At 35.0% G+C, this 144,179-nt stretch overlaps 2 protein-coding genes and 2 pseudogenes across 2 annotated transcripts; 2 read left to right on the top strand and 2 right to left on the bottom strand.

Moving 5' to 3' along the window:
- The first annotated feature begins 13,234 nt into the window (after positions 1-13,234).
- IL7 (interleukin 7) lies at positions 13,235-60,664 on the top strand. Its single transcript, XM_054595686.1, has 6 exons — positions 13,235-13,323; positions 18,716-18,849; positions 52,085-52,165; positions 53,187-53,318; positions 57,229-57,282; positions 59,804-60,664. The coding sequence occupies exons 1-6, from the start codon at positions 13,314-13,316 to the stop codon at positions 59,921-59,923; spliced, it is 531 nt and encodes a 176-aa protein (XP_054451661.1). The 5' UTR covers positions 13,235-13,313; the 3' UTR covers positions 59,924-60,664.
- LOC129088355 (dnaJ homolog subfamily A member 1-like) lies at positions 30,032-31,246 on the bottom strand (annotated as a pseudogene).
- Positions 60,665-67,265: 6,601 nt separating the features above from the next.
- Positions 67,266-114,041, bottom strand: ZC2HC1A (zinc finger C2HC-type containing 1A). Its single transcript, XM_054595072.1, has 9 exons — positions 113,945-114,041; positions 105,587-105,660; positions 98,533-98,649; positions 93,045-93,186; positions 90,692-90,840; positions 86,771-86,870; positions 86,092-86,191; positions 70,037-70,144; positions 67,266-67,922 (listed from the first exon to the last, which is right to left on the bottom strand). The coding sequence occupies exons 1-9, from the start codon at positions 113,958-113,960 to the stop codon at positions 67,757-67,759; spliced, it is 972 nt and encodes a 323-aa protein (XP_054451047.1). The 5' UTR covers positions 113,961-114,041; the 3' UTR covers positions 67,266-67,756.
- Positions 100,050-101,287, top strand: LOC129087980 (BTB/POZ domain-containing protein KCTD20-like; annotated as a pseudogene).
- Positions 114,042-144,179: the final 30,138 nt, after the last annotated feature.

Raw genomic sequence — 144,179 nt, forward strand, 5'->3', positions numbered from 1 at the left:
GTGGAGAAAAAATGCAATGAACAAAGAAGTTACTATACAATCTGTCAAATGTTGATAAATGATATGGAGAAGAGTATCTAGGGATGAGGTAAGGAGGAGAAATTACTACTTTAGATGAGGAAGCCTCACTGATAAGACTGTATGGCATATTTCTTCTCTGCTTTCACTCTATCATAATGCTCTTGATAAATGAGAGAGGAAAACTGTTGAATTTAGGAAAAGAAAGCTGATTTTATGAAAACTTTTAGAAGAGCTTATATAGAGTGTAAGCACGGTGAAAAGGTATCATTGTAAAGGAGAAATTGTAAATTAAGTGTTCAAAAGAACTGAGCCAACATTTAAAAATTGGGAAAGTCCAGTAAATATGCACATTTTCAGCCTTGCCTGCAAGATCAGAAAACCAGGTACTGCAAACCCTGCATTCTAGAGTCCTTTAGACAAGGCCAGCTCTCCAGTCAGACACTGTGGTTCTCAGCAGGCTATTTAAATTCACCTTACATAACCTACCTGCCCTCTGTAGCCTTTTGAATTTGTAACCTTGCCAAAATTAATTAATAATTTTTTTAAAGAATTTCATAATTTGTTTATAAACTGCTGTTTCACTGTTTATGAAAATTAAACCCACATCAAAAAAAAACTTTAAAAATAATAATTAGAAGTTCTGCAACCTACTCTATGGAGACTTACAAAAAACATTCTGAAGAATGATAGCATAAATATAAAACAGATGTATCAAATAAGGTACTCACTTTGACAGGAAAAGAAAACCCATCAGGAAATAAAATCTCCAGAATGTTAAAATGCATATAATACCTTATATTAGTAATTCAGGTACATAACATTATACAGATACTCATATTGTTTAATGTGTCTATTTTAACATTAACTGTAAGCTTTAAAAAACAGGTTTTTCTTATGATTACACTATCAGCACTAAAATATCATGAAAAATAAGTAGCATTTCATATGTTGAAAGCATTTAATATGTATAGGACAATATGAAGGAATTTGACCAAATTAATGACAAATCAATGCAAATATTTTTTCATCAATGAATGTAACATAAAGGTTATCAAGTTATTATCATCCAATTCAGATAAAACATTTTTTAATTCATAATTCCAAAATACAAATAAACTTAAAAACCAACAGCAAAACCAACACCTACACTGGTTTATAAAACATATTTTATGGACTGAGTTTATGAAATATTACCTTCCATCTGCCAAGACACATACTTACAAAATTCTATTTACAATGCTGCCTGGATACCACAATTAGTCATCCTAAATATTGCTGTAACCAAAGAATTCACATAAATCAAATGTTGCAAATAGAGAAAACTGATTCTGGAATAATTTATACAGCCAGTCTCATCAATTTTAATTTTTTTGTTTATTTGTTTGTTTGTTTTGAAAGGAATAAGAGAAGGATAAAAATAACTAAAGTAGAGCTTACAACTAAAATTACATTTTCAATTTACTAGACTATATGTAAATTGAATGTTTAAATAAGAAATGTTTGACATAAGAAACTATTTTATTCTAAACACAATTCTCTTCTTCACTTTGTGATTTTCTTATACCTATTTCTTAATTATAGAACACACACAAATACATGTATTTGGTTGACATTGAATCCATCTGGAGACCATTTTTAAAAAGAAAGTCTTGTTTCATTTTTATAGTGCTTTTTTATTCAAATTATATGTGGTTTGAGGACAATGAATTGTCCCTATAGGAGATGTCCCTTACATTACACTTTTAACATAGCCAAATATTCTAAATATCACTTTTGATATCAGATATGTATAATGAAATAACAGTAATGGATTTGTTGTTCAAATACATGACAAAATTAAGTATGTCTAAAAGGCAAATTGAGTATGTGTAAAATATATTTGTATCTAAAATTTCTGAAGATTAAGGTGCTCCAATTAATCAAATCCTAGTTATTAGTTGATGAGTAAGTATACCAGCATGAGTACATGCATGTACCTCTAAAATGGCATTGACTGTACACCTATCAGGTGTTTGTGATGTCCAGGGCTGTGCAAAACATTGTGAATAGAACTGCAATCAAGATTGGTGTCTGTCTTCAGGAAACTGGCGCAGCTTAATGGTGTAGCACGTACAACAGCATAGGTAACCATCCATTCATTCAACAAACTTGCATCAAACACCTAAGGCTAGATAGCCACAGTGCTGGGCTCAAAGATATCATAAATAAACAGAAGTCTGTGCCATCAAGGATCTCACATTGTAGGGAGAAAGTCGTCACAACAATTACAATATAGCTGAGAAGCACCTGATGAAGGAAGAAACTAGTCCACACAAGTGATGTTAGATAAAGCATCCCTCAGGAAATAAAACCTGAGCTTATCCTGAAGGACAGAGTGGACAAGGCACTTTGGGCAGGAAGGACTGTGTGAAGAAGGAAGGCTGTGAAGATGTAAGCATTTGAAGATGTAAAGAAGCCTGAGGGTCTGAGTGATTTTTGGGGTCCAGGATGCCAGTTGTGGCGTCTAAGTGATTGAATAGCAGGATGGGACGGTGGTGCTAAATCGTGGACACCTTTATTCAGAGGGTGCATGGACACTACCCCTAGGAAGGAAACAGGAAGCCATTGAAAAACAGAGTCACATAGTCAATTTTTTCAAAAATGTCTTGTAAGGGGATTGTGTAGTTGAGAAGAGAGAGACGGAAAGCCTAACGGCAGTAGGAATGCCAGACAAAGAACAGTTAATATCAAGCAAATGGTAACAAATGGGATTTAGTAATTAATTCCATAACTCCTATGTTTCTAGCTTGGGTGGTAAAATATACAATTAAAGTATACCTTCTGAAAAGACATAGGGTGAGAAGAATAAGGTAGAAAATAAATGTGTTTGTACATGTTGAATTTGAGATATCTTTGAGAAACTCAGGCACAGACACACCATACATGCTTTATTGTTAACAGGGCTAAAATTTACAGTCATGGAGGACTAGGCTGGAAATATAAAATGTGGGCAATAAGCACAAACTGGTGGTTGAAGCCATCCAAGTGGCTGAAGTGACTTAGAAGGGGAGTGCAGCACAGAGATGTCACAATACACGGGCAGAGGAAAAGTCCAGAGCATGAAAAGTAAAGAGTTCAAGTCTGTAAGAATTAGGAGAATGATGTCAGTAGAGAAACACAGGAGGGAAAAAAACTGTCCAAGAAAGAATGAGTAAGTGTCCAATGCTCCTGAGATATCAAGTCAACTACGTGGTGAAGTGTACCCAAAGTGTTTTTACAAAACTGCATCGCCCTAAGTGGCCAGCAAGAGAGAACTGGTGGAAAAAATTATGGGCCATTTGTATGGAATGCAGCTATTTCAAAAGTCACAAAAAGTCTCTGTGTCCTTGTATGGGGAAAATATTTACCTATTGGGGAAAGGAAAAAAAGCTACAAGAGGAAAGAGGTGCTTATCCCACTCAGCATTTCTGCAGCAGGTTTGTCTTTATAGCTAGATTTAAAAAAATACCATTGGAAACAATGAAACCTATCATATATTAAATTGGTAACATAATCATAAATAGAAAAGATTGATTTTAAGTGACTTTGGAATATAGCATTTTGTTGTTATATACATGCTTAGTGAGGCATTCAGGTAACAAAAAGAACTATAAAGGTGGTTTAATATTCCCTTAGGAATTATATTGTTTCATATAATAATTGTATCAATATTTTGCAGCTACTTTATTTGTATCTATTGTTTAAAAATAAGCAATTTAGTTAATCATCTCAGGAGTCAGTCAATATTACCAGTGAAAAAGAAAAGTGATGATATTCTAATTTTAAAAATTAACTGAATAAACCTGAACTATTAAAATGTAATTAGAAAGATCAACAAAACTCACAATTTTTCCAGCTAAGACCACTAAAATGTCCTAGAAGTACTTCTAGTGCCCAGGCTGTGGTCACTAATACAATAATTCATTAAAAGAAACCATAATTCCAATGTAATGGAATTTTGGGGGACAATTTTGGGAATTTGAATATCTAGTTATTAGGTAAGAATCTATTGAAATATAAAGGTAGAGACAGAGAAAACAAAGCATGTTGCAGAACAATATGTATAGTATCCTACTGCTGGGATTTTACACTAAGAATCCCAAACCACCAGTTCAAAAGAACCTATGCACCCCAATGTTCATAGCAGTGTTATTTACAATAGCCAAGTGTTGGAAACAGCTTAAGTGCCCATTAGTAAATGAGTGGATCAAAAAACTGTGGTGCATTTATGGAATACTACAAAGTAGAAAGAAAGATGGAACTCCTACCCTTCACAACAGCATGGATAGAAGTGGAGAGTATTATGCAAAGGGACATAAGTCAGAAGGTGAAAGACAAATAAAATATGATCTCCCTTATAAGTGGAACCTAATCAACAAAACAAATAGGAGAGCAAAATAGAACCAGAGACAAGGAAATAAGGGGAGGGGGGAGGATCATAGCGGGGGGGAAATAAGGGGAAGATTCAAGTCAAGGAGCATGTATAAAGGACCTATGGACAAACACAATGTGGGGGGAGGATTTTATTTTGAGGGGAGCAGGGCAGGAGAGAGCAATGGGGGAAAAATGAGGACAATTGTAATTAAACAATAAAAAAGCAGTAAATGTGTGTGTGTGTGTATGTGTGTATGTGTGTGTATTCACAGCACCTTAAGCATTACAAATGAAATGGTTAGATGGACTTTTAATTTTTTCAAATTTGCTTGTCTCAATTTATTACATGTTTATATTTAAAATGATCTGCTTTTATTTTGAAAAGGAAATTTGAGAAGTAGAATTGTCAACTAGTTCACTGATGACCTAGGATGTGGTGGACAAAAGCCAGGGTGCCCTGGGGTGAAGAATGGCTAGGCGTGGACACCAAAAGTGTGGACTACTCAGAATGAGTCAGGCACATAAGAAAGAAAGTACAAAGGAAAGTAATTAAAAGCAGACACCCCAGTCTCCAGGCAAGCTTTCTTTGCCATAGAGCTTTGGCACTGGCTTTCTCTCCTCTATCAGAAAGGTGCTTTCTTACAGGCATCCATGTGATTCACTCAGTCACCTCATTTCAGTCTTTGTTCAGCTGTCACCTTCCCACTGAAGCCTGTTCATAATCACAACACTTTTTCACCCCATCACTTCCTTCCACATATACAAATCCCCTACCTTGACCTTACATTTTTCCATAGACCTTAGTAAATTTCTAATGTTTTATATATATATTTTTTATTGTTTATTGCCTATTGTTTCCACTGGAATGTAAACTCACTTTAACAGAAATTATTTGTTTTGTACACTGGTATATCCCAGACACCTAGAACAGTGGATGGACATTTAGTGTTACTTGATGACTACGAACAGAATTAAATGAAGGGTTATTCAGGGTTGGGAGAGATTTGAGCACATTTATGTGCCAACCTTGACTATAACCAGAGAGAAAGACAAACTCAATTAATGAACTTCAGACTTCAGGATGACAGAATCCTTATGAGATTTCCTTTGTATTTTCCTAGAGTGTATAGAGTAAGTACATAAAAGCTGTTCAGAACATCTTACAGGTCAATGAAAGAGTGAACTGATTACCATGTGTGTCCTTTCTATTTGGCCTTTATTTCTAGTAATATAAAAGTCATCACCAGAACAAACAGCTACACAAAATTTTGTTGGTGCTTTTTCAGGAGGGGGAAAAAAAACACTTCATTGCCTTAGCAATAGGACTTAGTGTATTTCAGAAACACACATTAAGCTGGTACTTAGTATCACTAAAAAACAAAGGTCCAGTTAATTTCACTTACTGATATGGTATACTGAACTAGCTGTACTCATACTGTGGAAAAAGAACCAATGTGAACTGCCAAAGGGATCTACTTGAAAATAAGGTTTGCCATGAGGTTTATTTATTTCCTTTTACAGTTTAATATTCAATAAAGATTTAGCTGGAGATAAAAAAGAAGGAATTGCATTAAATCAAATTTAAGTCAACAAAATAAATCTTTATTAAAGTCATCAAGAGACCTAGAAAAAACTAAAGTCAAAAAGAAGATAGTAGTCTCAATCAAGATTAAGAAAAAACAACTATAGTAATAACATAGAAACAGAAAAGTATGAATTTGATCTATTCCAGATCTCCTAGCACTTTTCTAGATTCAACCTCCTGAGATTTCTTTGGGGCTTCAATCTTTATCAATTTTTGATAGTGATCATTTTAGCTCCTGAAAGTCCTCAATTTTGCTGTTTTGTTTCAATTGTGTTTGGATTTTACTCTGAAGTTATTTATTTAAATATAGATTTTAATCAAAAGTGCCTGAAAAAACATCTAGTCTCATAGAATCACTCTTAAATGATCATTGCACAAGTACACACAATATTCGTTTTTGTCCTGTTTTATTTTATTTGGTTAGGTCTTATTGTATATTAAATATATATAAATGTGTATGTATACATATATATATTACAAGCTTAACAATAAACTCAAACAGCTTAATACATAGGAATATATTTGTATTTGGTAAGCAGGAATAATTTCATATTTTTTAAATAAAAAAATTATAAAATGGGTTATCTGGACATCAGAATCAAAGGAGCATGACTTTTAAAATCTGAATAAAAGCTCAGAGGTCACAGAGAATAGAAATGACACAGTATCTCACTTTGAAAGGAAGGAAATAAAAAGAAATAGAAAACATTCCACTTCACTGGTAAAAACAATGTCTTAGCTAAGATCAGAGATTTTTCAACCAGTGTGACACAAAAATTTTTAAAACCTGCAATACCTGACTATTTAGTCAGGGGCACTGACCTCTTTTCCGTTACATTGTCAAGTAAAAAAAAAAAAATGACAACAGCCAACACAACAATAGCCACCTGGTATGAATGAGTTTAAAATATACCTATTTTTTAATCAGATCAGCAAAAAATATATATATTTTTTGGTGTGCCGCAGAATGTTAGTAATTAGTTTATGTGAGCTATGGAATGAAAAAAGTTGAAAATCACTGCCTAGGACAGATCAGGAAAAAAAAGCTTTTATCAGAAAAAAAATAGACCTAATGAGTAAGACATGATTAGAAAACTTGTTAGTTAAACATTAGGGAAAATTGCCAGCATAGTAAAAGAAACAAGGAAATCAAAGCCTTTAGCTGCCATTTCATAGGGCATGTCACTCAAATAACATATGCCACTTTGTTCCATTGTTTGAAGAAAATATTGATACACCGAAGTTGATGTCTCACTGTTTTAATCTCTTGAAAACTTCCATTTTTATGTTCTTCTCATTGAAGTGTATTTGTCACTGCCAGCTAATACATGAACAATTTAGGTGGGCATGTTAATAATAGTTTCAGGTTTATAGGATGTCAGTTAATTGACAAATACCCTAAGAGTTCAGGAAAGTACAAAATCTTCTCAGATTACTGTTTATTGACTTCATTACTGTGACAATATATGTAATCATTCCATGTCAAGTATGAGTTAATGGACGCTCTGAGAATCCACTCATAGTCCAAGGTAATAACAATGTGCAAGACAAACCTGGCTTGCCTGAAGGAGAGGTAGATTGGATTAATTATCTAACATAATATTAAAAAATACTTTAATAGGTTACATAGCCCTCTATATTAGAAAAGGTCTAAATCTGTTAAGGATGAGAATTTTGACATGCTTACCAGAACCTTACGCATATCCGGGTCAGTCAGTGATTGTTGTTATAACATTCCTGGATGTTGTCACAGTTTCACCCCAAGAACTCGTTCTCTGTGATAACAAGTCAAGGCCTGTGCATTGATTTCTACATTTTCCACAAGTCACTCTTGAGTAGAATCTGCATATTGAATAGGATTCTGTTGACTTCGGAGAGTCCCAGGTTGAATAAGACACTGCCACTATTGTCTAAGACCTCATAAGAACAACATAGCATCTTCACATAGTAATCGGATGACATTAAGTGAATCTGTCCAAGGATTTTAAGGACAATATTTTTCCATTTTCTTCAAATAACTTGCCTAAAGAAAACTGTCATAGGCATAATCATCTCTAATTAGGCATCTATAAAGACAGTGGTTAAAAGCATAATCTCTCCAAAATTTAGTATATGAAAGATACTTCTGATTACCAACAACCCATCCATTAATGTACAAAAGTATTGGATAATGCAACTACATAAGCTACACTTATTTCCTCTGAAGGCAATTTATGAAATATTTTTCTTTTCAACTAGCCAATACTCAATCAAGAAGTAGATGTGAGAGCATTAAAGAGAAAATTTCAATTAGGAACATAAAATTAGGCATCAGATTTACACTTGGTTCCTATGATTTAGAATTAGAGAATTTAAGGACTGAAATATAAGTGGAGAGATAAATGAAGGAAGCATAAGAAAAAATAAATCATCTTGGATTTCTTGGTTCTACCCTTTTCTACTCCTTCAGAAGAACCACATTTTATCAATTAATATATAAATATGCTCTAGTACCTCTCATACATGAAAATGGAAATCTCCATTATGCTGGGCATGCCTTTCAGAACATTACCCAAGTCCTTTTATCTTTACCAGACATCTTTAAAGAGTTGTCTCTTTCTTTATTTGCATCTGTGCCTACACCTCACAAATGGGAATATTGCTTCTAATCACATTGCTCTTCTCAAACTGTGGTCACGAGGACCTTAGATAATCTCTCCTATGACAAAGTCAGTGGACCCAATTTTCAGACTTCATTTGTTCAATTTCTTTGTGGCATTTGGAAATACTGACTATTTAATCTAACTTGAAATTCTATCCTCCTTTGCTTTCTGGGACACCGACTTCTGACTCTCCCACTCTGCTGTCCACTGTTTGTTACTTAGTTGGTGGGCACCCTTTTCTCCACCTACCTTTAGTGTTCATATCTCAAGTTTCCTCCCAGTCTTAGGTCTCTGTCTCTTCCTTCTTCTTACTTATACATTGGATAATTCCACTCATTTCCATGGCTCAAGCAATCAACAATATGTTGACATACACATTTCTAGCAGGGTTCTTGATATTTTGATGTGGCTTTGATTCAACCTTCAAAAGAAACCTTTTAATTTTCATCCTCATAATGCTCAAAACTGGCAGTCTCATCTTATTCCTGGGCTTCATCCTATTAAATTAAGCATATTTTTATTGTTGAACTATAGTCAACCATCCAAAAAAAACAAATAGTTTATATAATGTTTAAGCAGATACGGTTCCTAAAAAAACAAAAATATTTCCAAATCTCTTTAGGAAGCTAAAAAAAACCTGACAAAATTAGCCCAAGCTCAGTTAAGTCTGAGGAAAAACATATACCAATTAAGAATGTAATTACAAAATTCTAAGTTAAATATTAGCAACTTGAATTTAGTATTATGGTAAATTTGTAGTTTATTTAGAAATGAAACAAGAAAAAAACATAACCATGTAAATAGATGCTCAGTAGTCATTTGATAAAATTTAAAATTCATTCTCATGCTCATGCCTGAAAAACAAAGAGATCTGATTTAAATTATACCTTATCCATTATAGCTGTTTTCCCACTGGACAGGTAAATGAACCGTTTTTGGACCGCAGTTCCACTAATTTTTAAAATGAGTTTGCCTAGATTGCCCTAAATCCTCAGTTTGAAATATCAACACATCTTGTCTTTTTTATAATATTCTTTTACCTTTGAAATTACACATTTAACTTCTGATCTCCCCACTACACTTGCATTGCTCTCCACAATGTGTACCTTAATATGTGTGTGTACACAAGCAGTTACAGAATTTGTGAGGCCAAGTTACAAAGTGAAAATGAGAGTGCTTTTGTCAAAAAATAATTAAGAATCACAAGATAGTGACAGCAAAGCATTAAACCAAGCATGGAGCCCTTCTAAGCACCACACAAGCCCCTGGGCAAGTACACAGAACATATGCCCATTAAAAATGTCAAACTCGTGTGTGTGTGTGTGTGTGTGGGTGTGTGTGTGTGTCCAAAATGTGTTGAATATTATGCCTGTACAATTAAGTCACAGGAATTTAGGAAAATATCTATAAACAGAACAACAACTAGCATTCAGATCTCAGACTATCAACAATAGTTATAGTTAGGTAAAAATAGATCAATAATTAAGGAAATATTTTCAGATTACCAACAATTGACTATTTTGATTGAAGGCTCTACACAGGGGTCTCCAACCTGTGGCCCACAGGCTATACACAGCTCTGGATGGTCATGAGTGTGGCCTAACACAAAATCATAAATTTACTTAAAACATTATGAATTTTTTTTTCTTTGTGATTGTATGTAGCACTGTATTTAATGTGTGGCCCAAGACAACACTTCTTCTTCCAGTGTGGCCCAGAGATGCCAAAAGCTTGGACATCCCTGCTAGAACATTAAGAAAGACACTGATTAACCTTTAACAACTCACTTTTTAAGTTGACTTTTATATCCTCTTATTTCATTTTTTTATTATATTTTATATTAATAAATATAATTTATTTATATATACTTTCATATGGAAGTGCTCTGCTGTGCCCACCATAATATAAAATTATATTTTATATTAATAAATATAATTTATTTATATTTACTTTATTTATATATACTTTCATATGGAAGTGCTCTGCTGTGCCCACCCAATCCTGAGAATGTTGTCTTCTTTCTTGGTTGCATTTATTGGTTGTAACTTATAAACTTTACATAGGGTTTCCATGTTGACTTTTCTGCACAATTCCCTGAAGCTATGAGTAAACATAATAATAATCACTCCATTTCTCTAATCACAAAAATATTAGCATATAAAAATTCACAGACATTTTGTCATTGTCCATCTGTCTTAAAAAAAATAATGTTCAGTTTATCAAAATATCAGCAATTCATTTAAGACTTTATTTTGGAATTTTCTTCTGATAGAAAAATAATAACTTTATGGTGAGAATGCATCCACTTTCACACAACAAAAATTCCAGATCCTTTATGAATATCTTCTGAAGAGTGATTCTTTACCTTTGGGGTCAGAATGAGGAATTTAACTTTCTCCTGGAGCTCTGAATACTTTCTCCTCATGCTTCCCCAATGTTTACTTATGGACAAGCCCTTATTGTGCCAGGTTTTATGGTGATTGCATGAAAAAGAAAGACAGATTTCCTCACGAGGAAGCTATTGATAGATGTTCTCTTATCTGTCCCTGAAAAGTAGCGTGGTGGGGTGGGGGGATGTGGGCAATTTCTATACCTCAATGCCACTGTCAAGGATAATAAATAACCAACCTCAGTGTGTTTAGGTACTGAATTCTCTTTTAAAAGTCACTGCAGCCTCCTGTGTGTCCATGCTCACCTGCACTCTAGATTCCAGTCATATGGAAGTGCTCTGCTGTGCCCACCCATTCCCTCTCCTTCTCTCATTTGCATCCTCCTCTCTCTCTTCACTATTTCCCTCTGCGCTCACATCCTTTCTCTCTCAGGCATGTTCCCATTCATGCCTTCTCACTCTGTTGTGGTCTTACTCTGTCCCTAAGTAGTCCTGTCTGAATGCAAGAGTCTAGATACTGTACTAAGTTGAATGAAACTTAGCTGGGATAGGGGAGAAACAGGACAGTGTGGCTGGAGCCACAGAGGGTCAGAGGGGCAGTAGAGCCCCTAAGGTTACCCAGGACCTTAGAATTGGTGCAATTGGAAGTAGCCAGACTGATATGAGGAGAAGGGGTCGCGGGCAAGAGTGAAACCTGGCCATTCTGGACTGCAGGGTGTTAATGGTTGGACCACAGGCAAGTCCCAGAGCTGGGAGGCTGGATTTGGATGTTTAAGAGGTAGAGATGGTGGGACTGTGGATTGGATGTAGGGCATGAGACTAATACATGATTAGAAGATCCATGTTTCAGGCTTGATCAACTCTGTCTCGCTCTCTATTTCATTGCTATCTCCTTTCTTCCCTCCTTCTCCCCAGAACAAAATCTGGAATGCTCCTATCCCCAGGTGAACTCCCAATGGGGTCTCAATTCAGAAACCACAACCTCCAGAAACCTTTCCTAGGGTCTCCACATTGGGGCAAAGATGCATCTACACCATGCATGGCCCTGTACCCCACCTGGCATTAGTTTCTACTTGATTTGTAAGGACTTCTACCTCAGGGTTCCATGCACAGACTCCGGAGCCAGAATGGAGCAGGATTGTGTATAAGCTCCCACACCAACTAGTTAGGTGAACTCTGCCAAGTTAGTTAAGGAAGTCTCAGTTCCCACGTCTGTGAAGTACAAATAAGAAAACTGTCTACCTCACAGAAAATGCTGTATGAAACCACATGTGCAAAATGCTTACTTAGCATAATACTACCACAAAACAAACGAGAGATACATAATAGCTGCCATTATTATAGCCGGTTTTACTTTACACTACCCACCTTCATTTAAGCAGAGCTTCTGCAGACTACAATTCAGATAAATGTGAGAATCAGTTATTTAACTATGATAAACTCCATTTTCTCCACCTTTTTGGGGCTTTGATTTCCTGATCCAAAGATACTACTTACCAGCGTAGGTGGACCCACAGGGTTATTTTCCCCTAAGGTCTCACCTGAGCAGGTGCATCTACAAAGAGCAGAAAGAGACGGATGATAGGGGTTGAAGGGGCCGAGGGTGTGACTGCCTCAATCCCTCGTACTTTCTTTCTTTAGAAGACTGCTTGGCATCAGCCACCACACCCACGGCCAGAGCTGCTACGCCCCCTCCCTGGCGTCCACTTGCAATAGCCCAGCTTTCGCCCTATACTTTCGTCGCTTCCGTGACACAGTGGCAACCGATGCTTGCCTATTCCAGTGACCTAGCCCTGCCAAGCGGCTAGAGGTCATCCGGAAAGCGTCTTGCCTCGAACCGCTCTAATTCAGAACGCCCCCTCGGTCCTCCTGCGTAGTCCTCCTCTAGCCCTGGTCTAGGTTCACAAAAAACGCCAGGGGAGTACACAGGTGCGCGGAGGGAAGGGGCCACTGAAGGCGCCCCTTGATGAACCCAAAGCTCGAACCTGCAGACCCAGCGCGAAGTAGAAACTGAAAGTACACTGCGGCTGATCCTACGGAAGTTCTAGGAAAGGCAGAGGGCCCAGCCGGGCCGTGGCGTGTGTCGCTCCCCCCCACCCCCTCCCCTGGGATGGATGAAGCAGCGGGCGCGGCGTGGGGCAGAGGAACCAGCCGCAGAGGCGGCAGCCCGGCCCGACTCCCGGCACCTCGGCGCACACCGTGGTCCTGGCAGTGACCATGGGCTGTGAGAGTCCGCTCCTGCTGCAGCTGCGGTCATCATGACCACGCCCGCCTCCCGCAGACCATGTTCCATGGTAAGCGCTCCGCTCCCGGCGCACAAGTTCGCGTGCCCGGCACGCTGGGGGCTCCGGGGCGCGCGGCCGGGCCCCGCGCCCAGGCGCGTCCGGGAACAGCCCGGCCTTGCACTTTGGACCTGCAGAGAACACTGGCTCTCCCACAAGCAGCCGGCAGCTGCGTCGTAGTCCCCTGGCCCAAAGCCACTGGCACCAGGGGCAGCTGCGCCGGGGAGGTTGCGAGAAGCCGTCCCCAACTCCAGCTTTCTGTCCCGGGACCGAGTGTCGCAGCCTCTGCGTGGGTCAGCTGGAGCAGATGGGTCTCTGAGGGAGACGAGGGCTCTGTTCGTCGTCCTCAGCAACGCTGCCTTCGGTCCCCTCGACCAGACACCCAGCTGGCGTCCCTGACTCCAGATTACTACCCACGGGCGCCCGGCGTCGGGGATCACCTGGTCTCGTACAGCTCCCAACTCCCAGAAGAAGTGAAAGCGCGGCTCCCACGAGACGTGCTTTTAAACCCTAAGGGGATATGACTCTGGAAAACCCCGTTTTCCTCCCTTAGCGAGGCTGGGAGTTTCCGACAGGGGCTGTACCTTGTGCCTTTTGCCGGGAACCGAGTCCTCGGGCTGGCACCGGGAGAGGCCAGTTTCAGGTTTCTGTTTCTCCTAATTTATTTGTACGGATTACAGACCTGAAATGGACAAGAGCAGAGAGGGGCGAGCTGGGTTCCGTTGGCAGCCATTGTGGCCAAAGTAAAGAGCCCAAAAGTTAACTGAAAGAAGGAGTGAGGCAAAAAGATGTGAGGAGAGATCTGCTGAGGGAAATTGGGATGTTTTACTGTACATACTTCCTCAAGCAAAAGGAGCCGGGTAGGGGAGAGTGCTGGAATAGGGAGCAACCCGTTGGTCAATTTGTTGCTTGGTCTGTGGGCTTTCGTGGCTCCACCGTGGGATCACAAGAGCCATTTCCTATCTCATAGGTATTAAAGAATCAAGAATTGACATAGCCCGGAATTAACAGACCAGTAACAAAATAAAGGGCCAAGGGTTACAGTATAGAAGGAAATTATGGAAGATTTATAATGGATATCCTCCAGAAGTTTATGGAGAATTAGAAATTAGATATATTCTTGTTTTCCTTTCAATGTCCATGGGTCTCCTGAAGTTACTTATTTCTGGATCGTTCCTGGTTCTATCTAATCCTTGCATCACCTCTGACCAGGAGTGGAAGGTAAAAATAAGAAAACGAAGCCAAGAGTGTACATTAAGAGTAATGAGTCTTTATTTTCTGAAATGTATCTATATTAATCATGTACCATGAATTGTTATCAGCAAGCCAATATTAGAATTCTAAACTTGGAATAATGGTTAGAAGTGGCGTTCTGCATTTTGTTTCAATACACTTCACTAGAAGCTTAAGGATAGTTACTCTTTATCCTTTTTCTTTGCTACTTCTTTTGAGAGTTGAAACTATTGAGGGCCTACTATATGGTCCTCAACTGTGCTACGTAGTTTAGATAATTTACTGATATTTGAGGGCCAAAAATGGAATGATAATAAAAACAGAGAGCTAAGAAAGATTAGAAAACTTGAACATGGATAGAAGAGTATTACATGCAATACCACATCAACATTTAAATATCTTAAACAAAAATGGAAAAGATCATTTCATAGGACTAACCTACATGTCTTATCACATGTGAGATTTTTTTTCTGGTTTCTCCTCTGATACATATATCCTAGTGTAATAACAGCAAATGGTAGTGGCTTTTTTCCTGGGATAAGGTATATGATGGCAGTGTTTCAGAACTTGGCCAGGGAGTATTGTAGTGAGGTCCATGTGAAGCAAAGTGTGTTGTTGTACCTTCTCTGTGACTGCACAACACACAGTTGTTATTGTTGTTTTTAATTAATTTATTTTTTTTAGGAAGCAGGGTAGGTTGGTGGTTAAAAGCTGTTTCTAGAATCTTCAACCTGATAACTTGAATTTGAAACTTGCTTCTAAATATATATGTAATCTTTGGGTTTCAGAGTCTCTATCTGCAAAAATATTAGTAATTGGCAGCTCTTAATTCATGAAATAGTTATGAAATATATGCAGTGTCATAGGATGGCTTCAGAAATGTCTATATTGTTTATCATAGGATTTGTGGATAGAATTTACAATCCATTCTGAATATGCTTATGACAATTATAAAATTTCTTTATGTGGGCATCATCATATTCATTTTTATAAATAACCTTAGAGGCCTGATTTCCATACAACATATGATTGTTTTATACTCTTCATTAACATTTTCTTTATTCACCCATTTGCTTGTGCCAATTGATCATATTAAAGCCAAGTCTTATACATTCAGATGTTTTCCAATCCATCCAGATTGTCTTTTTACCATTTTTGAAAATTTCCAGTGAAAATAGGTCTATGTAATGTTTTTAATGGACAATCAATTAACACTTATCGGTCTTAAAGGCCAATGAAAGATTGGATTTGATGGATTGTAGAAACTAATTTATTTATGTTCACTTTTACCCCATAACTTAAGTAGTTAAGGATTGAATGTATTATTTGGCTTAAATTAAAAACCAACAGGAATTTTTTAGATAACCATCATTTTGGTTTAACCAAATTCCCTACTGAAAACAAATTCTCCGGTTTCAATCCCTTCAGGAGATCTAAAGAAAATTCCACAAGTCCAAGTTTGCCTTGCATTATTCTTTATGGTTTGTCTTTTCTGTTACCTAATGAAAAGGTCAGGGTTGGGGGAAGTGTGGGTATTGATATATAATTGAAACAAAATAAGAGTCCTTTTCCCATTTTGACAGTGTTAAAACAAGCTCAAACCAGGCAATGTTAATGTTACTCTCTATGTGGTGTGGAGAAAGGATTTCAATTACAGACCAAAGTGCAAGGTATTAGCAAGAGAGCTGGTAATCTGTAAGATGTGGGTCCAAAGCCCTAGGTGTGTTTGCAGCATTGTCCATGAGCAATTTCAAATCTGAAGAGTTACTATATGTGGATGGCCAGGCACATTATGAGCAATAAGGTGCTTGAGAATTGGGAGTAACATGAAGGAATCATTTAGCCTCAAGTTTTCATTCTACAAATCAGGGAAGTGGAGCTTAAAAGATGTTCTGCCACTCATTCAGTCCACAACCCATCATCACACCAAGGCACAAATCCCATCTCCCCTCTGCAAACCATCAATGCTCTGCACTATCCTAGTCTTTCTGGGGTTAAATTATTTAACAATAATGGTAACAAAGGACACTTCTTAAGGACAAGTCAAATTATGTTTTAAAATCTGAAACTAGTTGTAATACACAAAAAGAAGACTGAATTTTCCACCAAGTTATCATTCAAAAACATTGATAAAATGCCTTTCAATGAATAAAAAGGCTTATGTGAATTTGGAAGTACAAATTATTAAAAGTTGAAATGAAGTAGACACAACAACTAGTGCTGTATATAAAAAATAAAACAACCTACTTTATTAAATCATAAAAGGAGTTCCTTTGAAATAAGTTATTTATACGAGTAAAATTGCCTCTATTGCACTCTAGTATTTAATTACTTTATTGTATTTTCCTTAAACCTCATTTCAAGTTAGATGCCAGATACTTTTCCTGTATCATCTACTCTCCCAGAGTACACCATGTGGACAGAGAAAAGTTCGTTTCTCTACAATCCAAACAAATCTGATTACAAAGTTAGGACCTGATAAATCAGTAGTAGTTGTTCACATTTGAGAATCTTCAGGATGAAGGGACAGTAGTGGAAGAGACAGGCAGAGCTGTATAATGTTGCATGGAAGTGGTTTGCATTCAGAAGACCAAAGTGATTATATATTATCAAAAGGTGATGGGAATTTCTGATCAAATCCTGGCAAGGCAGCAAGCTCAGGTTAAAATCTATATCTGGCATCTACTATCCATGTTTCAGAAAAGATTAACTTGCAGAACTCTTGTTCTTTAGAAATAATATGGATGTAACACTTAACAATGCTTGACACATTGTATGTATTCAGTTAAAGGCAACTAGTGTCATAATTATTATTAATCTCCTATGTGAATTATTGCTTTTCATGTGTATAAATATTTCATGCAGTGCAATGAGTAGATTCCATGTCTTATTTTGTTTCTCCTGCCTTTCCAAGTGTCAGTGACACATGAGGATGAGATTCATGTAGGATTCATATTTGCTTCCGTATCTGCTACCCACCCTGCTTTATTTGTAAAATATGGGTAATCAATAGCACATAATTTATTAATTGCTGCCAATTTTTATATGACAGATGCCAATATCATAGGTGACAATGTTATTGAGAACTTTGCAATATATGTAATAGTCTTTAGGTCATTGGCACAACATTAGTACCTTGGGCTCTAAGGAGTATTGTTTGTAATCTTAATCAGAGAAGGTGCACATGTGAAATATCTTGCACTCAACAAGTATAGTTAAAGTTCAGTTGGGGAATTCACAGAAAATATATTGTCAATACAACCCAAGAGTTTACAGAAAGATGTAGAGAAGATACTCTGGCAAGCTTATGAAGAATTAAGTCCCTATATAACAAGACTTTTATGTCTCAGGGAACAACTGGCTTTCTATTCCATGTAATATTACTGCTCCAAATGATATCACTTATGATTTCATTCCTTTTGATTAGACAATTGCTCCTAATTAGGAAGGCTTATTAAAAAGAGATAAAAATCATTAGTTAACAGGGTGTGAACTTATTTACTGGGTTTTTCTAACATACCAAGAAGGTAAACAGAGCAGTGTTTGAAGAGAATATGGGTCTCTGGGTACTTAGAAATAACAGATACTGAAAAGATAATGAATGTCAAAATATAAATGTCAATTTTCACAGTCTTGGGAAGGGTAAAAACCATATGTGCATATATATATATACATACATACATATGATCACAGAGTAGTACCATGGAGATGAACCTATAATGCATCCAGTTGGACAAGAGTTGAGTTTTACATACATGCCATAGGTCATAAAATTTCAAAAATGAATACCGATTTTACCTGTCATCAGTTTGCCTATTCACCTGTGGATGCCTTTTCTTCTAGGGATATTCAACATAAATCAAAATTAGATTAATTGTATTTATAAACTAGGATGTTTCTCAGAAGCAAAGAGACTGCTGACATCCATCCTTTTCTGCACTTTCTCAAAGACTAATTTCTCAACTAAAAAGTGAAAGAAACATAAACAAAAAATTCTGTCTTTGGTTGTTATTTAATATTGAATTTTAGAGTTCTTCGCACTCTATCAAAAAAGCAAGACACATGTTTACAATTATTAGAAATACGTGGTCAAGCCCACTGAAACACTACTATCAAATTAGATAATATGACTTATAACATTTAGCTTATTCTTACTTACTGTTGACTTTAGTTTCTTTTAGGTATATCTTTGGAATTCCTCCCCTGATCCTTGTTCTGTTGCCAGTAGCATCATCTGATTGTGAGATTGAAGGTAAAAATGGTGAAGAATATCAGCATGTTATAATGGTCAGCTTCAAGGAGTTGGTATGTACTTCTTTTGCTTTTCTCACACTTTAATTCATTGGAAACATTTGATAGATACTGTCACTATGCAGTATTTATTCTAGTATCCATTTGTAGTTCTTGAAAGTGAAATAACTAAAGAATAAAATTCATTGAGCTACTATGTGTTTTCAGAGCCAGCATCATTATATCCTTTAAAAATATTTCTTTCCTAGACTTTCAGACCCCCACAACCATCCATTTAAACTGTACTGTCGTTCATTATCAAATTTCTTGCAAGCATAATTTAGCATAGCTGTGTGCATTTCCTTGCCTCCCATTAACAGCTAGTCTCTATAGAAGCATTATACGAAGAGGGAGAAAATAACAGAATATCACATTTAAAAATTATCATGAAAAGAGATAGTTATTTTATTTTATCTGAATATGTGTACATGCATATGTTATGTACATATTTTTATACATATGCATATATAATTTGTTATGAGTTAATTTTTCTATTTACTTTGGTCAATTTAAAAAAATTTATTGTTCATATACATTTGTCTCCATTTTTGCACCACCACTTTCCCCTGCCTCACCCACCCCCACCTCTCACCCTCAACCCTTCTCCACTTTGGCTTTGTCATGTTCCTTTATACATGTTCCTTGTTTTGACCCTTCCCCTTCTTTTTCCCATTACTGCCCTCCCACCTTCCCTCTTGATACTGTCAGTGTGTCTTTTTTTCTTTCAATGTTGCTGGTTATATTTTGCTTGTTTGTCCATTTTGTTGATTAGGTTCTACTTATAGGTGAGGTCATATGGTATTTCACTTTCACCCCCTGGCTTATTTCACTTAGCATAATGCTCTCCAGTTCCATCCATCCTGTTGCAAAAGGTAGTTGCTCTTTCTTTTTTATGCTGCATACTATTCCATTGTATAAATGTACCATAGTTTTTTGATCCACTCCTTTACTGATGGGCATTTAGGTTGCTTCCAGCAGTTGGTTATTGTAAATTGTGCTGCTATGAACATTGGGGTGCATACGTTCTTTTGAACTAGAGTTTTGGGATTCTTAGGGTATAATTCCAGAAGTGGAATCACTGGGTCAAAAGGCAGTTCCATTTTTAGCTTTTTGAAGAAATTCTAAAATGTTTTCCGCAAGGTCTATACCAGTCTGCATTCCCACCAACAGTGTGCTAAGGTTCCCTTTTCTCCACAACCTTGCTAGCACTTGTTTATTGATTTGTTTATGATGGCCATTCTGACTGGTGTGAAGTGGTACCTCATTGTGGATTTAATTTGCATTTCTCTGATGGTTAGTGATGCTGAGATCCTTTCATATGCTTCTGAACCCTGTGTATATCCTCTCTGGAGAAGTGTCTGTTCAGGTCTTTTACCCATTTTTAATTGGATTGTCTGTCTTCTGGGAGTGGAGTCATGTGAGTTCGTAATATATTTTGAGGATCAAACCCCTGTCTGAGGTATCATTGGCAAATATATTTTCCCATATGGTTGATTCCTTTTTTGTTTTGCTGTTGCTTTCTTTAGCCATGCAGGAATATTTTATTTTGATGAAGCCCCATATGTCTATTTTTTCCTTTATGTCCCTTGCTCTAGGGGACATTACAGTGAAAACACTGCTGCACGAGATATCTGAGAGTTTCCTGCCAATGTTCTCCTCCAGGACTTTTATGATGTCATGACTTATATTTAAGTCTTTTATCCATCTTGAGTTTATTTTTGTGTATGATGTCAGGTGATGATCCAATTTCAAATTTTTGCATGTAGCTGTCCAGATCTCCCAACACCATTGGTTGAAGAGGTTATTTTTACTCCAGTTTATGCTTCTGCATCCTTTGTCAAATATTAATTAACCATAGGGACATGGGTTTATTTCTGGGCTCTCTATTCTGTTCCACTAATCTATGTGTTCTTATGCCAGCTCCAGACTGTTTTGATTACAGTAGCCTTGTTATATAGTTTGATGTAAGGTATCGTGTTCCCTCCTATTTTGTTCTCCTTTCTCAAAATAGCTGCAGCTACTCGGGGTCATTTATGTTTCCATATAAATTTTGGAAATGTTTGTTTTATATCTGTGAAATGTGTAATTGGTAATTTAATAGAGATTGTGTTGAATCTATAAATTGCTTTGGGTAGTATGTACATTTTGATGATGTCAGTTCTTCCAATCCATGAGCATGGCATATGCTTCCATTTATTTGTATCTTCCTTAATAGTTTTCTGCATACAGGTCTTTTACCTCCTTGTTTAGGTTTACTCTTAGACATTTTATTTTTTTTGTTGCTATAGCAAAGGGGATTATTTTCCTGATTTCTAATTCTGATAATTCATTGTTAGTGTACAAAAATGCCTTTGACTTCTGAATATTGACTTTGTATCCTGCCGTTTTGCCAAATTCACTTATTAGGTCAAGTAGTTTTCTTGTGAAGTCTATAGGGTTTTCTATGTACAGTATCATATCATCTGCAAACAATGACAGTTTTACTTCCTCCTTTCCAATTTGGATGCCTTTTATCTCTTTCTTGTCTGATCGCTGTGGCTAGGACTTCCAATACTATGTTGAATAGAAGTGGTGAAAATGGACAGCCTTGTCTTGTCCCTGATCTTAGTGGGGAAGATTTTAGTTTTAGCCCATTGAGTATGATGCTAGCTACAGGTTTTTCATATATGGCCTTTATTATATTGAGGTATGCCCCCTTTATTCACACTTTGCTAAGTGTTTTTATCATAAATGGGTGCTCTACCATATCAAATGCTTTTTCCTCATCTATTGAGATGATCAAGTGGTTTTTGTCTTCTGTATTACTTTTATTGATTTGCAAATATTGAACCATCCTTGCATCCCTGGGATGAATCCCACTTGATCATGGTGTATGATCTTTTTAATGTATTGCTGGATGCAGTTTGCCAATATCTTGTTGAGGATTTTAGCATCTCTGTTCATCTATGATATTGGCCTGTAGATTTCTTTCTTGGTTGTGTCTTTATTTGGTTTTAGGATCAGGATGATGCTGGCCTCATAAAAAGAGTTTGGGAGTCTTCCCTCTACTTGGATTTTTTTGGAATAGTCTGAGAAAGACAGGGGTTAGTTCGTCCTTAAATGCTTTGTAAAATCCTCCTGTGAAACTCTCTGGTTGAGGGCTTTTGTGTGCCAAGAGTTTATTGATTACTGCTTCCATTTCACCAGCTGTTATTGGCCTGTTCAGGCTTTATGATTCTTTTTCATTCAGCATTGGAAGGTTATATTTTCTAGAAGTTTTTCTATTTCACCCAGGTGTTCAATGGCACAATAGTAATTTACAACAATCCTTTGTATTTCTATGGTATCAGTTGTTACATTCATTTCTGATATTATTTATTTGGGTCCTTTCCCTCATCTTCTTGATGAGTTTGCTTAAAGGCTTGTCAATTTTGTTTATCTTTTCAAAGAACCAGCTCCTCGATTTGTTGATCTTTTGAATTGTTCTTTTAGTCTCTATGTCATTCAGTTCTGCTCTGATTTTATGATTTCCTTCCTTCTACTTGCTCTGGGCTTTGTTTGTTGTTGTTTCTCCAGTTCTTGAAGATGTAGACTTAGGTCATTTATTTGAAATGTTTCTATCTTTTTAAGGTAGGATTGTATTGCTATGACTTTCCTTCTCAGGACTGCCTTCACTCTCTCCCATAGGTTTTGGACTGTTTGTTGTGTGTTCATTTTCATTTGTTTCCAGAAACTTTCTGTTTTCTTCTTTGATATCTTCATTGACCCATTCAAGGTTTAATAGCATGCTATTCAGTCTCCATGATTTTAAATGTTTTTGAGTTTTTTCTTTGAGGTTGGTTTCTAATTTCAAGCTCTTGTGGTCTGAGAAAACGCTTGTTATGATTTCAATTTTCTTGAGTTTGCTGAGGCTTGTTTTGTGTCCGATCATGTGGTCTATCTTTGAAAATATTCCATGTGCGTTTGAAAAAACATGTATTTTGCTTCTTTGGGATGAAAGGTTATATATATATGTGTGTGTGTGTGTGCATATATATACACATTCAGTTAAGTACACTTGATCTAATGTGTCATTCAGTTCCATAATATCATTGTTGATGTTTTGTTTGGAAGATCTCTTCATTGTTGACCATGGGGTGTTAAAATCCCCTACTATCACGTGTTGCTGTGTATATCTTTCTTGAAGTCCTCCAAGAATTTCCTTATATATTTGGGTTCTCCTCTGTTGGGTAGATATGGATTTACAATGTGTGTCTTCTTGATGGGTTCTTCCTTTGAGTATTATGTAGTGTCCTTCTGGGTCTCTTTCTTTGGCCTTTGTTTTGAAATCTATTTGGTCTGATATAAGTATTGCTACCCTGCTTTCTTTTTCCTGTCCATTTCCTTGGAATATTTTTTCTATCCCTTTACTTTCAGTTTGTGTAGGTCCTTTGTTATAAGTGGGGTCTCTTGTAAGCAGGATGTGTGGATAATGTTTTCTTATCCATTCAGCTGTCCTGTGTCTTTTGATTGGAGCATTTAATCCATTTACATTTAAAGCAATTATTGATAGGTACTTATTCATTTTTTCCCGTTGTATCTGTGTTCTTCTCTTTCTCACTCTTTTCCTTTATCTTCTTAAAACAGTCCCTTCAGCATACTTTGCAGTGCTGATTTGGTGGAATTGTATTCTTTTAGCCTTCTTTTGTCTGGGAAATTCCTTATTTCACCTTTCATTTTAATTGAGAGCCTTGATGGGTAGAGCACTCTTGGTTGCAGGCCTTTGCTTTTCATTCCTTAAAATCTTTCTTGCCATTCCGTTCCGGCTTGTAGTGTTTCTGTTAAGAAGTCAGCAGCTAGCTATATCAGGGCCTATCTTGTATGTTACTACCTGTTTCTCCCTTGCTGCCTTTAGGATTCTCTGTTTGTCTATGATATTTGCCATTTTAATGATGATGTGTCTTGGAGTGGGCCTCATTGGGTTCCTCTTAAATGGGACCCTCTATGCTTCATGGACTTGTGTGACTTTTTCTCTCCTCCAATTAAGGAAGTTTTCCATCATTACTTTTTCTTTTTAATTTTTTTTAAATGTCAAGATCCATTATAAAATATTTAAAAAATTTAATCCATTATACAGTCTCAGCAATTAAAACATAATACCAGCACAGAAATAACCAGGTAGACCAAAGAAATAAAATGAGCATTCTAGAAACAAGTGTATATATCTAACAATGTAATATATGATCAAATTAGTATTTCAAATCAATGGGGAAATTAAGGCTTATTCAACAAATAAGGTGAATGAACCACTATTACTTGAAATAGGACAAATATAGAGCCCCATTTCACATATTATTCAAAAATATTCAGGTGAGTTAAAAATCAATATGTAAAATCTGAGGAATTTTAGGAGAAAATACATAATAATATTTTTCTTACCCTGAAGTAACATATTCAACTCCAGAAGCTGTATAGGAAAGTATTGACAATATGACTATATTAAACATTTAAGACTATACAGTAACATACATATAAAAAGTTTAGAGGGCAAGTAATAAAATAGCGAAGTATTTGCAACACATCTAAGGAAGGGTTAATAGTTATTTTTTTAATGGAAAAAATTCAACAAACATTTAATCAAAACATGGGTAAAGAATACCAAAAAGTCATTTAAAGCTTTTTAAAAATAATAGAAATAGGCAATAAATATACAAAAACAGGTTTAGTTTCAACAATAAAAAGAAACAATTAAAATTACACATCATTGTCACAATCAGATTAATAAGTATCAGAAATATTGGTATATCATGTATTGGTGACTGTTAAAGGAATTGGGTATTCATAGACTCTTTTTCTTCATCTTCTTAAAGTAGTTCCTTTAGCATATTTTTCATGCTGCTTTGGTGGAGGTGTATTTTGTGTGGTAAACTCCTTATTTCCCCTTCCATTTTAATTGAGAGCCTTGCTTGGGAGAACAATCTTGGTTGCAGGCCTTTGCTTTTCATTACGTGGAATATTTCTTGGCATTCCCTTCTGGCTTGTAGTGTTCTGTTGAGAAGACAGCTGCTAGCGGTCCTGGGGCTCCCTGATATGTTGCTACCTCTTTCTCCCTTGCTGTCTTTAGGAATCTGTTTGTCTTTGTTATTTGCCATTTTAAAGATGATGTGTCTTGGAGTAGACCTCATTGGGTTCCTCTTAAATGGAACCCTCTGTGCTTCCTGGACTTGTGTGACTTTTTCTTTCCTCAGATTAGGAAAGTTTTCCATAATTTCTTTTTCAAAAGATCTCTATCCTTTCCTCCTCCTCTTTTCCTACTGGTATCCCTGTTATATGGATGTTATTACTCTTTGGTTGTCCTGCATTTCCATCAATGTTTCTTCATTCTTTTTGAGTCTTTTTTCATTTTCTTGCTCTTTCTGGGAGCTTTTTTTCTACTATGTCCTCAAGCCCAGGTGATTTGATCCTCTGCTTCATCTAGCCTGCTTTCGATTCTTTCTCCTGTTTTCCAATTCAGAAACTGTATTCTTCATTTCCTCCTGCCTCTTATTGATAATTTGTACATCCTTTCTTATGCTGATATAATTTGCAGTAAGTTCCTCATAGTTTTCCTGTAGTTTTTCATAGGTCTATTTGAGCTCACTGAACTCACTGAGCTTCCTTAGAACCATTGTTTTGAACTCAGTATCTGATAGTTTACTTGCCTCTATTTCATTTAGTTCTCTTTCTGGAGATTCCTCCTTTCCATTCGATTGGGAGGTATTTCTTTGTCTTGCCATTGTTTGTGAGACTCTTTTTTTTCCCTCTGGAATTGTTCTGGCTTGATTTCCTGACTTTGTGATTTAAACTTCTATGGTAGGAGACCACTGCTTTTTCTTTCTGGGTCTGCCTCGAATGATGTCAGATATTGACCTCATTCTGACATTAGGCAGTCTGTTTGAGACTTCCAGGAATCTACTGTCTGTGGTTGTCTCCTTCAGTTGTTAATCTAGTCATTCTGCACTCAACATTCAGGCTTAGTCACCACAGGGCAGGACAGAGTCCCTCCTGTGGGTGAGGTTTTTGTGTACTTTTGCGCTGCTGCCACTAAGGCGAGTGGTCTGCCTCAGGAAGATGTCTAATGCTATATGGGGGAGGAGTTGGCACTGTGATCCCACTTGCTGCTCTCTCAGTTCTCTTCTCAACTGTCTGTAGTCTACTCTGTGCCCCCTTTAGCCAGGAATCTACTATCTGTGACTGCTACACTGTATTCAGCAGTCAGGCTTTAGCACAGCACCAACAGGCCAGGGCAGAGCCTCCTTAGGGGTGGTGCTAATGTTTCCTCTCATACTGTTGCTGCTCAGGGGAGTGGTCTGCCTGAGCATGATGGCTGCTGCCATATGAGGGAATGAGTCGGCACCAGAATCCTGCTGGCTACTCCCTCAGTTCTCTCCCCAAAGCATCCTCCCCAGTCTTTCCTCAGGTGTCTCCAGCCCACTCTGCCCCTTCATTTTCTGGAGCCCAGGGTAAGTGGCTGCAAACAAAAATTTATGCATTGGCCCTTGAAATGGCTCTTTACGTCTCTAGTCACACATCTCTGTCAGAGAGCAACCCTGATGCTTTTTGCAGCTGTCCATTATCTATGTTCTCTTTGGACTCTGATGCTGTAGTCTGGAGATCCCCACCTATGGTTCAGACCCCACTTTTCTCAGGGGTATCCAGTTCACCATTTTAATATCCCTCTGGCACTGCCACCTGTTGGTTCCCCACCCTCCTTCTCAAGTTTCTACCACACTCCTTACCAGTTAGGTTGTGCTAAAGCCGATTCCTCTGTCTGTCCAAGGTTATAAAACTCCTCTCTCGTTATTGTTCAGTTGTTTGTTCCAGGTGATTTCTATACGATTTAGTTGTAATTCCACATTGGTTCTTGGAGGAGGTCAATGTGACTTCCATTCATCCTTCTGCCATCTTGAACCGCTCATTTTTTAATAATAGATTGTATTTTTAGAGCAGGTATAGGTTTACAAAAGGGTTGCACAGAATGTAAAGAACTTTCAGGTGCCCATTCTCTCTCAGCACAATTCCCTCTATTATTAACATCTTGCAATTTTGTGGTACATTTGTTACAATTGATGAACCAACCTTGATACATTATTAAAGTTTGTAGTTGACATCAGTTTCACTCTTTGTGTTGTACAGTTCTATAGGTTTTGACAAATACTAGTGTCATGTGTCTGTCAATATAGTATCATACAGAATGGTTTCACTACCCTTAAAACTGTGCTCTACCAATTCATCTCTCCTCTCCTCCCCTTGAACCCATGGCAACAACTGACCTGTTTGTGGTATCTCTAGTTTTGCCTTTCTGGTATGTCATATAGTTGGAGTCATGCAGTTTACCTTTTTTGGACTAGTTGTGTAGTTAAGGTTTCCCCATGACTTACTGTGGCTTGATACGTCATCTATTTTTCTTGCTGAATAAAATTTCATTGAATTATTATTCCTCAGTTTGTTTCTCCATTCACTGATAGAAAGACATGTATTGTTGGGCCTATTAGTACTTGGATGGGAGAAAGACATGTCTTGGTTCCTCCTAATTTTTGGCACTTATTAGTAAATATTCTATAAACATTCATGTGTGGGGTTTCGTGTGGACATATAAAGTTAGTTTTCAACTCACTTGGATAAATAACTAGGAGAGTGGATTATATGAGAAGACCATGTTAAGGTTTGAATAAAACTGCCAAACTGTTTTCTAAAGTGACTATACTATTTTTCATGGTATGTTTCATAAATTTTTGACATTTTCTGGACTAAACAATACTACTAAATTAATCTTCCTAAGTCAAGATAATTTTTTTATTTAATATTATGATCTGGGCAGTGGATCAACCAGTATTAGTTCTGCAACACTCATGTGAAACTGCAAAAAGTAAAAAATAAATAAAAATGCTAGTGACAATTCAAAGGGAGAGTTTAGTCACCAGATTCACAGCTCCCCCACCCCAGAAAAACAGAGGAGCTAATCTTATTAAAGTGCACAGTAGCAACAATGATACTATTAAAGCAAAGCATGGCTACTTATCTTAAGGAGATTAATTTGCAAGAAAGGGAAAAGTATGTGAAGTAATCAACCCAAGTGAACAGTGCTGTGATAACCTCAGGAAAGTTGTAAATATGAGGTGATTGGTAGAGAAGATTGAGTGACTCACTCATTTGGTGTGTACCAGGTACTTTTCAGACATGACTGTGTTTAAATCTCAAGGAGATCCTAAAAATACTGACACTCGCAAGGCCTGGTTATGCTCCAGGTTATAACTGATTTAACCCTCTCAACCCTATCAGACAGGTACTTTTCTAGCTTTGTTTCACAGAGGAAAATCTGAGGTTCAGGCTGCTCAGTCTATGAAGTATTAGAAGGATCTGAGCTTCTGCCGGTAACCAGCACCCTCTCCAGCCTCCCAGTAGCAATCTCTGTGTTAGTTTATTCACTCAGCAGACATTTATTTAGAACATGTTATTATGGAAAACACTTTGGCATGTTGGGGTGGTAGAAGATTGGAGATAAGGCAATGAGGGACCAGGTGTAGACACGGCTTTTAAGAAGCTTATTTTTGGTGATAGTTAGGTCTTGGGTGAAGAATTCAAGTTGCAACTTAAAAAGTTGTGAGCCAGATTTGGAAAGATATAAATGTGTGCTAGGAAGAGATGAATAAGGTCATCTTGGTGCAAGGAGACAGACCACATTGTGGAGTGGTGTGCTGATCTCTAGATTTTGTAGATAGTATATCCCTTTGGTAAAATTTTTTTGAGCCTGTATTTCCATTACACATTTAACATTTATTTACGTATTATAGCATTTTCATAGTATTTTCATTAGTAATGATATGTAGAAAAATGAAAATTTACCAAGATGAGATAAAAACTAAATTGTGATAGAATTTTTTGAAATTGCCCTTCCTTGTTGCAGTAGACCATCCATTGTGGACTCCACTTTTTGAAGACCATGGACATAGCAGAAGACATGAGTGGTCCTATGTATTATATGGCAAGATAGGGAGCAGTCTTGATGTAATCATATTTAGACTTTCTTCTAAATGTAACTAAAAGTTAATGGTGATTTAATCATAAAGTAACATTTCATTAAAATACAAATTTTTGAGCATTTGCTATGAGCAAAGTGGGCCATTAAAATAAGTGATAGTCCTTCTTTTTCTAAAATGTATGGGGATGATGGAGACACATGTTACCATAATACAAAATGATAATAGTGCATTATAAAAGAGTTTCATGCACATTATCTTATTTGAGTTTCACAATATCTCTGTAAGGTGATCGTGATGTAATAATAATAGGCTTTGCTATTTGCCAGTGCTGCTCTGAGAAGTTTCCATGTATTAATTTTATAATTTCTACAACTCTATGTAATAAACATACAGAGACCCAGATAACATGCCTGGCAAGTAGCAAGGCTGGAATTCAAATGCAAGCATTTTGGTTCTAGAAAATGCCCTTACCAGGCAAATCAGTGAATAGCACCCCTCAAACCCCAGTTTTTGAGGAAAAACATGGGTTAGGGAGTTGTGATGATAAATAACATCAAAAGAGTATCAGGAACTTTAAGATGGTAACCAGACTGGATGAATTACAGGGAAAGAAGATGAAATCTACTTGGGGAGATGAAATCTAGTTGTAGAAGTAAGAAAATAGACATGCTGAAAACTATTACATAGAATCCAAATAGGGTCCAGGGAAGGGAGGTTCATAATAAATTATAAAGGTACTCATTTTATATGATCTGCCAAATATGGAATTTAGATTCCTAGAATTGGGACAACTAAGTTAAATAGATTTAGCATTTTTAAGTTTCTTAATACATATAACCAAATTATTTTCCAGAAATAACTGATCAATTTATAGTTCTTACAGCAATAAAAACTCTTATCAGCATTGAATATTCTTTTTTTTTTTTGATAAAATATGTCAAGGCAATGGAAAAATAAACTTCTGTTTTGATTTACATTTCTTTGATTTATTGTGACATTGCCTTTTTAAATATTTATTCATTTTGTATTTTTAATTATTTTGCATTGAGATAAAAGTCAATTTACAATTAACTTTTTTTGAGCTTTTGTATTTTGAGTTTATTCTTCACTTAACTTTTAAAACACTACTATAGTTGAATATTAAAACAAAAACAATAGCAAGTTATGAGCATATTATGATTATAATCCTTCACTCATTCATGACTATATATAAAATGTCAGCAGTGAATGTCATTCACTGGCCTCATTAAGAGATCTGATGCTGAACACCACCCCTAGGATGATGTTCATCACCCTCATATGCTTCTTCATTGTAATAGCATCATCTTTCTTGATTTGGATCAAAGTCCACCAGTTCTACCTGGCTGATTTCATCAATCTCTTCTACTTCCTTCCTTTCAGCTAGGAGTTTTTCCAGCAAAGAGAGTTTATCAGGAGAGAGAAAGCCATTCTCAGGAAAGTGTACCTTAAATTCGATGATTAGGTGACCCTTTTCATATGGTCTATGATAAATTGGTGTGCTTTCATTTAGCACACACTTGATATCTCCATGCTTGATCTGACCTGGATGAGAGGTGATGACTGTGGTTCTGTTGTCAAGAGTAACTGTTGGCTTTTGGAAGCCATGCAATGCTTCAACCAGCTGTATGTCCATACACATGAAAAGGTCTTCTCCTCACTGAGTGAAAACAGTATGGTCCTTATGATCTACAACAATGATAATATCTCCGGGCTCTAGTCCTGGTTCTCGGTCTCCTTCACCATGGAATGTTATCTTCTGGCCATCTTTCATGCCTTTGTCAATATGAACGTCTAAAATCTTCTTCTCTTAAACTATTTTCCTTCCATTGCCACTTTCGCATCTGTCTTTAGGACTGATCCATTCCCCATGGCCCTGGTACTCCATGCACACAGACTGAATTTGCCGAACCATTCCAGGTTTTAGCTGATGCATTCTTATTTGCATCTCAGTACCTCGGCAATTGGGACAGCACTCTACTGCTCCTTTCTTATCACTTCAGCCTTCACATTTGTCACAAGTCACATTCTTTTCTAGAGCTAGTTTTCTTGTTGCACCATTATATAAATCTTCTAAGGTTACCGAGAGCTGATGCACAACATTTTTACCTCTCCTTTTCCTCTGCATCCTTCCTCTTCCTCAAAAAACAGATCAAAGATGTCCATGGGGGAGCCAAAACACCACCTGCTCCATCTTCTTTAATTGCCTGTTCTCCTCCTTTATCATATAATTCCCTTTTCTTTGCATCAGAGAGCATTTCATAACCTTGAGAAATCTGTTTAAACTTCTCTCCATTTGGATTCTTATCAGGGTGGTACTTCAAGGCCAGCTCCCTGTAAGCCTTTTTCAATTCTTCCTGGGTGGCATTGGGTTTGACCCCCAAAACATCATAGTAAGTGGGTTTTTTCACCATTTTTGACAGCTGGTGAGCGGCCGAGGCAGGTGTGGAGGAGTGGGAAAGAGCATGTTACTGTGTGCAGCTCTGGAATCCACTGCTCCTCTGCAAAGTAGTGGTTCACAATTTTTGGTCACTTCAGAATAAATCAAAAGGCTTGTTAAGATGCAAGTTGCTGGTCCTCATCCCCAGAGATCCCTGGTTTTGAGGAATGGTGGTGATCTGGGAGGCCTACTGGATAATTTCATGTATATCCCTCCCTTATTTTGAAAGAAGTTATGAAGTAAAAAAAAAAAAAAAATACAATAGTCCCCTGATTTTAGTCTGATACCTAAATTCTGTTGCATCAGCTCTGTAAAACCATATATTACACTCTGTGGGTATTAGCTGATATGGGGAGAACCCGCTCTAAGTTCAGTGAACTCACATTGCAGTGCAGTGTGAGGGACACTGAGAAAAGGATCAGAAGACCATATTTGTTACTAGCTTTGTTCTTAGCAAGTACTGTGATCTTGGATACCTCATTTAACCTCTTTGGACTCTTCAGTCCCATATAAAATGTGGAAATTGAATTATCTCTGGGGTCCCTCAGAGGGCTCAAATTTTTTGAGACATGGGAAAAAAATGTTTTATTTTCCTCTTTTCTTCTTTTCCTTCCTCCTTTCCTTCATTGATGGCTTGTCTTATTTTCCTCCTTTCATAAATATTCATCAATCCCCTACTGTGTATAATGCTCTATGCCAAATTCTTACAAATAATAATATTAAGTGGTCTTCAGTGAACATATAATCAAGGACTGGATTGAAATTTATTAAGAAATATTATCTTATAAAGCAACAAATAAGCCATACCTGGAGAACAAAAGACTATTTTTTACTCCATTGAACAGTTCTGACATCTTTTGACCATACATTTATGGGTTTATTTCTGGACTATTCACTTTTATGTATATATATTTACTATTCTATATATACACACATATAAAGTAATATGCACAAACACATACATATGTTTAGTATTCTGTGCTAGTACATTCTGTCTTTATTGCCATTGATTTGAAGTAAATTTTGAAATCAGGAAGTGTGAGTTCTTCTAGTTTGTTTTTTCCAAGATTGTTTGGCTATCTCAGGTCCCTCTCAATTCCATATAAATTTTAGAATCAGTTCATCAATTTCTAGGAAGTGAGTTGGGATTCTGATAGAAATTTTATTCACCTGTAGATAATGTAGGGAATTGTTTTTTTTTAAATGCATAGTGGTCCTTATAATCCATGAATATGGTATGCTTTTCCATTGTTTAGATCTTCTTTAATTTCTTTCAACAACAATGTTTTGTAGTTTCCAGACAGTAAGTTTTGAACTGCTTTTGTTAAATTTATTTCTAAGCATTTTATGTGTCTTTGATGCTATTGTAAGTGGGATTGCTTTCTTAATTTCATTTTAAAATTGTTTGTGATTCTTATCTCTGTACTCCTTCTATACTTATCTCTGTTTGTATCTTATTTCACATACTACCCTATAAGTTTGTCAAGGGAAGTTTATGTTTGATTCATCTTTGTATCCTACATAATGCTCAGCACAGTACTTGCACCTATTAGTTTTTCTTACAAATAAAAATGTGAATTGTAATGATATATGATAAATAATATATGAATTGTGAAGCAACACCATAAGTTAGTGAGAACCCACAATTTGTTTCACATAGGCTAAGAAGCCTTTTTCTTGAACATTTGTTTCTTTGGAAATTTTTTATAAATCAAATGTCAGGGACTTTTTAAATATTCAGTATGAACTGGTTTTGGATGTTGTACATTATTTTATCCACAAAAAAATTATTTTACCTAAACATGATTCATATCATTGAATAATGTAACTCTTAGTCACCAGACTCCAGGCTGGTTAAAATTTAAAGACTGCTAGAGAAGGCCAAATACTTTCTAGGAATGCCTCAGCCTCACACATGTTCATGAAGGGCTCTCCTTTGTTTTAAGTTATGAAATTTAACGTTTAATGACTAAGCAGTTATACTTGGCTTTTATAATTTCTAATATCTTTATCTCTATTCTAGAAGCCCTCAGAGATTCAACTTCTGTCCTTGCATAGATAGCTCTCAAATAGCCACAGGTATGCCATGAACTTTGAAACCATTTAATTCAAATATGAATTACACATTTTTACCTAGATATACTGCGACACATCATGCACAATAGAGAGTTAATTATCATCACTTCTATCCTGTTCCTGATTCTGCATTTTCTGTCTTGGGTAACAGCATTTGCATTTCTCCAGTCATTCAGTCCTGAAAGCCTGGAATCATCCTTGATACTCTTGTTCTTTCATATCATTTATCATAAAATCCTATAGATTAATTTACCCCAGTAACACCTGTGTAAATCATTCATTCTATTGATTTTCACTGTTTGTAGTCTTAGTTCAGGTAGCCATCAAATATCAATGAAATAACTTCCACAGCTGTCAGACTGGTTGATCTCATTGTCTCCAATATACATCTGTCCTCTTCACTAGCATTTGCATTATCTTTCCAAAATTCAAATCTGATACCCTCTTTCATTTTAAAAATTCTTTAATACTTTAAAGCCTCTTTATCTTAAGAATAAGTTAATGATGTACCCTCTTACCACTCCTAGCTAATCAATCCAGTAATACAAAAAAAAGGAAGTAAAATATATACAAATGAAATAAAATGGTTATTGTTTACAGAAGATATCACTGTCTTCATAAAAAATGCAGAAGAATCAACGAAAGAACTCCTGGATCTGAAAACAATTATAGCAAGGTTGCAAGATACAAGTATAATATACAAAAGACAATTGATTTTGAACAATCAGCATTTGAAATTTTAAAAAAACACCATTCATATTAGCATCAAAAAATAGAAATACTCAGGTATAAACACAACAAAATATATGCAATATTTACATGAGGAAACCTATAAAAGCCTGATGTACAGAAATCAAGGAAGAACTAACTAGATAGAAATATTCCATGTCCGTGGGCAGGAAGGTTCAGTATTGTTAAGACATCAATTACCAATGCAATTTCAATAAAAATCCAACAAGTCGTTCCATGGGTATCAAAAACGTGACTCTAACATTTATATGGAATGCTAAAATATCCACAATAACCAGCACAATATTGCAAAGAAAGAAAAAGAGTACTGACATGACCCAATTTCATTATAAACTTATTATAAAACTAGAGTTCTCAAAACAGTGTGATATTAGTGAAAGAATAGATAAATCAATGGAACAGAATTGGGATCCCAAAATAGACCAACATTAATATAGTCAACTGACTTTGACAAATGATCAAAGTCAATTCAATGAAGAAAGAATAGTCTTTTCAACAAATAATGTTGGAATAGCTGGACATACACACACGCACACATACACAATAGACCTGTCTTTCATAAAAATGGACTCAAAATGGATATTAGACTTAAATGTAAAACACAAAACTATAAAACTCATAGAAAACTGCATAGTAAAAAACATCTAGGTGACCTTGGACTTGGTAGTAACTTATTATGCACAACACCCAGTAGTACCATGAGAGAAAAAAAATGAGTTGGATTTCATTAAAATTAAAAATCTATTATAAGAATAAAAAGACAAGCCACAGAATGAGGGAAAATATTTGCAAAAGATATATCTGATAAAGGAATTGCTTTAAATATATCCAAAGAACTATTAAAACTCAACAATAACAAAAGAAATAATCTAATAGAAAATGGGCAAAATACCTGGACAGACACCACACCATTCTATTCAGTGGAATATAACCAATGATAAAAATAAATGAGTTACTAAACCACAAAGGATATGGAGGAATCTTAAATGCATATAATGTGAAAGAATTCAGTCTTAAAACTCTACATACTACATGATTCTAACTATATGACCTTCTGAAAATGACAAAACTATGGAGGTATTAAAAAGATCAGTGGTTTCTAGGAATTGGGAAGGGAGGGAGAGAAGAGAGAATAAGTGGATGGTGCATAGTGTAATTTTAGAGCAATGAGACTATCTGTGCAACACTGTAATGGTGAATTGATCACATACGTTGATCAAAACAGAGAACTTAACAGCACAAAGAGTGAACCCTAATGTAAACTATGAGCTTCAGTTATTAATAATGTAACAATATTGATTCATGTTTTATAACAAAGATCACACATTAATGCAAAGAAATTAATAATAGGGGAGACTGGAAGGAGAGGAGATAAGGCTTGTGAACTCTCTGTACTTTTTTCTGGTTTTTCTGTAAGCCTACAAGTGTTTTAAAAAATAAAGTCTATTTTTAAAAGCAACATTAATTAATGAAAAAATTAAAGTGCTTATGTTAAGATCACATAAATTCTCCAAATACAACATCCCTTGGTATGCACAACTAGTTGCTAGGGAGGAAATAATTACACTTCTGTAGATGTTTTCCAGCGAAGAATGACATTAAAAACACAACCTCTTATTTTTTGAGTCCCATGATATTAAATTCTTTATGAAAGACCGAATTGTTCCTAGATGCTATCCACTAACAGGGAATTCATCATAAGAGAGAGGAATGATGACTGGTTACCTGGACTCCACGCCAGTTTGAAGACATTTGTTGGAGAAATTTTACTCTAGAAAAATAAGGATTGTCATCACTTTCAGATTGAGTACCCTGCTATTGCAGATATCTTTGAAGACAATGTTGGGCATATAAAAATGAATTAAATAATTATACTTTTTGTCCCTGAGGCCTGTCTATGGTTGGAGCTGGTACAGATACCTAGACCAACAAAATCATCAGACCATGTTGCACAGGTATTCTATGTTCATGCTTCATAGTGTTATAGACCTCAAAAGAAGAAAGAAAAAGCATAAGCCAAAGTCTGTGGATGGGTCAGATTGTCCCATTTCCTTTATGTGGCAAATGGAAGGAAACATCACCTGTTTACACTAATTAAACTCTCTATATTCTGAATTCAGAAGCCTGAAAATAAATATTTCTGCTAATCTAGTAACTCAGGATAGAACAAATTTAATTGGAAAAATTGAAAAGACATGGCATTTGAGTACTTTCAATCTCCTGAAGTATTCATACCTGTTTTGAAAACTACTATGACCTCATTACAACATAGAAATGATATAATGTAGGTTCTAAGCTTTGTAATGGACTTTGACAGACTGTGTTAGATGACGACACAATGGAGCCGACAGGTACATGTATCACTGTGATTCATGATTTAAAATGTGCTGCAGTAGTAAGATGACAGATGGAAGCACATTAAAATGAACTAAAGCCTTGCAAAAGTATAAAATATAAAATCAAACGAAGGAAGAGACATTTTGCAAAAACAAGTCATTGAAAGCTGGCAGCCTAAGAGTGAGAAAAATCTTTCACAAAACCACATAGTTAACAGCATCTCCTAAAAACAGCGCCCTTCCAAAAATAATGAAATGTGCTCTCATGGGTTGAATAGTGGTGCCCCAGATGATATGTGCACCTGGAACCTGTGAATGTGACCTAACTTAATTATACCCGAAAAGACCCTTTTTCCAAGTTAGCATGTTCAACCTGAATGTGCCATTTGCTTAGCTATGTGACATTGAATAAATTGCCTAATCTTATTACTCTTCAGTTTCTGCATTTTTAAAATAGGGTTAAAATTAGAACCTACACTTAATGGGGATATTATTAGGATTAAATGAACAAATGTATGGAAAGTTCATGAAACAACTTAATGAGCATTCAAGAAGTGGTGGCTCTCAGTATTTTTCATGTTGGAAATATGTATTTAAATACCTTATAAATTTACTATTTTACATCCTTAAAAAACAAAAGTAAATAAAAACATAGTATTTTTGAATTGCTTGATTTATGAAAGTGAAATGTTTTAAAAACTTGAACATATACAAGATGATTTTGCATTTATAGAACTTAGATCATCGAAGACTAGTTTTCAAATTTTTATCATGAATTTTTTCCAAATAAATCACACACTGATCTGCAGTGAGGCCTCCAGCCTTGACTACTCTTATCATCTTATGCCCATTTCTAACCAGCCCTTCTGAAAACCACTGCTCAAGTTTATTGTACTCATTTTACTGGTGAGGAAATTCAAGGAGAGGAAACATCGTATCAGCACAGTGCCACAGGAAGGTCTTCTGGTCTGGAAATGTTTGGGTCAGAATCTCAGCTTTATCACTTTGGCTTTGAAACTTCAGGCAAGCTAATTAAATGCTGTAGGGCCTTACAATTCATAATTCATAAAATTAGAATATTGGTTTGCATAATCTCAGAGGCCCATTCCTGCTGGAAAATTACTTAATGCCACTAGTGGAAATATTAAGATGCACCTATTCACACTTTGTTTCAATGTTCTTTCCATTGCACAGATGTAGGATTACAGTCTATTTAGAATAAACAGAGAATGTATACCCCATTTTAAATTTCTATATAACTCTCATAACAGCATTCTTCTACACCAGAATAAGATATTCATTACTCTTTCATCTGTGGCACTATATCCTCTACAGGTAAATATATTGCCAGATTTCTAATTTCTAGTGTCTGTATTTGACACTAACATTAATATTTAGGAAAACCTGCCAATTGCTGAATCATGTATTTCTGGAATACCATTTCTTATCCCCAAGTGTACCTAATCACACCTTGATTAATACAAATGAATAAAAAAACAAGTTGTATATCTGTGTTTTGGTGAAGCTGGGAATACCTCACATGAATAGAAAATATATATTCACCTCCAGGAAAAGTCTCCAATGCATATGGAACTTTACACAAGATAAAGAATGGGATTAACTAAGATTTATTCATCACATTTTGTATCTTCCTTTGTTCTATATTCTTAACACTGTAAGTGTCTCTAATGCTTTGTGCTGATTTCACTTTTCTTAAACTTCATCAAAGAAATTCTAGAGAGGTAGTTTCATAAGTGAAAACTCACATTCATAAGTTTTATTTTCCAACTCTTCTGCATAAAAAAAGCATTTTGGGTGCATTTTTACAATATTATTTTAAAACATCATATATGATAATATAGTCATTTTCAAGTTTTTCTTGTGTTCTTTGCTTTATTCCTGGAGTGTTCTCTACAGTGAATGACCATCAATTTTATTGAAGCATTTAACTTTCTCTTTCTGCTATTGTTTATCTTCTATGAAGACATGCAATATAAAACATGCTATTTTATGAATGTAAGTTAAATAAGAAACAAAATGACAATAAATTTTATTAAAATTACTTGGGCTACTGCTGGTCATAAGAAAAAGTGGATAATTAACACAATTACATTTTGGTAGCCTCAGAACTTTAATTAATTAATTTACAGTTGTGAATTAATAGTACTACATAGTCACCTTAGCATTTTAGCATAAAATTTAGTAAGGAACACGTTTTGGCTATTAAATTACTGTATTCAATATCTCCTGATTCTTAAGTGTCAAAGCATAACTAATATGTATTTATTGTCATAAAAAAGAATAAATGCTAACACCAAAAGATTTTCCCTACTCACCCCCGCCACCCAAACTCTTGTTAACTTGCAAAGTTGGGCAAGAGACAAAGAAAAGTCAAGGAATGCAGGTTTTGATAAAGATGTGCTGTCTTTGTCTTTGCAACATGTTATCTTCTCAAAAACTGTCTATTGAGGATGAACTCTCAGTAATAGAGGAATCCAGAATATTGGGGCAAGCAGAGTTGAGTACACAAATATTTGTGTAAAAGTTTTGTATGTGTTTTCTTTCTCCTATATTTTGGTGAAAAATTTAGAACATGATTGTAAGTTTGGAATTAATTAATTGATCATTTGTTTCACAGTGACTATTCCAAAATAAAGAAGCCTGTTTATATATGAAGTATCTCCAAATTGGAGTCAGTTCCTTTATTCAGTGGAACTTGCCCCAAATGTATATTTCCAGCAAGAGAGAAAGTCTTACAAGCAGCCTTCCTTTTGATTCTTCTGTATTTTTCACAGCTTTATACCTACCTCCTCACATTGTATTTCTCCATAATTTACATTTACTTATCGCTTATTTTGATTCTCTAGGCAAAGTAGATAAGCATCATGATCAACCATGCAATGTAAACACTTCCCCAGCATGTACTAATCATCATAAGGAAGAGTTGAAATCATGCCACATCCCTGCCCAGCAACTTTCTATAGGTTACCATTCATTGTCTGCTGAATGCATGGCTAATACCTTTTCCGGGCATCTTGGAAGCAGAATCTGCTCCCAGTCTGCATTTCTAGCCTAATTACCACTCTGCATTGCCCATGACTGCCTGTCCCCCATCACAACAGAACTAGACTACTTAATATTTCCAAAATGAGCTCCCCATTTTTGTACCACCATACCTTTGCTCTATGTTCTCTCATTTTGGGATTTTTTTTCCTTCTGTCTTTCTTCCCAAATATTCACATGCTCACATTTAAGTACTCTTTAAGATTGAGCTCAGGTTATACTTTCATACCTAGACTGGTCAAAAGTGATCTTTCTTTTATAGCATTCTATCTTTATTATTAAGTCAGTTATCACTCTATTTTATGCATAAAATATGAATGTGCACATACATTCAATAAATTTCTTAAGTAGACACAGAGTGAATAAGCAAAGAAAAAGGATTGTAAACTATGTCTTGTGGACAGGGTTCAAGATTTAGAAAATAATATATTTTCTCATTTTTCTTTTGTCTAGAACTTAAAACCTCAAACCTTCTATTAAAAAAATTTTGAACCAAGTTCACATTACTTAGATGACAAAATTGGTGTAATAGAAAATGCATGGATTTTGTAACTGGGAAAACCTATTTGTATATTAGCTGTGCATATCATTGGTTTTCCCGCTTAACCTCTTTGCAAATCTGCTTTGTCTGGGATTATAAAATGTAATGGTGGTGATGACTGTTGTGCTGAGTACTATTTGCACCTTTAATCATTCCAGGAAGAAGATATTACTAGGATAGGAAATGTGACAGATTTTTGTTTTAAAGGAGGAGAAACACTCTCCTGTCTTTGGAGCTGTAAATAAGTTGCTCTTAAAATCTCAGTTAGGAGAGGAGCTTTTTTCTTTTTTTTAAAATCCTCATCTGAGGACATGCCTATTGATTTTAGAGAGAAAGAAAGAGAGGGAGAAATAGAGGAAGAGAAACATCGATGCGAGAGAGAAACATCATTCAGTTGCTTCCTGCACTTGCACCAATCGGGAGACCAAACCCACAACCCAGGCTGACCCAGAATTGAGCCTATGACCTTTCAGTTTATGGATGATGCTCCAACCAACTAAGCCACACATGCCTGGCTAGAGGAGCTGTTTTAATGCTAAAGGTGGACTTCTCTGACCATATGAAAGTTGAACAGGAGCAAGCCATAGATTTTCATGGGTGGAGGTAGCTCATCAGAATTGAGGCTGTTTTCAGAGAAGCCAGAATCCAGGGTATGGGTTATGAAAGCCTCCAGGCTCAAGAAGGTTTATTAGTTAGTATGCTTTCACTTACAAGTAGTAGAAAACTGACCACAAATGAATTTAAACATATGGAGTACTTATTGGCTTACATAACTGAAAAGTTCAGCAGCTGAGTGTTCTTAGTTGTGGCTCAGTTAGAACTTCAGTTCTATTTCTTTACAATTTTTTTTCACTCTGCATTTCCCTATTTGTCACTTGGCTTCATGCTCTGGCTTTCTAGTAGCAACCAGAGTTTTTTTTCTTTCTTTCAAATTCAGAAGAATGACAACTGTCTTGCCTATAACTAATCAACCAAGATCCAAACTATACTTACTGGATTACCTATGAGACAGTCTCTATGTCAGGGGAACACCAAGGCTCTGATTGCTTTAAACCTTGGTTATTTGAGCCAATTGCTCTGGCAGGGAAGATGAGATAATCCTTATTGCTTAGTACCTAAGTATTAGACCCAAAAGCCCAACTCAGGTGGGAATTGAATTACTGTAGTTTAAAAATAAGATACCTTACTGCTAAATAATGGAGAGAAGGAGAATAAGTGAGAGGAAAAGAATTCCACAATGTCCTTTCAAATGGGAGTGTTGGGAGCTCCAATGCCCAGAAAAGTACTTTGATCTTGATAAGGGCTATGATCCGTCTCTACAACCAAAGTGGGGACATGAATGGTTGTCACTAGAGAAACAGCTTTACCTAAGAAACTGGTCATTTCATGAAGTTCATTATCTCTGGAGACAGATTTTGATGGCAAGGTGAGCAGACCAAGTCAGAGAATTTGATTTTATTAAAGAGCACACATTAAGTAATACCATGGGGAATTTCAAAAATACTTTGAGAGAAGTTTAGTTCCATTGGGTAGAAAGTTAAAGGCTTATAATGGCAATTTTCAACTGGTATGCCACAAGAATTTTTAAAACATGCAATATCTATTTAGTCCAGGGCACTGACCCCTTTTCCCTTACATTGTCAAATAAAAAAAATGACAACAGCCTACACAACAATAACCATCCAGTGTGAATGCCCTCTCTTGAACCATAACTATATAGGTTATATAATAGAGTTACATCTTATTGGTCATAACACATAATAAGGTTGCATCTTATTGGTTAATTCTTGATACCAAAATTGCTTATATATAAGTATAGACACCTGATATTTTTTGAAAAATCACGTTAGAGCAAAAAAGGATAGGTAGTTCCTATTATTATTTTTTGTACATCAACCAAAATTATATCTATTTTTTTCAGATCAACAAAAGATTTTTTTTGGTGTGCCACATAATTTTAACAATTAGTTTATGTGCGCCACGAGATGAAAAGGTTAAAAATCACTGACATTATAATGAGTGTATAAAAAAAAAAGAGTGATATTGTGGTGTAACCATCATGGACCCATATGTAAAGTCCTCCACAGAAAAGCAAAGACTTTAATGTAACTACAGAACCATAAATATCTTTTTACCTCTGTCTCTTCCCATCTATCTCTCCTCTATCTCTCTCTCACATACATACACACACATATACATACTTTCTATTCTGCGTATACATAAATACAATTGAGAGAAGGTACTATAGGCAGAGTCCAGAGAGATAGTCTATGAATAATAACTTATTCTGAAGAAAAACTAATAAATGAAACAGAAGCCTAAATTCCAGAATTGAAGAGAGATATATTTTTATATTTTGAAAATGTAAAATTTTTTGATTATGAGTCAACAATAATAACAAGAGACAAACACTAGGATATACCAAAGAGAAAGATTTCAAGCAAGTCCTTTTTGGAAGAATAAGAAGGAAGGGTTTCCAATAAAGGAAAATGAAAAAGGCTACCTTCCAATTTTTCATCAATTTTTACCCCCAATTGACCAATTTCTACTGAGGTTTGTCATAAAAAGAACATAAATTCAAAACCCTAGACCTAGGCAAATTTCATTGAATGTGCAAGGAAAATAAATATTCATGGAGTTCAGTAAAGATACAGATTCCTTATCTAAAACAGTAATGAAAACTTGACTCTAAGATTGGTCCAATTGAACAATATATTAATAAATAAATGGTGAATGAAGATGACTTATTAAATAGTGAATTATTTAGTAATATCTGGATAGTTATTGCAAATATAAGAATAAAACAATAATGTTTCACCTAAGAATTAATAACAAACAAAACATAGGCTACAGATGACTGAAAGAAAGTAAAAAAAGATGATATGCCTACTTCTTACATCAAAAAGACCACTAGATATGCTTATATTTATATTGAGAGAGAATGTAATTATACTTTTTTTTGGAAAATACTTCTAAAAGAATTTTTTTAATATACTAAAAGTTCTATGCCAAAATTGCAAAACAAATGAAAAGGAACATAAAGATATAATGAACCCTGGCCAGGTAGCTCAGTTGGGTATATCATCATCCTGATATACCAAGGTTTTGGATTCAATTCCAGGTCATGTCACTTACAAGAATCAACCAATGAGTGAATGATTAAGGGGAAAAATGAATAAATTTTTTTTTCCTCTTTCTAAATGTTTTTTCTCTCCTCTCTCTCTTAAAAATATCAATAAAAAATTAAGAAATAATAACGAATATCTGACAGATTATTTGAAACTATGAAAATAAGCAAGGCTAACTGTATAAAATTTGAGTTATATGAGAGATGCACCTGGATATAAAACATGGAAAGTTTTGAAAATTTTCTAATATAAAATGTATAAACTGATCATTAAGAGACAACCAATGAAAGTGGATAAGAACAGGCTATTCATACAAAGAAAATGCAAATTTAAACACAAAATGATATTTATCTACCAGGGGTCATGGAAATGCAAATTTAAACAGATAATGAGGCACTAATTGTCATATGTCAGGATTGGTAAAAATTTTAAGGTCGATGACATCTGGTAGTGGAAAAGATGTGACAAAATAGACACCCTATTTTGCTGGTGGAAGTGTGAATTATAAAATAAATATACATTTTTCTTCAGGAAATTTCAGTTATGGGAGTCAATTTTAAAGAAATGCAGGCATTAATATAAAAGAAGTTTATATGAATATATGTATGCACACATACAGGCAGATACACACTCCTATCTTGGTACAATAGGTCCTCCCTTAATGTCAGTGACAGGTTTTTGCAACTCCAGAGAAATGACTTGTAAGGAAACTGATTTTATTATAAGCTAATTGATATAAACAAGAGTTTAGTAATGCCAATGTAAGAAACGTTCAAACCTGTAGAGAGTTTTTGGTGAGTTTGAGTCAAACTGACAATTGCTGGAAAACAAAATCTGAATGGATTGAGAAATGCTCCAGAGAATGGCAGTTTAACACCTTATTTTATACATTACAATCAAAGGAAGAGACAAAAAGGAGTTTCAAGAAATTCCTTAGTGATAGATTAGGGAGGCGGGAGAAAAGAAAGCAGGGAAACCTCTGGGATTGGATAAAAGGTAAAATGATAAACCTATTTTTTTTACATAGGTGGATAAACTATAGTTAACAGTCAACAATCAATATGATAACAATAAGAATAAGGGGATTTGTGGTCTCAACTTGTGCCCAAGGGTTTTGGGGGAAAAAAAGGAAGTTACTTTGACAATCCAGAGCTCTGTTATCGTAGATGCAAAAAGAAAATAAGCTTAGTAAGGTACAGATTAACCTTTGTTATGGTAAAATACTGGCCTAGGGCATGACTACCTGCCATGAACTGCTTTTAATGTATTTTTTAAGGTTTTTTAATTGTATTTGTTAGATTACTATTTAAACCCCGTACACCTCACTCCCCCACCCCACAATCACCACACTGTTGTCCATGTCCATGATCCTTTTATCCATTTTGCTCAATCCCTTTACCCACTCCCTGTCCCCCACTTCAGACCATCCTTTGTGATTGCTTTCGGTCTATGACTTTATAAGGCTGCCTTGCAGACCTACCTTGGGCTTGTCAGATTAATGCGTGGCCCATTTTCTTCCACAGTCCTAAGGCATCTCATCAGTGTTATAATGAAACAATGTTATTTAAGGACCTGTTATACTATCTTGTCTAGGTAAAGTCACCTCTGGGTGCAATGCTAACATTTAAAAACACTTAGATTCTTAAGAAATCAGTTTTTGTGGCTGCAAGGCTAATCACAGATGCAGTAATTAGGTGACAGCATGTTAACCTGTTGATTCTCTGCCTGCCTATGTGAGCAACCTTAGGAAGCAAGTACAAAAAAGAGTTTAATTTGCAAATTTTGTTTTCAAAGAGATAGGTGTGTGTCTATAATATATAAGTGATAAACAATATGATATAGTATGGATATGGATAGTGTTACAATATATAAATAAAAAATTATATATAATATAATATATTATATTACAGTGCATATTACACACATACACATCTCAGCTACGTGTGTGTGTATGGATAAGGATAGTGCTACTTTAAGTACTATAATCAGGGGGAAGTATATATGTATGTGTTTTGAAATTTTGATTTTAATGAAGTTCAAATTATCAATTACTTCTTTTATAAATCATGCTGTTGTATTTGGGGGATTTTATTTAAAAAGCTATCACCATACCCAAGGTCATCTAAGTCTTCTCCTGTATCTCCTTCTAGAAGCCTTGTTTTGTGCTTTGGATTTAGGACTATGATCCATGTTAAAATTTTTTTGTGGTGGGTATAAGGTCTGTGACTATATTCATTTTTTTGCATATATATTTCTAGTTGTTCCAATACCATTTGTTGAAGGGACTGTCTTTGCTCCATTGAGTTACTTTTGCTCCTTTGTCCAAGATCAGTTGACTGTATTCATATGGGTTTACTTCTGGGTTTTTCTTCTGCTTTATTATGTATTTGTCTACTATTTTGCCATTTTCACAGTCTTGATTACTGTAGTTTTATAGTAAGTCTTGAGTTGGGGTGTGTCAGTTCTCTGACTTGATCTTCTCTTTCAATATTGAATTGGCTATTTTTGATCTTTTGCCTCTCCATATACATTTTACAATCAGTTGGTTGATATCCATCAAATAAGTTGCTGGAATTTTTATTGAGATTGTGATAAATCTCTAAATCAATTTGGAAGAACTAACATCTTGACAACATTGAGTCTTCTTATTTATGAGCATGGATTGTCTCTCCATTTACTTAGTTCTCCTTTGATCTTTCTTCAGAGTTTTATAGTTTTCCTCATAAAGATCTTGTACATATTTTGTTAGATTTGTACCTGTATAATTCATTTTTGGGTGTGCTACTGTAAATGGTGTATTTAAGTTCAAAGTCCACTTGTTCATTGCTGGTAAATAGAAAAGCAATTAACTTTTGTCTAGTAACCTATATACTGCAACCTTGCTATAATCATTTATTAGTTCCAGGAGATTTTGAATTTATTTTTTTATTATTTTGGATTGTGTATATAGTTGATCATGTCATATAGTAAAAAAGACAGTTTTGTTTCATCCTTCCTAGTTTGTATACTTTTTATTCCCTTTTCTTTTTTTATTGAACCAGTCAGGACTCCTAATGGGCTGTTGAAAAGCAATGATGGGAGAGACATCTTTGTTTTGTTCCTGATGTTAGGAAAGCTTTTAAAGGATAATTTATCAGGGTACAGAATTCTAGATTGGTGGTTTTCCTCTCTCAACACTGTAAATATGTCACTTTACTCTTTTCTTGCTTGCATGTGTTCTGAGGAGCAGGTGGATGTAATTCATTGCTCCTCTATAAGTAAGGTCCTGCCCCATAGCTTTTTTCATGAATTTTTCATAATCTTTGATTTTTTTAAAGTTTGAATATGATATACCTAGCTATAGGGTTTGGGGCACTCATCTGCTTAGTGATCTAGGAGCTTCCTCATTCTGTGGTTTGGTGAGTGGCATTAATTTGGAGAAAATTCTGTCATTATTGCTTTAAATATTGCTTCTGTAATTTTCCTTCTCATTCTGATATTCCCACTGTGCATATATTACACATCTTGTAGGTGCCCACAGTTCTTAGCTATTCTTTTTTCCCCCCAGTATTTTTTCTTTTTGCTTTTCACTTTATCTTTTCCATTGTGATATCCTCAAGTTCAAAGATTCTTTCCTCAGCTATGTCTAGTCTAATAAAGAGCCCATTATTCTATTACAGCTTTTTAAAATCTGTAGAATTTCTTTATGATTCTTTCTTAGAATTCCCACCCCTTTGCTTACATTATTTTCCTTGAATGTTTCTATTTCTCCTTTTAAAGCCCTTAGCATACTAATAGTAGTTTTTAAAAATCCCCAGTCAGATGATTCCAACATTTCTGCCATATCTAACTCTGGTTCTGAAAAATGTTCTGTGTCTTCAAATTGTGCTTTTTTTTTTTTTTTTTTTGCTTTTTAGTAGGCCTTGTTGTTTTTTGTTGAAATGTGGACAAGATGTACTGGGCAGAAATATGCGTGGTAGTGATGTAGTGGCAGGTATGGGGAGAAGGGAAGCAGTGGATAGTCCTGTGATTAGGGGTCAGTCTTTTGATGAGTTTGTGCCTCTGGGCTGTACAATTGACTAGTGCTACTCAGTATCCTCCACCTTGAGGTAAGACAGAATATCTAGAGGGGCTGAGTTGAGTATTTTCCGTACCTTAGATGTAGGTTAGTTTCTGCTTAACTAGTTTCTCCTGGTGGTGAGCCTTGTGAATAACATCAGGCTCTAGCATATTCAGAATGGTTCCTTTCCCCTCCCTCTGCCAGAAGCACAAAGGGATTTTTTTCAGATATTCACTGGGAGAAATTTATAGAACACATATAGGTAAAACCTAGAAAATCATGCTTCTCACCCCAAATGATGAGGTTTTCTTGAGTTTTTAGCTCTCAGACTTGTCCACTCTGAGACTCCAACAATTCATCAATAACAGTTGAGGTTTCCCTACCCCAGTGCTGTTTCCCATAGAGCTTTCAGCTCCTGTAAATTGTGATTATTTTATCCACTTGTCTGTCTTTCCAACATTTGGGGCAGCAGTTTGCCCTATGACTGTATTACTCTGATGCATATAAGAAGAGTTGCTGATTCTTCAGTCTGTTTAACTTTTGACTTGTTATAACGGAAAGGCAACTGCTAAGCTTCTTACCTGTCAGATTGGAAACCAGAAGTCCCCCCAAAACTCTGTCTTCATACTAATATTTATCTGGTTTATGTAGAATTATTAACTGATATATAAAATAGTATAACAGTGTTATGGAATTGACTTCATGTGATTCAAATCATGAGCATAAAAATACATGAGTATATTAGAAAAAGATCAAAACTCCAGAAAAAGAACTAAGCAATGCAGTGATAGACAACCTATCAGATGCAGAGTTTAAAACACTGGTAATCAGGATCCTCACAGAAAAGATTGAGTATGGTTGCAAAATAAAGGAAGATGTGAAGGCTATGCAAAGTGAAATAAAGAAAAATATACAGGGAACCAACAGTAAAGGGAAAGAAACCAGGACTCAAATCAAAGATTTGGAATAGATGGAATAAAAAACATTCAATCAGAAGAGAATGAAGAAACAAGAATTTAAAAAAATGAGGAGAGGGTTAGGAACATCGGGGACAACTTTAAACGTTCCAACATCTGAATCATAGGGTAGCAGAAGGAGAAGGAGAAGAGCAAGAATTTGAAAAAATAATGAAGGATAACTTCCCCAATCTGGTGAAGGAACTAGACATGCAAGTCCGGGAAGCTCAGAGAGTCCCAAAGAAATTGGATCCAAAGAGATGCAAACCAAGACACATCATAAATAAATTACTTAAGATTAAAAATGAGGAGATTCTTAAAAGCAACCAAAGAAAAAGAGGCAGTTACTTACAAAGGAGTTCCCATAAAACTATCAGCTGATTTCTCAAAAGAAACCTTACAGGCGAGAAGGGGCTGGAAATAAGTATTCAAAGTCATGAAAAGCAAGTACCTATAACCTAGATTACTCTATCCAGCAAAGCTATCATTTAGAATGGAAGGGCAGATAAAGTGCTTCCATATAAGGTCAAGTTAAAGGAGTTCATCATCTAAGCCCTCATTATATAAAATGTTAAAGAGATTTACCTAAAAAAAGAAGATCAAAACTATGAACAGTAAAATGACAGCAAACTCACAACTATCAACAACTGAACCTAAAAAACAAAACAAAAGCAAACTAAGAAAACAACTAGAACAAGAACAGAATCACAGAAATGGAGATCACACAGAGGGTTATCAGTGCAGAAGGGGAGGGAGGAGAATGGGGGAAAAAGGTACAGGGAATAAGAAGCATAATTGGTAGGCACAAAATAAATGGGGCAGGATTAGGAATAATATAGGAAATGGAGAAGCCAAAGAACTTATACATATGACTCATGGATGCTGGAGGGAGTAGGGGTGCAGGGCAGGGAAGATCTAGGGGAGAAAAAAATGTGACAACTTTAATAGGAAAATTAATAAAATATACAAAAAAGATACAAGGCTATAATTCAGAGTGTCTAGTGTGCTGTGGCCATTAGTCAATATATTTTTATAGAAGGAATAGAGAGAATTGATCAACCCAGCAAATTAGTTAAATGGAGATCATTTAAGAGGATTTCTATTTATGCTCATATGGCTGAACAATAATCTAATCTATTATAGCATCCCTTCACAAAATAACCATAAAATCAAGAAAGAAGCACTATGTACTGATACTACAAAAATAAATGAACAAATGAATGAACACATAAATAATCAAATGAATACGTAAGGAAAATAAAGAATTCAAGCCACAGATTAATTATCCATGAAAGCAGTAGAAAATGTCAAAAATTTTCTTCTTAACACTAAGAAGCCAAATTAAAAAGAGCTAAAAATAGTATAATATCAGATAAAAAGAATAAAAGTGAGTTCTCTAGACATTGAGGGGGGAAATGGAGAATAAAACAAAAACCAGAAATGAGTGCCCTATTAGAACAGGAATATGGAAGGCATGATGGAGAAAAACCACACAAAATTTTAAAAAAGACAAATATATAACAGGAAAAGTAAAATAAATAATACATTATATACATAATTAGTGTTTCTGAAGGAGAGACTTCAACAGAAAAAAATCAAAGATAGAATAAAACTGTTGAAATAAAAATTATGTACTTCTAAAAAGTAAAAGGACATGTTTTATGAAAGATGATATAAAGTAATATTTTACACTGGAAAAAAATTCAGTTCTCAGTCAGTGTGATCTTGGCTTTTCTCTTGTGATTTTCCATATTCCTAAAAGATACGAAGTAATCTTCAAATATGTTAAAATGACGTAAGAAACTATTATTGGCAAAGTAATTCTACTCTGTTAGATCAAAAGCTATATATACAGGGCCTGGCAGAAGGAAGACCTGCTTGAGTGTGGTTGGTAGGGTAATAGTATGGGTGTAATAATTTATAATTTTAATTTGAACATTTCACCTAAAATGTCATATGATGTGCTTGAGTGTGATAGTTATGTTATAGAATTATGTGCTTATAATTTTGTAATAAAAAGGGGGTGTTATTGGCGCCAGACTTTGTAGCAGCTTCTTTCCAACTCCATGATAGTGTAAATCTTAGTCTGTGTCATTCTCCTTATAGGGCTTATATGAAAACAATTTTAGAAAGCAAATGTAACTGTATAGGTGTACACTTATATTTAATTTATTCATAAAATGCACTGAAGTCAACTAGTCAATTATAATTGTGACTTGTATAGAAGTCAATCTTTCAAGAAAATATCGCCTTTATATACTGTAGAAAACACTTGGCAAATGGATCAGCTGGTATAACATTACCTTTCTGTATCTGCCTAAAATGAGTATTATTAAATACCAGAGCAGTGGTTTAACCAGTATGGCTTTTCAAATATTAATGAGTTATGTAGTGTGTTAAAATGCCCCCCAAAATTTGTTCTAATTCTGTGACATATTTTCATACAATATTTTTGGCAAATTGGAGAATATCAGAGATTTCTCCAGCTTTGTCTATTTTTTTAGAAGGATAGCATAACAAAAAAATGAATACATATTTTATCAAAGAGAAATACATGTGTGATTTATTCTCCTGTTTGGGGTTAAATGGAAGTCAATAAGAAAATAACTTAATGGACAAATACTAATTCTCCACGACCTTTTCAGGAACATGTATAAGGGCAACCTGGGGGATAGTAATAAAGAACATATGTTTGCACTAGAGATGTCTGCAGTATGGCTGGGGTGGTTGCCACTAACAAAGCTGTTTCCAAAAACACACTTTTACAAAAATAAAATGATACAAAGATAGAAAGTGATATAAAAATGCCTAATGCATATAGCATCCACCCTTTATATCAAAAGGCACAAGAAACTGGGACAGTGTTTTCTTATCTTGTTTCCCCATAGGGTTTGGTAGAGGACCTTGCACATTGGCCCATAGTAAGTGTTGAATGGTTAAGTGAATGTTTTCAGACACTAATTCCTGCAAGAAAAACAGGTAGTATATTCATTTAGGGTCAGGATGACCAGAAACCACCTATGTTTTTCACAGGTGGCAAGAGCAATGCATTTTCTGAGAGTCAAATGAAGGAAGATAAAAAACCCATGACTCCATCCTCATTACTCCACTTCTTATCCTATTTTTTTGCTGACAGAATACAGACTAAGACGGCTTGTAGTCCTGGAAGCTCTGACTGCATGGACTTGCCAGTTCGCCAGACAGACCTAGTCCAACCTGTTCATCAGAGAAGCTAAATCCCTGGGAAATTCTCCTTAATATGTCAATTAAATTCTTGATTCAGGCAACCCGCACCTTCAAACAATACATTCCTTGGAAATGAAGTATGAGAGTGTACCAGTCTGCCTTCCCACTCCTATGTTACAATACACACATGCTCCATTCCATTTTTTTTTTGCAAATTTCTACCTCAGACTTTCCAAACTGGAATGTTAAAAATTGCTGCAGAATGACTTTCAACTTTACTCTTACTCTCAAGAGGTTTCCCTTCATTCTAATGTGAATTGTGCTTTGTTACTGTTTGATAGTGACAAAAAATTGCACCAAATAACCTCTTAAGTGCATTTTTCTGTACATATAGTATAACTTTTGAAATAGGTACTTTTATTTTACCAAATGAGCCAGATTCTTTCAGTGATTTCTGGGGTTAAATGTGGAGCCTGGAGGGAACTCTAAGCCTGTGAGGCTTTGTGTATATACTTGATTATTATTCAACTGTAGATAACTATTCTTCATGCCTTGTCAGCTAAACCAAGCTAAAATTGTTTTCCTTAAAATGTACATATAGTTACCAAGTTCATTGTTACTTTTATAATTACCACATATTAGAAAATTCCCCATTTTAATTCATTGTTACTTTTATAATTACCACATATTAGAAAATTCCCCATTTTAATCATTTAATTTTATATTATTTATTACAGGAACGCATAAGAGAAAATGCTAGTAATTGCCTTAATAATGAACCTAACTTTTTAAAAAGGCATTCATGTGATGATGATAAGGTATGACAATTATTTGTAGTTTATATCTCATTCAAACTTAACTTCATAGAAGCTTATTTTTTTTTTGTATTTTTGTTAGTTATATTGATTATATTAACAATGCATTCCTTTGATTCTAACCAGACAATTCCCACTGATATATTAAGTCATACTATAGCCTCCTGTGTTGATTTGATATTTTTTATTCTAACATTTACTTTTTCACTTATAAAATGCTAGAAGAATTGCTGAATTCAAAGACATGTATCTGTTATTTCTAAAATCTTTATGCACTAAAAATCTTGTTAGAGTGATTGATTGCACACACATGAACATCAGTTATGGGCATAGTTTAGTTGTAGGCATTTAGAAAATTTTTTCAGTATTTGCTAATCTTCACATCACTACCACTTCTGGTTGGTATAATGATACATTTACAAAAATTGGTGTGGTTTCTTTCAAAAAAAGCCAATGTGCTATTCAACAGTCTTTCTTTAAAACTCATAATAGTGAGTTAATCTCATGGCATTTAATAGTTCATATCTAAAAATTATTTTTTAATTTCTATAATTACATTAAATGTCTGAAAAAACTTGTTTTAGATGAGTATGACCCTTTATTGTCCTATTACCAGCTACTCATTTATAGCTAAAAGGTGCGAACATAACAGTAAGAAAAGCCACACATACCCTTCATTGTTGTCGCTTCCAGATCATTCCCCTTTTCATTATTTTGTTTAAAATTAAATTTGTTATGTGTTCACCCATAAGTGGTAAGATCACAAATATGTAACAGAGGAAGAGAGTTTCAAAAGTCAGCTAATCATTAAACCAAGTTCTAAGCACTTCAGGCTGTCACCTGAGAGCTCAGCAGTGTCAGTCTAATGACTTGTCAGTCACATGATTAACTGGAATAGAAATCTGGATGGAGGTAAGGCATTATTTAGAAATAGGGTTTTCACTTGAGGATCCTTAAGAATGCTTATCATTTCTTAATATTTTATTTGAATCACAGCCCTTCTGTTTTTTTTTCTCTGTAATAGGAAGCTACATTTTTAAAAACTGCTGCTCGCAAGTTGAAGCAATTTGTTAAAATGAATATCCATGAAGATTTCAAGCACCACTTATCTGTAGTTTCACAGGGCACATTAAAACTGTTGAACTGCACCCGGAAGGTAAGCTGAGGACTGTTTACTTTGAACAATACTATTAACTACTCCCATGGTAGGATGTTATCATTCTCCAATGATCCATTATCATGGAATTCTAAGTGCTTATTATAACTTAAAGTTAATAATATATTTACTCAACTCGAAGAGGAAAATCTCAACTTGGAAAATACCTATTCATCTCTTGGCTAGGGCAAATCAGTAGATTTTAAAAGGGGAGTAAAATGCATGCTTCACTGCCATAATAACTTTCAAGGATGCTAGTGAGATAAGTTAGGTGGGGACAGGTAAACTTTTACCTCTAAAACTTCTTAAAGATTTCTTATGATTAGTTTTTAGAAAACAAAAAAATTATGATAGAAAAAGGGTTGTGTGTTATTTTTTTAATTCTAGTGGTTGCCCACAGAAGGTAAAATGGTGAGGCTGTTTTTGAGCATTACTGACACTGATGATAAAGATGATGTAGATCAAGCCAGCTCATTTATCATGCATTGTCTGCACGGTGCTAGTCAGTCTCCTCTTTGGATTTGCCAAGGCTACTTCCCATTTTGTCCCCTTACTTATATTAGTTCCTTATGTGTTATTTCTACTCTTTTCTTTTCTATAAATCTGATCTGTCCTGTTTTCTACATCCTTCAAGGCCAAGCTCAAGATTCATGAAGACTTCATAGTCTTGCCTACCAGCTCTTAATCCTTACTCATAGTGATTTCAAACTACCCTGTAATGCAGGAATGGCCAATAGCTTCTCTGTTGTTTACACATCCAATTGCTTGGTAGTGACTCTTGGAAACACTGGGTTGAGTACAGCCTCAAGTCAGGGCTCAACTGAAAAACTGTAGAACAAACTAATAATAACCCCTTGACAAAGAAGGGGTAAGGATTATGGGTATGTTATATATTTGCAATTCCTTCTCTCATGCATTTAGCTTTGCATGGATTACTGTGTTCCAAAACCAACTAATTGTCAAAAAGGAAAATGCCAATAATTTATTATTGAAAACAAAATTATGTTACAAAACTAACCTCATATAGTCCATTTTTTTCTTAAAATAATAAGGTAAGATGTTAAATGTGGTCAGCGACATTGAATTCTCTTCATGAGTCAGGCCTGCTACAAGCCCTTACAATTGTTTATTTCATTTACTTCTGATGGTTAAAGCATAATAAAATTTATGGTTAGGATATAACAATATGATTATTTTCATGTTGATTAAAATTCTAGCTTTGCCTGTTACTATACCCTTCTATGTTAGTTTTTCATACCTCACCGCCCTTAACACAGTGCTGGGCATACCTGCAAACTTGTGGATCCAGGGTATTCGGAAGACTAACTTCTCTTGCTTCTTCCTTTTCCCTCATACAGGCATACCTTGGAGGTAGTGGGTTTGGTTTGAGACTGCCACAATAAAGCGAGTCACACAATTATTTTCATTTTTTCTAGTGTATATGAAAGTTTTATTTACACTATACGGCAGACTATTAAAAGTCCAATGGCATTATGCCTAAAAATGTACATACTGTAATTTAAAAACACTTTATTGCTAAAAAATGCTAATATTTTCTGAACCTTCAGTGAGTCATAATCTTTTGGCTGGTGGAGGTTCTTGCCTTGATGTTGACAGCTCCTGACTGATCAGGGTGTGGTTATTGGAGGCTGGGGTGGCTGAGGCAATTTCTTAAAATAAGACAACAATGGTGTTTGCCACATCGATTGACTCTTCCTTTTATGAATCATTCCTCTGTTGTATGTGATGTTGTTTGATAGCATTTACCCACAGTAAAGCTGCTTTCAAAATTGGAATCAATCTTTTCAAAATTTGCTTTATCAACTAAGTTTGTGTAATATTATAAATCCTTTGTTGACATTTCTGTATCTTCACAGCATCTTCACCAGGGGTAGATTTCATTATTACTTATCCATATGAAGCAACTCCTCATTCATTAAAGTTTCATTATAAGATTGCAGTACCTCAGTCACAATTTCAAGATCTCCTTCAAATTCTAGTTCTATTGCCATTTCTACCACATCTGCAGTTACTTTGTCCTCTGAAATATTGAACTCCTCAAATTCATCCATGAGGGTTGGCACCAACAACTTCCAAACTCCTGTTAATGTTGATATTTTGACCTGTTCCCATGTAACAAATATTCTTACTGGCCTCTGGAATGGTAAATCCCTTCCAGGTTTTCAATTTCTTTTCTCTAGATTCATCAGAAGAATCACTATCTATGAACCCATACCCTTTTGACACGTATTTCTTAAAAGAGTAAGACTTGCAAGCTGAAATTACTCCTTGTACCATGGACTGAAGAATGCATGTTGTGTTAACAGATATGAAATCAACATTAATCTTGTTGTCCAGCTCCATCAGAGCTCTTGAGTGACTAGGTACATTGTCAATGAGCAGTAATATTTTAAAAGGAATTTTTTTTTTCCTGAGCAGTAAGTCTTAACAATGGGCTTAAAATATTCAGCAAACCATGTTGTAAACAGATGTGCTGTCATCCAGGCTTTTTTTCCTAATCCATTTATATAGTCAAGCAGAGCAGATTTAGCATAATTCTTAAGGGACCTTGGATTTTCAGAATGGAAATTGAGCCTTGGCTTCAACTTAAAGTCTCCAGGTGCATTAAGCCCTGATAAGAAAGTCATCCTGTCCTTTGAAGCTCTGAAGCCAGGCATTGACTTCTCCTCTCTAGAAATGAAAGTCCTAGATGGTATATTCCAATATAAGGCTATTGCATCTACATTGAAAATCTGTTGTTCAGTGTAGGTACCTTCATCATCTGGGCTAAATCTTCTGGATAACTTGCTACAGCTTTTACGTAAGAACGTGCTGCTTCACTTTGTACTTACATGTTATGGCGAGGACTTCTTTCTTTAAACCTTATGAACCAAATTCTCCTAGCTTCAAACTTCCCTTCTGCTGCCTTTTCACCTCTCTCAGACTTCATAGAATTGAAGAGTTAGGGTCTTGCTCATGATTAGGCTTTGGCTTAAAGAGATTTTGTGGCTTGTTTGATCTATTCAAGCCACAAAATCTTTCTCCGTAAGAGCAATAAGGCTGTTTTGCTTTCTAACCATTTATGTATTCCCTGTAGCAGCACTTTCCTTTAAGGATGTTTCTTTTAAATTTCCTTTAAGGATGTTTCCTTTGCTTTCACAACATGGCTAACTTTGGTGTAAGAGGACTAGCTTTCAACCCATCATGGCTTTCAACATGCCTTCCTCAGTAAGCTTACCCATGTGTATCTTTCAACTTAAAGTGAGAGAAGTGCAACTTTTCCTTTCACTTAACACTTAGAGGCCATTGTTGGGTTATTAATTGGCCTAAATCAGTATTATTGTGTCACAGGAAATCGGGAGGCCCAAGGAAAGGGAGTGAGACACAGGATTGGCTGATCTGGAGCAGTGAGAACATACACAACATTTATCAGTTAAGTTCACCATCTTATATGGGTGTAGTTTGTGGAACCCCAAAACAATTGCAATAGTAACATGAAAGATCGCTGATCACAGATCATCACAGATATATTATAACAAATATAATAATAATGGCAAAGTTTTAAATATTGAGAGAATTACCAAAATGTGACACAGAGACATGAAGCGAACTAATGTCAGAAAAATGGCACCAGTAGACTGGCTCAGTGCCAGGTTGCCACAAATCTTCTATTTGTAAATAAAGCAATGTCTGTGAAACACAATAAAACAAAGCAAAATAAAACAAGGTATGCCTGTATTCTATTTCTAAATGAAATTAGTATTCTGCCATACTAACAATAAATAATTTAAAGTAAATCCTCAAAAAGATTAAATGAGTTGAGAATAATACATGAAAATTAGCAATTACATTAATGGGAGAAACAATAGAAAATGATATTCAATGTTGTAAATGTAATTTTGTTTTTAAGGATAAAGAAAAAAAACAACCTTCCCTGGGTGAAGCCCAACCCACTAAGAATTTGGTGAGAATAATTGTATAATTTCTTCTTCATTAGCTTTTTACTTACCTTAATTACTTCATTTTCTCTTTGATTTTCTTTTTTATGGTTGGTTTTGATAATATTCATTATAATGTTAATAAAAGGAGTAAGAAGATACTTCTTAGAAATTGGAGTCCTTTAAACTCTTTCTTTAAAAAAATACCCACTATTTTAAAATAAAAGAAGCTAGGGGAACTATAAAAACATTGATTTTTTTTTTTAATTTTTATTTTTTGTTCAAATACATTTGTCTCCACCTTCCCACTACCACTTTCCCCTGCGCCCCTCCCCCACCTCTCTCCCTCAATCCCTCCCCACCCTGGTCCTGTCCATGTGTCCTTTATACATGTTTCTTGACTTGACCCTTCCCTTCCCTTCCCCTGCCCATCCCCCTTCCCTCTTGACTCTGTTGGTTTCTTTTTTTCTTTCAGTGTTGCTGGTTATATGTTCCTTGCTTGTTTGTTTTGTTGGTTAGGTTCCACTTATAGGTGAGCTCATATGGTATTTGTCTTTCACCCCCTGCCTTATTTCACTTAGCATAAAGCATTGATTTTTTAAAAAGCAACAAAACTAAAAATGTCTAGGTAATAAGCAAAAGACATGAACAAACTATATAGGAGAATATAAGCTAGAAAATAAGCATGTGAGAAAAAAAGCCATTCTTGTTTGTTGTTAAAGAAATATAAATTAAAAATGAATAACCCATTTTATACCTATTTTATCAGTATAGAATATACAACATACATATATATGAATATTCTGTTTATATATCATATATTTATATTAAATATTTATACCAGTAAATATTGTATATTATATAACAATATAAAGTATTTATGAATGAAAAACTTGTGATAATTAAATATGATTAAATATTAATGATATAAATAACTAGGAAAGGACATGTAAAAATAAACACACCTGGTTCATAAGAGTGGTGAGTTTTTCTTTCATATTTTTGCTGTTTATTATGGTCACTTGACCAATAAATACATGGGAACATGAAATTTCTTATTGGTCTTAGAGAAGCAGGGTGAGCTAGCTCACCCTGGGACTCAGGAAACCTAGGAATTCCACCCAAAGTGGCAGAGTTGAAATGAATACACAAGCAATATAAATACAATGAGGGCTTCTACAAACATTTGAGTGGTGGGCACACAATGCAATATACAGATCATGTATCATAGAAATGTACACTTGAAGCCTATATGATCCTGTTAACCAATGCCACATCAATGAATTTAATAAAAAAAAGAAAAGAAAGAGAAAAATAAAGAACATGAGAATGAAAAAAGAAAAAAATTTGGAAAGAAAGTTAAAAAAGGGAGATGACATCTGTGTTCTCAGGGTTACCGAAATAAAATCATGGTTCTTTGTTTTTGTCTTTTTAATGAATGTTCAATCTTGGTCTCTGAGGAAAAATCATGAAATTTTCACGTCTATGTATTTCAAATCTGCTTAGTCACATAAACCTCAATTTGTACTTTTTAAATATGTCCTGGGATCCTCATTAAGAAGTCTATGAGAAATTCTTCTTCCTATTTGCCTTTAAAATCTGTTGTCTAATCTTTTAAATGGATTATTTAAAGGCCAAATGTTAATGTGTTAATAAATAAATACCTAAAAGAGATTGGAACTTGTGACTTAAAATAGAACAGCTGAGCTCAAGACCCAGTCATTATACTTAACTTGACATGTGACCATGACAGCTTATTTATCCTCTCTGCAGCTCAGTTTTCTTATCTGTGAAAGGGGGCAAAATCAGCAATGCCCTAGAGAAGTAGCTAAAAATGAAATAATGTATGTGAAGCACTGAGCACAATACCCCACCTAGAAAACACATAATAATTGGATATTATCTCAATGAAGAATTCCCCTGCCCTGTGCCAGTCCCACTTCCCAGGTGCTCTCAGGAGTATAATTGAGTATGGGCAATGCTATTCCTCTGTATGTCTCTTCCATGTGAGTTATCTCTTTCTCCATTTTCTATAGGTTGTATAGATAAATAACACTCTTTAAGGTTTTCACCAGGAGATGAGGCAGGTATCCTCCATACTCTAGTCAAGATCAGACTCTTGTGGTGGACCTTAGGGCACAAGCTCAATCAGATAGATCTAATTAATAATCTTTGCCAAAATACTCTGCATATTTTCAGTGTTAACTATCCCTTCCACAAAAAAAATATATTTTTTCCATATTACAAAACTTTTTTAGTAATTAACAAATGTTGTTCTCATAAAAGTTGAAACAACATTCTTGTCCCACTGTTGCTGCCACCCAACATAATAACTCTTTAATGAATTCTAAATCTTAAACCACGACCACAACTAGAATTAGCAATCATAGTTTAAAAATATCGTACATGATTCTCCTTTTCCATGATGCCAAATTTTCAGTAGAACCTAACATGATGAGAATTAAAGATTGAATATTTTAAAAGGTGTGTGTGTGTGTGTGTGTGTGTGTGTATGAAGTTAAAACTTTTTTTTATGTATTTTTGTAGGAAGAAAAAAAATCTTTAAGGGAACAGAAAAAACAGGATGAAATGTGTTTCCTAAATATACTGCTAGAAAAGATAAAAACTTGTTGGAATAAAATTTTGAGAGGCACTAAAGAACATTGAAAGTATGGCGTGACAATATGAAAATGTGTGAAGTTTAGTTGCATACTTCAAGAATCGATCAATTTTTCGGGGAAGAATGCCTCCTAGACATTACTGAGTACATCCTGGTAAGAATGGGCTAGAGCAGTTGAGAAATACATACTGTGGTACTAGAAGATGGACTTAAACAATGAAAACTGAATGCTGCAATCAATGAACTATTTTATATGTATAGGGACATAGATCAGCTGGTGTTAATTTTGTGCTGATTTGTGTAAGATGATCAAGGTAAGGTATTAACTAAAATATTACTTTTTTAGATGTTAAAAAATTTCAGAAGAAATGTAAAATTTGTGACATGTATAAAGGTTACAAGAATTCACAATTAACATTGCTTTATTACTAAAATATTTTATGGCCTCCTATGCATCAGTATACTGCAGTAAGTGTGGAAATTGTCATCTGCGTTCAAAGTGTTTCAGAGTTAACAGTGAGCTATAGATAATGCCCAAGAGAACAAGTCGTTTATCTTAAAGCAACACTAAGGAGCACCAAGATGCTTAAGAAAGATATCAAGACATGTAATTAAACATGAATGTATTGCACAGTGCCTCTAGTAAATGGCATAGCAAATGTTTTAAAATGAAAATAAAGAATAATTTCACAAAATAGGAAATCATCTGTTCTAAGGATGCTAAACCATCGTACTGAGTTTCTTCTGTCATTTATGTGTAATAAATAAAACGTCTAAATGAGTTTGCAATTTGGGAAGTATATTTTTAAAAGAATAATATATGTTTGCCTTTTAATTAATGGAATGTGTATATTTAATTTTGACACTATATCTGTATATTAAACTATTTTCATACAGTATTACAAACAAATTGTTTACTTTGGACAACATTTCTCCTTTGTTAATAAATAACCTGTGTATTAACACTGTCAGATTCACTTAATCTCAACAGGATATTTTTTCCCAGTTTTATTGGGAAATAATTGACATACATCATTATATACGTTTAAGGCATAGGGCATGATGGTTTGATTTACGTATATTGTGACACGATTACCACAGTAGGTTCAGCTAACATCCATCTTCTCATATAATAAAAAAAGGAAAAATATTTTTTCCTCTGTGATGAGAACATACAGGATTTACTCTCAACAACTTTTGTATGTAACATATAGCAGTGTTAGCTATATTCATCATCTTGTACATTATAGCCTTCGTACTTAGTTATCTGGTAACTGGAAGCTTGTACCTTTTGACCACCAGCTTCCAATTACCACCTCTGCTTACCCTCTGTGTCTAGTAACCAGTCTGATCTCTTTCTCTATGAGCTTTTCTTTTTTAGTTTTCACATATGAGATCATACAGTATTTGTCTTTGATTTATTTTACTTAACCTAATGCTTTCAAAATCTATACATGTTGTCACAGATGGTAAGATTTCCTCATTTTTATGGCTAAATTATATATATTCTGTCCAGAAAAAGCCCAGCCATTGTTAATATGAGAACAGTTTGTGTGACATTGATGTAACCTGGTAGCCAAGGAGAAGGGACTGGAATGCACGTGTGTGCACAATGATGACTTCACTGTACTGGTCAGTGTGGGCGGTAGATGCCATTGAGTGAGCATGTGTACTGTGTGGCCATCACATTAAAAATGACAGAGAGTAGAGCAACAAATCTTCATCAAATTTTGTATTAAGCTTGAACATTCCTCCATGGAAACTATTCAGATGATTCAGAAGGCTGCAGCTGTGGGTAACTGGTGATTGGCTGTTTCATCACAACGATGTACGTGCTCATGCATCATGTCTTATGTAGAGTTTTTTCACAAAACATCAAATCACCCTACAGTCCACATTTGGCACACTACAATTCCTGGTTTTTCCCAAAGCTAGTATCACCTTTGAAAGGGAAGAGATTTCAGACTATCAATGAGATTCAGGGAAATATGATGGGGAAGCTGATGGCAACTGGAACTGTATGAGGTCCCAAGGTGCCTACTTTGAAGGGGACTGAGCTGTTATTGTCCTATGTACAATGTTTCTTGTATCATTTCTCTTCAATAAATGTCTCTTTCTCATATTACATGGCTGGATACCTTCTGGATACACACACACACACACACACACACACATATACATATATATTTTCACAACTTCATCTATTCATCAATGAACACTTAGATTTTTTTCCTTGCTTTGGCTATTGCAAATAATACTACTATGATAGGGGGTGCAGTTATCTTTTGGAGTTACTGTTTCTGTTTCTTTTGGACATATTTCTAAAAGTGGAATTTCTGCATCATATGATACTTGTTTTTAATTTTTTAAGGCTCCTCTGTAGTGGCTGAACCAAAGTATATTCAACACCAACAGAGCACAAGTGTTCCTTTTCCTCCACATCCTAACCAGTATTTGTTACCTCTTGTCTTTTTGATAATGGACATTCTAACAGGCATGCGGTGATATATTTTCATGGTTTAAATTTGCACTTCCCTAATGACTAGTGACCTGACAGGATTTTTTAAGATATTATTTTTAATATTGCCCCATTATTTGTTTTTTTATTGAATATATAACCTTTAATACCTTATTACCAAGAATGTATGAGACCAATACCAGTACTATTAAATGTGTTTTACATAAATATTTTTCCATACTTGATTATTCCCTCAAGAAGTACATCTTATAAGTAAAATTACTAGTTTATGAGGCATATTTTAAAGGCTTTTAAAGTAAATTTAGTCAACTTATAAAAATGTATCTATTTATATTTCTACTATCAGTAGATCTTTCATCATCATGCCCCATGGCAATTTGCGGTTTTATTATAATTTAAGATTGCTGATTCGATGAATCAAATCATTTCACCTTTGAGTGTACTCAGCACTACCAGCATCCTCCTCCTATTCCCAGCCTAATTGTTGCAAATTCAAAATTGAATAGAAACTGAGGCGCTTGGACAAAGAGAGAAAGAAAGGAAAGTAAAAGTGAAGAGTTATGTGAGATAAGATTGAATGGAGGAAAGTATCAGCAACTTTCACTTGACATTGCTTTTTCTTGGTCATCTGCACAATGGAAGTAGCCCACATTTTACAGCTCGGGCGGACCCACAGCACATACATCATCATTTCCACGGCCACTAGCTTTTTCCTCTAAAAGGTAATGCAGCTCTTACTCATATGCCCCCGGTTTCCTCCTGAGCATTGGGACAGGGAAGAAAAATAGAAAATAAGGAATGGTCTGCTGTGTAACCGGTGATAAGCTCCATTTTCAACACTTCTGCATCATTTTCTTCGTACCTTTATAATAAAGTTCTGTTAAAATAAATCCTTTTTGTCCTAAGTTGTCATTGTTTACACATCAGCTTCAAAAAAGTTTTTGAATATATCAACTTTAGGGCAAAAACCTAATTACATATTATTATTCTTGATTTTTAAGACTTCATACAATGAAGACCATAGATAGGATATTTAAAATGTTTATAAATATAAAGCTTTAGCTTCATGCATGTTAGCACTAATTAGTCTAAGCGATTTATTCAACTTCTGCTTAAATAGATGTCACTCTCACATATTGATGTCAAGTCAGGCTAGATGATTGAAGAAAAGTCTTATGTTAAAAGATTATAATTGTTGTACCACTAAAATGAAATACTAATGTAATAGAACAGGGAATATTTGTTAATGTGCATGAGTAATATGTGAGAGATGTATAATTGATAACAAAATACTCTGAGATAAATATTAAATATTTATCAATTATAATAAACACATTGGTGCCCAAAATGAGCTTGGCTAGATTTCTAAGAACCAACATATGGGTTGTAAAATCACAACAAAACTAAAACAACCTACCTCTTATAAATCTCTAATTTCATGTTTAAAAGAAAAATCATACCTATATTGCTGAGAGGACTTTTAAAACAATTATAGGGCTGGTAATATTATCCCAAAACACCCCCTAGTGGCAAAAAGCAATTCACATAACACACTTTTATGTGTAATCAATGAGTATCATGATCATAACATTTAACTGAAAAAAAATTTAAATGAGACTAAAAATGAGTGTAGCTATCACTAACTTAATTTTAATGATTCTCCACTGTTCTTTCAATAATATAGTCAGTTGGAAAATTCAACCTATTTCATTACTAAATATATATTTACCATATAAAATACCTATACCTGCAACACAAATAACACAAGAGCTCTTTTCTTTGTAGCTGTGTACTTCTGTAACAGGGTGGTCAGGCCAAACCACTGGGGAACAGGTAGGGGTTGTCCAGAAGAGGTTTGCCCTCCATGCAAAGGAGCCGCCACTGGAGAAGCGAGATTGCCAGAGGCAACTGTAAACAAGCCAAGATGTGTTGCTCTGGTAACAGAACAGTGCAGCCAGCAGAAAGGGGCAGAGAGGCGGCAACAGGGGAAAAAACAAAAAAACAAAACAAACAAAAAGGACCTGGGCCTTGACAGCCTTCCTATACCTTGGGGCTACTGTAAACATTCAACACAGCTTCTGAAAACAGGCTGCTGAAAACAGGCTGCGTAGCACCTGTGGGAGCTGTGGGGGCCAAATGTCCTGCCCTGGGATGAGACCCACGCAGGACTGTAGACTTTGCCCCCTTGCAGGACATGGCACTGGGAGAGGGACAAAGGCAAATATGGTCGACATTAGCATACAAAAGGCTGGGCACTCCCATTGGCTTCTGGCACTCATGATAGCAGTGTTCACTTCTAGCCTAAGAAGCAGTGAGTACAAATTAAATGGCTAACCTGATATTTTCACTAGAGATAACTGCTGTTTAAAATTTTAAACATGATAGTCTCAATCATTAAGTATTCATCACAAGTGAATACTTTTTGCCATTAAACTGTGTATTATCTAATTAGAAATACCCATGTTTCTTACCAAACTTGACTTCACTGTTTTCAATTGCTCCATTTTATTGGCTATGAAGACTATGTTTCTATGCCTGGAAAATCTGTGACAAAACATATTTACCACACTTTGAGGTCAAAAACACTTCAATAAAATAGTAATTTCTCTTACAGCTGATCACACACACACACACAAAGCCTCCCAATTAAAAGGCAATTTCATTTTAAATCTTTATTTTCAAACATTTTCTTTATAGTCCAGTTTTTTCCTATCTTCCTACCTATGTTTTGCTAAAATATGACATCAATGAAAACCAATGGGTAATTTTTTGCTTCATGTCTTTATTGAATATGTTCAAAAGTGAAAACTTATTTGTAATTAAAAAAAAAACATGGAACAGGAGACAACAGCAGTTATAATAATCTTGCTTTTTCAAGCTAATAACTTTCAGGATAATATATAAGCAATTTTTACATTTTAATTTAAGCTTACAATCTCTTAAACTCTACCACACTGGAAAAAACTAGAAAAAATAAAAAATAAATGATGCATAGATCTAGAAAAATTTCTTAAAACCTGAACTATTGAACAAGTGTGAGAACGATATACGCAAATAATGTAAAAATGCATTTAAATACATTGTCATAATATATTTCATAATTCATGAATATATTTCAATTACTGCTTATAATAATCTTTGTGCTCTGGGACTGGATGATATCTTACAAATTTATTTTCCATGTGGAACAATATAACATTTACTCGCTACTATAAAATTCAGTGCAAAAACAAACATGTACTACTTTATTTGGGCTCATTTTTCTACTCGGGCAGACAAAAAGTTGGTACCATATGATGCCACTCACATGTGGAATCTAATGAACAAAATAAAATAGAAACAGACTCAGAGAACAGACTGACAACAGTCAGAAGTCACGAGGTTGGGAGCTGGGTGAAAAGGTGACGGGATTAAGAGAAAAAGACACTTCATAAATACAGACAACGGCATGGTGTTACCAGAGGTAAAGGAAGGTGGCGGGCGGAGGGGGGAGTGGAAAAGGGTAAAGGGAGGGGATAAATGGTGATGGAGGGAGACTTGACTTGGGGTGATAAACACAAAATACAATAAACAGATGATGTATTATAGACTTATACACCTGAAAAATACAGTTTTATTAACTAATGTCACCCCAATAAATTCAATAAAATTTACTTGAAAGGAAACAGAGCCCAGCTCTAGATAAAGCAAGAGTTGAAGTTCTTCATATGATTTATAACATCAGGAGTGAAGAATATAAATTATTGAAATGGAAATCTAATTGCACATGATCTTCCTATATTACAGCTTATTCTAGTTGGTGAACTCTTTTTTGATCAATACAACTAAATAAAGACAACCAGAAGCAAGTTAATAAAGTCAGGATAGAAACTATAATGTAAATAAAATTAGAATTCCAAATACATTAAGTTCCTATTTCTTGCCTAGATGGGAAAAAATGAATAAAATTATAAAATATAAGCATAAATGAATTTCAAAGAAAATTGTCAGCCACAAATTTCTACATTAATCCTTACAGTTAAACAGAATCATAAAAAAGCTAGAAATTGCGAAGATGTCTGTACCTTTATATTAATACAGAGTTGTTATGTTTGACTCAACAGAAATTACTACTCAGTATGGTTACACAAGCAGAGACATGCTATTAAATACTGTTATATTGAATGTGAAATAATTAAATGCTGTATTTTAGCCAAAGTTAAAGAGTATAATTACATTTTTTTGTGAATGTTTAATTATGTATTTCAGATATGTAGTAAAGCAATGCATTTTGTGGCTTTTTATTGTGATGTGAATGGAATTTCAACATGAAAAACTGAAAAGAAAATTTAAGTAGGAAAAATTAGATATTCTCTTAACCTACTCATAACATCATCGAACTATAAGGGGCTAAAATTCAAAACTTTTACCTGTATGTCCTCCACTACTAATTATTTATCAAATTTATTATTTATTAGGTAAGGTGGTTGGTTTTAAAATCCATTCATTTCTTCTACATTCAGATACATAGAAATAAACATAAAAGATTTTGATGAAGATTTTTGCAACTTATATTAATTACATTTTCTAACTTGGTAAAAATGAAGTAGTAAATTAAAACTACTCTTTATACATGAAGTTATGGAAAAGAAAGAAGTGAAATTTGAAGATGCAGCTAGAAGTAAAAAAGAATATACTTTCAACTAATAAACAGAAAGGTAAAATATTCCATAATAACAAGAACAGATACATTTGTATTTTCAGCACTGTGTCTCTGGAAAGAAAACTGCATAATTATATTTTCAGAGAATGAGTAAAAATATTTAAATTATATCACTAATCATACACTAAGTAAAGGGTAACACAGAACTAAGGTTTTTATTCTTTCTAAAAAATATTTATAAAATTAGTTGTTGAAGAGCTCTATAGCAAAATGACCCAATTTAACTAAAAATATTCTCTTCAATTCCAAGCATCCTACCCTACCATCATAGATACTATCTGAAAATAGGCACCAATAAGAAAACACTTATTCTAATTTTTTACTCAAAGTAATGATCACCCTAAAGTTTGCAGGACTAAGCACTGGAGTTTGAGGGTCTGTAGAATACTTAATGTGTTTTAATAACAACAGAAGGATATAATACCTAAGTTAATGATTCTGCTTGAAATTGTTTTCTAACATATGAGTATTTTCTTGAATGACACAGTTTGGGGTATCAGGTATTTATTATATACAGTATATGTACACATATATACACATGCACCCTAACACATTATACAGACAGAGGAATTCTGCTCCAAAAATTCCTGAAAAAAAGTGTAACAATTTTAGGACAAAATAACTAGGGGAAGTGCTCTAGCTGGAAGCAGCAATAGTCATAAAACTCTGGACTTTGCTCTTTCTCACTTGGGGTTTTGTTCACAGAACCATTCTTCGAATGCCACATTCACAGCAGAACTTTGCCCATTCTACAGGGTATTTAGTTCCACACTCATGGCAGAATTTTGGTAAGTGTCCAGATGAGTTTCCTTCAATGCCTTTAATGTTTCCACCATTGAGTGTGGATGCACAGTCTCCATCTGACCTGAAGTACAGAAAAAAGTTCACATTAGTTTTTTTCAGTCCCTCCATAATGCTTGGAAACAGGGCCTAATATTATGCATGAATAGAAGCTTGCTTAATCTCATGCTTAATATTCTTCCAGTTCAGATTAAGAAAAATAAAAGAAAACAAAAACCTCTTTATGAATACTGAAATTCTAAAAGTTTTTTTTAGCATTGTATTTGTTCCTAAATGATGTCTTTAAATCTATCCTCCAGTTCACTTCTCTTTTCTTTCACTGTGTCTAATCTACAATTTAAATAATCTTTTAAGTCTTAGTTCTGTTTGGTTCTTTTGCACAGGTGTTCAAATCTTTCTGTGACAGTATACTGTCATTGTTAATGATTCCAATTCCCTTTCTTCTTTCTTTACATACTTCAAACAGACTTATAAATCAATGTTTGATGATTTCAATATCTTAAGAATTATGTTTTTTGTTTGTTTGTTTTCACTGGTGGCTGATTGTTAGTTTCTTTGTATAGTTTGGAATTTCCCTGTGTGTCTCTTAAGTCAGAACTGTGAGCTAATGTTTGCTTACCTGTAAGAACCACAAAGGCAGCTACTAAACCAAACTAAGCTATATTTCCAGTTAAGAACTTATTAGAACACACTGCTATTGTATTTGCAAACCCTAAACTCATGTGAAGGTAAGCCTAGGATTATGAAAAATCAGTGGGAACTCTCTCATTCCTCTGAACCATGGCTGAGCCAGACAAGTTTCCTTGGGATCTCCTCTTTCTAGTTGGTGAAATTGTTTTTCCCCCTATCTATCCTTTGAGTATCGTAAGGAAAGGTTAACAACAGAACTTTCTTATTTTCAGTGGACATATTTGATCTTGAAATAACTTCCTGGCTGCTTAATGAAAACCTAATAAAGATGGAATGAAATGCCAACTGTTTTCCCAGTTAACAGGGCTTACACATCACCCACTGAAAACCTGGAATCCATGGATATGGGATTGTTACAAGAAATGTTGTTCCTTTGGGGACACAGAATGTCTAATTAAACTGTCTGTACACCCATATATGAGATCTTGTTCACATCTCAGCTGTCACTTGGGTCACTGGGTCAGAGAAACACCTAAAGCTGTCTTGCTATCATTCCTTATTTCCTGTAATTTATTCGAATGCCAAGTGAACATATTTTCATGTAAGCAGCTCTAGCTGAGCCTGAGATTCTCCTTAGTGGGCATTTTAAAAGTTCTGGCTTAGATAAGAGGCATACAGGGAGGGAAAAGAAAGCTGAGTCTCTACTATTACACTTTGTGTAAGTCCTAGAAGTCAACTCCTCCCTCCCATAATGACATTAAAACCCAAGCCTCTAAGTGGTGAAGATCAGTCAAAATGTCAATGGAGCTGCAGTATCAGGGTTAATTTACCAATATGACCTCTAGCTTCCTTTACATTTATATCCCTTCTTTCCTGAGAACTAAGTACCTTGCTCTTATGGTACTTTGCCATAAAACTTTCTGGAACATTTTATGGACTAACTTCATTCCTTTTTTCACTGTTAATTCTTATTGTTCCTCTGTAATACTTTCATTTAAAAAATTATTATATCTCACTGTACATCATGAATTTATGCACCGTGCCTTAAAACTAAGTTGAGATATATGTAAAAAATATCTATAACTGGGACAATTTCATTATATGCTTAAAAACAGAGTGGATGTCAAAGTTATACAAATATTGTGAGAGTTTAGAAAGAGAAGTACATGAATAATCACAACCTCACCAAGGGAGTTTAAATGTATGAAAATGGTGCTGAAAATGACAATAGCAGTGGTTTAAAGAGTCTATTATTCAATGTGTCATTAAAAACAAAGACATAAAAAACACATATTAATCTAATGGAACTGAATAAACTATTCGTGAACATTTACAACAGTATTGTAATTCTAACTACAAAGTTGAGGACAATATTATTTGTGTCCAAACTATTTCTTTAGTGTACAAATTAAAAGCCAGATTAAATAAGAAACAAAGAAAAAATCAGATTTTCTATCAAAGCCTGATACATATTTTTGTATATGGTCCTTGGGAAACTACATATATTCATTTTTATTATTGTTATTAAAATATCAGAACTAAACATACCTGACTATGTAGCTCTCACCATATGTTTTTCTTTTGGTTGTAAGAACACCTGAGGCAGGGTTTCGTGCCAAACTAGGTGGTGTGGAATTTCGAGGTTTGATGTTAGCTCTAGAGAGAGAAAGATGTGGCAGCGAAAAAGTATTGACTAGTAATAATTTATTTCTTAAATTGCTACTTGCATGATTAGAAAAATAATTAGAAGCTGTAGAGAGCTAAGTCAAAAGATTAAAATCCAAATAATTATTTTAAAACTGAAAACAAGAGGAGTTAAAACTAAGGATAAACCATTATGAATTCATTAACATCTTGATGGAACATAAACTCAAAATATGTATACATGCTTCATATGAAATATTTAAATTAATCATTCTGAAAAGTTTCAAGTTTTTTAAAGTTTAAAATTGATAGTACCCTCAAAAATGTGGTGTTAAATGCCTACAAATCACAGTTAAATAACATGTTAAGCGTGTGAGATGTGGTAAAAAGTTAGCTAATCCCTTTATTATCTAGACACTTTAAAAAGTAATATTCAATTCATGAAAGTCTGTTGCAAGAAATTTCAACTCAAATAAATGGGTTAGTATAATTTTCCCTTTGAAGATATAGCTTCACTAACTGCATGGCCTTGGCTATCGCTCTCAGTAGAGGGAAGGTTTTAGCTGGGTCATCACTAATTCCCTTTCTGAAATCCCAGGAATCAAAGGAAAACTAGATGGCTGTATGACAGTTAACAGTGAAAGTACAGGCTTTGAAATCCAGATGAATCTGCACTGAAATCGCAACTGCTGTGTACCAACTTTGTGATAGTGGTCAACCCCTCTGAGACAAAGTTCCCTCATTTATAAAATGTGGCTATCCTCACTTATAAAGGAAGTTATAAGAAAAAAATCGCAATTTATATGAATATTTAGCAATGCTGCTGATATTATTATTATTACTATGACTATTGCTCCTACTACAAGTTCAAATTTATATAATAGTGCTTAATATATTTGTTATAACTACATTTCTAATTGCTTTCATATATAAACTTATTTAATCCTCATAGTAGGTAGAATTAGTAACTCCACTTTACAGATGTGGCAAGTGAGGCGAAGAGTGGTTAAGTAGCTTACCAAGGTGACACAGCCAGTATGGTACTAAACTAGTGGTTACATGTTCCGTAAAGTGTTAGTTCCCTCCAGGTCTCTACAGATTTACTCGAATCTTTTCATTTCAGAGATAAGCAATATTACGTAGTAAAAAAGCAGAATGCTTTTTTAAATTTCCTTTAGATTGAAAATTCTTAAACTTTGGCTAAAATCCTGCTTTGTCTACTTACGTGGCAAAGTTGGAAAGAATTTCCTAAAATTTCAAACAGCTATCTTGAAAATAATATAGGTAATACAGTATCTACAATTTCTCAAATGCCACATATGTCAAATATGATACATATATAACTTTGTTTAATCTTCACAAAAATCTCCAAAAATATTATTTATTACCATTTTAAAGTTGAAGAAACATTCATATTCAGAGAGATTAAGTAATCTGCAAAGCTATTACATGGTGAGTACTTGAAACTGGATTTAGGTGGGTCATATTACAAATCTTATGTTTAATATGTAATATTGGCATCCAGAAAGGCTGCTTTGAACAGTTACTTTAAATTATTGCTAAACTTCGATAAGAATCACCTTTCACCTTAGTGCATGGATGGGTTAAACCAAGGTCTAAAAGGTACCTAAATGGACTCTATCTAATAATATATTTTTCAACTTTGATAAGTAATTTATTAGGCCCTAATTTGATCATTCTTAAATAGAGGGCTAGAATTGTATTGGAGCCCAAACGAGCAAACCTTGAAGACTTACGTAGAAGAGTTCCAAAGTGACTTTCATATCCTTTCCCTATTTTAGGTCGAATTTATAACCATCTCACAAAAAGACTGAGGATCCCTAGATTAAATGTTTTCTAAAATCAGTTTTCTGCCTTTTTTATAACCATTCATCACTTGCCTAATTAAAGGATGATCCAGCAATATTACATAATACGCGTATATGGCAGAGTATATCCTATACTCTTTTAAAAAATGTTACTCCTGGGAGAGAGAAGATGGCGGAGGAGTGAATGGGAGTCACGCTGACCTCCCAAGACCAAACTGGAATTGCGACTAAATAGTGGAGTAATCACCTGGAAAACAATGGAACGATAGTGGGAGAGGAGCCTTGGAGCCGCCTACAGTGGATTCAACTCTCACACATCCCAACGGGTGAGAAGTGCTGTGGAGGCTCGAGAGGATGGGCTGGGTGCCCACGGGCACTAGCACCAGAGGGACATTGAAACGGCCAGTTAGGTTCCCCCGAGAAGAACGGGGTCTGAGTCATAAACAGGGACCCCTAAACTACAGCAGCTAAAACCAAGAAAATACAGACAAAACGCAACCCCGAAAAGCTTAGGGGCGCTCTCTGCCAGAGACAGGTGGCTGGGGATGCAAAGAGACATTTAAAGGGCCAACGCAAAAATTGCAGTGGCAACCACCCTCCCTGATCTCTCGGTAGAGGCGGCAGCAGGGTGGGCTGGTGCCTGGGAAAAGACTGGTGAAGAAAACTTTGTGAAGAGAACTGACAGGGCAGCCGGTGGAGCCTGGGGGATAACGCACCTCCCACTCTGCAGCTACCATCTCGCTCAGGCATAAGGGAATCAATTAACCTGCCTTTTGTGCGCTCTGCACACAGCTTGTACACAAGTGAGCTGCGGAGCTGAGAGCAGACTGGCTGGGAGAGCCTTGAGGAGAGACTGGAGATGGAGGCATTGGGGAAAGAACGGGAGGAGGAACCAGGGAGTCCCGACTCCCTCCCCATTCTGTTGTCTCCACTGTGGGCTGGAAAGGCACAACCCCAAAGAGGCAGAAGTGGGGCGCTCATGAACCAGACTGCCTGCTATTGAAACGCAGGCCGCACAGGGGGTGGATCCTTGGCTAAAGGAGTCACGGAACTGTCCGGAGGCCCCTGAGGAGAGTCTGGAAATGGTGGCATTGGAGAAAGAACGGGAGGAGGAACCGGGGAGTCCCGGCTCCTTCTCCTTGCCGTAGTCTCCATTGCGCGGGAAGAGGCCACACCTCCAAAGAGCCAAAAGCCAAAAAGCACACAGAGACACCCCCAAAACACCCAGAGCAGGAGCGCACACTTGCGCTGAGTGACCGGCGCGGGTTGGCAAGCGTGTGTGTGACCTGCGCAGGCTGGTGAACGGTTGCACTGGCCGGCAAGGCCTCCCACAGATTGGCACGCATAAGGTCTGCGAGGGAGTGCACAGAGCTGCAAGGGCAAGCGTAAATTGACCCACCAGCCCGCGATTGCGGAGCGGCCCACAAAATTAGTAGATCCACAGTCATAGGGGTCACAGAGCTGCCCAGAGCCCCTGGAGGAGAGACCAGAGACAGGATTAACTGGAGAGTCCCGGAGCTGACTTCCTCCCATTTCCATAGTCCCCATTTGGCGAGGGCAAGCAACGCACCCAAACAGCCAAAAGCGGGGAAAACACACAAGAGAAGACCCTAAACTGACCAGTGCCGGGGAGCTCGCTGGTCAAGGGGGCCAGATGAGTATGCGAGGTGGCAAATAAGCCCCCTGGTCTGGGGCAAGCACATGTGAGCCCAGGCAGGCAGGGGATACTGCCGCGCCGAGAGCTCGCTCAAGGAGCCAGCGTGAGAGTGCAGAGAGATCCCAAAAAATAGCCCAGCCCTGACCGAAGGGGTCACAGAGCTGCCCCAAGCAGGAGTCAGACACAGACAGTAGACTCCTGGAAGGCTCAAACAAACAACCCAAGGTCATATAGGGTCAACAACTGCCATCATCAGAGGCAGGCTCAGAAAGAAAAGTAAAGGAAAAAAATACTTAACAGAAACAAAAATGGGAAGAAAACGAAGTTCCCCACAAATGAGTGGAAAAAGGGACTCCCCACAGAGAGAGCTAAATGAAATAGAGGCAAGGGAACTATCAGATACTGAACTCAAAACAACGGTTCTAAGGAAGCTCAATGAGCTCAGCCAGCTCAAAGATAACTATGAGAAACTGCAGAGAAACTATCAGGATCTTACAGCAAACTTTATCAGCCTGGAAAAGGACATAAAAACTCAAGAAGGCACAAGAGGATATGAAGAATACCATTTCTGAATTGGAGAACAGAGTAGAAGGAATCCAAAGCAGGCTGGATGAAGCCCAGGATCGAATCAGTGACATGGAGGATAAGTTAGAAAGAAGCTCCCAGAAAGAACAAGAAATGGAAAAAAGCCTCAAAAAAAAACAAAGAGGCATTTAGGGAAATGCAGGACAACCCGAAACGCAGTAATATCCGTATAATAGGGATACCAGAAGGAGAAGAAGAGGAGCAAGGGATAGAGAACCTCCTCGAAAGAGCAATGATGGAAAATTTCCCTAATTTGAGGAGAGAAAGGGTCTCATGGATCCAGGAGGCACAGAGGACCCCACTCAAGAGGGGCTCAAAGAGGACCACTCCAAGACACATCATCATTAAAATGGCAAATGTCAAAGACAAAGAGAGAATCTTCAAAGCAGCAAGGGAGAAAGAGAAAGTAACATACAAGGGGGCCCCGATATGCCTAGGAGCTGACTTCTCAACAGAAACACTGCAAGCCAGAAGGGAATGGCAACAAATATTCCAAGCCATGAAAAGCAAGAGCCTACAGCCAAGGCTGCTCTACCCAGCTAGGCTCTCCATTAAAATAGAAGGGGAAATACGGAATTTCCCGCACAAGACAAGACTAAAAGAATACATCTCTACCAAACCAGACTCCACGATATGCTAAGGGGATTGGTTTAAGCAGATGAAGGAAAAGAATGAGACAGAGAGGAACACAGGTACAAAGAGAAAAGATGAGTAAGTTTCTATCAGTAATATCTCTCAATGTGAATGGACTGAATGCCCCAATCAAAAGACACAGGGTAGCGGAATGGATAAGAAAACATACCCCCACACATATGCTGCCTACAAGAGACCCACCTCAGAGCAAGAGACCTACACAGATTGAAAGTAAAGGGATGGAAAAAAATATTCCAAGCAAATGGGCAAGAGAAAAAGGCCAGGGTTGCCGTACTTGTATCAGACAAAGTAGATTTCAAAACAAAGGCCATAAAGAGAGACCCAGAGGGGCACTTTAGAATACTGAGAGGAAGAATCTATCAAGAAGACATCAACATTGTAAACTTATATGCTCCCAATATAGGAGCCCCAAGTTTATAAGGAAATTGTTGGATGACTTCAAAAAAGATATAGACAGCAACACACTGATAGTAGGAGATTTGAACACCACACTGTCAAAAATGACAAATCTTCCTAACAAAACATTAATAAACATATTGTGGCGCTGAATGACACACTGAATCAAAGAGACTTAACTGACATGTATAGAACCTTACATCCCAAAGAAGAAAAATACACATTCTTTTCAAATGCTCATGGCAGTTTTTCAAAGATAGACTACATGATAGGACACTAAGCAAACCTCAGCAAATTCAGGGAAACTGAAATAATGCCAAACTTTTTCTCGGACCACAAGGGATTGAAACTGGAAATCAACCTCAAAGAGAAACTTCAAAAACTTGCAAACTCATGGAGACTGAACATTAAACAATGAATGGGTCAATAATGAGATAAGAGAAGAAATCCGAAAATTTCTGGAAACAAATGAAAATGAACAGACAACAGTCCAAAACCTAAGGTACACAGCAAAGGCGATCCTGAGAGGGAAGTTCATAGCAATGCAGGCTTACCTAAAAAAGATAGAAACATTTCAAATACAAGACCTAACACTACAACTTCAAGAACTGGAGAAACAACAACAAATAAATTCCAGAGCAAGTAGAAGGAAGGAAATAGTCAAGATTAGAGCACAACTGAATGACATAGAGACAAAAAGAACATTTCACAGGATCAACCAAGCCAGAAGCTGTTCCTTTGAAAAGATAAATAAAATTGACAAGCCTTTAAACAGACTCATTAAGAAAAAAAGGGAGAGGACCCAAATTAATAATATCAGAAATGAAAGAGGAGAAATAACAACTGATACCACAGAAATACAAAGGATCGTCAGAAACTACTATGAACAATTACATGCCAAGAAATTTGAAAATCTTGATGAAATGGACAAATTTTTAGAAAAGTATAATCTTCCAACACTGAAGGAGGAAGAAACAGAAAGCTTGAGCAGACCGATAACAGCTCGGGAAACTGAAGCAGTAATGAAGAAACTCCCAGCACACAAAAGCCCAGGGCCAGACGGTTTCACAGGAGAATTTTACAAAACATTTAAGGAAGAGCTAACCCCTGTCCTTCTCAGACTATTCCAAAAACTCCAAGAGGAGGGAAGACTCCCAGACTCTTTCTATGAGGCCAGCATCACCCTGATCCCAAAACCAGATAAAGACCCTACCAAGAAAGAAAGCTACAGGCCAATTTCGCTGATGAACATAGATGCTAAAATCCTCAACAAAATATTCCCAAACTGCATTCAGCAATACATTCAAAAGATTATCCACCACGATCAAGTGGGATTCATCCCAGGGATGCAGGGATGGTTCAATATACGCAAATCAGTAAACGTGATACATCACATAAATAAAAGACAAGACAAAAACCACATGATCATCTCGATAGATGCAGAAAAAGCATTCGATAAGGTACAGCACCCATTTATGATCAAAACACTCAGCAAAATGGGAATCAATAGAGCATTCCTCAACGTAACAAAGGCCATATATGAAAAACCTACAGCCAATATCACAGTCAACGGGCAAAAACTGAAAGCTTTCCCACTAAGATCGGGAACACGACAAGGATGTCCGCTCTCACCGCTTCTTTTCAACATCGTATTGGAAGTCCTAGCTACAGAGGTCAGACAAGAGAAAGAGATAAAAGGCATCCAAATAGGAAAGGAGGAAGTAAAGCTATCAGTGTTTGCAGATGACATGATAGTGTACATAGAGAACCCTGTAGACGCTACCAAAAAACTCCTCAACCTAATAAGTGAATTTGGCAAAACAGTAGGATACAGTCAACATTCAGAAATCAAAGGCATTTTTGTACACCAGCAATGCAATAGAAGAAGAAGAAATCAGAAAAAAAATACCATTCGATATAGCAAGAAGAAAAATAAAGTACCTAGGCATAAATTTAACCAAACATGTAAAAGACCTGTATGCAGAAAACTATACAACATTGAAGAAAGAAATTAAGGAAGACACAAATAAATGGAAGCATATACTGTGCTCATGGATTGGAAGAATTAATAGCATCTAAATGTCCACGCTACACAAAGAAATTTAGAGATTCAACGCAATCCCTATCAAGATACCAATGACATATTTCACAGAAATAGAACAGACATTTCAAAAATTTATATGGAACCATAAACAACCCCAAATAGCCTCAACAACCCTGAGAAAGAAACACAAAGTAGGAGGGATCACAATTCCGGACATCAAACTCTACTACAAAGCCACTATACTCAAAACAATCTGGTACTGGCACAAGAACAGACCCATAGACCAGTGGAAAAGAATAGAAAGCCCAGAAATAAGCCCAGGTCTCTATGGGCATCTCATATTTGACAAAGGGGGCAGAAGCATAAACTGGAGCAATAATAAGCTCTTCAACAAATGGTGTTGGGAGAGCTGGACGGCTACATGCAAAAAATTGAAATTGGATCATCAGCTGACACCATACACAAAAATAAACTCAATATGGATCAAAGACTTAAATATAATTCCCAACACCATCAAAGTCCTCGAGGAAAACATTGGCAGGAAACTCTCAGATATCCCAAGCAGCAATTTTTTCACTGATATGTCTCCTAAAGCAAGGGACATAAAGGAAAGAATAAACAAGTATGACCTCATCAAAATAAGAAGCTTCTGCATGGCTAAAGAAAACATCAGCAAAATGAAAAGGGAGCCAACCGTTTGGGAAAATATATTCGCTAATGATACATCAGATAGAGGTTTGATCTCCAAGATATATAAAGAACTCACTCGACTCCACTCCAAGAAGACAAACGATCCAATCAAAAATGGGCAAAGGACCTGGGCAGACGCTTTTCCAAGGAGGAGATACAGAGGGCCCAGAGGCATTTGAAAGGATGCTCAGCATCACTAGCCATCAGAGAAACACAGATCAAAACCACCATGAGGTACCACCTCTCACCGGTCAGAATGGCCATCATAAACAGATCAACACACAACAGGTGCTGGCGAGGCTGTGGAGGAAAGGGAACCCTAGTACACTGTTGGTGGGAATGCAGACTGGTGCAGCCAACTGTGGAAAGCAGTGTGGAATTTCCTCAAAAAGCTGAAAATGGAACTGCCTTTTGATTCAGTGATCCCCTTGCTGGGACTATACCCAAAGAACATCAAAATGCCAATATAAAAGAACCTATGCACCCCAATGTTCATAGCAGTACAATTTACAATAGCCAAGTGTTGGAAGCAACCTAAATGCACATCAGTAGATGACTGGATCAAAAAATTATGGTACATTTTCACAATGGAATACTACGCAGCAGAAAGAAAAAAATTACTACTAAACTTCGCGACAGCGTGGATGGAACTGGAGAGCATTATGCTAAGCGAAATAAGCCAGGGGGCGAAAGACAAATACCATATGATCTCACCTATAAGTGGAACCTAACCAACAATACAAAGATGCATGGAAAATAAGACCAGAAACAGTGAAAGGAAAAGAAATCAAGAGAGAGAAGAGGGAAGGAAGGAGGGGGGGCAGGGAAATGGAAGGGAAGGGGAAAGTTAAAGAACATATAGCAAGGACTCATGAACAAAACCAAAGGGGAAGAGCTGAGGGAGGGAAGGAGGGAGGGGGCAAGGGAAAGTGGTGGGGGGGTAGGCAGAGACAAATGTATTTGAAAAAATAAGTTAAAATATAATTAAAAAAAATAAAATAAAAAAATAAAAAATATCACTCCTAAAAAAGAGCTTCTTAAAAATAACAATTATTGAAGGTGAAATGTTTCAACTCTCTAAAAATTAAAACTGAATGGAATAAAAGGTATGCTCTAAAAATACTTTAGGACAATGGAAATGTTCAGCAAAAATCAAGCTGTTTTAAGTCCAAGAAGATAATTTAGCACTTCTTGGCTTAAAAATGATGAAAATGAGATTTTTAAAGTATAGGAATGTACAAGTTTATAGTATTCTTGTACATAAAGCTTTTATGGAAATATCTGAAAAAGATTAAGCAAATTGAGTTACAAATACTTACTTGTAAATGGCTAACAACTCATGTCTTTTGATGGCACTGTCTGACTTTGTACCACTGTCATAGAACCTTTGCACATATCTTCCAATTCGAAGTGGAGGGCCTAACTTGTCCATTTTACTATCAAAATATATAAAGGTGTACCCATAAGGAGATTACTACATTTGTTTCTTTATATAAAATTTTTTAAAGACATTATTCTGGTTTATCAGAAATGCACACCCCAAGCTCTTATTATCTCACTGCCAGGGTAAGGAGTAATGTCAAAAGGAATCTTCAGAAAGTTCATACAATGTCCTTTATTAAGTATAAAAATTCTGACCAGGCAGGCCATCTAGACAGTTTTGATGACTAGCCAAAGAAATGTCTCATTTATGTATAGCGAGGCAAGGGAGTCAATGAAGACTATTAAGATGGAAATCAATGAAGACTCTTAAGATAACAATTGTTTCAAGTAAAATTTGTGAAGCTAGAAGCAAACTGAAAGTTGTTATTCTAGAAGACAGATGTGATGCTTGTTCCCAAATAATCTTGCATTTTCCCTTCCCTGAATTCATACAACCTTTTTTTTATTCTTCTTTACATTTTTCTTTTTCATTTCTCCTGCATTTTAAAATTCCAAGTATAAAATAAACAAATATTTATACCTCTACCCAATTTCACTTTCTAACAAAGAATGACTATTTTAGAAATTTAGAGAAAAGTAAAAATAACCCTATGTGAAAACATGTGGATGGTAATTGTGAAAAATCACAGGTAAAATTTGAAGTGGCCATGCCAAAAGTATAAAGGATCTCCTCTATCTCAAGGATAATAGAGCTGATGGTCTGCAGGTGTTTCTTTGGTTTGTATCAACCAAATAACTGAATCATATATACTATCACCAACCAATATGCATTCACAGTAGGGAACAGGAAAAATTAAATTATGAAATTAGAGGAATTACCTTAAATGTCTACTGAGTAACAGCTCACTGCTTGCTAACTTAAAGTACCTCTTTTAAGAGGGTGCCTGTTTGCTCATTCATGTGTCCAAATATTTGCTGACTATATAGATCCTGAGCACCTACTATGTGTCAGACACTGTGCTACATTCTGGGAATATCTTGATAAATAAGAGAGAATTGATGCTTGTTCTTATGGAGTTTAGTGTCTAAAAAGAATCTGTTCATTTTTATAGCTTACAAGGGTCTATAAGGAGAAACATATTTCATCCATTTTTATTTCTTTTAGTATCCTATACATAACAGGCATTTAGCTATAATTAACAGGTTGATATTAATAATTTGCAGGAGGTGATGTTTACATTTTTAAGACATTTTAAAGTTTTTAAAAATGGCTTCATTAAATACATATGAAACAATTTCTAAAATGTTTGAGATTAAATTTGATGGTGTATTTTATTTGTGAAAGTTTACTGAAAAAGTTATCTATTTAGAATTTAAATTAACAAATCAGAATTTTCTTCAAATTGACAATTATGAAAACATTATTGCTAGCTTAATGTTTTATTAAGCTATAATTAACAATTAATAATGTTTAATTAAGTTATAATTAACAATTATTGAAACATTTCTAGCTTAAAACAACTGTGAGCTTAACAAAATGAATCTGAATTTGGAATAAGGAATAAAAGATTTTTCTTTTTCAGAAAAAAGTTACAAAAACTAAAATTTAGAAAATCTTAAACTACATTTTTGAGACAGATTCCTCTAATGTAAGAACTATTCAGATTTTACATATGATACAGCAAAGTTCAACTTTGGAAAGAGGACTGTAAAATGCAATAAAAATCTAGAGGCAATTATCTAATGGAAATATTCTATATATTCCATATATGAGAGGACTGCCAATATTTTCAGATTTTGAAAACCTAATTGAAAGGCTGGTTCCAATGATGATTTATCATCATGCCATATACCTGTGTTACAAATTCAACTCAATTGACCTATTTATCTACCTATATATGTATATAAGTGTATATATATAAACACACACACAATTCAAATGTTACTTAGGCTAAGTAAATGTTAATCTTAAACTAAAAATCACTTAAATTTATGTTCTGTTATTATCTGCTACCCTATATTATGTTCATATCAAGGTATAACCATACAAAAATTCATTTATAAAGTTAAACAATATAATTAAAAATTTACATATATAAACAATTATAAATAATTATATATAATTTATATATAAAATCTTAATTACACATATATTTTTAAATAATAAAAGCCAATGTTGGGGTAATTAAATAAATTTTTAAAATATTCATTTATGAAAGAACTTTCAAATATTTAAATATTTCCCTAAGCTACTCAGATCTGAGATGTAATAAGCTTTTCTCACGTATCATCATCATATTTATTTTTGTAATCATAGACGCATCCTTGCTTATGTCTTCTTTTCTATCAAACCCCTTACTTCTGAGTCTCTACCTCCAGTAGCACTAAAGATAATTTAAAGCAGCAACAAGATGAAGGGAAATTTGAAAAGAAATTGAAAGTTCTGCATAAGTGGTGATATTTTCAAAGGGAATTTAAAGGCATCAATCCAGCTGATCATTCTCTGATTGAAGTTTCTTCTCCATGTCTTCCTTGGTCTTGCAAACCATGAGTTATGGAAGTGAATATTATAAGTATAGAAACCAGGAAGTGTCTATTACATTTTAAATTTAAATCGACTATCTTTTAAATTTAAAATGTCTATCTCTAGTTGCATATAACTGCCATGATATGAACAGTATATCTAGAAAGAAATGATACTTTGGCAAGCTTTCGAAATATTTATAGCTGAATGAGCAGTCTTAGAAAAATTTGGAAATGATATCAACAACCTATTTCTAATTTGAAAATAAATTTTAACCTATAGGAGATCCTTGTTTACTGTTGATTTTATGAAAGTGAATTCTCTTAAGAAATAAACCAGTCTTGTAAAACTACAGAAAGCACAGTAGATTAAGTTATAATTAAAATATGACTTCTGATTAATAGTGGGAAAAATTTTTTAACACCAGGTGGTATTCTGTATCTTTAGAGGACTCCATTGTTATAATACTGAGGGATTCAATGTTCTGAAATATGCCCCCCTATTTTTGATCCCAAATGTATCAATCATAATATTGATACATTTGATATTATATATGTAATATTAATATCATGTATATACATAATAATATTATGTATATATTTTATATGTAATATTGATATCAATGTATCAATATTACAGATAATATGGTATATAATTCCATGACAAAGTTATCTTTCCAAATCCAATAATCTCAATCATTGTTGTCCACATAAGAAGCCAAACTCTGCAATTCTAGGTTGTTTTAGGCATTTCTAGATCCATAAAAAAGAACAGTTCATAACAATTTAAATACAAAATGTACTTAAAAATCAGACAGTTATCTATACTACTGTTAATATAAAGTAGGAGGAACCAAATTCAATTTTTATATTAAGAATGTTTCTTACATGCATCCTGTTGCTCCAAACTCCTGTTTTTCACAGTAACTGAACAGAAGTAAAGCTTTGAAATTTGATTTTAGCTATTGAAAATTATCAGCTGAAACATCCACTTAAGCTGGTAATTAACCATTAAGAAAACACAGTTCTGAAGGCACGACTGTGAACTCCATGATGAATTAAAATGTAGCAATATTTATTTAAAAGCTGTGTTTCATAAAACTTCTAAATCTCCTAGGATTAAAGATAGCCATCTTTTAGAATAAGGGGAAAATTTCCATTGAGTGTTCGCTTCGCTTAAAAAACATTGTTAAAATCAGTTGACATACATGTTGTCTAGAAGTTAATTAACAAACATGAGAATTTTTCCAAGGACAAAGATAAGTTTTTCTGTGGTATGATTCCAATATATGCTAAATATTACAGAATCATTGGCATGCATGCTTAAAGCTGAACACAATGCAGATTGTGTACATACAGGTTTTAAACAATTCCAAATCACTGAAATTATTTCATTTTACTAATCACAGAAGATGCTCAATGTCTTGAACATTGCAGCTAACCAGATGTTTTAACTCCTTTACTCTTCCTGACACTTGTGTCAATGGAAATAATAGTTGCTATACAAATTTCATGTAATTATTCCATCAGTGCAGAATCATGATTCTGTGATGTGCCAACAGACTGATGAATGAGAGATTTAATTTATTAATTCATTACTCTTTTTCACTTGTCAAAAATTTATTGAGTGCCTATATGCTATGCATTATACAACATTTTGTAGTTATATCTATCGATAAGCAAGGAAGACACACAGAGCTCTATGATCACATATCTTATAACCTAGCAAGGGAAACCAATCATTACTGCAATCATTCTAAAAAACTAATGAAGTCTGCCACTGAAGAGACAGCCATGAATGGTTCTGTTTAATACAGTAATGTTCCAGTTAATATAGTAATATATTAGCCAGAAGCAAACACCACTGCTGTCTTACCAGTATCTAAAACACCTCGCTACCACATAAGGATCACCTATAAACAGACAATCAGGGTTTGAATAGTGATGTTTGACAGTTTAATATGATGTGAGAGAACCAGAAATTTTAACTCCTCATCGTATTGTAAGTAGTACATAACATAAAACTATGTACTCATAATCTTTGCTTGTTAGTGAAAACATATTTTCTCCAAGGGATCCTGTAAATGTTGATTAAAGTTTCTTAGGTCAGTTGTCAAGGTCTAAGCAGAATCACAGATGTTGTCAGAGTGAGATAGAGAAATGAGACAAGCACAAAGTCGAAGTCATAAAGCTTTTTAGTGGCAAAATAGGGCCTTGAAGTCTAGTTTTCTAATTTAAAGTAAGGGCTGCTTTCAATTATACCAGCCAGCTTCACATGCCCTATTTAAGAATACTGGGTGTCATTGCAACTCACTATAGCCAACTGATAAAATTAGTAGCATGGTAGGAGAAGTACTGAAAAATATTAGCTTTCAATTAATAATCAATTGCAAATGAAACTATAAATAACACTACAAACAAATACTATAGACTAACATGGAAGGCAACTGTTTGTGATGTGGTTAAGAGTCTTTGTAAGTTAAAACACAAGTGACTAAGTGTACACTTAAGTTATTAAAGTCAAATCAGCAGACCCCTGGTCCATGTGGCTTGGTTGGTTGGGCATCATTAAGCACACCAAAAGGTGGTGGATTCAATTCCCAGTCAGGGCACTTGCCCAAGTTGTGGGTTTGGTCCCTGGTCAGGGTGTCTTTGAAAGGCAACTAATTGATATTTCTCTCCCACTCTCTCCCTCCCTCCACCCTCTCTAAAATCAATAAGCATGTCCTTGGGTGAAAATAAAAAATAAAAATAAAACAAAACAGAATAAAATAGATTTCAAAACAGTAGAGAAGAAAAAAAAAATCAAATCAGTTTTTCCCACTGGAAGATGAGAACCTTTTACTTTTCAACCACTGGTTCAACTGATAACCTCTCTCTTTATTAAGGATAACCTGTCTTTTCTTTTTGGAAGCACAACAAAAAGGGAAAAAAAGAACATTTAAACTAATCAGATCTTGTTAGTTGATTATTTTTCTTTTTTCAAAAAAGAAATAAAGTTCCTTTTAGTTCTTGTACTTTTGAATAGTCCAAATGAGAAAAACAAAAAGCAATTACTCTCATTTGATAGGTACCTTCAAATGTATTTCTGATATAAAGCTAAAGTGATAACATGTATCTGAAAGTAATGTGTGTTATATTTCCTGTATCAACTTTATCAGTATTTCTAAAGATATAGACATAGACTTCATTCTAATGGTGATGTAGTAATCCTTAATTTTCTAACATCGAAATGGAAGAAAAAGTGAGTTTCTACTGGAATACGAGGACTTCTCCAGTCCTCCTGTGTCCAGTATTAAAATCTCCAGTGTTATCAATAATTTTCCCACTGTAACATAACCGTTGAAAGCTAATTATGCTACTTTATTGAAAGCTATGTATATAAAATTATAAAAAAAAAGGATTTAGAAAATATTAAATAAAAGGAAAAAATAACCCACTATTACTATTTCAGCATATTTGGTCTTTTTTTTGTCTACACCTATTTTTCTTGTTTCTATTATAGCAGACATGGGGTTTGTATTCTACATTCCATTCGTGTTATAGCAGAATTAGCTTATTAAAATTTACATATATTTTTATGGTTGCATAAAGTCCCATTGTAGTTTCAGTATTTGTTCTTCAAAGCTAGACATATTTCAGTAATTTTATACATTATAGTAAAATCATATGAAAAGAAACCCATGTTTAGAGCTAAAGAGACCCTGATTTGTATTCTCTTTCCAACTCTTAAGAGCTGTGTGGCTTTAAGCAAATTACTTTGCTTCTCTGACCCACTCCTCATATGGTATGGGTGGTTTTAATAAAAATATATGTAAAATGTCAAGTACAGTCCCTGACACATAATGCTTAATAATTATTACAAAAATATTTTGTACTTAAAATAATCTCCTTAGCTAGATTCCCAGAGTAAAATTATTCAATCAAAAATATAAATGTTTTAAGACTCTTGCTTAATGCCACTAGATATTTTCGCAATACAGTTATACTAATTTAGATCCTCAAAGGCAGTGAGTGTGGATCTGACCAGTAATAGTAAAAGACAAATGAACTTAGAAGGAAAATTAAGGTTAATTAGAAAGCCAATTATCTAAACAAAATAAAGCCTTAGCATTATTTATGCATATATATACATATATACATACACGTGTGTGTGTGTGTATACATCACTAATAAATTAAACTCAATGTAGACTTACCCTGCATGAGGGGCTGCTATGCCTTTATGTGAGGGAGATAAGGTCTGAAGTTTGTTTCCCAAAGAGCTACTAACTGAAGAGACTTTACCTGAAGGTACACCTTACAATAAAAAGGAATTAGTTTTAATGAAGCTATAAAATAAAAATCACGTAAAACAACATCTGGCAAGGAAAACAATGGTTTAGTGGCAATAAATCTTTGTGGCAATAAATCTAAACAAGTTATCAACTAAGAATTCCATATATAATATCCTTCATTTCTTATTTCTGTATTTCTTATAATATACATACAAATACAGGTACACTTCAGTAGTCAATATCTTCTTCAAACCATTAAACATTTGTCTATTAAGGACAATTGTCAAGTTCAGAGCAGTATAGGTAGAAATGAAGGAAAAATGGTCAAAGAATAAAGAAAAGCACTTGGTTGACTATTCTGAACAAATGCTTTATCAACAACATCAAGGGTACGCACTGAAACTAAAAAAAAAAAAGGGACTATAAAATATCTAAAGTATTGAAAGTTTATTTTTACCCAAAAATAATTACTTAACCTCCTTATATCTTGTTAATTATAAATATATTTTAATAATCGAGAACAGAACACTATCGTCATTTCCTTTTCTACCAATTCTGTTAATAACAAAAATAAAGCAAGTTATTTCATAGATCTCATTACCTACAACAGTCTTGCTTGTGCCACTTGGCTGTGGTAATCGTGAAGATCCTGACGATATGGTCCCAGGAGAATTTGACTTTTTAAGAACAGGCGGCTTATACTAAAATAATGAAAATAAAACTTTTTTATCAACATCAGTTTTGAATATCTATTGTTAACTAGTATTTAAAAACTAGTATTTCATTCCCTTCAATGAGCAATCTTTGTATTAGCTACTGTTATCCAAAGTGAGGAAGTATAGATTAAAAAGTGTCAGTTCAGCCCTGGCTAGGTGGTCAATTAGTTGGAGCATCATCACATACACCAAAAGGTTTTGGGTTAGATTCTCGGTCAAGGTACATATGGGAGGCAACCAATTGTTTCTTCCCACTCTCTGTCCCTTCTTCTCTTTCTCTCAAAAAACAAACAAACAAACAAAAAACAAGAAAAAACATATCCTCAGGTGAGGATTAATTTTTTAAAAAAGGATTACCTCAGAGAGAAGTTCCCCAAAATATGTTCCTTCTCAAAATTGGTGTACTAAAAGTTTGGCTCAGATGTTCCACTGCTAAAATAAACAAAGAGCAGCTTTCCCCAGTTCACAGGGGGCAGGGGGAGGAAGGAGGAAGGCTTAGCGGAAAATATTTCCTCAGTGTTAGATTTTAAATGCCAAGTGAGTGCTAACAGAAAAACTTAAAGATACCTCATGGTGCTCATTAGGTGGTACAGCTTTAAGGTCAGGATTCTACATGTTCTTGGTGTAGTTTTACATTTCATATGTGTAATGCCGTCAAATTTCCTGGTAAAAATTTCTAAGATTACATATCAGTAAGGACAAGTTTTACAGAAGCTGCCTTTTGGATATCCCCAACGTGAAGAGACAAAGCCAAGTTTGGCTTCACTGACCTCACCAGACCATGTCAGATGAATGGGATATGGGCTGAGAAAAGATAGAGTACATCACCTTATTTTATTTTTATTTTTGCTCCATTCTCTAGAGGGATATTACTATTAATTTTATTTTATTATTGTGTTATATGAGCCAAATTTTGCTCATATACTAAACACAAAAATATCTATCGCCTGCACTGATAGAAAGAAATATACCTGCCCAGGATTTCACCCCACTTAACATATGAACAGATTTTAAGACTCATGCCACCTCAGTTCCAGCCCAATGCTTCAACTATAAGGCTGCATAGACTACTGTGCTTGCATAGATACCTGAGATTCAGCCTAATGCATTTAGACTGCTTAGGACTTTGTGAAAATAGTTTTAAACCTGATTTTCAAAAACCAAATCATATTTCATAACCAATAATCAATAGTAGCACTAGTACTAAAACTACTACTAGCTAAACACAAATTTTAAAGTCAAACATTATAACTCTTCGAAATTCAGTATGTGACCTTTAAAAATAAATATTGATACAAGTTCTCACACACACACTCAAATAACATGCACATTTGGAACTATTATGCCAAAAATTGAAATTTCTTAAGCATGTGGCAAATAGAAAATTTCAATAATTATCTGTTAGATGAACAAATGACTAGAAGACTTTGGAGATAAGCCATAGGATAAGTCTCTTTAAAAACCTAACAGGTGTTTCTGGTTCATAAGGACATCTATTAGTATGTCTCTCCCACTAAAACACGAATGAAAACATAAGGAAAGATTATAAAATAAACAACAATGTGGAAAACAAGACCTAACAAAGACTTGTCAGCATATCAGAGACATGTCTACTAAAAATAGGCCCATAAAACTGAAAAAATAGAACTGGTGACAACTCATATTTTGCTAACTACCAAAAAAAGAGCAAAATGATCAGCATAAATGAAGGATGGCATATAATATATTGAGAGGTCAAATGTTTAGGTTGAGCACTGGTAGAAAGGGCTCTAGTAGCAGCATATATCAGGGACCTACAGATTTTTATATACATTTTAGAATTTATTACTATTAAGTTAATGGCTTATGAATAGAAAAAAGCAGAATATTCCTTTCAAAAGGTCCTTTGTCTTTCTGCTTTGTATATTAGACCTCCTACCATTTTACTCAATTTCATTGTCTGGTTTTCTGAGGTACCTAGAACCTAGCCCAACCTTCTCTATCTCCTACAATATTTCTTATTACTTTCAACAAGAACTAGTCAGATTAGTTTCCTTTCTGAATTCTCATACTATGAATGCCTTTTGTTTAAAACATATTCACTTGCTTCTCAGTAAGTCACTGTTCCCCTGACCTAGATACTCTGGCTCCTTCCTTGCTAAGCTGTATTTTATCTATTCTAAAACATCTAGCTGAAATTTTACCAGAATTATAAAGTCTTTCAGGATGACTTTAGCTATCAACAATTTCATATTAAGTTCATTCAGAATAACAAAATAATTTTAATACAATTATAGTCAACATATATTTCTTTTCAGTAAGTACTTATTAGGTGCCGATTAGTTCATGTACTTTTATGAAGATCACAAATCTAATATTTCCTTAGTAAAATATTTATATTTACCAAGACCTTTTATTGAAATTGGAAAAGTTTAAAGAACATGGAGGCCATTCACTTATAAAAAATGGCAGAAATTGCTATTTGAACCAACCATTCAGCTGAGCACTAAGAATGCTCAGGACTGATAATACTGAGGGCTGGTTAAAGTACAGTTGCTAAATATAACAAGGATGCATTTAAGCATCTTTAGAAAAGTACTGTATTTAGTTTACTAATAGACCCAGTACTTATGACAGTGTCTGATTCAAAGAGGGTGCTCAATAAAAACTTCTTGAATGGAGAGAGATGAGAAAATATGGGGTTAGACTGAAATGAACATATATGACTGGACATGGAATCAGCACTGAAACAACTGAAAGTGAGAAAATCAACTACCTGTATTTTACATTTATCAATCATTTGTCACCAAATTATTGGAATATGCACACTTTATTGTATATCCTTTGCTCTGTCCTTTAAACAAAATAAAATAAAAAATCATATTACTGTTATTGACTATTTATATAAAAGATATATGTTGTTTGACATCTGTTTTGGAAATTATTTGAAAGGTATCACTGTTTTTTGCGCACAAGGATGCTACTGATGTGCTCTATTTCCAATAATATTAACAAAAACTCAATGAAAATATTCTCTCAAGGAGGCCCCAAATTTATTGAAGTCCTTTAATTCAATATTTTATTAATAATAAGAGAAATGTATTTACTGTCTGCTACGTTTATAATACTAAAAGTTGTTTACAAATAAAAGCTTTGTAAAAAATGAAATTTGCTTGAAGTATGACATGATCAGTGTTTTGTGTAACAACATACTTTAAGAAAAACAACAGTATTGTAAAAATCAATTTCATGTAACAAAATCCCTACATGGTTAATGGTGTGCTAAGTGCTTCCACAGACATTATTCACTTGTGTCTCATGATACTCATGTTAATCACCACTTCACAGATGAAGACATAAAGGTTCAAAGTAGCAGTTTGGATTTGACCCTATATTCATTCATTTCCTCATTTGCATTCCTCATATATAGCATAGAAATATTCCATACTTACATAATTTTCAAAACACGATTTTACTGCCATTTTCTTATCCTCTGTCACCTCTGGTTTCCTGTGAAACTGCTGCAGCTATTTTTACTTATATTCTTACTTTTCCCCTAATACCTCTTTAAAATATATATATTTTCAAGTCTCTGCTAACTCAAGTCCATTTCAAACTAATTAATTTTAATTATTTGTTTTCAATTAGCCAAATTTCTTATTAAATTTCATTCAAATTACTTATTAAATCCTTGAACAGTAATACGTAAATTTTAACAGGTGAGAAAACTGTACTTAAATGTTCTATAAAACATAAACACAAAACAGTAAACTTGAAAAAGTCATTTTCTCATCTGTTTGTAGAAATGATTACGTAGCACATTTCACCTGGGTCCGAGAAGTAGCTTTTCCTTTGGCATCAGTTGAAAATTTGCCTTTATTACTAATACGTGCTGCCTGTTCTTTACAGAAATTTATATGTCTATCAGCTGCATTTTCATTAAATCTCCTCTGGCAATATGGACACTGAATATAATCTAAAGCAAAAAGAAAAAGAAACTTGATAACATAATACTTGAAACTGGACATAAAAATTATGAGTTTATATAAAGACAAGCATAAATAATAACATTTGATGAACAAAATCTCTCATTTCCTTATAACCACTGAACCTGACTTATCCAAACTTAGTAAGATATTTAAGCACAAAGTCTGCTAGTATATGACAAATTCCGATGTTCTTCCAGCTTAAGGGGAAGAGTTGAGGCGGGGGGCAAGGGAAAGTGGTGGGGGGAAGGCAGAGACAAATGTATTTGAAAAAATAAATTAATTAAAAAAAATAAAGTGATACCAAAACTAAAAAAATAAAATAAAATAAAATAAAGAATCAAATTTGAGGGGGAAAAATATAAATCCTTGATACAAAAAATGAGTAAGTAGAGAAAAAAATGTTATTTCTTTTTTGCCACTATAATGCCATATTTTCATCATATATACATATTTTTATATGGTAGAAGAGTTGAGCAGTAATAACACATTAAATTCAAAATATATTTTAAAATTTGAGATCTGTTAAAATCTTTTAATTCTATTAGAAAAAAATTCATGTAATAATTGACTTTATAGTTTTATTTTCTTTTGGAGACCCCAACAAATGAAAGAAGCGAAAACAATATACCTCATCAACATAATTAATTCAAAATTAACAGTAAACCCTTCCATGATAAAATAGTCTAAAATGCAAGGAACACTATAAATAAAATTTCTTTTAAAATTAGATCTCCAAATTATCACAAAATGAACCAAATTCTGTAACACTGTAGAAGATCTCAAGTAAAACACTGAGAAGACATTGATATAAAAATTTAACAATGGGAGGGAAGGAGGAAGGGGGCAAGGGAAAGTGGTGAGGGTAGGCAGAGACAAATGTATTTGAAAAAATAAATTTAAAAAAATTTAACAATGTCCAAAAAAATCTCAATTTATTTCAACATGTTTATCTTTGAGAGGGAGTGTACCCTTTAGAATTTACATTTATCTGAAGCTCAGAAATTTGTACCACTAATTAGAGAGTAGGTTTAAAATTTCTTATAACAAATGAGTTGTTTTGTGAACACTTAGAGATTAAAACATTTCTAAAGCTCAAATCAATATACAAATACCTCCAAAACAGAGAGAAAATTCAAATTCATGGGGAAAATGTGGAAAAATTAGAAGAGATCCAAATCCAGTTGGGTCACCCCAGGAACGCTTCTAGCCTTAAAGTTAATTACTTTAGTATAAAGGTTGGCAAGCTAGGGCCTCTGGGCCAAATCCAGACTGTCTGCTGCCTGCTTTGATAAATAAAGTATTATTAGAACAAAACCATACCCATTTATTTACATATTGTCTGTGGCTAATTTCTTGTAACAGTGGCAACATAGCTGAATAGTTGCAAAAGAGAGACCCTGTGGCCTGTAAAGCCTAGAGTTTGTTAAATTCTTCTCTACAATGACACATTAAAACTGATCATATCTAGATTTTCTAAAGAAATTTATTTTTAGTAACAAATAAATCCCAATCTAGAATACTAACACAATTTTCATGGTAGTTATTTTCACATTAAAATATCTACCTCTTCAGGCTACTCCAATAACCAATGTTAAAATGTCGACTGTGTTATTTTAAATATTTTAGTACCTTAATATCTAAAATGGAATTGCCAGCATCCTGCCTTGCTTCTGTAAACAGTAACAAGCAACTTTTACTCACTCAATGAAGAAAATATAATAACATGAGCTTAGGGCATAATTTAGGTATGTCAGTTTATATGGAATTTCCTCTCATGAACTGTACATTTTTGAAGCAATATTATGAATTTTTTTCCTTCCCAGATGAGAAAATTCCAAAGAACTAGGCGACATATTTAAATCTTACTGAATGACTATATTTCCATTCACAGTGAACAAGATTAAAATCTTTCCAAGAATATTAACATTTCATAGTACTTATAATAATTTTTAAAATATTATAATACTTTATGTTTAAATAAAAGAATTGAGATAAAAAGATAATGCATTTCTTTGTTCAACATTGATGTGCCTTAGTAAGTCCAAATGTTTATTATCACCATCATTTTAAAGATTATGCTTCATTATGCTCCATTACTATGAGTCAAGTTTACTAGCAACTTAAAATTTGTAAAAATTCTATCACTATTTTCTTCCCACATGAACATTACTGTCAACAACAGTACATATACCTGGATCATAAGAAGGTGGAGGAGGAGGAGGAAGCTTGCCACCCTCCTTACGGGCCTGATCAAGGCCTTTTGCGGCTCTTATGGTGGCAATGAATTCCTCATGTTTCCTTCTCCAATTAGACGGTTTCTTTGGAGGTTCAGGCTATTAAAAAAAAGAAAAAAGTTTTAAAACACTTTTTTTTTTAACAATAAATTAAGGTCAAACTTGAAGAAATGCCATATTACTTTAAACATTCTCTCACCAGGAGTCCTAAAATGATCTTCTTCCCAACTTTACAATTACAGAGAAGAACTTTATGCAACTATATTATATGTAATTTTAAAAATGCAGTTGTTAACTGTGATAGACATGGCTAAGTTGACTTTCGTAGGTATGACATGAACTTAAGTTACAACTAAGAGTGTATTTCACTCTTTTCCCATAGTTTCTCCTACTGAAGTATGTTATCACACTTTTGGGTTAACTGATTATAGGTGAAAAATACTTTTCTCTATGGTTTTAACTGCCTTTTCTCTTATAATGAGAAAGACTGAGCATCTATTCATACCATTATGAATCATTTGTATTGACTTTTCTGTGAACTGTTTATATGCCTGGTCAACTTATCTGTTAGGTTATTGATTTTTTTAAATTTTTAATTCTATCTTTAAATCATGTTTATTCTATTACAGTTGTCTCAATTTTTTCCCCCTTTGCCCTCCTCGACCCATCACACCCCACTCCCTTCTCCCACAGTCAATTCCCATTCTGTTGTCCATGTCCATGGGTCATTCATACATGTTCTTTGTTTAGTACCTTCTCCTTCTTTCCACCATTGTCCTCCTTCCCATCCCCTCTGGTCACTTTCAGTCTGCTCCATGTTTCCATGCCTGTGGTTTATTTTGTTCACTAAGTTTATTTTGTTGAATAGGTTCCATTATAGGTGAGATCATACAGTATTTGTCTTTTACCAACTGGACTATTTCACTCAGCACAGTATTTTCCAGTTCGACCATGTTGTCGCAAAAGGCAGGAGTTCCTTCTGTCTTTTTTTTTTTTCAAATACAGATTTATTTTATGTGTTTATTTTTTTAAATGTCAAGATCCACTATAAAAAACTAAATCCATTATAAAGTCTCAGCAATTCTGACACCCTTACAGAAATAACCAAGTAGATAAATGAAATAAAATGAGCATTCTAGAAACAAATGTATATATCTTCCTAACAATGTAATATATGATTATATTTCAAATCAATGGGGAAAATAAGGCTTATTCAACAAATAAGGTGAATGGATCTCTGTTACTTGAAATAAAACAAATATAGAGCCCTATTTAACACATTATACAAAAAATATTCAGGTGAGTTAAAAATCAAAATATAAAATCTAAGAAGTTTTAGGAGAAAATACAAAATAATATTTTTCTTACCCTGAAGTAACATATTCAAACCTAGAAGCTATAAAGTAAAATACTGACAATATGGATATATTAAAAATTTAAGACTAGAGTAATATTCATGTAAAAAAAGTTAAAGGGCAAGTAATAGACTAGAAAATTATTTGCAACACATCTAAAAAAGGGTTAATAGTTTTTATTTAGGGAAAAAATTCTACAAACATTTAATCAAAAAATGGATAAAGAATACCAAAAAGTCACTTAAAGCTTTTTAAAAATAATATAAATAGGCAAGATTATTCAAAAACAGGTTTAGTTTCAATAAATAATGAAGGAACAATTAAAATAACACATCATTGTCACAATCAGATTAACAAGTATTAAAAATATAGCTACTATCAAGTATTGGTGCCTGTGAAAGGAACTGGGTATTCATAGACTCTTTCTTCATCTTCTTGAAGCAGTCCCTTTGGCCTATTTTGCAATGCTGTTTTGGTGGGGATGTATTCTTTTAGCCTTCTTTTGTCTGAGAAGCTCCTTATTTCGCCTTCCATTTTAATTGAGGGCCTTGCTGGGGAGAGCAGTCTTGGCCACAGGCCTTTGCTTTTCATTCCTTGGAATATTTCTTGCCATTCCCTTCTGGCTTGTAGTGTTTCTGTTGAGAAGTCAGCTGCTAGCCATACAGAGGCTACCTTATATGTTACTATCTCCTTCTCCCCTGCTTGCTTTAGGATTCTGTTTGTCTTTGATATTTGCCATTTTAATGATGATGTGTCTTAGAGTGGGCCTCATTGGGTTCCTCTTGAATGGGACCCTCTGTGCTTCCTAGACTTGTGTGACTTTTTCTCTCCTCCAATTAGGGAAGTTTTCCATCATGACTTTTTCAAACAGGTTCTCTATCCCATGCTCCTCTTCTCTTTCTGGTATCCATATTATATGGATATTATTATATTTCAGGTTGTCCTGCATGTCTCTAAATGCCTCTTCATTCTTTTTGAGTCTTTTTTCATTTTCTTACTCTTTCTGGGAGCTTTTTTCTACCTTATCCTCCAGCTTGCTGATTTGATCCTCTGCTTCATCTGGCCTGCTTTTGATTCCTTCTATTGTGTTCTTCAATTTAGAAATTGTCTTCTTCATTTCTTCTTGCCTCTTATTGATAGTTTCTATGTCCTTTTTCATGCTGATATAGTTTTCAGTAAGTTCCTCATACTTTCCCTGCAGTGTTTGGTAATTCTCTCTTAACTCACTGAGCTTCCTTGGAACCATTGTTTTGTACTCAATATCTGATAGTTTACTTGCCTCTGTTTCACTTGGTTCTCTTTCTGGGGATTCTTTCGTTCACTTCGGGTGAGGGATACTTCTTTGTCTTCCCATTATTTGCGAAACTCTCCTTTTTTTCTTATTCTTCTTAAATTGATCTGTCTTGCTTTCCTGACTTTGTGGTGTGAACTTCTACGGGAGGAGACCGGTGTTTTTTTTCTTTCTGTATCTGCCTCTGATAATGTCAGATGTTGACCCTGTCTGACCTTAGGCAGTCTGTTTGAGACTTCCAGGAATCTACTGTTTCTGACTATTTCCTCTAGCTGTTAATGTAGTCATTCTACACTCAGCATGTCCCCTTAGAGACACTACAGAGTGGGGCAGAGTCCCTCCTAGGGGTGGAGTTATTGTTTCCTCTCAGGCTGCTGCGGCTCAGGAGAATGGTCTGTCTTATAGACTCACTCCTCATTCATATAGATGCAAAAATCTAAACTAAGTATAAGCACATTTCCATGTTTGAGATGACTAAGATTTTGAAGTTTTACCTTATAGTCAAATGTCTGATCACAACATTCACCTGCTCCACAATGAGTATTAGTCATCTACTGGTCAGTCTTGCTGCCCTCTTCTACCTTTTTCTTACAGTATCTGTATCAATGCTCAGCTAATGGTTTTTGATTACTCATCATTGAATGAATTAGGTTTTCCTGGTACAGCTATTTACAAGAGGTTTTAGGGAGAAGGAGAGGCCCAGTGTAGCCTTCCAAGCAATGCAAACCAATAGCTCTCTTCTCTGTTGCATCAGATACAGATGCAAATAAGGCTGTTCTGTGTGACTAGACACACCCCTTCTGCTTCTCTAAAATAATATGGGTCAAGAGGGTTACTACTGCCAGCCACACTTACCTCAAAAAAGAAATAGCCCTGTAGAGTGGGCCCCGCACCATCAGAAAGGGTATTTACCTTTTGGTAGTGCTTTCTGAGAGTCTCTGTCACTGGCTGAGCCACTTAACTCTCTATGCCTCCTCTCTTCACCACCTCCCTCTTAGCTTTGTTCTATTTCAGCCAGGCTCATTCTGATTCCTGGCTATCCAAGCCCCTGCAGCTCTTTTCAGTTCCAGTCCTGGTTGTAGTAAGTAAGGGATATACTTCCTGATAAGACCCTCACCATCAAAGTCACCTGTAAGCTGAGAAGACCTCTCACCTAAATTCCCAAGTTTCCAGATTCTTGGTCATAACCCCTCCCCCCAACCCCCCAGCAACCTCTAGCGTTTCCTTTATGGGTAACTTCTCCTGGATCTCACTTGTTCTGGGCAGCCCCTACATTTTGTGTTCTGTGGATTATGCCTGTCTTTGCTTTTTACAAAAATGAAGTTTGTTATTTGCTTTGTTCTACTGTGCTTGTGATTTTATAGGATTTCCTTGATACAGATAAAGGTACTGAGAACTACATTATGATGTTCAATATCTTCTAACATACTGCTTCTCAAACTTTAATATGCATATGACTCAAATAAGGATGGGGTTAAAAATGTAGGATCTAATTGAGTGTGTCTGGTTGGGACCTGCAACTCTGCATTTCTAACAAGTTTCCAAATAGTGCTGATATTATTACTCTATGGACCATCATTTAAGTAGCAAAAATATAAACTACTTAAATGTAAATCTATGGCTTTTATTTTTTTTCTGAAGATTAATTTTTTAAGTATATAAACTCATAAGAAAGACATAGGACAACATTTACTAAGAGATCGCCATGGATAAATTTATGTAATCCCTATAATAACCCCACAAAATAGATGATACCACCCCATCACCATTTTACAGGTAAGTAAAAGTATGGATTAAGTAACTCACCCATCACAAGATGGTAAGTAGCAGAGTCAGAATTAAGACCAGGCAGTCTGATCTTCAGCCCTTGTTTATACCCACTATGTTATACTGCTCCCAAAGATTTCAACAGTATTTCTTCTAAGCTAATTGACGTGAATACAATCATACATCTGGCAGGTGACTAAGAAAAACCTGAAATAATGTTTTACCTTATTCAAACTTTATCAGTACTTTTAGATAAATAGATGAAAATACAAAAATGAACATGATTTTCCTTTTACCAGATGATTTTATTAGTAAGATTAATTGCCCCCCCAGAGAAAGGTTTTCCTGCACTACTAGGAGAAGTTATTGTCACTGAAAGCAGGAATCTGTTTCAAAAACCTACTCAATGAGGTACTCAAATTTGACTACTGCACTGAAATAACTCTTTAAAACTTTGACAAGTATTTACTTGTCTTATTCTTAGCAATATAACACATCATAGTGGTTTTAAAGAGACATTATTATAGGAGATTCATTGCTTTGATTACAAGAAAGAAAAAAAGCTGAAAATGGCTATGTGTAGACAGCTGAGCAACTGATAAAACTTGCCTGCAGAAAGCATAATAAGATCACAAATAATGACAATCAACAAAGATAATCAACATCTATTATGCTAAAATATCTATAAATAATAGCTTTACTTTTATGTATACTTATTACACTACTGGTAAAAGAGACTTTAACATACTTAAATTATATCTGAGGTAATTAACAATGACTTAAAAGGAACATGTGAGGAGGACTTCTAATTATTTCCAGCCTACAGCTATGCAAGTGATTCTCTAATGCTACAAAAACCTCAAAATAATAGTGGGAGCTTGAGACAGTAGTTAAGCTTCTCCTTTGCAGCTGAACCCAGAACATTACACAAAATCCTGCTTATTCTTCAATCTTAGCATAACAGATAATTATAACTTTTTTCAATATATATATAAAAGCAAGGTTCACACTGTTCAAAGGTTATACAATTACCCTCGGTTTAAGAGGTTTTACTGTTGGAATATCAGTTCCTTCAGCTCTTTGTCTGCTTGAATCAAAAGTCTTCCGTTTTTTAGTGGCAGTTTTCTGGCAAATGGGTCCATGTTTTTTCTGTTAAGATGAAGAAAAGCAATGTATCATTTTCATTTCTACACAAGGGAAGACTTTAAACTGAATTTTAGACCAGTTTAAAAACCTGAAGTGAAATAAACAATAAATAATACATAAATAAATAAGGCATACCTTGGTTTGACTAAAATTGTTAAAATGTATAATGTATGCTATTAGTTATATTCCTCACAGCAAGAAAGTACAGATAAATACTCTTTCAAAATTGTATTGAGTTATTTAATATTCTAGTTTCTCACTTAGAGTAAGTGTAATCATTTCAGCAAGTCAAGCTGAGTCAGGAAAGCATTATTTTCATTATTAAATACCTGAAAATACTAAAAAACTAATGTATATGGAGAATGCATTTGTGTTAGGATTACAAAAGTTAATAGAAGTAGTTTGGATTACTAAAGTTAACATAATAGGATTATGTTAATGTAAAGTTAACATAAAATAATAGGACTAAGTGGTTAGATCTGTATCCCTGTGTCCTTCCTCCACAATTACTACCTTTCCTCCCTCTCGAATTCAAGTTTTTTACCATCCTTTACCCAGGATTTTTCTTGAGCTATCTAGTGTTCCACTCTTACAAGTATTTTTCTTAACGTGGTTGACAACTCATTCATTCAATCATTTACTTATTTATTCATTTTAAGAACATTACAATGGAAGCTCTCTTAACTGACCTCCAGTTAACCTACCAAATAACTAATACTTCTCCCTCCGCTAAACAAAATATGGTGACTGATGACATCAGTGTACTAAATGCACCTTTTTTCTTTTGTATTCTGAAAAACACTAACTGAATAAGCTGGAACTGTTAAACTTCACTTGGGACAAGGGGAAACCTCAGAACTGGCTTGGCTGGTTCAGTGTCATGGAGCCTCTTTCATTTTTCAATACACAATCGGTAATCAGTTGTTTTACATACTTGTTTTCATTTTGACAAACAAGCACTATAATTATAGCTATTAGAATAAAATCTTCTAAATATTAAAAGGGTGGCTCGCAGGTGACATTCTAGTAGATATTGCACAAGTTGTAGTTGTTACAATGATTACATCATGTAATTAAATCTATTACATAAACAAATGAGGGCAAAAAAGGGATTTTCTTCTCTGAAAATACAGCTGAATTCTTTGAAAATGATTTGACAAATAGTGAATTGATTTTTTAAAAAATCATTGAATTAAGTATGGGAAAGCTGTTTTTGAAAAAAATAAGAAAAGAGTTGTCATTTAAGAGGAGTTGGAGCTGCTTGGGCATTGCCATCCCCAAGGCAGCTTCTGTGGGTGCTGTATGTGTGCCTCCTGGGCAGATTCACCCCTGGCACAAAAGTAGGGCAGGGAACGGCAGGATTTTTATCTGATCAAGAAGAAAGTTCAGCATACAGTTCAAGGATGAATGTTTACTGTGGCAGTGACAGTGGCAGGTTATTGCAGCAGAAGACCAGCCTGATGGATGAAACCTCAGCAGCCCAAGAAAAAGAAACAAATAGCCTGATTTCTGGTCTTCAAAATCTTATCCTCTGGGTCTCAGGAATAATGATCTTTCACTTGACTATGCCTCTCAGCTAGCAACTCTTCAGTTCCCTCGCATAATGCCATTGTCCAAAGATATCAAAGCCTCCTGCTTCTTCCAAAGTGGAAATAAATCAAACCATGAACCAACCCTTTATTGCTCGAGAATGATCTGGAAACAGGCTTTGGCAGTAACATTCATTCTCAGGCACCAAAGAAAGGGATACTTCTTGTAGATGGCACACGTTTTGTGGGGAATCCACAAATTTTCACTGCTCATCTGAATACCATGTTGGGAAGGACATTTCGACCAGGAAGAGAGTATGACATCACACAGCCCAATGAGAATGGGGAGTGAGATTGCTGAAGGAATCAGTGCAACTGTTTTTTAAACTCTGCTGTATTACAAAACTGGTAGCATCAATAGTCCTGATGGCATCTCTATCCCAGACCTTAGAGATACCTTTGAGGTCTGGGATAGAGATGATTATCTCCTAATTAGCACTTCAACACTATCTGGTGCCAAGATCTGAGTGGTATACTGAATTAACTCTCTCATGACAATGCTCTCAAGCAGTTTGATCACTACCTTGAAGAACTGATCCTGTCCATCATGTGAGCTGTGCCAAGAAAGGGGAGAGAGAGTGCCACACTGTGGTGCTGATGGATGAGGATTCTGTGGACTGGGATGAAGACCACCCACCTCCCATCCATGAGAGGAAAATTCCCAAATTATGGCTTTAAGCTCTACAGAGTCTTCAAATATATTGAGAATCAGAATGTTGCAAAAACAGGGCCTGAAAACCATCTGCATTGGAATTGAAAGTTACCCTGTTTGTAAAAAAAAAAAAATTAACAGAAGACCTAGTGGCTGATCTGAAGTAATCTATAATTATGTGCAGCACCTCTTTATCCAGATATCATGGGAAAAGAAGGAAAAGAATTGCCACGTTGCTTTCCAGTATGTTTGAAACAAATCCCTCACTAACCTGGTAGCTGCTGGAGAAGATGTCTTGGAAGACCAGAAGATATTAATGCATCATCTACCATATGTGGATAAACTTGCCTGGCTAAATGCTCCATTTTCTCAGGTGACATCTAACGACTTTCAGGATTAGGGTCAGCTATGGGTTCATGCCTCTTCGAAGCTTTTCTCCGTCTGGGCTGCCCAAAGCCAATCTCATCAGTAAGAGACATACTTCTCCACCATCCTTTCCCTTTCTTTCATAATTAATGTGCACCCTTTTCAGTATATCTGCACCTCTGACATGGGATAAAAAAGCACTTACTGGTAATTAAGGTACAAGCTTTGCAGCAGCCCTGGTAACTTAACAATTTAGGTCTGATAGTGTTCACTGAATCTTTGCATAACTGCAAAATCAGAAAAGAAAGTCAAGACATTTGTTGCCTCATATTCAGCAAAGCAGTTCTCATTCTTTATGCTTTGTTTTTGGCTTTTGTGTGTTTTGTTTTACACCAAGAACATTAGCAGCAAAGAGACCAAACTTAAAAGGAGACCATCTCTATCTTCTACACATAGGCACTTAGAGCATACTCATTAGAGGTTAATAAAGATGCCATTCTTTGTGGTATCTGTGCCCAGACTTCATCACAGGAAAACTAGACTCTAATTCAAAATGTCTAAAAGGAAAATCTTAGGTGCTTAAAATTCAGTTTTGTTTTTTCATTAATTCAAAGAACAATGCAAAACCACATAGATTCTGTGACAGGAAGGATAATGGCATAACAATGTTTATGAAACCTTGGCTTCATGGTGTTTGAGCCTAAGCTGATTATCATTTTGAATCAAACTCACAACTCAACTAGAAGAACCTCTCCAAATCAGGCCACTTTGATTATCATGGCTTAGAATCTGGTGTGAAGCCTCAGGTCTTTACCCTAGAGCAGCGTGTTGCTACTGGAATGGCTGGGAGACCTTAGATGTGATTTAAAGGCTTCCAATATATGGGCAGAAGTTTCTCACAAGGGCTCAGTTTCTCAATAGGAAGACTTATAAGAACTCCAGGGAAGGGGCATTTGGGGTAAAGCAGATGGAGAAATATCACTGTCCAGGATTGGCCCCAGTACAGGATTTTTCTTTTCATATTTATGGAATTTTTTTGGATACCAGAATATTTTAAATAGCCTATCAGCTGCTCATACTAAATAAAACCATACTAATGTCATCCCCAAAGGAAGGATGGGTTGAAGGGAAATTAGACAAGTAACTCTGTTTGATCTGTCAGCTACCTGTTAATGCATAGTGTATGACAACCCAGATGACTCTCCCCAGCATGGAACCACCTTCCCCGATGCCCATGTGGCTAGAGCCAGATATATCATGGGATTATCTCCCATTTTGTGGTACAGGTTGGCCTTTCAATCACCTACACAGAACTCATCACGAATTATGAAGAGGCACATAGTTTTCCTTCAAGTTCTTTAAGATAAGAGCATGACCAGTTTTCTTAAATTCTATTCCTATAAGATACTATAGGGCAAGCTACTTGATTCTGTTTTATGACTGCACTAGTCATAGTCTCCCAAGGTGTAGTCAGGTGCGTCTTGAAAGCTGCACTTTCCAGGCTTGAAGAACAAGAATGTCTTAAGAAGTGTGTTCTCTGTGCATGCGGTCAGAATCACAGTGGAAATCAATGTTCTGTTCCTTATTCTCTAAAAAGTAATAGGGGTTAAACTGAACCATCTGCCACCTGTAGGGTTCGGATTACCATTGGCATCCACTTGTAAGGCTGATGGCCAGGTTTAAGGTTTACAACTAGGGTTACTTTGTAGCCAGAGGGTAGTTTTATTTCTGTAAACATACTGGTTGATATTTGAGGTCAGGTTTGGCTGTGACCTTACTGATATACATTCATTCCCACTAACAGTTGACCAGCCCGGTACTTGTTTAATGGTGCTTTCTTTGTACTTTCAGTTGACTTCCATGTCATCACAAAGGAAATTTGCACTGACTATTTGTGTAGCCTGTGATACGTAAGACTCCTGTTATACAGCTAATGTATTTTTAACATTTAGTGTTAACGCATTGCAGTTAATATTCTAATTTAATTAGTCCTTGCTTAGGTAGAAAGCCAGGTATGAAAGGATAGCATGTACTTAACACTTTTTTCTATGTACATGATTAATTTACTCAGGCTTTCAAGAACTAGATCTTTTTTTCCCCAAATTGGGTTAATGTGCTTTTAGCCCCAACTCCATGGAACACCTGTGGAGGTAAATCTGCCAGTGTCACCAAGTGGCGGTAACTGAGGTTCCTGCTTAAGAGGGAACCTCAGCCCATACTCTCCCAGCCTGGATCTCAGCATCACTGTAATTTGGTGGCTCCTTTCAGTCATAGCAGCTCTGTTTCCAGGGCCAGGACATTCTGCCATGGCAGGACCTCTCAGCCCTCACAGGGACAGGGGCTAGGTTGCAGTCATTCCCTTCAGAGTTAGTTACTGGCTACTTGGACAAGAAGTGTTTTAATAAAAACAGAAGGACTTGGGTTTCGTGTTTTGTTTTTTTTTTTTCTAAGTGCCTAAATAAGTAAGCCAGGCAGTTACATAGCAACATTTTCATAAGGAAATGGTCTTACCCAGCTGTCTTACTCAGATGTATCTCAGCAAGCCAAGATGAACATGAATTTAAGGTTTCAAATCCAAGTTTGTGTCTGCATCATATCACGTATAGTTGAGTAGGGAACATTTGCCATTGAGGACTTGGAGAGCAGTGAGGAATGAGACAGTGTTAAAATGTGTCTGGTGACATGACTTAATGATTTCTCCAAAGTGAAGGAAAGGTATTGAAAGAATGACAGCAAAAGGTAAGGAAGCTAGAAAGTAGCTGGATTACTAAGTACAATACGAAATATTACTTCATAGCCAATATTATTTTAAACTAAAATCCAAGAGAATGGTGTGCTATCTAATGTATACAGAAATAAGCCAAGGAAGGATATTTGCAACTAGTGTTCCAACAGGTCCTTGAGTAAGTAAAAACAATCAGAACACAGGCTTTAGTTCAAACTGTCAGTGTGATATGGAGCCTTTTTTATCGAGTAAAAATAGAAAGAAGGGGTTTGAGTAATTTATTCAATGCCACTTCTTGCCATCATTTTGAAATTGTTAAAGTGAGCATAATGAGTTCTGAAAGCAAACTTGATACTTACATGGGAGATGGAGACACATTAACTACCTGGGTGGGACCACCTCTGCAGAACTTTTTCTCTTAAAGGCAAAATGCCTTTAGTTTTGCCTCTTTACTTTTTATTTAAAGTTGCACATGTTCACCTAACACTGTTTACAAAATCCTATATTTGGGGTGCTTTTTTTTAATAATAAAATATTATCATTTAAAAAAGAGGACTCTGTAGTCAGACTGACATTTATGGATCATTAATTCCTCATTTTGCTTTAAAGAAACAAACTGGAAATATTACGAGGATGAAAAATGCTATATGGCAGAACTCTAATCAGAGGATCCATATTCAAAGAAAAGTCCTTACATCAAAATGTTAATAGATTTCCATTTATATTTGAAGGTACAATAATATATGTAAGGTACATAGGCATTTTTTCTTATTCTCTATTTAGACGGGTATTTTACATTAAAATCAGTTAAAAGTGCCTTTATTTATACTTAGTATATATACTAAGTATCTAAAAGTATCCAGAGAATGCTTAATATATTTCAGGTGTGCTTTTAATTGAAAACAATTTTCCTTTGGACTATTTCAAACATATACAACTATTAAGATTTTAGTGTAATAAACTCCCTGTTATTCATCACTGCTTCAATGATCATAAACATTTTAGCAATCTTGTTTCATCTACCCCAGTTTTTCCCGAGGTACTTCATTTTTTAAAAGATTTTACTTATTTACTTTTAGAGAGATGATAAAGGAGGGAAAAAAACGTTAACATGCAAGGGATACATCGACTGGTTGACTTTTGCACGCCTCCAACTGGAGACCTGACCTGCAACCCAGGCATGTGCTCTGACCGGGAATCAAACCGGAGACCTTTTGGTTCACAGGCCAGTGCTCCATCTACCCACTGAGCAACACCAGCCAGGGCATTTTTCCTTAAGTACTTTAAAGCAAATCCCAGATGTTATATAATTCCATATCTTTAAATACATTATGCATTTCTAATAGTTTTTCTTTTTTTTTTTTTGTTAATATCCCTAAAAAGAAAGGAACACTTTAACACTTTAGTAGAGAGATTTTGAAGACCAATCAAACTCTGAAGGGAAAAAGACCATCATGGAAAAAAGACATACATGGAACTTATATTCTTAAACAGAGAACATCAACCAGTATCTCTCCCAATTATTCCAGAGGATCTTTCCATGAGAGTTGTCCAAAAGAACTGAACAATTACTGATCTACCAAAACCGAAAGGAAAAAGGGAACTCACTAATGCCACTGGAAAAAATGTTCTTCCACAAATCTTGCAGGGTAATAATTCTCCAACTTGGACACTTCCATTTTCTAAAACAGAAAAGAATTTAGTCAATAAATTCTATGTTCAAATTGTGAAACATCCAAGTTTTATTTAACATCTTCTTTTAACTTCAGCATGTAAGTTGTCAGTTCTTGTGAAAAAAGCCTTTCATTTGAAATAAGTGACACTATCAATTAAAATGGGCACCAGACTCAGAATTTATCAGTGGTCAGAATGGCCAAGTCAAATACAGAAGTCATGATTTAAAGATTATCAAACTGATTTGTTGGAAGAATCTTATGTACTTTCAACCAAATCTTATCATATTCTCTTAATGTATAGCACATGTCTATTGTAAATTACTTAACTTTAAAAACCAAATTTACCTTAAGGTTAATATTATACATTATTAATCTTCAGAGCATTAAGAAATAACCTTGGTGATCAGTGAGGCAGCTTCCGGAGATAATCTAAGATAAAAAGAATCTTGTTCTATTTAACATCATATAATAGGAAGTATAGCACTTTAAGGAAAAGATCACCTAGTTACTATGCAAACAGGCATATTATGTGAATTGTTCATTATTTTATATACATTATATTAAAATTCATGGTCCAGCAAATGGAGATATTCTGACCTTATGGGCACAAATTCATTAAGATAGAAGTAGCTGCAACTTCTACTCAATAAAAAATTAATACATGTCATGTACTTTCATGCAAATTGTTATGAAATGATAAAAACTACATTCTTTGGGATTCTACATTACTGAATCAATTTGTCATTTTATTATCAAGCAAAATATCAAATCTAAATTTATTTCCATACCTGTAATTTTCTAAAAATAATACTTGAACCTGTATCTTTACCATATTTTCTGCTGAATATTTTACTGTTACAATTCACTTATCATATGAAAGACAGATAGAAAAACATTTTCTTTTAGAAGTAACATAAATAAACCCACATATGAAGTACAATTATGACTTTATATAATTTGTTCCAAGGCATTCACAGAAAACTAGTCAGGAAAATCAAAACAGACATTTGTGGGAATACAATCAAATAGTAACAGAAGAACTGTTTGATCTCTCATTCTCCTAAAATTCCACTGCCCTATTTTAACAGCAGATAGTGACCATGTGACACCTCAGATGGAGGCAACATCTGTGGAAGAGTTAAGCAGTGGACAGTAGAAAAGCAAAGCTAAGATTTGCCTGATTTATCCTTCCCCAAAACCAGAGGCTAGGTTATTTAGGGAGAGCAACTCCATTTATTTGGATAACTTAACTCCAGTTGCTGGATGAAATATATCAGGTACATTAAAATAAAAATGTCTTTACAATGATGGTCAAAGTGATGCCACATACTGCATAATCTATTAAGCTTGCTTATTTATAGTTTTCATTTATTCCTTTAAAGTCTAAGCAATGATTTAAAAATTCATGAACCCAAAATGTCAAAAAGTATCACATATTTTACTTGCATCAAAGTACATTTCAGTATCTCCCTGTTAAATAGAAGAGAAACCAAAATCTTATAAAAATTAACTATTGAGAAAAATCAGTTGAGCATATGAAAATAATGTGAGTGCCTACTTAGGCACCTATTTGCCAAGCATGTATCAAGTTAACAGTGACACAAGGGTGGAATGACAGAATCATTGCTCTCATAAAGCTAACAGTCTACATGATTCATGTCTTCACATATCTAAGGACAAAATCATCTCCCCCCCCTTTTTTTTTAAATTCAAAAACTTAAATTTAACAGCAACTAGAAAACTACAATATAATAAAATGCACCTTCTGGGATTAATTCCTACAAATCATCAAACATGTTCAAATTGTCTTTAAAGAAAAAGAAAATCATTATCACTAAAAGACCTAAAAAAAGAAGTATAACATTAAGGAAAAAGAACTTAAAAACAGTTACCTCAAAAAAGAAAAAAATTAATTACTCCATTCAAATAAATAAAGACATAAATTTATAATTTCCTCACATTAGCTGGTAGTACATAGGGCATAGCTTTATAAGGTATTACTACTGATCATATAGGTAGTCTCAGTTTAATGAGGTTATAATATCAGCTTAATCTACCTTAAAATTTAAGAGGTTCAACTGAGATGTTACATATAAAAATGCGTATAACCCATGATATAAAAAAGATACTGCTCTCCAGGGCATGCAGACAAAGTCCACTATCTCTCCAGAAGAGCAAAAAGCTGGCAAATTCTGCAGCTTATAAAAATACAGTACAGAGATGATATTCAGAGAGGTGATTAGTATAGCAGAGAGCAAACTGTGGAAAGAAGCACTCAAACTGATGGACTGAACAAAGTATATAAAATACTTTAATATTCTAAAACTACCAGATGTCAATCTTGCCTTACAAAATTTTTCCTGCACATATTATTAATTCTATCAGGAGTTGCTGTATTTAGCAACTTGAAAACCTGCATAATAATAAAGCTTGAAATGGTATTTTATATAATACTATTACATAGGTGACATGAAAAAATACGCTGTTAAAATAGTTATGACATTCTAAAAATGTATAAATTTAAAAAATAGGAGAGAACACTTTCAAGAGAAAAATAAATCCTGGAAATTAAGAACTGAGCTGGCCTCTGTGTGTAGCATGTCTATTTCCTATCCACCTGAATATAACCTTTAAAATTCAACAAGCCTCCCTTTTGAAGCAAATGGCATCTGTTTTATCACCTTTCTCACTACAGCCCCTTTAAAAATCAAATTACTTTCAGTTCAATGATCTTTAACATGTCACAAGATTTCCCTTTTTCAGCTCATCCTAGATTTCAAATTCACACTTAAGACTACTCAACACAATACCTTCACCCTCCACTCTACTTTAGTTCAGCAAAACATCCAAGGGCAAGGGTCTTCCTCTGGGACTCTCAAAATACTCAAGCTCCCTCTCCAATCACAAACTCCTCCCTTCCACCTCTCCATAAGTTTCTTCTTGATTTCAGGGTGACTTGCATGTTCTTGATAACTGAACTCTGGCTGCACTTCCCTTTCTACCTACTCTGAACCTGACTTGTCATTTCTACTATGTCTGACCAATCATCCTCATATCCCTTTCTTCATGGTCAAATGTATGGAAAATTCTAAAAGGAAAAAAGAGCTTTCTTAGAACAGAACTATCTCAGTCTTAAAAAAAGACTTAGTATGCTGTTATTTCCTCAACAGAAACCCTTTCTGCCCTGTTCCTCACCCCTGACCCTCACCTCACTGACGTATTTAGGATGAATGTCCTGAATAGCACATTTTTGGAAATACATTTACTAACTAGCTTCTCCCTACCACCTCTCATTCACTCTCTATCTAAATTGCAGGCAAACTTTACTAGGTCTTATCACTGTATTAAAATAGATCCATGTGTGGATTCAACAAGTACACACTTACTGAGCACCTATGAGGTAGGAATTGTTCTACGAGGTAGGCAAACAGTGATGATAAAAACAAAGAACCAGATCATATGAAGCTTCTGCTCTTCTAATAGGAAAAACATAAATAAAAAACAATTAAACATATAAAATGGTCCTGGTTGGTGTAGCTCAGCTGGCTGAGGTATCATCCTGTAACCAAAAGGTTGCAGGTAGGATTCCCCCGTCAGGGAAGACAGCTATGTTGTGGCTTTGATCCCTGGCCTGGGTGTGTGCAGGAGGCAACCAATCGCAATGAAAAAATGTCCTCGTGTGAGGATTAAAAAAAAAGAAAATGTGGAGTGGGTAGGGGTGGGGAGAGAGGGGAAGGTAATGGGGGGAAAATGGGCACATAATTGAAGAAGAATATAAAAAACTGTATTCCTATTAGAGAACTACTAGGGAATATTAAGGAATTATTAAAATTGTTATGTGTCACAATGAAAAAATAAACTTATGTAAATATTGAATTATAAAAAGTTATTTATTTTCCTTGCAATAATCTTTAATAAAGTCTCTTTTTACTAGGTCTAAAAAAAATGCCAGGTGGTAATAAGCACAATGTGGAAAAATAGAGCAAAGTAAAGGAAGAGAGGACAGTCATAATGCTATGTATGTTTGTATTTGAGGACTAGGGTAGGATCAGGGAAATCTTCTTTAATAAGCAGACATTAGAGTAGAGATCTTAAGAAACACCATCCAAGTACTAATTGTCAAATTCAAAGGCCTCTTTTGAATCCTTGTCCGACTGGACCTTTCTATAGCATGAGGCACTGCTGAGCAATTCCTTCCACCTTTAAAATCCTTTCTCACTTGTCTTCAATATATGCCTCTCCTAAGCCTTGGTTTTTCAGATCTCCAGCTAAGCAGGGTTTGACCTGGTTAGTACTTAGACTTATAGGAACACCAGGGGCCATAGGCTTTTCTTCAGGCACATAATAAATATTAGTTTCTTCCCAAATGCTTTTTCTTGACAATTTAAAGGGTTAAACCTCTTTAAATATTCTTCCCACCTCCCACCCCGGGACACACACACTCTAATTTCTCTTCACCTTCAAACCTACAGCATCAGTTCTACCCAAGTTTCTTTCCTCATTTTGTTAAATATAACTTTCAGGTGAATGTTTTTACTTGCCATCAATTCTATGCTGATGACTACTAAACTAAAAACTCCAGAGATACTTCCAAGTACCTATGAGACTTTTCTACCAGATATCCCTGAAGTACTGCACAAACACAACATTTCAAATGCTAGACTCATTACATCATCTCCCAAACTTGGCCTTCCTCTTGGTTAAAGATATTAACTCTCAGTCCAACCTAGAAAGCTGCTTTATCTTTTATTCCTTTTTCTTCTCACATCCAGCAGTCATATCTCATCTTTCCAGTTCGGAAATGTCTTCTAATCTATCCTCCCCTTTTCAATTCCTGTTACCTTCCCCTTTGTTCAAATTTGCATTACGTATATATTTCCGGCCTCTCCCTTCTCCTGATATCCTGCTGCTATGATTATCTAGTGGGATTGCCCTCCAATCCCTTAGAAGCACTCTGTTTTATCTATACTGAACCACTCTTAAGTTCCTAACGTATTTCTTGAATTTGAGGGGGCCTGTGTATTAGGCACTTTGCTAAATGCTTTCTGTATTACAACATTTAATAATTAATATACTTCGGGCAGATTGGTATTTAATTGCTCCATTTGTTTATAGCTAACCGAGGGTCAGATTAACTGCATAAATTATAGAACTAAAAAGAAACAAAGCAAGGATCCTCTCTAGCACATCAGTTATCCTGGCATCTGCCCCTGGCTGGTGTGTCTCAGTGGATTGAGCACCAACCTGTGAACCAAAATACCTGGCGTCTGGCTCAGTACCATAAATACAATACAATAAATGCTAGATACATTAAAAAAGATGAAGAATTATTCAGTAAACTAATGTGTTTAGGGAGAAACAAAACAAAAAGGAAACTAATGGGACAGGATGGCTATATTTCATAGATAAGGGCTACACTGGAGAAGAGCAATCAGACTTGTCATCAGGTTTTAGGGGTAGTACACTAAGATCTGCTAACTATAGCAGTTCTTAGAGGATGGGTAGTTTCATCGATCTCTATCACAGCCGTTAATAACCTCTCATCAATGTGTTACAAAAGGAATGACAATATGTGTATAAAATCTGCTTAGAGTTCATCATCTCTCCATTTTACTGATGAAAAACTTATGAGAGATTGGAACCTTCCCAAGTCTAGAACTACCTCTATTGCTTTTAGATATACTTTATACCTATAGGTTACAATACTTACATGAAAAGACATTAAAAGGCTTTGCTCTAATAACCCACACAGGCAAAAGTGCTTGGATACAGTTTATACAAAATCATGAGAAATCATTGATACTTGATTTTGAAATACAGTGTAAGCCTAATAGCTCATCTCTTGACAATCTACGAAACATACAGGTCCAGGAAAACCAAAAATAATATAAGTGGTAAAAGATGAACATGCAAATAAAGTTATAAGAAAGAGAATGATATCAGAATTTTTCAGGGATTCATATACTTGGTTTTACAATCAAAATTAGCCTGGCAACTGATTTAAACCAGAAACATGGGTCTAATGCCAAACAATGTAATATTTGCTCAATTATTATGATACGTTAAACAAACTCCTGAAGATTTTCTACTAGATACAGCAATATGATGTTTATTAGACAACTTCAACATGTTAGACTTTAACTTCCAATAGGGCAGAAAAATCATCTATCATATATCAACATTTGTTAAATGAAGACATAGATGCATTACTGAAGGGTAACCCTAAGACACAAAGGTTTTGATTTTTGCAAAATGGGACTTTAAAAAAAAAGAGAGAGAAAGAAAGGCACTGTCCTAACTTTAACAAAAAACTCTCAGTTTTTATTTTATTAGTTTAAGCCATTTGCAATTATGACTATTCAATACTTTTGCCCTACAAAAAGGACCAAAAAAAAAAAAAAATCAAAATCAAACAAAGAATGAGGAGCAAATACTGTTTAAGATGAGATACCACAACCTGGGCCCATAAAACATGTCTATAATAACATACTATATTCTATCAGAATTCATGTATTTCTTGACTCATGTAATTGAGTACAATATAATAAGTTTTCACTAGATTTTTAAAAGCATTCTTAGTAAGATTTCAATAATATGTCTTGGCACTGATAAAATACAAAGTTCACTAAAATGTAGGCTCAATAAGAGCAGGGCTTTGCCTTTTTATTTTTGGCTTCATCCCAGGGCCAACAATAATGCTCATCATAGACAAAGTCATTTATTTAACAACAAATATTTATTGAGTACCTGCTTTGTATCAGACACTGTTTTCGGTGCTTTGTATATATAAGTGAAAAACTGACTGAAGCACTTTGCCTTAATTATAAATGTTGAATAAATTAAAAACCTTTAGAGAAACGATTCTAAAGCACTTTATGTATATTATGATAACTTGTGAGAATTCCAGAATCCAAGATCCTACTAAGCTGTAATACTATCACGTTTTAAAGTTCACTGAAAAAAAAGAAAAAGCTGCCCCCAGATGTCCTCTAAACAAAAGTATCTTGAAAGTAAGAAGTACCATCACTATAATTCCTATTTCATAGAAACTTGAATGACTTGCCTAACATGAATTCAGAACAAGACCTTCATTTGTTATAATATACCACAGCTGCCTGCAAATAGACATGTATCATAATTCTTCATTATTGTCCTTAAGGTGTTTACTATAAGAAATTCACCTAAGAGCAAAAGCATGAAATATTGATCATGGTCACTATTACATTTGCTTTTTTGTGAGCTTAGGTCACTGCAGTTATTATTTTTCACTTGAAAACACAATTTGAAATAACATATTCTTTAACATGCAATAATGCTTAGAGGCTCAATGCCTCTACTTACCTTTAATTCCACCTGAATCTATTAAAGGGGTGGGCGGGGGGGGGGGGGGGGAGGGGGGGTTGGGGAAGAGCTAACACCAGACAACAGGATCTTTCAATTCCACAAGCTTATTCTTCATCGGAAAGATTAACCACAATTTGAAAAAGAAGCTTGAGACTGTTGCTGCCAATGCTAGTTGGGTGTTTTCTTTCTTTGTTGTTTTTAGGCAAATGCTATATTACAGAAGATAAAATAGGTAAAGAGAGTAGAGAAAAAAGGGAAAGAACTGGGAACAAAGCAAAATCAGGAGTCATGGTTACAGCACAAGGATATACCCTAAGATAAGGAATCAATGCTGGCTCTTCCCTACAGAGTCATCGTGAATGAGCCCTTACTTAAATCCTTCGGTTAATCTATTGTCCCAGCTGTAAAGCTGGCCAGTGACACTTTCTTGGAAGATGTTCTTGGCATCCTCCCCATAGAAGACACTGTAGAAATGGCAAAAAGGTTTCCTAGGAAAACTGGCCAAGGAAAGTGTCAGAAGCTCGAGGCTGGAGACACACCCCAGGGACCCAGCAGACGCTGGAGGTGGGGAGGCTGTAGACATTCATGGAGGGTCCACTTTGCAAGGAAAATACAATCTGGCCAGAGGCTGTGATTACCAAAAGGACAGCGGGAGTCAGGCAAGACTAGAAAACGGTAGGAAGGGACTTGGAGCCCTGTGCCAGGGACAGATCGGACGCTGGGTGCGGTACCTCAGCTGAAAACCGTCCGAGGTGGGTGTCTTAGGGTCATTGGCCACACGGCGTCGGGGACTGTCGGGCTCCCGCCCTCCCGCCCGGGCCTCCGGACGTACCCGAGAGGTCCGCCGCTCAGGACCTGCCCTCGCCTCCCCGGTACCCATGTTCAGGGCCCTGCAACTGCTCCGAGCCTGTTTCGGCCGCCCGGCCGCATCCCTTCTCCCTCTCACCTTCCAGTCCCTCCATCGCTCCACTGCCTCTTCCTCTGGGACACTCCTCAGGCAGCGCCCACAACAGCCCAGCTCCGACTGTAGCAACGCGGCCGCACCTCCCACCCGCTAACATCCCGGGCTCCCATTGGTCGGCGGGCGTGGCTTATAAGGGGCCGGGCCTGGAGAGGCGCGCCGCTGGCGGTCGCTGTAGCGCTGTTTCCCGGCTGCTAGCGCTTTGACAATTCCGCCGTAAACCTACTCCTCTCTAGGCTTTCCGCTTCCCAAGTGCGCCTTTGTTCCACTCCAGCCATGTTACCCTCACAGTTATCTGTTCAGCCCACCTCAGCACTGCATGGGCTCCCTATCGCCCGTCCCTCAAGCATCTTTGCAGTTTTGTGTTCCGGCCGTCCCTCCCTGAGTTCTGTTAAAGCCAACAAGCAAACCAGACGCATGTCCTGGAGGTGGCACCATCTCCATTTTATGCCCTTTGATCACAAGTCTTGATCTGAGAGCATCCCTTAAACGGTGTCTCTCACACGGTTTTTGTGAACTAAGCCACCTTTCCCTAGATATCCCATTTTCTGTCTGGGACGCGGCACTGAGATTGTATGCGGCACTGAAAACAGTTTCCTCAACAGCATCTTCTCTTGGCCCATCATGGCCCTCCACTTTATCGCTGTTAAGCTCAGGTAGCCTGCTGGCCTCCTCACTAATGAGGTAACCTCTACTCTAAGTTAAAGGGAGATACCATATACACCTGACCAAATGAGGCTTGTTTCTCTCGGGCATAATCAATTGGAAATGAAGGTGTCGACCAGAGAAGGACTTTATCTGACAATGTTTGCAGAAGCCTATCACACAGGCTTTCTATTAGTGAAAAGCCTTATCTTTAATCCTTGCTTCATAGTCTTAGTCTCACTTACACCTTTACTGACCAATCAGAGTGGCTTCATAACATGAGTCAGGATGTGTGGTTCTGACCAATCAGGATAATGCTACTTGGGCCAATCAAACTGCAAATATGGCTGCATAAGAGAGGATCAATCAGGGACCAGGAGTGGTACTTTTTCTATAAAACGGCGTCCCATTTGTGCCCGGGGGCGGGACAGGGCACTGAAGCTGGGTTTCCCGGGATAGTTGACAAACTTCATTTCCTGTTGTGGAAGCTGTGTTCCTTCAGTTTGCAAACTGTTCATCAAAAAGGAGAATAAAGTTTCTCCTTTCACTGCATGCCAGGTTGGGGACATCTGTTGGCATTGGCATAGTGGCAGCAACCTTCGTTGACAAAGGTAACTTCATAACTAGCTGAAACCTTTGATTGACAGTTTATCACATTTCTCCAGGACTAAATTTCTTTGAAAATTTGATGTGGCAGTGATAAACAAACCATATTGTTTGGTAACTTTGTATATCTACTGTTAAGTTATAAGTTTTAATGTAATTTCCTTAACAAATCTTACATTAGTTTTCTCATTAATCTGTTCAACTGCAAACTTTTTACTTTATATCCAACTTGTTTACTGTCAGAAGTATGTATTTTACAAACCTTTATGAAGCTAAAGTCCTATTCTGTATTCAGATGAAAGTATTATTAACACACACTTGAGGGGCACATCAGCTCTTACTGTGAAGGTCCTCTAAGTGCATCTAAATGTAGTATGGTCCATCTCTTACATGCAGTCATATAAGGGAAAACTTCCACTATGCCTGTCTGGACCCCTGCCCTTGGTTCTACTCTGGTTCTTCTGCTCCTCTGAGATCTGAGATCCTGGCCCTGTTGTCCAAACCCCAGTCTTGCTTGCCACATAACCTACCCTCATTCCTGGACTAAATGTGGCAAGTCCCTTTTTCCTCAGTACTGCTAAAACAAAGTTAGAATTGGCATAGGGACAACTTTAAAAAGAGCACTAAAGAAGAAAAATGCACACGTAGAAGAAAGCCTAAATATAAAGAGGCAATTTACAAATTACAAGTTCTTAACTGAAGTCAGGACAGAGTTTAAGTTGACTGATACACAACTAATTGAGCATAAACACTAGAGTAATAATAAAGCAATAATAATAATAACTTTTAAAAATTAGGCATGTTTTAGGTCTTTTTTCATATACTTATTTAGTATTAAAAACAGTCTACAAATAGATTCTTTAATTTTTTACAATTACAAATTTCATTTTCTAGATGTCTCAGAGAGATTCCATAGTATTTTTCACCAATATTTATACTACTAGTGAATGGTAGCCTGGATTTAAACTCTGATCTGTCTGATTCTACCCTATGACAATTTCATGGGATTCCTCACCTTGCCTTCTAACTACCTCAAATATGAAGCTAAATGTTCAGTTATGTTGTTTAGGGAATATTATTTGGGTAGTCATTACCACTGTCAATTTCAATTCTGTAAAACATGCCTGCTCATCTCCTCTACAGGGACTATGCTGTCAGCACTTCTAAGGTACAGCTACCTTGGCTTCTGCAGCTTTCCTCTGGTCCTGACCCCTGGCTGAAGAGGAGAGTTTCTTACCTGCTGTCCTAACTTCCTTCCTCTGCCTCCTGTGTGCCTGGTCTGAGAGTCTCCCTAGTCTTGGTGCTGTCTTCTCATTTTCCCTCCTCCATGATTCACTCCATTTTTTTGATGTCAAATATTTGTTGAATACTTATAATGTTTCAGGCTCCTTTCATTACTAGCCAGTTACTAAAATGAATGAAGCTCAGTTTCTTATGTTCTTTTCTGTTCATATTTTTTAGCTGCCAGGTTATCTTTTTAACTGATGATAGCATTCGTAGATGAATACTCATTAGAGATCATCCCACTTCCTTATACAAAAAAGAAAGCAAAGGTTCAGAAATGTTTACTGACTCAACTCAGGCCCCAAGACTAGCAAATAGTTGAAATAGATATTGTACCCTTTTCTTATTACATTATATCCCCAGTTCCTTCCACTTTGCATTCCTTTCCATTCAGTCACCATTCCCTGGAACCAATCCACATCTTTTCTTCACCTTCCAAAGAGCTGAGCAAACTACATATATCTTCTGTTTCAAAGTTCCAACCTCCTGTTGTTCTCACACAAAGATCAATTTCCCTTTCAGAGACAACCTTTGGCTCTTATTCAAATTGTTTGCAGAGCACAACCAAGTGAGATTTTGAATCTCAGTGAGAATGGAACAGAAGTGTATCAACTCTGCTCTGTAGGGTATTTCTTCCTTCCACAGCTTACAGAGTAAAAACCCATCACAATTTAGTATATAAAAATGAATTCACACATTTAATAATCATAATAAGATGATAGTTTTCATCAAAAATAAAAGATGCATTTTTCCCTTAAAAGTAGGGAGAAAAGGCTATTTAACAGTGTTCTAGATTAAGGAAGCACATCCTGAATTGGCTGTTATTAGCTTTATTTTGTAAATTGAAGTAAAAACAAAAATTTTTAAGTGTTCCAGGAAAATTTAGTGATAGTCCTATACAAAAAACACCAAGAGAAAGAAAAATAAAGGAACCTAAAGCAAATTTCATCTCCTTCACTGATTGGAATGCTATTCTGCTCACAGTGTAATATCAATTATCCTATCTCTTTCTCCTCTATTTTTAAAAGAAACTCCAATTCCGGAAAGAACCTCCATCCTCCTCCACTTTCAAAACTAATCCCCAGCCGCAAAATGATACATTTTTTTCAACCTTCAGTTATGATCCCATCTATCCATACCTTTCCACCACACTTCCAAATCCCAAATGAAAATCTTTGAACCTAAATACTTACTGAGATACTCCTGTGTATGCAAACAATGTTCTAGGCACTACAGGAAGCTCCAAAGAAGTCTCTCTGGTTCCTAGAAAGTTAACAACTAGTAGTGAAAGCCCCTAGAGAAGACATAATACAGAGCAATACAGAACAATGTGTTCAATATATTATTAAGACAGAGTAATCAGTTTCAGGAAAACATTTACATGAGTAGAAAACTGTTAAAGTTTTTATAGAGTAAAATTGTGTCTTGAATGGTGTCAATGGATAGGTATATATCACTGAGAATGGCCTAAGTCTCCCTAAGAAAATAATGCAAGACTGGCAAGTTCTGGGACAGTCAGTAAAAAAAAAATAAGGAAAGTATTAATATATATTTTGTTCATGTTGTACAGATATGATTATATAATTTATATATTTTTAATCTCAGGTGCAGGTTACTCTGAGTTAATAACATTTTCTAGTGTACAGCACATGCATTAACTGTCCATGCAAACACATCTCTCTTTTTTTCCATTTTATTATTTTTTTCCTTCATCCTTCATTTTAAGTCTTACCAGTCTCCTCACTGCAAGCACCACTATATTTCACTTAAGCTCTAACTTCACAGACAACTCTGGATATATGTGGTTCTTTGAAACATATATGGCACTGTTTTATATGTGCATCTGTTTTTAATTTATATACACAGCATTTTCCTATAACCTTCATTCAGTTTGTAATTTTTAAATAAATATTCATTCAGAGATCACTGATGCTGCTCTAATACTACTTTATTGCTTCTTAATGCTGGATAATATTTTACTGTATGCATATACCACGTTTTATTTACCTATTTCACAGATATGGGCACCCAGTGGCCTCTAACCTGCTACCACAGTGAACATCTTTGTGCCTGTCCCCTTATGAACCTGGACTCAAGTTTCTCTGGGATGTATCCCTGGAATGGATTACTGGATCACATTCATTTACAGTAAATAGGCCCAGACTGTTCTCCACAATGGCTGTGCTAGCGTATATTCCCATCAACATTGTACAAGAGTGCCCATCTTCCTATATCTCACTAATAGCTGGCTTACCTCTAATTTTTGCCATCTGTTGAAAGTCAAGAGTTGGGAATCTCTTTGTATACGTGCTAATTGAGATTTGGCTTTCAGTGAATTGCATAGTTTTATCCATATTTTATATTGGGATTCTTTTTATATGGATTTGTAAATTCCTTATACATTCTAGGTGTTAACATTTTGCAAAATTTAAGTAATTTTGATTATTTAAATTTATCCAGTTCAGTATCTGATAACCTTGTTTATGATGCCTTTCATTAAACAGAAATCCTTAACTTTAATTCTATTAAGTCCATCAATATACTTTCCTTTAAAATAGTTTATTTGAAAGGTGGTGGGGGGAAAATGGAGACAAATGTATTTGAACAATAAAATGAATTTTTTTAAAAAGACAACAAAACAAAGAAAAATAAGATTATTTGAGTTTTTATTAAATTTGTCTTCATTTCCAAATTATGAGGATATTTGCTAACACATTTTCCTATTACTATAGCCAAACCTGGTCATCAGAAAAGAGAGACAATTTAGATACAGACCAGAAAGCACAATAAAATCATTTTTATTTATGATAATTGGATAATTCTAAAAAATTCAAATAGAAACCAATGCCCAGAACTTTTTGAGAAGTTGTGAATTTTTAGTTTTATTGAGAAAAGCCAAATGTTTTCAGGTGCTTCTTTCCCACCTGGAGAAAGAAAAGCAGAAAAAAAGAGAAAAAGTCAAGAATCCTTTTTGCCCTTTCTCCTTATTATTAATCATAGCAGCTTCCTAGGACCTTTAAAAGAGTATCCTTTAAAATGTTGTCAAATATTGCAAGTATTATACAATGTTCATGATGATGTCAGGATATTTATGCTAAGGACAAAGAAGAAAAATTCTCCCATTATACATCACCTAAGTGAATCTCTTGGCACTTTTTTATAATTTTAAAAGGTTTATGGCTCTGTTTGTAAAAACAATTATTAAGTACTATCCATTTGGCAGTTATCTTCCAACAGAAATGGCTATATGAGAACGTGTCCTATGAACACATGCTAATTACTAATATAATTGATTACTTGGTTTTGCCTTAAGAACAAATGGGAAGTGAAAAATTAAGGCTCTAATTTTTATTGTGGATGTACATGTATTTAGAATTATCTGCCATTAACTATTTACACAAATGCCCACTTTTGTACACCTGTCTTTCTAGAAAAGATCCTTGTTTGCAGTTTTACATTGAGAGTACACATTTCTATTTACTTCCTTCTTAGGGTATATACCAAAATAATAAATTTCATATATTTCTTTCTAATCTTATCATATGAATCTAACAATTGTTTGCTTGTTGTTTCCAATAAACATAGAGTTGCTTAAGCCTATGTACATTTATGTTTGTGAGCAGCTAACAGATAATCAAAAAAATAGAAATCAGTCTGCTCTGGCTCTGTTTTCAAACATAATAAAGTTTATATTTTTATAAGAAAGAGAAATCTCAGATGATAAAATATTAGTATTCATAAAAACTTAACTTACATATAATTCAAAAAACACTAGTTTTCAAAGAATACTATAAAAGACTATAGTGGATCCATATCTTGGCTACTGTAAATAATGCTGCAGTGAACATAGGGGTGCTCATGTTCTTTTGAATTCATGTTTTGGTTTCCTTCCAATATATTACCAGAAGTGGGATCACTGAGTCAAAAGGCAGATCCGTTTTTAATTTTTTGAGGTCACTCCATAGTGCTTTCCACAGTGGCTGTACCCATATGCATTTCCACCAGCAGTACTCTAGGGCTCCCTTTTTTCCACATCCTTGCCAAAACTTGTTTGTTGATTTATTGAGGATGGCCATTCTGACAGATGTGAGGTGATATCTCATTGTGGTTTTAATTTACATTTCTCTGGTGACTAGTGACATTGAGCATCTTTTCATATGTCTATTGGCCATCTGTATGTCTTCTCTGGAGATGTGTCTATTCAGGTCCTTTGTCCATTTTTAAATTGGGTTGTTTATTTTTTGGCATTGAGTTTCATAAGTTGTTTATAAATTTTGGATAATCACCCCTTATCAGATGTGTTGGCAAATATGTTCTCCCATTCCATGAATTGTCTTTTTATTTTGTTGTTAGTCTCCTTTCCTGTGCAAAAACTTTTTAGTTTGATGTAGTCCCATTTGTTTATTTTTTTTCTTTTTGAAGCAGACCTGATGTTGATCAGTGGACAAGTGGATAAAACGACAATGGGATATTTATACAATGGAATACTACTTGGCTGTATAAAAGAAAATTTTACCCTTTGCGACAGCATGGGTGGACCTGGAGAACATTATGCCAAGTGAAATAAGACAGTCAGAGAAAGAAAAATATCATATGATTTCACTTATATGTGGAATCTAATGAACAAACTGAACTAACAAGCAAAGTAGAGACAGGCTCATAGATAGAGTGCAGATGGCAGTATTGGGGGAGGTTAGGGAGTGGAGGGATGGAGCAAAAAAAGAAAAAGGACTCATGGACATGGACAACAGTGTGGCAATTAGTGGGGGCGGGTATAAGGGGGTTAAATGACTCAAGGTAGGTTGAAGCCAGACTTCAGATAAGATCACTTTCTTGCTTACCTTTCTTCTTTTCTACTGCCCTAACCTGCTTCCTTTGCTAAGAGGAGCAATCTCTGAAAGCCACTTTCACAAGAATCCCCCTCTCCAGTCTCTGCTTCTAGGGAACCTGACATAAGCCCACTTTGTAGATGGATAGTAGTGCCAATTTAATGACCTTGTGGTGTTATTAAATGTTATTCCATTCTATGCCCAGCTGTACTTGAGTTGATAATAACTATATTGGATATCAACTATTTATTCAGGGCTTTCTGATAATTCTCTACATTTTCATAGGCGTTGTCAGTTTTGAGAAAGTTAGTTTAATAGTCAATGATGTTCAAAAAATATTTGCTAAATGACAGAATAGATATGAGTGAATGATATAGTCTTCTAACAGTTCTTTTAAGTACTCAGAGAGGTTTTATTTAACATGTGATGGTTATGATTAATATGTTACTATGCATAGTGTTTCCCATATAATTTCATGTGGTTGGTTGGCTAGACCAAGATCTAGAACTCAGGACTTAAATTGGCCCTTTGCCCTTCAGGCTGTAATTGTGTCTCATTATTTGCAAGTTTTTACATAGTTCAGCTCTAGACATTGTAAGAATAAAAGCCTTTGACCTCAGGGGACTTTAAATCTAGTGAACTGAGCAAGAACATGTGAAGATAGAATATATGATAGATAGCAAATAAATAGTGTAATTAAGGGGCAAAAGGAAGCTGTAGGAAATAAGTACTAAATATTCACAATAGAGAGGATTATTGGAGACTGGGTGTCCAGGGAAGGATTAATAGAGAAGACTGGGTACCGACAATGGAAACCCTACAGAGGTGTGCAGTCTAGATGGGGTAATAAGATATACTTGTAAAAAAAAAAACTTGGAATACATGTCACATACACAATACACACAATGCTAGAATGAAGAGCTCAGGTCAAAAGAAGCAGATGAATTATAGGGAAAAAATGTCCATGTGATTTGGAGTTGAGAAAGTTTATTGTAGAAAATGGATTTTTTATTTATCTTTTAGAATATGTAGGATTTTGACAAGTATTTTGGGTAGGGGGTTAATCACAGGAGGAACCAAGGTCAAAAAAGAAGGAATAATAATGACAAAGTTTGGGGACAGTGAGAACATGTCAAAGACAGAACATTAATTTTACAAGTATTTACCAAGCATTTATTATCTGTGAAAAATTTAAAATAGGCCCAGTTACAGAGGATCACGAGTACTAATCTTTCAGATTAAATTTTATTTTATAGACAATGAAAGATCTTCAGCGTTAGTGATTTTCTGCAGGGTGAAACGTTTTTTAAAAGTACAATTTAAGATGTCTATCTCATAGAGAACAGTGAGCAGAGTGATCTTTTTAGAAAGATATGAAATGACCCAGGCCTAACATGATGATGGTCTAACCTATCGTTGGTAGCATTTGATAAATCCAAGGATGTGGTTTTATAATACAGCAGGTCCTTGAATAACATTGTTTTGTTCAATGTCATTTCATTATAATGCTGATAAGAAAACAAAATAAATTTCCACCCAGGGCCCTTTGTATGTTCTCCTCATGTCTGCTTGGGTCATCTCGTTTTCTCTTACATCTCAAGGTGAATCAGGGAGTCTACATTGTCCTAATCTGCATGAGTGTGGGTGTGTGTGAGTGACCCTGTGAAGGATGGAAGGGCATCTTTTCCAGGGTGGGTCCCACCTTGTATTCTGAGTTGTCATGAGAGGATCTGGCCACTAGTGACCTTTAACTGGAATAAGTGGGTTATCTTGTTTTTGTTATTCTCAAAGTGTATGTATAACATATTTATTTCAATGTTGAGTATTAGAAATGTGTTGAATCTTTATTTGGAAGTTTGATGTTTTAGCGACCAGAAATATGCCAAAGGAACTTAATTTTTGTTTGTATTGATTAGTTTTGTTATATGTTGTTCCACTTAAAATCCCAGTTTTTCAGAACTTATCAACAACGTTAAGTGAGGACTTACTGATTTGATATTATCATTCTCTCCAGGACACAAGTACAGTTACCCCTTGTGTTTAAGGGTGCCGATCACTGAGCAGTAGAAAATCTGCTTATAACTTAAATTGGCCTTTCCCATATACAGATTCCCATGGTTTGTTGAGTCTGCAGATGTGAAACCCATGGATGTGGAGAGCAAACTCTATATTTATTTTTTAAAATGTGCATGTAAGTAGACCCATATGGTTTAAACTCTTGTTCAGGGGTCAACTGTATACAAATCTTCCTTTGCTAATTATTCCAACCACCAATGGGGTACCTTGAGTAGATTAGCTATTTAAAATAGTAGCAAAATGTGAAACAAAGTTCCACTTTATTATTAGTTGGGCTAATTTTCAATGCCTGCCTTGTAGAACTATAATAAAGCTTGGTGGTACTCCATAGCATAAACATTCTATTAGTCAGCTCAAGCCACTATAACAAAATACCATAGACTTAAACAATAGAAGTTTGTTTTCCCGCAGTTCTGGAGGCTGAAGGTCTGAGCTCAGGCTGGCAGCAGAGTCCAGCTCTGATGAAGATGCTCTTCATGGCTTGTAGATGGCCAGCTTCTTGCTGTGCTCTTACATGGAAGAAAGAGAAAGGTCTCTCTCTCTTCTTACAAGGTCACAGCCCTGTTGGAGTAGAACCCCATGACTTCATTTAACCTTAAACACTTCCTAAGGGCCCTATATCCCAATGTAGTCACACTGGAAGGTTAGGGCTTGACCATATGGATTAGGGGATGCAATTCAGTCCATAGCAGAATTTATTTAGATGTGCTACTGAAGAATTAAAAGATGATATACACTGTGTATGGCACTGTACTGTACAATGACTTCTCACTATTAAATGTCACCCAAAAAGAGTGTGTGTGCACAGATGACATAATGAGGCAGAGTGTGCCCTCCCATAAGATATTAACCAAAAAAGGTGTAGTAAATATTTCAAAGTAGGAATTTACAGGACTTGTCCATGGGTCAGATGCATATTTTCTTCATTTTGTCTTTATGCAAATATCTACCCCAGACATATTTAAGGCAACTTCTAATAATACCATTAAAATATAATCTCACTATTAAAAAACAACAGATATAGAAATAAAAATGTAATAAAAACTAGGTTTAATCAACCATATTTAATAAATACTCAATAGATACTTGTTGAATAAATATATGCCAGTTTTACCCAAACCAGAATAAAATAGCTATAATTGAGGATTAGTCAGTATACCATGACTTTCTGGCAGTTAGTTACCCCGATTGAGAAAAAAGAAACTAACAACTGCACTAGGACAACAATTTTTTAAAAAATAAAAGAAAACTGAGTTACAAAGTCTCTTTATCAGATATTAGGAAATATTCTGATTCTTTAGGAAAATTCCTCTTAAAACTGAATTATAAAGCAATTTATCATGGGACTTGAGAATTAAAGGCAAATTAGGAAATTGGGATGACTTGCTTGGATCAGTAAAAGAATGGAAATTCTATTTGGAGAAGGAGGGCAATTAACAAAGAAGTTATTTGAAACAAAAATATACATTTGGTAATTTATACTGGTAAGAAATTTTTTTAAATGAAAAATAAAGCTAAGTAGGTATTTTCAACAATACATGAGATGGATTTGTTAAAGAAAGACTTGGATTATGTTGCTCTTTAGAAATGAATTGTTAGCCCTGGCTGGTGTGCCTCAGTGGATTGAGTGCTGGCCAGCAAACCAAAAGGTCACCAGTTTGATTCCCAGTCAGTGCACATGCCTAGATTGTAGACCAGGTCCCCGGTAAGGGTCATGCAAGAGGCAACCACACATTGATGTTTCCCTCTCTTCTTCCCTTCCCATCTCTATATAAATAAATAAATACAATCTTTAAAAAATGAATTGTTAAAGTCATGTTTTTAACAGATTTTTCTGTAGCAAGATAGGAAAAACTAAAAGTTTTAATGATTAACAAGTCAAACCATCTGTGTGTGGGATATTACAAAACAATGATAATGAGATAATAATCACAAGATTGGTGGGTAAATTTAATCAACTTTCACAACAAAAGATTCAACATCAACTGAACAGATGAACATTTCCAAAACAGGTGTAGTTTACTAAATCAGTCATTGCCTCAAGTTCATAAGTAAGAATTTCTTAGAACTATAAATATAATTTTCAGTTTTTTTAAAGCATCTTGACTGTCTTAAAAAAACAGAACAAGATCAAATGGTAAATCAATAGACTAAATTTAATGGCAAAAAAGATACAGATTAAAATATATATAACATCAACTTTTAAGTTGGAAATTATAAATATCCAATAATGTAATGGTTAGCTTAAGGCTCTATTTGTTCAAAAATATTTGTAGCTGTAGTTTTTCATTCTTTCAAGATTTTTCCTTAAGTTCCTAACTGGAGCTTGTAGATTCTTGCTTCAGATATATTTTTGCATCCAGAGTTGAAATAATGACCCTGGGGTTTGTAATTTCTCTTTTAACATAGTAAAAAAGTAAACATGAGTGGGTTTGTATTGGATGGATAACATACACATATGAAATCTAAATGTTAAAGATTTCATATACTCCTTCTACTATTATCATTTCCAAAGATATCCTACTAGTACCAATAAAGCCAAGAAATGTAAAATAAAATAAACTTTATGAGGTTTAAATGATTTATCCTTTACAAATGAACCTTAGAGATGGAAAAATGGAAAGAGACACTTTATGTTTTTGTTGGAATTTTATTTTACTTGTCTTATTTATGCAGGGTGAAGCATCTTAGTAAGAAGCACTTTATAGTTCTTAATTACAGACAACAGAAAGAAATTAAAAAATTACTTCTTGTGCCCCAAATGAATAATGAGCCCCGTTTTCCTGCAATGTCTGGCTGCAAATCTACATCAGCACAGCTTTTATACAACTCTGGAACAGAATTGACCTATCTGAGGCAAATGTATCTTTTGAAAATGTATTTAAATTGAACACTTCTTTCTCTGGAAAGTCTAAGATTTTTGCCAGTTTATGGATTTTTTATTCTCTTGGTCATATCTGACTCCAAGGACATAATCCTGCTGGATTATCAACTTTACCCAGGTGGTTGGTGTCAATGACCCTGATGTAGAAGTGAGATTATTTTCTTTAATTCCCTAAATGTCATTCCCATAAACATCTGCATGGATAGTAGATTTTTGAAACCTTAGTCTTAAGAATAACACACTGAAATCACAAATGTTGAACATGATACTAAAAACTAAAATATTAAATATACACTTGAAGAGTCTTTTACAAGACTGTTCAGTTTGCATGTAAAGCAGCTGTAAAGTTTTGGTTTTAAATAACAATTTTTAACAAACTTGCTTCACAGGTAAAATTAAAAACGTATCAGAGTCAGATAATAAATCAATAGCATTTTTTAATCATTGGAAATTTCTATTTTAAATTAAACCACACTATCAGATTTTAAAAAACAAGAAGTGTTGTATATCCCCTTTATTGTTTTAGGTATTTCCAGGTAGAAATAACTTTCAAAATGTTCAAATGATTTGCAGGACTTTTCATGGCTCAGTCTAATGACTCACTGTTAAATAGCAGCACCATCTATCCAGGACAATTTGCTCTAACTTGTAGGAATGTGGGTATAAACTTGAATGAAATTTAATATCATGTTTTCCAACTAAGAGAGTGAACACAGGAGAAGACAGATTAATATGATAAAATTTAATGTATTTTATATATAATAGGGCACTAAAAATCTATAGATTTATAAAATTTGATATTAATGCCGTATTACGAAAATAATAGGATTTAGAAAAACTAAAGGAAGAATTGAGTCGAATAATGTGTCATGCTGTTTTTATTTTTTGCTAGGGAAAGAAATGTTGAATTCAATTTTTTAATAGTCACCACAACAGTTTTTATTGCATTTCAATAATTAGGAGCAGTATCATTTATGACAAAATTATTACAAATTTCAGATCACTTCATAGCACATACTCCTATAAACATTTGAAAGCAGTTTTAATTAAAAGTGTTCATTTTTTAAAATTTTTCAATTACAGTTGACATACATTAATACATTAGTTTCAGGTGTACATCTCAGGGATTAGACATTACATAATTTAATAAGTGATTCTCCTAATAAATCTTGCACCCACTTGACACCATACATAGTTATTTGACTATTACTGACTATATTCCCTACGGTGTATTTTACATCCCCAAGACTATTCAGTAACAACCAATGTGTACTTCTTAATCCCTTCACCTTTTTCATCCATTCCCCCAAACCCTCTCCCATCTGGCAACCATCAAAACATTCTCTGTACCTATGATTCTGTTTCTGTTCTGCTTCTTTGTTTATTTTTCTAGATTCAATTGTTGATAGATATGTATTTATTGCCATTTTATTATTTATATTTTTTATCTTCTTCTTAAAGAAGACTCTTTAACATTTCATATAATACTGGTTTGGTGGTGATGAACTCCTTTAGCTTTTTTTTTTTTTTTTTTTTTTTTTTTTGGTCTGGGAAGCTCTTAATCTGTCTTTCAATTCAAAATGATAGCTTTGCTAGGTAGAGTGATCTTGGTTATAGGTCCTTGCCTTTCATCACTTTGAATATTTATTGCCAGTCCCTTCTGGCCTGCAAAGTTTCTTCTGAGAAATTAGCTGACAGTCTTATGGGAACTCCCTTTTAGGTTACTTACTGCTTTGCTCTTATTACTTTTAAGATTATCTTGTTGCCTTTATCTTTTGGTATTTCAATTATGATGTACCATGGTGTGAGCTTCTTTGGGTTCATCTGGTTTGGGACTCTCTGGACACCCTGGACTTATATGTCTATTTCCTTCACTAAGTTAAGGAAGTTTTCTGTTATTATAATGTCAAATAGGTTTTCAATTTCATACTCTCTCTTCTTCTTCCAGCAGCCCCATAATGCTAATGTTGGTATGCTGGAAGTTGTCCCAGAGGTTCCTTGCACTATCCTCATTTTTTTGGATTCTTTTTTTCTTCTTGATTTTCTGATTGTATGCTTTTTACTTCCTTAATATTCCAAATCACTGATTTGATTCTCAGCTTCATCTGCTCTACTGTTGATTCCCTGTAAATCTCTACCGGGCTTACACATGTCCAAATGAGGCCAAGCTGTGAACCAAGGCTGGCTGTCGCTAGTGCCGGGCCTGGGGCCACTTAGTGAGTGGTACAGGGCTTGCTGAGGAAAGATGCTGCTTATTTGAGAGAATTTAGGAAAATCTAAAGCATGAGGTGAGACAAGTTATTTGCATGGAAATGCCACTAGAAACAGCTTGGGTGGGCCCACATGTTGTGTGGGGCAGGAACTCAGGGAATCACCAGGGTAGGACAAACAGTGTGAGCCAGGTTGGAGGATCTCAGATATGGTGCACCCCTGCCAGCTTTGTGTGGGGAGGGCTCATCAAAGGAACAATGGCCTCTGCAGCATTTCTATATGGGAGAAAGCTGCCCCCTAGCTCTCACCCTGATGTGGAGCAATTCAGTTCCTCCCTAAATGTCTCTGGTGCTTTTCAAGCTGCTGCCTTGACACTAGACCTCAGAGGGAGTAAGTCTAAGTAAGTCCATGCACAGGCCCTTTAAGAAAAACTGCGTGGCATTCCAGAAGTTTCTATCTTCTTTAGCCTCAATCTCTGCTGGTTTTTACAGCCAGAAGTTATAGGGACTTCTGCCCTGACTGGTGTGGCTCAGTTGGTTGAGTGTTATCCCACAAAGCAAAAGATCGCCATTTCAATTCCTGGTCTGGTGCCTGGATTGTGAGTCCAGTCTGCAGGAGGGGCACATGGTTCCCAGTTGGAGTGCTTGTGAGAGGCAACTAATTAATGTTTTTCTCCCTCTCTTCCACTCTCTCTAAAAATAGATAAATAAATCTAAAAAATTAAAACAAATTATAAGAACGTCTCCTCCTGGTACTGGAACCCTGGGCTGTGAGGCCTGGTGTGGGGCTGAAAATCCTCATTCCTGAGATATCCCTCCTAATTATTTCCACCACACGAGGATGTGGAACCAGCCCATTCCACAACTCTGATCTTCCTACCAGTATCTATGTAGTTCTTCTTTAATTCCACCGTTGTAGGGTTTCATTTAAGCTTGATTTCTGGCAGTTCTGAATGATGGTTGTTCTGTAGCTGTTATTTTGAATTGGTTGTATAAGAAGGCAAGTATTGTGTTTACCTATGCCACCATCATGACAGGAACTCTAAGAGTGGTAATTTTTATTTATTTATTTATTAATTTTTAAATCATGTTTATTCTATTACAGTTGCCTCAATTTTTACCCCTTTACCCGCCTCCAACCATCCCACCCCCAACCCCTGCTCCCACAGTAAATTCCCACTCTGTTGTCCATGTCCATGGGTCATTCATACATTTTCTTTGTCTAGTCCCTTCTCATTCTTTCAACCATTGTCCTCTTTCCCCATCCCCTCTGGTCACTTTCAGTCGGTTCCATGTTTCCATGCCTGTGGTTTATTTTGTTTGTTAATTCATTTTATTGAATAGATTCCACTTCTAGGTGAGATCATATGGTATTTGTCTTTCACCAAATGTCTTATTTCACATAGCATAATATTCTCCAGTTCCATCCATGTTGTCGCAAAAGGTAGGAGTTCCATCTTTCTTTCTTTCTTTCTTAAATGCAGATTGATTTTATTTATTTTTTAAATGTCAAAGTCAATTATAAAATATTAAGAAACTTAAAACCATTATAAAGCTCAGCAATTAAAACAACATGATTCAGCACAGAAATAATCAAGTAGATCAATTAAACATAATGAGCATTCTAGAAACAAATGTATATATCTGTCTAACAATGTAATATGTGATCAAATTGGTATTTCAAATCAATGGAGAAAATAAGGCTTATTCAACAAATCAGGTACATAGACCATTATTACTTGAAATAATACAAATATAGAGCCCTATTTCACATGTTATACAAGAAATAGGTGAGTTAAAAATCAATATGTAGAATCTAAAGAGTTTTAAGAGAAAATACAAAATAATATTATTCTTACCCTGAAGTAACATATATTCAAACCCAGAAGCTATAAAGTAAAATATTGACAATATGACTATGTTAAATATTTAAGACTATATAGTAATATACATATAAAAAATGTAAAGAACAAGTAATAGAATGGGAAAGTATTTGCCACACATCTAAAAATCGGTTAGTAGTTTTTTTTTTAAGGGAAAAAAATTCTACAAACCTTTAATGAAAACCTGGATAAAGAATACCAAAAAGTCATTTAAAACTTTTTAAAAATAATAGAAATAGGCAAGAAATATACAAAAACAGATTTAGTTTCAAGAAATAGTAAAGGAACAATAAAAATAACACATCATTGTCACAATCATATTAATAAGTATTAAAAATATTGGTAATATCAAGAATTGACAACTGTGAAAGGAACTGGGTATTCATAGACACTTTTTCTTCATCTTCTTAAAACAATCCCTTTAGCATATTTTGCAATGCTGTTTTGGTGGAGATGTAATCTTTTAGCTTTTGTCTAGAAAACTCCTTATTTCACCTTCCATTTTAATTGAGAGTCTTGCTGGGAAGAACAGTCTTGGTTGCAGGCCTTTGCTTTTTGTTCCTTGGAATACTTCTTGCCATCCTCTTCTGGCTTGTATTTTTCTCTTGAGAAGTCAGCTGCTAGCCATACCGAGGTACTCCCTTAAATGTTACTACCTCTTTTTCCCTTTCTGCCTTTAGGATTCTCTGTTTGTCTTTGATATTTGTCATTTTTATGATGATGTGTCTTGGAGTAGGCCTCATTGGGTTCCTCTTGAATGAGATCCTCTGGGACTCTGGACCTGTGTGACTTTTTCTCTCCTCCAATTAGGGAAGTTTTCCACCATTACTTTTTCAAACAGGTTCTCTATTCCTTGCTCCTCTTCTCCTTCTGTTATTCCTATTATACGGATATTATTACTCTTAAGGTTTTGCCTCTTCATTCTTTTTGAGTCTTTGTTCATTTCCTTGCTCTTTCTGGGAGCTTTTTTCTCCCTTGTCCTTCAGCTCACTGATTCGATCCTCTGCTTCATCTAGCCTGCTTTTGATTCCTTCTACTCTGTTCTTCAATTCAGAAGTTGTGTTCTTCATTTCCTCTTGTCTCTTATTGATAGTTTCTATGTCCTTTTTCATGCTGATATAGGTTGCAGTAAGTTCCTTAGAGTTTCCCTGTAATTTTTTGTAATTCTCTCTGAGCTCACTGAGCTCATTGAGCTTCCTTAGCAGCAGTGTTTTGAACTCAATATCTGAGAGTTTCCTTGCCTCTATTTCACTTAGTTCCCTTTCTAGTGATTCCTCCTTTCCCTTTGACCAGGGGGGTATTTCTTTGTCTTTCCATTATTTGTGAGAGTCTTCTTTTTTGCTTCTGCTTCTTAAATTGATCTGTCTTGATTTCTTGAGTTTGTGTGTGAACTTCTATGGTAGAAGACTGCTTTTTTTTTTTCTCTCTCTGCATCTGCTTCTGATGATGTCAGATGTTGACCCTGCCTGACCTTAGGCAGTCTGTTCAAGACTTCCAGGAATCTACTGTCTGTGAATGAAGTCTCCTTCAGCTGTTAAATTAGTCACTCTGCATTTAGCAGGCTGGCTTAGATAGCTCAGAGCAGGGAGGAGTCCCTCCTGGGGGCGGAGTTATTGCACCCTCTCACACTGCTGCAACTCAGTGGTTGGTCCCTGTCTGAGCAAGATGGCTGCTGCTGCATGGGAGATGAGTCAGCACCGGGATCCCGCAGACTACTCTCTCAGCTCTCTCCCCAAAGCCTCATTCCTGTCTCTCCTCAGGTGTCGCTAGCCCACTCTGCCCCTACTTTTGCCAGAGGCCAGAGTAAGTGGCTGCAAATACAAATTTATGCTTTGGCCCCTGAAACAGCTCTTTGCATCTCTAGCCGCCTTGCAGAGCACAACCCTGCTGCTTTTCGCAGCTAGCTATTATCTGTGTAATTTTGAGGATCTGGTGCTGCAGGCCAGAGATCCCCGCTTTTGGTTTAGACCCCACTTTTCTCAGGGGGATCCAACCGGCCATTTCAATATCTTACTGGTGTTGCCACCTGTGGACACCCACTCACCTTCTTGAGTCTATACCGCACTCCTTATCAGTTAGATTGTGCTAAAGCTGAATTTTCTATCTCCATGGTTATAAGGCTCCCTCTCACTATTCAGTTGTTTGTTCCAGGTGATTTCTCCACAGTTTAGTTGTAATTCGAAGTTGGTCCTGGAAGGAGGTCAGTGTGACTTCTACTCACTCCTCTGCTATCTTGATTCTCTCTCTGAGTGGTAATTTTTTAATGTAATATTTGATATGCCCAGTATTTCTAGGTCAGCACAATCAGATGATGGAAAACAACTGGATCACACTGCATGTGTCCCACAAAAAACTAGTCCCGGCCAGGCTCCATTTAAATTGAGTCATGCTGCATAGGAGTTTTGAAGCTAATTTTTATTGATTATCAAAGCCTTTACCATCATTACACAATTTTATCCTAATATTGGGTAGTCCAAAAAGTTTGTCCGTTTTTTTTTTCCCTGTAATGTGGCTCTAGTAGCTCTTAGCTGCCTTTAACTTCACTCAAAGCAATTTTGTTATATTGTATTATGACAATATGTATTATGACAGCGTGCATTTAAAAAAAACTTATCAAATTGGTGAATTGTTTTGGAGCCATTTTAATATTGAAGATTGAAGAAAATAAAGAACATGTTTAGCATATTATGCTTTATTATTTCAATAAAGGCAAGAATACAACTGAACACTCCCCCCCGCCCAACTCCAAACAAAAGATTTGTACCCTATATGGAGAAGGTGCTGTGATTGATCTAAGGTGTCAAAAGTGGTTTGCGAAGTTTTGTGCTGGAGATTTCTCACTGCGCAATGTTCTGTAGTTGGGCAGACCAGTTTAAGTTTATAGCCATCAAATCAAGATATTAATTGAGAAAAATCAATGTTATGGCATGTTGAAGATAGCTGACATAGTCTAAATATCCAAATCAATAAAGTTATTGGTGAAAATGAAAATTGTCTATTTTTATGGAAAATAGTAAATGGACTTTTTGGCATGTTATTTGCACAAATTCATCCTATTTTAATTCCAGTGATTCTTTTTTCATCTAACCATTTTATCTAAACAATATATACCCATTCAGTTTTTTGTAGGCAATAAAAACTTTTTTTTGTGAAAAGTATTTTTGATAATTACATATTTATGATTTTTAAAAACCTATCAGTTACTATAAAACTGAACTTATATTAAATAACGTCTGTACTAATATTGTGTAGCATGAAATCTGCTTTGATAAATTCAACAGCATAAAACTGGTAGCTACAATTCCTTCAGAAAATGAAATGTATTTCTTTTTAAAGATATATTTACTTTAGTTCTTAAAACATAGTCATAACTAGATTCATATTTATTTTACTTTAATAGTTTTAAGTACCTGTCTGGCATGATGCCAAGTTAATTTAGATAAATTTAAGGACAACAACATTATTAGTTGCAGAAATGTTAGTTACAGAAGTCCTGCCTCCCCATAGAGCTTAATGAGTTAGGGGCAAGTCAAGGAACATATAGCAAGGACTCATGGACAAAACCAAAGTGGGGAAGGACTGTGTGGGGGAGGGGACAGGGGAAAGTGGTGGGGGGAAGGCAGAGACAAATGTATTTTGAAAAATAAATAAATTAAAAAAAAAAGTTTCCAGTTCCACTGTCTTGCATTTTCATGTTGTAAATACTTTTGCATTTTTCTTTGAGTGCCAATTTCTTACAGTAATATTTCTTAATATAACATATTTACCTCAAATGTATTTTAACTATTTTTGTATATTGTAAACTGAAACATGAATATATTGAATTCACTTTTGCTTTTCTTCTTCAAAGTGTCTTTACTATTTCCCAGTCCCTCAGTTCCCTTTATCATTTCTCATTTTCTCAAGAAAACAATTCTATTTACCAAATTTTGCTATGTATAATGTGTTCCCATGTATAATGTACACCCACGTTTTTGGCCCACACTTTCAGAAAAAAATCTTTCATATTTATTTATTTGCTTACTTACTTACTTATATTTAGAAACAAAATTGATTATCATATTCCAGGGTATTATTTTGCATATGGACATGATTATTGCTTTCTAAAGTTACACTTTTAACATACACATAAATAAAAGAATTAAAAATATTGATATAGATATGGAATTAATACTGCCCATGTAAAATGCACATCCTTATTTTCCCCTCAAAAATTTGGGCAAAAAAATGTGCATTATACATAGCAAAATATGGTAGCTGCTTGCTTGACCTCAGTTTTCCATGTAACTGTACTGATGTTAAGAAACATTGCTGGAAATTTCAGAATGTAGTAGAATCAATGACCATTTCTGGATAATATTTTCTGGCTGGTTGTATTTTTACAGAGGTGTTTGGCTGAAAATTCAGCTTGTCCAGTAAATTAGAGGAGTTGATGAAATTAAAATAAATGGTGAAAACAAGAAGTAAACTGACAAATACAAAATTTTAAAAAGTCATCGTAACTTTAACAAGTACACTTATTTCTAATAACATAATAAAGGAAGTATAACTGATTCTAGTTATTTGCCATAAAGGAAAGTGAGGTCAAATTCATAGGGCCAGGTGGGAAGAAAAGAATTTGTGTGGGGAAAAGAGGTAGTACCAACTAATAGTTAAGACTTTTGGTTTCTGGAGGAGGTGTTGGCAAACTGCAGTGCTTGATCCACTTGCCTGTTTTTGTAAATGAGTTTTTATTGGAATACAACATCTAAATTTGTGTACAAATGGCTGCTTTTCTGCTACAAAGTCAGAGTTGAGTATATGCAACAGAGACTTAATGGTAAAAAGGAAGAAATAGAGAAGTTCAAGATTAGAGTTGGAGATTTCAGCTTTTTTTCTCCTGTTAATTAATAGAGCAATTAGACAAAACAATCACCAAAAATGTTGAAAAATATTAAACAATCAGTTGAATCAATTAACTGGAACTAGTTGACATTTATGCATACTTCACTCAACAACAGGAAAAATATGAATTCTTTTCAAGGAAGATAAAGCATTCACCAAGATAGATGACATTAGGAAATCTAAAAATATTGATGTCATTGTAGTATATCTCTTACCATAGTGAGCTTAAATTAGAAATAATAAAAGATATACATATATTATATCCCCCTGTAATTGGAAATTAAATAATGCATTTCTGAATAGCCTATGGGACAAATGCAAAAGACAACTGCAATGAGATACCACCGCACAGTATTGTACATTTTTTAGAATTGTCAGATCAGAAACAGACAATACCAAAGGCCAGCATGGGTACAGAGACACTGGAGGTCTCATATTTTGTAGATGTGAATGCAAAATACTATATCCACTCAAAAATATCAGTTTGACATTCTCTTAGAAAGATATAGATTTAACCATTTGACATGGCAATTCCACCTGAAGTGTTTATCCTAAATAAATGAAAATTTTTGTTCACACAAAACACTACATGTGAATTTTATAGCAGTTTTATTCATAATTGCCAAAAAGTGGAAATAACTCAGAAGTCCTTTAACATTGTATAGATAAACTGCTGATACAGCAATACAATGGAATATTACTCAACAATATAAAAAACAAATATTGACCCACTCAACAACCTGAATAAATCTCAAAGTCATTATACTAAGTGAAAGAAGCTAGTCATGAACTGTTATATTCCATATTATTTTTTTATATGACATTTTATGTGACATAGAAAATGCAAGCTGACAGGTACAGAGAATGGATTATTGGTTGCTAGGGAGTAAGTAAGGGTGTCAGGGGGAGAGTAAATGACTACAAAGAGATGGCACAAGGGAGTATTTTGTGGTGATGGAAATTTTCTGTGCTCTGATTGCTGTACTGGTTATGTGAATCTATGCATGTGTAAAACCTGAAGAACCATATACACAAACACACACATACAATTTGACTACATGTAAATTTTTAAAAATTAACCAAAAGGCCAGTTTGTGATTTCTTTATTTACTACCTTAATTAGAATAGCTCTACCTAGGAAGTAGGCAGAGATTAGGTCTACAATGAACTTGTTGTTTCTTTGGGCAGTACAAGACCCAGTTGGTAGACTATTTGACAAAATATTGGAATTAAGAATGCATTTTTTAAATGGTTGTAGTAGATCTGAATAAGAAACAAAACCATGTGAAAATCTACTTAATAAAAGTTTTTCTCTAGTGCTTACATTTGAGGTCTCTTGGTACATATGCTTTTCAACTATAATTCAAATATTTTACAAAAGTTTTAGTAAGCATTTCTTTATAAAGTCAATTTTTTTTTAAATAGTACTTTGGTTCTTGACTTTTAAAAAATGTTTTACAAGCAGTTCAACATCAACAACCCATTTTCTGTTATTCTAGTCCAAGTTATGTTCTGTCACTGACTAGCCGTATAATCTTTAAGTAAATCAATGAACATCTCTGCCTTTAGTTTCTTCTTTCATAAAACAGGATTTTTTAAAATACTAACTCTATATAAAAACACTAATATTTTGTGATCCTCTAGTATTCCGTATCCATTTATGGAAGGAACAGCTCTTGGAAGGGTTTGCTTCAACCAAATCATCTTGTTTAAAGCTCACCTATCCATTGTTTGATTTGTTGCTACGTCAGTCAGTATAGAACCAATCTCTACTATTATTAGTAATTCTTTGACTCTGAGCTAACTGTTCCAGTAAAGTAGATTGTCTACTTTAAAAGGTTATGTTGATTAAATGCTAAGTCTCTGAACAAGAACAGATCCATGTTATAATCATAATCCTATCTCCTATCTCTATTGACTTCCAGCATCTTTATTGGTTTCAGTTTCTCTGTAAGTGAAGGTAATAACAGCTCTTTCAAATGTTGTTGTGTGGATTACATAAAATAATACATGGATTTACCTAACAGAATGGCCTGGCATAAGGTAATTTGCTATTATTAGATTCATGTAAATTCCAATTTCTATTTTTCTTGAAATTAACCAAGAACTCAGAACAGCCCTCTCTATTTTCAGTACCAAAGAGTGATAACCATTGAATGAAAGGTTTATCAGGAAGCATGGGTACTGCCACTGCTACATTTGAAGGAGGCAGGAGCAAGGGCAAATGTTATTTGCCATCAATGTGATGGAACTATGAGGAAAAAAACAAGTGAAGAAACCAAACTTTTAAATCGTGAAACTTAAATTACAGTTCGATCTGTTCTGTAGCACAGCGGACAGAAAAACAAAACCAAAGGAAGTCTAGGAGCACTTTGGAAAACTTAACTATCACTGATACTTCAAGCAAGCATCTTTATCCAACTGCCAACTTTTTCATTACTTAGTGTACATAGTTCTTACATTAATCTTTCAGTTTTCTAGCTATAATTATTTATATATTTTTTTCTTGGTGTCTCTGATGGTTTGAAAGGAGTTCCCTCTGTATTAATTTTCTAGGGCTGCTGTAAAAAATGACCATAAACTGGGTGGTTTACAACAACAGAAATTTAATTCCTTCCCCTTTGCTTTTCTAGCTCCTTTGCATCTTAGAAGATAAAGACCATAATTTTGTATTTTATGTCAGTTTCTTACCGAATCCAGCATAATGCTGGGCTGTAAATATGGATTTATAATCATTACACTTCTGCTTTACGATTCCAAAAGCTTTTGTTGAATTAAACATCTAAAACCCATGAAATAGGATATTTTGAGGTACCTGCGAGAGAGAATTTGAAAGGTAAGAGAGGAGGGAATGGTATGTAACACTAATCTGTCTGTGAAACAGTGGTAAGAGTACCGTGAAGACGATGCATTGTGTTCAACCCACTCATCAAGATGGAGAGCTTGTCATGTAATAATATATCTGAGTTTTTTTGAGTAGGAGCTCTGTGCTTAATGTGTTATACATGGTATATCAGCTAAATCCTTGAGCAATCTCATGAGACAGGAACTACTTATTTTCCCAACTGTGGCTTAGCGAGGTTAACTAGTTTTCTCAGGGCCACAAAATTAGCAAACTACAGACCTGATTTAAAAGTTCAATAGAATGACCCCAGAGGCTCATTCTGCTTGGAAAATAAGATCATCGTGTTGACTTGTTTATTTATAATAACCTGCTTCATGGTCCAAAGGCTGGGAGAATTGACGGGCAAACTTTCTAAAATTCTTCTCTGTCTGTTAACCTCGATTCAAATAATAACTATTCATTCCATTTTTGTAAATAAAATACTTTATTACATAGTTGCTTATGGTTTTAGAAATGTTAATAGATAAATTAATTTGTATTTTTTCAAATTTCTTATTAATCCACAGGCCTTTGAAAGTTAAAACTATTAAAACATTGCTCTTAAAATATGGACTATTATAATTTTTTATTTGTGATTACTAATATATTTTAATGTTTCTCAAGATAAACTTCAGGAAAAATACAATAGAACAAGAAATTATCTATATGCCAAGCAATTGATTTTCTCAAAAGATACTTACTGTTTATTATAGTTTATATTATTTATGTTAGCACATAATTTCTCAAGTGCTAAGAAATGCTCCTAAACCCCATTGTTTTGGGTTAATTATTTTATTTTTCAAACTTATGGTTAATTTATGTAATATTATATAATCTCAGCATAAAATAATTCACTTCTGCTTGAATAAACAATTCATAGTTCACATTTGACATTTATTCATATTTTGACAATTTTAACTGATTAACCAAGTGCTTTAAAACTAAATAAAATGTGGGATTTAGAAATACTTAACTTTTGTGATTCCGTTGTATTGGATTCAATTTTGTACAAATATATCTAGTAACTTGGAAAATCATTGGGAATAGCAAAGAATTAAGTTACAGTAAAACATTTATACAATGTTAGTATTATCTAAATATTAGTAACCAGAGCAAGATAAGAAAAAGAAATGATACTTGGTCACCCCCTAGTGGTTTTTCATTAGGAATTAACTAGAAGTAGCTGCGCTAGTATGGGAACCACACACACACACCATATACATGTATATGTAGTTACATGTAGATGTAAACATATATGTAAATAATGTATATGTAAAATGGGTAAGGTTATCAAGGCTGTTTGATTACATTAAATCTACATCATCTTGTAAGATTAGTAAATCACTGTAGAAATAGAGAATAAGACCTTAGATTTTCTCAAAAAGTTACTCAAATTTTCCTTTTGGAAGATAAAACATTGAACAGCTGCTCATGGAAATGGCACAATTTTGCTCTAAACTTAAAATTACTAGAAGATATTTATTTTACTTTTCTTGTTAACAATTAATATAGTTAGAAATTGTTTATATTTTAATAATGTAACCAGAGTTGATAGTGTCATTACTTACCAAATCTGATTTTTCATGCTGTTTTCTTATGAATTAATTAATTTTAGTGTAATTTTATACATGTTTAAAATTTGAATTTCATACATTTTTTTCATTTTGCATATTTCTGATCAAGATATAAAACATGAAATAAACATGAAATAAAATTTTAGGTTTAGAAAATGGAGTAAAATTAATAGGTTGGAACATGTGAGTACTTATAATTATCATATCTTGTAATATGCAATGCTTACATTTATCTATCACATTATAATTTCTGGTAAGTAGTTATGTTTGGCAGTTAAGAGAGAAGTTTTATTTTTGAATCCTGTTTTGGCTAGTTAACAATATGATTTGAGACAAATAATGATTATATCTCTTTATGTCTGTGTTGTCATGTGTGAAACAGGAATGTAGTATATCTCTACTGAGAAGCAGAAATAATAAAGGTCTAGTACTTTCTACTTAAGTTCTCAGAAATCATATTTTTTCCTGAATGTATTTCTATCTATTTTAACGTGAGCTTAAGTTGTTTCTTTTTAAGGAAAAGAGGTTCTTTCAAATTCCTTAATTTTTAACTATTATTGTTTAGTTACACCCAGAAGAAATTATAAAGGATGCACATAAAGTTGACAACTTTGATTTTAGTTGTTCTGCTATGACTTAGTTTCCAAGGTCTCTAAAAATACTCTGTTGTTTCAAAATCTGAGAACTTTATATGAAATCGAGATTCCATTTGGGAAAAAAAAAAGTGTTTGAAGCAAGAGTAGAGGATTGCTGATGTTAGGACAGGGAGGTAGAAATAGTATGTAACTTTTGCCAATATTTGCAATAAGGAGAGGAAGTAGAAACATGAATGTAGATGCTATATGAGAGCATTATTCTATCTATTATTGTTTATTTTAAAGCAAGAAAGTTAGAGTCTGGCATCAACAAGACCATAGATCTGAGAAGTGTATTTCTATACTTATATTTGCTATAGAAATGCGCTAATGGTACAGAGGTGTTTAAGATGCATAATCTTTAAACTTTACATATAGCCAGTTCTCAGGGTTATGTGTCTAGTAATCATAATGCCAATCATAGAGCTCTACTTATTCCTATTTCTGATGACCTGTAGGACATTTTTGTCTTGAATATCTTGTCATGATCCTAAACAATAAAATTGGATGCATTGAGGTCTCCCAAAGGTTTTCTCACTTCAGTTTCCCCAATTTCTCTCAGTGATTAGTTCCATTCTTCAGAACTAGAGGATATAATCACTTTCAATCTATTCTTTTCTTTTTTGTGGTAAAATTATTTTGAAAATAAACATTTGAATCTGTGAAGGGTTTTTAAAAACATTTTATTTATTATTTTTAGGAAGAGGAAAAGGGAGGGAGAAAAAGAGGAAGAGAAACATTGATGTATACCCTGACTGGGAATCAGATTGGCAACATTTCTGTAGGCAAAACAATGCTCAACCCATTGAGCCACCCCAGTCAGGACTCTGTAAAGGTTTTGTTTTTTTTTTTTAAGTTTTATTTTTTCCTTTTTTTATTGTTCTGCAATTACAGCTGTCCCCATTCCCGCTGCAATTCCTCTCTCCTGCCCTGCCAACCCCCACCTTCCATATCCAATGAACCTGTGAAGGTTTTTGATTATGTGTTTAAAAATCCCATGTGACAAACTTGCCTTTGTAATAGAAAGACTGTTTGATTCAGAAAAACGTGTCTAGCTGATCCTGTATGTGAGATTGTTATTAGGGATAATTCATGGTTCTAAGTGGTCAATGTAAATTACTAGGAAGTACTATAATTATTGGTAAAATTCATATTTAGGAAGCAAAGTTGCTTTTCTATGTGTGTAAAGTTTCTGTTTTAAAATTTAAAAAATAAAAATCCTATGCATGTTTTCATAATTCCTTTCTCCTAACACATTGAGGAAAACCAGGAGGCAGCATCTTTTAGTATAATATGACTCAGAGTTTTTTTCCCCCTGCTGATATTTTCTCTCTCTTAATCATACATGCCGTAAGCATGGCTCTGAGGATAGTTTGAAGAACTTTAATTCATTTCAGAAGACTCGAGTGGATCTGGGAGAGTTCAATGCTGAAAAGCCTAAGCAACAGAAAGAAACCAAAGGCAAGGGCTATGTTGCAAACAGCTGACTGAGGCAAAAGGACATACAATATAGCATATAAGAGATTATAAGGTCAATAATTCCAAATTGTGTTCAGTTGCTCCATGTTGGTCAAAAGTGAGGTCTATATTAACAATTTCATTGAAAATATGTAACAAAATTTAGGACCAACATAATGAATAGAGATTGATTTACCTAGATTTAGAATGAGGTAGTGAAGAGGCCCTTATTTAATGCACAATCAGTGCACATGAATGTTATTTTGTAGTATCTGGACACCATATCTTCTTGGTCATGTTACCAAATCATCTCATCATATTTCTGTTGTCAAATATACCATTCTTGGTTAATATGCTAACTACCATGACAATAAAAATGTGGTTGTTAGTACAATGCCATGACTCTTTGGAAACTGTCTTAAAAATTATTTTCTTGCCAATGTGTTTTCAAACACAATTTTAAAATTCTGCTACATCATTACTTATGTTGCTGCATCATCCATTGTTCAATCTATGTGTGAATATTGTCTTACAGTATCTCTCCCAAAATGTGCTACTATGCTTTATTAATCATGTTACAAATCCACAGTGTAATCAAAATATGCAGAAAATGTGAACCATACTCATTTTCTCTTCATGTTATATTTACTGTTTTTAATTTCATAACATATACTAAGTACCATGTCTTCTCTTGAACTCTTTCAGCTGAAATCACTGCATTCTTAGAATATGGTCTCTTTCAATGCTGACCACAACTCTGCCTTTCACACAAGCACCACCAGTGATAAGTATGTTTAGATTGACAAGAGCACTCTAATTTTCAACCCCCAAAAGACTCATCTTTTCTCTGTCAGGTCTTGAGAACAAGCATGATGTCCAGACAACTGTTCTGTCCAGAGAACATTGGCCAGATACAAGAGAGGATATTAAAATTGTAGTTTTTTTACTTCAGTCTCTTATGTTTATCATCAAAAACATATGTATAAAGCTGAAAGCACTAGAAATTGAAACAACTGAACTCTATTAGCTTTTATTTTATTTTGCTTTTAAATTACAGTTTACATTCAGTATTATTTTCTGTCAATTTCAGGTATGTAGCGTAGTTGTTAGACAATCATAAACTTTATAGTGTTCCTTCTGATATTTCCAGTACCTACTTCACACCATACATAGTTATTATAATAATACTGGCTATAGTCCCTGTGCTCTAGTTTACACTCCTATGACTATTTTGTAACAACCAAATTGTACTTCTCAATCCCTTTACCTTGTTTGCCCAGTTCTCTAACCTCTTCTCCCCTTTGGCAACCAACAGTCTGTTCTCTATGTCTGAGTTTGTTTCAGTTTTGTTTATTTATTTTTTGAACCCTATTAGTTCTTTAAAAGAGGGCTACTCATATAGCCTTGCTGAATAAAATTAAGTTAGTAAATATTACAAATATCATACATATGTATATCTATATACACATATATGACAAGCCTACGTTAAGAGGGTTTTTTTCCCCCTGCAGAAAAATACAAAATTAGATATTACAGTTTCTGCGCTCAGAGGAATTTACAATTTGATGGATGTATGCACAAATGCACAAAGGAATAAACATGTTTTTACAGTGATAAGTGGTGGAAAAGATGAGGGTTTTGGTGGGGTGTCTTTTTCCTACTATGCTTTAGATTACCAAAGCAAGATATATCTACTACAAAATATGAATTGTTCATGAATAAGAACTAGATTGTAAACTGGATATCATGCTAGTTTCCTATTGCCATAATTATTGCTCTGTTAGGTCTGTCCTCGGGGGATCCCTTCTTAAAGGACCTGAGTCTTCTATAGCAACATGGTAGAGAGAAGAGATTGAGTTGAAGAAATGATAATAACAGTTGTTACCAGATATACACCTGATGTTTATGCCACTATTATACAAAGGGTAGGGATAACCTTTTTAATTCCTTTCTGTGGAGCATGTACAAGAATGTTTCTAATGAAATGAACTGAATTTGAATGTTCAGTGTGCCATTCCTTGCTCATAGCTTTGGAAAAAAGAGCTAATTTTTTATATACCTTAGTCTTCTTTTAGATTCCACACTTGAGGCTGCTCTGAAGACCAGGTGTAGAAGAGATTGGCCTCCCTCCTGCTTCCTCACTTTTAACATTCTTATTTTATTTTGTTTGTAACACACTTATTTTCTTAAAGTTGTCCTTGATATTTCATATTAGCCTGATTTTATTTGCATAATATTAGGGGCTAACAAAAAGAATATATTCCATAATTTATTTAGCAATCTTCAGTGGACTACTCTCTTTATAGTCAAGTATTAGAGTCTACAACACTTGCACAATATTTTTCCAGTATTTCAGAGCAATGTGAGG

Source organism: Pteronotus mesoamericanus, unplaced genomic scaffold (genome assembly GCF_021234165.1).
Source record: "Pteronotus mesoamericanus isolate MK-2021 breed Mesoamerican mustached bat unplaced genomic scaffold, CSHL_Meso_final scaffold_54, whole genome shotgun sequence".
Taxonomy (NCBI): domain Eukaryota; kingdom Metazoa; phylum Chordata; class Mammalia; order Chiroptera; family Mormoopidae; genus Pteronotus; species Pteronotus mesoamericanus.

Bases quoted from the DNA above. Each gene is read 5' to 3' on its own strand.
- ZC2HC1A (XM_054595072.1), bottom strand. The intron at 98,650-105,586 runs GTGAGTTCCCTT...TCATCTTAACAG, and splicing joins CATTTTTTCCAGTGGCATTA to AAAAAACATGGACCCATTTG. The intron at 86,871-90,691 runs GTGAAATGTGCT...TCATTATTTTAG, and splicing joins AAGCTACTTCTCGGACCCAG to TATAAGCCGCCTGTTCTTAA.
- IL7 (XM_054595686.1), top strand. The intron at 53,319-57,228 runs GTAAGCTGAGGA...TTTGTTTTTAAG, and splicing joins TGTTGAACTGCACCCGGAAG to GATAAAGAAAAAAAACAACC. The intron at 57,283-59,803 runs GTGAGAATAATT...GTATTTTTGTAG, and splicing joins CCCAACCCACTAAGAATTTG to GAAGAAAAAAAATCTTTAAG.